Source organism: Nelumbo nucifera, chromosome 1, assembly GCF_055504915.1.
Source record: "Nelumbo nucifera cultivar China Antique chromosome 1, China Antique-T2T, whole genome shotgun sequence".
NCBI classification, from domain to species: domain Eukaryota; kingdom Viridiplantae; phylum Streptophyta; class Magnoliopsida; order Proteales; family Nelumbonaceae; genus Nelumbo; species Nelumbo nucifera.
In genome coordinates, this window is record NC_142649.1 from 27,675,504 (window position 1) to 27,819,682 (window position 144,179).

General features: G+C 38.7%; 3 protein-coding genes and 1 pseudogene across 6 annotated transcripts; all 4 read right to left on the bottom strand.

The window, feature by feature from the left end:
• Positions 1–5,353: 5,353 nt before the first annotated feature.
• On the bottom strand, positions 5,354–118,122 carry LOC104609663 (threonine--tRNA ligase, mitochondrial 1-like). Of its 3 annotated transcripts, none has more exons than XM_088896259.1 (22): positions 117,806–118,122; positions 117,518–117,577; positions 87,278–87,389; positions 85,393–85,518; positions 83,973–84,032; positions 49,369–49,458; positions 46,587–46,661; positions 46,320–46,448; positions 46,139–46,228; positions 45,763–45,851; positions 45,570–45,666; positions 45,372–45,458; positions 44,774–44,858; positions 36,459–36,553; positions 36,267–36,299; positions 36,069–36,155; positions 31,551–31,643; positions 26,116–26,208; positions 25,481–25,702; positions 14,593–14,664; positions 6,324–6,395; positions 5,354–5,727 (listed from the first exon to the last, which is right to left on the bottom strand). In XM_088896259.1, the coding sequence occupies exons 1-22, from the start codon at positions 117,934–117,936 to the stop codon at positions 5,632–5,634; spliced, it is 2,094 nt and encodes a 697-aa protein (XP_088752385.1). In that variant the 5' UTR covers positions 117,937–118,122; the 3' UTR covers positions 5,354–5,631. The 3 variants fall into 3 exon arrangements, with proteins under 3 accessions (XP_088752385.1, XP_088752386.1, XP_010274327.1); XM_088896260.1 differs by having other exon boundaries at positions 117,518–117,569; positions 117,806–118,121; XM_010276025.3 differs by lacking the exons at positions 117,518–117,577; positions 117,806–118,122 and adding an exon at positions 88,121–88,541.
• Positions 118,123–131,493: 13,371 nt separating this feature from the next.
• Positions 131,494–135,952, bottom strand: LOC104609664 (uncharacterized). The gene is made up of 2 exons (XM_010276028.3): positions 135,738–135,952; positions 131,494–131,861 (listed from the first exon to the last, which is right to left on the bottom strand). Exons 1-2 carry the CDS (start codon positions 135,785–135,787, stop codon positions 131,627–131,629), a joined length of 285 nt encoding a protein of 94 aa, XP_010274330.1. The 5' UTR covers positions 135,788–135,952; the 3' UTR covers positions 131,494–131,626.
• Positions 135,953–136,097: 145 nt separating this feature from the next.
• On the bottom strand, positions 136,098–137,078 carry LOC104609665 (agamous-like MADS-box protein AGL62 pseudogene; annotated as a pseudogene). Its single transcript, XR_016081144.1, has one exon. The product of XR_016081144.1 is annotated as an agamous-like MADS-box protein AGL62 pseudogene (transcript).
• A 3,308-nt stretch (positions 137,079–140,386) lies between these two features.
• LOC104609706 (uncharacterized) lies at positions 140,387–140,920 on the bottom strand. Its single transcript, XM_010276076.2, has one exon. The coding sequence runs from the start codon at positions 140,918–140,920 to the stop codon at positions 140,387–140,389; it is 534 nt and encodes a 177-aa protein (XP_010274378.2).
• Positions 140,921–144,179: the final 3,259 nt, after the last annotated feature.

A 144,179-nucleotide genomic window follows, 5' to 3' on the forward strand; every position in this document is an offset into this window, starting at 1 on the left:
TCAGGCCAACACTACTACAGCCACAAGCAAAAAAGTTAATTTTGATTTGTGAGCTCTAATCATACATCCCATCCCGTTCACTGCCTGATGGATCATAAATTTAGTACAATTTTTTCTGCTGCATAAATTCAGAAAAAAGGTTGGTTTGTATGAAAAATTATTATGGATTAATCGTACAGCTGCAACTTGGTTAGGTTGGGTCAAATTTGAGATCAATTCAAGCTCAATCAGAGGGTAAAACTGTAAAAGGGTAAGAATACCTCAACAACAATGCATCCATAATCCAATCCAAGTAAGTTGACTTGGGTTTGCTCCAAACATGGTTCAAAGTATTGATGCAAAAAAGGTTCTGTATTACTCAACCATAGGATGTCAATCCTACAGACCACCAGTCTAATGAATTGTTCCCAAACCCTCATCCAGGGATTAGGTTTGGCAGTTAATTATGCTTTTTCCCTGACCAATCATTTAACTGCAGATAAATAGATACTTGCCTTATCTGCAAGATGAATATATTCCCTTTTCCCATCCTTTGGTTTGCTTTATGTATATAATGTAGTCCTCACCATTCATCAATGATCAGAAACTGATCTTCAGTAGCTTTGTATTGTATAATAAATTATGAAAGGGAAGAATAAAATGAAAAACTGAAAGAAATTTGCCATAGGCATTCCTTATGGGTTTTTTGGATATCATGGGTGCTTTTACTTTGTGTTCTTTTAGTGGTTATTTGCATGACCTTTTTACTTAGCATCTTCCTAGAGGTAAAGTATTTTAAATCCCACCTTTTAGGTTTTTTGCCTTTGAAGTTTGAATATTACTAAAATCAACAGTAGCCACCCCTCTACTGAGAGTATAAATAAAGAAAAAACTTAAAAAGGCTTAGTTTGGAAAGAGTACAAATGCAAATATTTACAGTGCAAATACATACAAAATAATACAAAATATGAGGTTTTGCTTTCTACATATTTGCATTTGTACTCCTTCCAAACTGAGCCAAAAGGAAATATAACAAAGATAAACAAAACAAATCTAAGACTAAGATGAACGCCACCAATCTATATTCATTACCCAAACCCTCATTTCTCTTTCTTCCTGGATAAGCGAAAGATCAATTGTGAATATCATTTAGATAATTGTGAATGAATACCAAGATCTATGAATTTGCTTGTATTAAATCTAAGTCCCACATAGTGGCTTAGGGATGGAATTTTTTTTTTGATCGATAACAAAAATTTTATTAATGATATCTTTGGGATGGCAATTTTCCCCATCCATGTTGGGTACTTGACTGTTGACTCCCCCGATCAGATAGGGTCAGGGATGGGGAATGAAATCTCCATCCCGCCCCGACTCTGATTATATATATTATTTATTATATATATATATCAAATATGTTTAAAATATTGTTTATATATAAAAAAATCTTTTATTTTAAGTAAATTTATTTTTTAAAAATTATGTTAATTAAAAAATTTTGAAGATTTGGGTCCCTGCAGGAAACCCGCCTCCATTGGAGATCGGAGATAGAAAACAATTTTTATCTCCGACAGAGATCAGGGTCAGGAACGGGGATTTATCTCTAAATTGGGGTCGCCTGCCCAGTTGCAATTCCTACTTTGACTTCTACGAACTGCATCTCGTTTAGTGGGGCAAATAAGGAAAAAACAAAGGATATCTCGTTTAATGAGTCCAAAAAAAAAAAAAGAATCTCGTTTAATGGGAAAACGAGTTTGGTATATTATTCAGCTGGCTCCCTAGATAAGAGTGATTTTTGCAGGTTTCTCTTGTATGATACCTGTTGATTGCATATCAACTTTTATGTATCATGCCTACCCGGGTATCATAGTGGGAAACCAGAGTCCAATACAAAATTATAGATGGATTCACAGGTCTGTCCTTGTCAGTATCAACACCCCAAATTAGGTTGCAATTGAAAGCTTTCTAAATCTTAAAAGTGAGTTCACCAAACAACCCCATTAACAAACCCACGGGCCAAAACCCATGTCATTGTGCCCGTTTGGGAGGGCTTAAGTGCAGAGATTTGTTGCCCAATGGGTGGAACCCACACAACCTTATAATCTATTCTAAGTGAAAAATCGGAGAGCCAAATCGGCTGTGGATCAGTCAGTAGTAGGGCTTTCCACTTCAGCTTCTTTGAGTGGCTTATCCCCAACTCCTTGTCAATATTCTGACATTTATGCAATTGAACCAAAACAGCTTATTCAACGCAGCTGAACCAGCTTAACTGAAACAAAGCTTATCTTCAGCTCAGCCCTCCTAAATGGTCCCCCTATATTTATAACCAAGGTTTAAAGTATCGGAAACGTTATGCGTATCGGAAGGGTAAATTTAAGAGACATATCGGGATACACCTTGGATATGCATGGATATGGACGAAAAATTAAGATATGCATGAAAACACATGGAAATGCTATAAATACTCTAATAAATCATAAATAAACATCAATATAACTAAATATAAGACTTAATTGAGCTATTTATACATAAAAATAACGTGTTTTAATGGGTTTTTTTTTATAAAAAACATATTATAATCAACAAACGAGAACAAAAACATACTATTTAATAAAATACTTAATTCAATTCCAATCTTCCAAGTTCCAACTTCAAATTTTAAATCTATTATAATTTACAAATTAAACATTTGAATCCCATTATATGTTTAGAAGTTAAAATTTACATGAAGTCATGAATCACATAAAAGTTCAATTACTATATAAATTATCCATTTTAAGTGTTAATGTGTTAGTAAATTAATTTCCAATTGTTATTATGAAAATTCTTATTTTTTTAGATATTTTTCAATTATTATCTAATACAAATATCCAATTAAAATAATAATAACTGTTTTCATATTTTTGAGGCGACAATTATATTCACATTCAATTTATAGATTATCATGTGAAATATATCAATGACTTTTTATTTTGTATTTTTTAAATATTACTAAAAAATCTTTTCAATTGTTTTAAACATTTTTCCAAGTGTTATCTAATCCATTTAAGCAATTAACAATCATTTAATCAAATAGTAATGTAAAATTTGTAATTATTGAATCAAATATTTTTCTGTATTTTTTAAATAACTATTTATTTTTACTCAAATAATTATTTTGCATGTTTTATTCTAAAAATTAAACAAATATTTTTTTGAATGGCTTCATTGACATTTATTTTTATTCTAAATTTAATAATTATTTTGCATGTTTTATTCTAAAAACTAAATAATTATTTATTTTTATTAAAATAATTATTTTTCATGTTTTATTCTAAAAATAAAATTAAATAAAAAAAAGTAAATATGTAACAGAAAATTTGAATGAATTTATGGACATAAATAGATGAAATACTTATTTTGCATATTTCATTCTAAAAACTAAATAATTATTTATTTTTATTGAAATAATTATTTTGCAAGTTTTATTCTAAAAATTAAATTAAAATTTAACAAGTAAATATGTAACAGAAAAATTGAATGGGTTTATGAACATAATAGATCATCCATATATTTATTGTAAATATTTATTATTAGAATTTTATCATAGCAAAAAGTTAGAGAAATAAATAAATATTTATAATCTAAAAATAAAAATAAAAAACAAATTAAAATTTTCATATGATATTTCAATATATTGATACCATTCTTAGCTCTACAACATACTCAACCTATAGGGTTAGATCACAAAAAACTGAAGAAATGATCTATATATTATATATTATTCTTAAAATTAAAAAATAAAAAATCAATTATTTAGAAGAAATTTAAATTGATCTATGGACATGATAAATCATCCATAGATCTACAACATAATCAATATTTAGAGGTAGATCACAAAAAAATCCCCTAAAGTTTTCATTTCTTTCAGATTTTTAATATTCTAGAAAATTTTCAAATATTCACAAAGATCTACATATAGGAGCAAAATAAATGGGATTTTTTGCACAAGAATAACATATCAACACACACAGATGTTTCTAAGCATCAAAACTAAAAAAACACAAAAACATCAGCTGAGATTGTAAAAAAATTGAAAAAAGATACATATTTTCGCTCATTTTTTAACAATTTTGAAAAACTTGTTCGATCTTGGAAATTTGTGGATGTTTTGGCGTGTTTTGGCTAGATTTCAATCTCCAAGAATGGTATGACGGTTTCTAGAGGGTTTAGGGAAGAAAGAGGGCTTCTAAAATGGATTTAGAAGCCTTCTTTCGAATGATTTTTTTTTTTGATTTTCCGCAACAATAAAATCGCACTGTATCGGCCAATACGCTACCATATCGGTTGCGTATCGGCCGATACAGCACCAAAATAGGCCGATACTCACCGAAACATTACCGATATGATTCCGGAATGGCAAAAAGGAACGATACTAAAGATTTGGTACCGTTCCCCATGTCAGAACTTCAAAGATACGATACGTAACGAAATTTTGAACCTTGTTTATAACATCTCAAAGTCGTGACTTGTGAGTGTGCTCCTTGACTTCTACTGCTATATTATCTTTATTTAAGTATTTCAATTTTCATCACATTTTTACGCTCCAAAGGCCCAATTTATGCCAAAGTAGCCTCTAGTAGGGCTGTTCACGAGTTAGATTGGGTCGGTTTACTGTTGTTTTTCCAATCGACCCGACCTGGTTGGGTTGCTTGAAAATGAAACTGAAACCGACCCTGTGTTAGGCAAAACCAACTTGGTTAGTTTGAGTTGGTTTGGGTCGGTTTGAGTGCTTGAGTCGAGGGGCTAAGGGAGTAAGGGCAGATCAAGTTAGAAGTTACCAAGAAAAGAGAAAGTCAAATTGTATTAGAAAAAGAAGACTGAAATTTGGAATTTTTAAGAAGGCTTCTAATCTAAGTAAAAAAGACACCTAATTGTAATTATCTATTTGGTATAAAGGACCTTAGCGGATAGAACCCTTTCTTTAAACCTTCCTAAAAAATGCAAGAAGCTATTAATGGCATTCACTGTCTTACAATGCTTGCCATTAATGACATTCTTAAAGAGAAGACTAAAAAGTAGAAACTAAGTTAGGTACTAACTACTAAGTACTAACTAGGAACTAAATCAGTTCGGGTCGGTTCGGTTTCGATTTTCATGTGTGAAAACCAAAACTGAACTGACCTATCAGTTTATGCTTTTTAGTAACCCAAAACCAACCGTCGCTAAAGAAAACCTGACCGACTCGGGTTGAGTCAGACCGGGTTGGTCGGTTTGGGTCTTCTTATGAACAGCCCTAGCCTCTGGAACCAAGTTCAACAATCCATGGATATGAGTGATTTTACTCTACTGAAAATATAATCAGGAAACACTAACAGCAGCACTGAGCAAGGAATAAAAGAATGAAAGACTAGCAGAATTTTTAATTTTCTAAATTAAAACTCGAGCAAATTACAGAGCTAAACCTGCTCCTGTGGTTAAACAATGTAATGTGTAGTGAGATTGTAGGAAGAATGCAAATAAACAAAAAATAGAAATAAGATGTTATACAAAAGAGAGCGATTCAAAAGACGTAGAATGATGGAATATTGAACATGAAATGAGTTCCTTTCCAATTTACAGGGTATCTGAGTACAGTGCCCATTCCTTTCTTCCTGAGACCCATGTGCAAGTCTAATGGAAAGCTGCAACTTCTTCCTTGAAGTGTGTTAATAATTCCTCAATACTTTTCACTGAATGGTCTGACTTGTCTCTAACCCGCACACTCACCTACACAACAGAAAATTTGTTAAGCAGAAACCTGAAATTATCTTATCACTTCAAAAGTGGATTTGACTGATTGCAAATCTAGAAATTCTAGGTCTTTTATTCTGTCAAATTCATTGCCCAGGCACCTAATAGAGAAGGTACTACTACCCTGCCACCTAGTCATGTGCATAGGTGCCTTGACAACAAAGGTGCATAGTATATATCATCAGATTGAGCTTCTTTAAAGTCCTAAGAGATCTACAAAGTTTCGAACTGAACAAGGTGTATTTGCCTTTACTGTGGAAGACATCAGCCCAATTATCAAAAATGGAACGTATATCAAGAATGAGTTCTGAAAGGAGAAAATAAGGGAAAGAAACTAGGAGTCAAAGAACAAAAAAAATGGGGGGGGGGGTGAGTTGGGGAAGAGATCCTTCCTAGTCTGACAGTATAGTATACCACAGGACCCAAGCAGACTAAAAGAAATTTTGTTGATGCATAAGCTATCATGATTTGAATAAACCAAAAAAATAGAAAATGGATAGCCAAGTATACATAAGCTATCATGATTTGAATAAATCAACATGATTAAAGGCTATAAAGAATATGAAGGAAACCTGTCCGGTGTTTGCTTCCTCCTCACCAACTACCAATATATAGTTGTATTGTGCCAACTGTGCTTCTCGTACCTACAGAGAGCCAAGTACACTTCAATGAGTTGCAGCACCAGTAGAAAGATGAAAGCCATCTTGAACCAATTACAGAATAATGCCAAACAGAATGGTGGTGATTCAGGCACATCCTTGCTATAAAAAGATACTACAAATCACAAAAGAAGTATATTGAGTTTCTGAACGCAGAATGCATTACAGAAAGTTCATTAGTAGGTCATGAATTCATGATCCTCCAAAAGTGAAACACTTAGCAAGTAATGAGGCCTGGCCTTTGCATTTGACCAAACGAATTATTACAAACAGGCATTCCTTGTCTTGCAAAAGAGTACTTTTTATATGATTTTCAAAAATTAAGTATATTTTAAATATTAGCCTAGTTTATCAAACAGAGGGTGTGTCCAAATGACCACCACCCTAAAGCCAAACTGTATAAAAATTTATCAAATTCCTATAAATCTTGACAAATATATGCCCAATAAGAAAAGCAGTTATCAGTGGTTACGACATCTATGGGTGCTGTCTTGACTCTTGAACCACACATGATGTGGTTGACATCTATCATGACAAGCTTTAAGAATGAAGTCAGAAATAAACTTATTCAAAAGACCCTAAGAGTAGCCCCAATATGTGGCAAAATGATGGAAGTGATCTGTTACAAGTTGAAGAGTCTAGTAGAACTAAGAGCATACCAAAACAGACATGGGTTGAAGTAGTGAAATGAGCATTTATCTAAAAAAAAAGCAGGGAGAAATGATTTATGGGTCCACAAATTAACGATGGATATGACACTGAACAGATTGAAACGAAGGAACAGGTTTCATGTAGCCAACCCCATATGGTTGCACCAAGACTTAGTTGAGTTGAGTATTCTGACAAGCCTGATATATAGAATTTTATGCTTTCAGCCCATTATATATCACCCTTTTAATGCACATGAAAAAAAATTTTGATCATATACCAGACATTATAGATTTATTGTCAACATATTCTTAAGCACAAAGGCAAGAGAGAAGCCAATCTTCAGGCCTCGAATAGGTCGCATGATCTCAGACTCAATGAAAGTGGCCTTTCCAGTAGGACCTGAAGTAAGCAGCAACCACTTCTAAAAGATAGGTCCTGAAAGCATTCTCAATCCTTGCAGATGAGGAACACTGCTCTGTTAGAAAAAAGGTTTCTATCCAGATGGAGGGCGAGAGAGGATTCAGAGTAGTAGGAAGATGGAGGTCTGAGGTGTCAATCGAAGCCAAGACATTCAAGTTCGAAGAGGAAAGGACCAAAGGCAAGGATGCACTGAAAATCAGAGAGAATAACAGGGTGACAATGTTGATATCAAAGGAGGCCATAACATGGATGAAAGGCTTCATAGATGGGGCTATCAACTCTGGTAAGGTGAATGGCTGGAAAAACTCCATGTCAGTTCCAGGCAAGAGATATGTAACAGAATTGAAAAGAAACAAGAAGGGGTGGTTCATCACTGTGGTGGAGTTTTTTGGAACAAATGGAAAACAAGTGCTCTGTGTGCCAGAAGGGAGATTGTAGAAAGTGTGGATGGCTTTTGTGAAGGTGCTGCAGTCTTACCTTGTAGCTTCGGAAGATAAGGGAGTGGATGGAGGGAAGGTAACTGGCCAAAAGTTCGAAGACCATGGTCAAAAAACTCAGGAGGCAGCATCGATTGGTACCTCTGGGAGTGTAGAAGTTGTTGGACAGTTTTGTATGCCCTTAGCTTCAATCAGAATGATGTACCTTATGAGTTTATTGTAAATGAACAAAAGTGCATATTTGATTCATGTTCCCTTGGTATGTTTCTGTGTAATACCCTTAAACTGGATACTTAATGAGACTCGTGTTAGTTTAGAATGTTCATAGCCAGTGGGTCGGTTTGGGGAGACCTATCCTGACAAGGCTGACACTGTGGTGCCTCCAAGTCGGTTGGGGCCTGTCTCAGCTGCCAGGGTGAGACCCTAGGCACATACAGTGTAGGATTAATTGAATCTTTGAACTGGACCAGATTTCCAGTATTGCCCTAGACTTGATTATGATACTACACTAGGTGTCAGATTGGGCTATCTTTGATATACCAATCAGTGAGATCCTTAGCGGGGGTCAAAACCTGGGTATATTGGAACAGTCTGAGAATTCATCTGAGTGGGTGATCATAGTGACAGGATCAGCCCCTTTGTCAGACAAAGGTAATGATCGGGGATGCACTCTCTCTGATGGAAACCAAGACTGCCGGCAGCTGATTTCAATTGTTGAGATTTTGTATATTCGAGCCACCTCGCGAGCCTCACGAGCCGAGCTCTAGTAGGCTCGAGCTCGGCTCGTTTAATAATTGAGCCACTGAATTGGGCTCAAGCTCAAGCTCGAGCTCGAGCTCGGCTGAAACCGAGCCGAGCCGAGCTCGAGCAACTCGTGAAAAGCTTCGCTCGTTGCCACCCCCAGCTGGAGGTGACATGGATGGGTGGAATATTGCAAGCTTATTTCAGGGTGAAGGTTGTAACTGGATTAACTCATCTCCAAGACTCCAAAGTGTGCAAGGTACAACAGAAGGGGCAAATCGAGAGAACCTGAAGTAGAGCAGGAACACACCTTCTAGGGGTGAATCAGGGGTAGAGTGGAAAGATCACCAGGGTGACCAAAGGACAGAGGCACTTTCCCACCAACTCAAGGAGATAGACATTTACCAACCTCTGGAACAGGAGAGGGAGACAAGGAACAATCATTTTCCAACCTTTTCATCAATCCCAGGTAACCAAGTGAATCCGGTTTGTGCTACTAATGTGTTTTCTGTGTCTCTGGTTCCAGATTTCGTCCCAACGCCATGTCTTGTAGCCCATGAATATGCAACCAAGCTAGATGGTGGGTTGTCCGAGGTAGTGGAGAGGGGAATGAAGGACTGTGGGAAGGTGCGGGAGGGGAGATACAAGAACAAAAAAGTGTGGGAAATCATCGAAAGAGTGTTTAATGAAGTTGAAGGAATTCTGACTTGGAGGAGGGATGGGGAGGAAGGAAGAGGGGAGGGGTTAGTGGAGAGGAAGGAAAGGAAGGAGGGTAGAGTGGGAGAGGAATGTGGGGAGAGAACATGGTAGGAGGGAGGTAACAGGAGAGGGTGGATGGATGGAGAGGAGAGAAGAGGGGTGGGACCAGAGGTGAGGAGGGAAGGGCAGGGGGCAGAGATGGAGGGGAAAATGCAGGAAGGATAGGGGTGGAGGATTCGGTGAAAGAGGACTTGATAGTAGAATTTGTGGGGAAGTTGGGATGCAGGTTGGAAGATTTGAATGTGTTGAAAGAAGGTTTACAGAAGAGGAAGGAGATAAAAACAAAGAAGAGGAAATTGGGTGAAGTAGAGAGACTGAAAAGAGATGTAGAAGGGGACAAGAAGTTCGGGGTAACAAAAGATAGAAGAAAAGGGAGAAAGTAGTGGGTAGGTGGAGAGGGAGTTAAGAAAAAAGTGGAAATGAAGATACTTAGTTGGAATGTGAGGGGAATAGGGAGTGCAAGGAAAAGAGCAACAATAAAAGAGGTGATAAGGAGGTATGACCCAGATATTGTTCTGTTACAGGAGTCCAAGAGAATGGAGTTTAATAACAGATGGGCAAGGAGTGTATGGAAAGCCAGGGGGATTAGCTGGGTGGCTGCTCCTTCATGGGGTGCTTCGGGGGAGATTGTAACAATGTGGAATAGGGATGTGGTTGAAGGCCTGGAGGAGTTGATTGGAAAGTATTCGGTTTCCATGAAGTTTAAGTAGCAAGAGGATGGTTATGTATGGGTGCTTACAAATGTATACGAACCAAATGACTATAGAGAGAGAAAGGAGTTGCAGGAGGAATTGGTTGATGTTAAAGGGTTCTGGGATGGGCCATGGTGTGTGGGTGGGGACTTTAATGGGATCAAATACTTAAAGGAAACCAATAAGATTAATCAGAGGGTGACAAAAAGCATGAGGAAGTTCAATAGGTTTGTGGATGCCTTTGAGCTTAAAGAGATTCCTCTAGCCCACAAAACATGGTCAAATCTCCAATCTAGACCCACTTGCTCTAAGTTTGATAGATTCCTGTTCTCTTTGGATTGGGAAGAACAGGGAAGTTTGGCTTCTAGAGCTCTTCCAAGGGTGACCTCAGATCATTGGCCCATAGTGATTTGCAAGGAGGAAAGAAGTGGAGGACCCACCCCCTTTAGATTTGAAAATATGTGGTTACTCCATCCTGGGTTAACCAATAAAGTAAGGGAGTGGTGGTCTGACTGCAACCCAATGGTGGAATTGGGGGGGGGGGGGTGAGATTCCATAAGAAACTACAATTTGTGAAAGCAAAGATCAAGGAGTGGAATCTTTTGGAGTTTGGGAGGTTAGAAGAAAGAAAGAGAACTCTGATGGATTGACTTGAAAGCCTTGACTTTAAAGAAGAAATGGGAGAATTGGGAGAATTTGGAGAGGAAGATAAGGAACTCAGGAGAGGCTTGAGAAGACAGTTAAAGGATTGCTTGCATAAGGAGGAAATAAGCTGAAGGTAAAAATCTCAGTGTAAACGGTTGTAGGAGGGAGTCAGAAACACTAGGTATTTTCACTCTTTGGCAGATGGAAGGAGAAGGAGGAATTTTATCTCCAAATTGGTAGTAGGTGGAGTTGAGTGAACACAACAAGAGAAGATAGCTGGGGCTTGTATGAAGCACTTTAAATCCAAATTAAGAAGGCTGATAAGTAAAAGGGTGTGGGTAGAAGGATTGGATTGGCCAGATGTAGGGGTGGAGAACAGGAGAAGGTTGGAAAGAAGATTTGATTTGGAAGAGATCAAGGAGGCTGTGTTTTATATGGATAGAACGAAAGCTCCAGGGTTGGATGGGTTCACAATGGCTTTTATCAAGACTACTGGGATATTTTGAAAGAAAATCTTTTGTTGGTGTTTGGGGAGTTTTTTAGGAGAGGAATTATCAATCTAGGTGTGAACTCTACATTTATAGCTTTGATTCCAAAAAACAAAGATGCTTCCCACCCGAAGGATTTTAGGTCAAATATCTTGGTAAATAGCCTGTATAAGATCATTGCTAAGGTGTTGTCTTTGAGGCCGAAGGAGGTTTTGCTAGACATCATCTCACAAAATCAAGGAGCTTTTGTGAGTGGAAGAAAAATCACTGATCAAATCTTAATTGCTAATGAGAGTGTGGAGAACTTTAAAAAGGCTAAAAAGAAGGGAGTGGTCTGTAAGTTGGACTTGGAAAAGGCTTATGATTTGGTGGACTAGGAATTTTTGAGGAAAGTTTTGATCAAATTTGGGTTTGGTGCTAGATGGTAAAATTGGATCATGGGTTGTGTCCGGAATTGTCATTATTCAGTGCTAGTGAATGGGACAGTAGTAGAGTTCTTTCCAGCCAGTAGGGGTATAAGACAAGGAGATCCCTCTTTGCTTTCTTGTTCATACTAATTGCGAATGTCCTGGGAAAATTGATTCACAGAGTAGACTCGAGGGGTCTCATTAGAGATTGGAGAGCCGGGAGGGCGGAAACCCCCCTCACTTACAGTTTGCTGATGACACGATTCTGTTCTATGAAGGTGGTTACGTGAGCTCTATTAGGAACTTGAAGTTGGTGATACAACTGTTTGAGCAAATGTCTAACTTGAAGGTGCACTTTGGGAAAAGTTGTGTAGTGCGGGTGAATATGGAGGAGAGAGAGATAAGGGAGAATGCAAAAGTGTTGGGGTGTGAAGTTTCAGGGTGACCACTGAATTACTTAGGGTTACCAGTAGGTGATAATCCTATGAGGAAGAGCATTTGAAACCTGGTGGTGGAAAGGTTTGAAAAATAATTACCTCTCTCTTAGTGGAAGAATTACACTGATTAAGGCCACACTTGCTAATTTATCCATCTATTTCCTGTCTGTGTTCAAAATCCCAGTGAAGGTGTCTAACAAATTGGACAAGTTGATGAGAGATTTCCTGTGAAAGCCGGGAGAGGAGAAGAGGGGTCATAGAGTCAACTGGGAGGTAGTGTCCAGGAGTAAAACTTGTGGTGGTTTAGGGCTTGGGAATATTAGAAGAAGGAATATGGCTCTTCTAGGGAAGTGGTTTTGGAGGTTCCCCTTGGAGAAGGAGAAGCTATGGGCTAGAATAGTGGCAAGTATACATGGACTGGAGCACAATGGTTGGGATGCTGGAATCAAAGCTAGGACCACAAGCTTTTCTCCTTGGAAAGCCATTCACGATCTACTTACGGTATTCTCCCCTAATATCAGGTATGACTGCATTCTGGTAACTCCATAAAATTTTGGGAACAAACTTGGGTGGGGAATGCCCCTCTAAAGGATCAGTTTCCTTCTTTCTATGCTCTATCTGATCTTAAAAATGAGCCAATTTCATCCTTCATCACCCCGTCTTCTTCCAGTTCTGGGCTTGGGTGGAATTTGGGTCTAAGAAGGGCTTTGAAGGATTCAGACTTCAATAATATTTCGAGCCTTCTTGAACTTCTTGATAACATTGTCTTAGACCCCACAAGGGCAAGCTCTAGAATTTGGTCCCCTACCCCCACTGGCTTCTTTTCTTGTGTTTCCTTTTTCAAAGTCTTAAGCCAATCCACCAGTCCTGTAACCCCCCCTTTCCTTGCTGATGAGGTTTGGTGCAGAGCAATCCCTTCTAGGGTTGGTAGTTTTTGTTGAGAAGCCTATCTGGAAGATTCAACACTGGTGATATACTCCAAAAGAAGCGACCCAATACTTGCTTGTCACCCCATTGGTGTGTTCTATGTAAAGCGGATGGGGAGACAAGTTTTCACCTACTAGTGTCTTGCCATTTTGCGAGGTCAATTTGGGAGTAGGCTTTTTCCCTCTTTGTGCGTAGGTGGAACCCTCCATCAGATCTGCAAGGCCTTTTTTCCCCTTCTTTCTTTAGGTGGCGTAGGAAAAGGGGAAGGACTATGTGGAGAGGACTGAGGGCTGCAGTATGTTGGACATTATTGGAAGAAAGAAACTTTAGGATATTTTCAGAAGCTGAGAGAGGGGTGGAAGAACTAAAGGCTATCATTCATATTAGGGCTGTACAGTGGCTGAAATCTTTGGAACTATTCACAGATTACACAGTGGATGACATGTTGAGGAAGTGGGGTGAAATAGCAAAATGCACACAGACCAAGTCAGTAATGAGCGTGTCTTGGACCCCTCCACCTGCTGGATTCATGAAATTAAACTTTGATGGGAATAGTAATGGGAACCCTGGACAATTAGGGATTGGGGGTGTCTTTAGGAATGAGAATGGGGTAATTTTTGCCATGTTCTCAGGCCCAATTGGAGTGGGTGACTCCCTTAGAGCTGAGATCTTTGCAGTTATGGAAGGAGTCCAGAAAGCTAAGGAGATGAACATCAGAAAACTCCTAATTGAAGGGGATTCAGAGGTGGTGATAGGGTGGCTGAATGCAAACAGCAATGGTTTATGGAAGTACAGTAATCAGAGGAGAAAATTTAAGTGGCTGGTGCGGGAGATGGAAGTTAAAATGTGCTGGGTTAAAAGATCAGCCAATTCTCTAGCTGATGGTTCATCTAAACAAGGGGCATAAAGGGATTAAATGTTTTGGGCTAAGTTGTAACTTTATTGTCTCTTCCTATTCTTATGTTTTTCTTGAGGACCTTTGTTGTACTTGGAAGATAAGTGTGTTTGTCTTCCTTATGTAACTTTTTTGGTGAATTAATGAAACTGTTATTGATAAAAAAAAAAACATATTCTTAAGCACATAATTCCTCACCAAAATGACCAAAAGAGCAAATCAGAAGATTAATTCATCATCATCATCATCCAAGCCTTATCCCAACTATATAGGTCGGTTACATGAATGCTGTTTCACCAGTAAGTTATTGGCGCTTAGATCATTTCTTACTACTTCTACCATTGTCCTTTTTTGGTTTACCCCTTGCCCCTCTAGCCTCTTCGACTTGTAACAAATCACTTCTTATAGGTGTTGTTGATGGTTTTCCATGTACATGACCAATCATCTTAATCTATTTTCATTTTATCACCTATTAGAGCTACTCCTAAGTTCCTATGAATGCCTTCATTTTTTATCATATCCTTTCTAATTTTTCCATTCATCCAACCCAGCATACACATTTCTGCCTTGCTCTTTTCTGGACATGTTATTTCTTGACTGCCCAACAGTCTGCTCTATGCAACATAGCTGTCCTTAGAACCGTTTTATAGAATCAGCAATAAGAAGATAATGAGAAAACTTACCTTTTTCTGGATCTTTCTATCTGTTGTATCAACATCAACATAATAACCAGCCTGATGAATTTGATCCCGCACCTATAAAGACAAAGCAGAAAATAAAATAATGGAAATACTATCAAACAAATATTAACAATTTACAAGATAATGGAAATACCATCAACAAATATCTGTACACAGACAGAAAGCAACACTAGCACCTAAGTCTGCTTTTTATCATAAAATTCTAATTCAATTTCTGAAAGGCACCTCCAGGTTTATCCATTTGCATAACTAACTCTTAATATTGATCAAAATTAACTCTTAAACATAACAATGATTTCTAAGAAAGAAAGCGGGTGATAAAAGGGAGGACAAATGGCCCCTTTTGGCATCAATTCCGGAAAATTGTTGTACTCAGAATTTTCCAAAAAAATAATAATAATTCTGGATTTCCAGATTCTGAGAAAGAATGTGGGTGTTTGGCCACAACACTTCTTTTTTTTTTTTTGATAATTGAAAAAACAAAGAAGTGTTGTGGCCCAACGTTTCTTCCTTTTTCTTTAATATTGAAAAAAAATAATCTATTTTTTCTGCAACTCAACTGAGGAACCAAACCAGTCTGACCCACCATCTCTTTCCAACCGCAAAATAAAGACCATAACATTTAAATTGTTTAACCATAGGCAGAAAAATTCATCCAGAAAATAAAGAAAACAGAGCATTTGAATCATTTCACCATAGCATTAGGAAATATTCATCCACACGCACAAAAGAAAAAAGAAACAGTTGAGAAGGAAAGGAGGAAAAAATCAAAGAAAGAACCATTTTGTCTCTAGTTGCACTGTTGAGAGCAGAGGAGCCATCGGGGGTAGATTGAACAAATGAGAGACAAAAATTGATGGGGCCTAGTTTTTTGGACAGAAATTACCTTTGTTGCCCCTGCTTTCATGTGTATGCTGGGTACCATAGCATTAGGAAATATTCATCCACACACAAAAGAAAAAAAAAAGTTGAGAATGAAAGGAGGAAAAAATCAAAGAAAGAACCATTTTGTCTCTAGCTGCACTGTTGAGAGCAGAGGAGCCATTGGGGGTAGAGATTGAACAAATGAGAGACAAAAATTGATGGGGCCTAGGTTTCTTGGACAGAAATTACCTTCGTTGCCCCTGCTTTTATGTGTATGTTGGGCACATGTGTTCACAACTTAAAAAGGGATGTAGCGAGAATTGAAGGATGGCAAGAATCCATCCTTCCAGAAATGAAAAAAATTGTTTTTGAGAAACGCACACCAGGCCCGATTTTCCTTTCTAGAATTGAATACAAATTTGAGAATTGATGCTACCAAACATCATTCTCATCCAGAGGATTGCAAGAATCAGAAGAATCAATCCTCTAGATTGATACCAAACAGGGCCATAGTAGAGAAAGATATCTATTTTTGGATTCTTTGGTAGCAATGAGATGTAAGCAGGTCTGTAAAAGATATTAGAAGATGGCTAACTCTAAACAATCAAATGTAATCATGGTATGAGAAGAGAGGAATCAGGCACAGGGGGATTGGAAGGAGCTCTCAAGAATTAAGGTTCTGGTGTGCTTGATGCCAGATCATATTGCTATGTTGCTGGACCAGGTGAAATTTTACTTTTTTTTTCCTTCCATTCCTCTTCTTTTAAGTTTTATATGTCCTCTTTCTTGTCTTTTACCAATCAAAATAAGATAGACGTCATTTAATAATGCCATAATGGCTTAAGTGGTTGAACTGAACGACTTATTATTGTCTTTAAATGGATAAAATAATTAAATAGTATAACATGGGGCTTCATATATTCTTGAGGAACTTCTATGTAGCATTTCCTTTTTTATATCCTAGCTTATTGAATGCCATTTTGTATAAAACGTCACTTGGCAACAAAGGCAACATTTTAGGCCCCTTTTTGTAGGTATATAATGTTAGAATTCAAAAAATATGAATTATTTTAATAATATGTACTTTTCCATAGACATGTCTGTAATTCCATATTTTCTCTTGCCGGTCAAACTCTTAGACACAGCAGATTTCAACTCCTGTACTCATATCCATGTATCATTGGCTAAAAGACAAAGCAATAAGTCATTCAGTTCAATGGATGCTAGAACTCCTGCTTTAATATGTGCAGTATGTGGTAACTCCGCATTTGGTCCACTGACTACTAACAGTTCAATGTATATGCTAAAACCATAGATGATTCAAAAAACAGCTCATGCCTCATGCATACCTCATATAAAAAAGGCAGAAAGAAAGAAAAGGAAAGGGATTGCTAGAGGCATACACCTCATACAAGATACTCCTTTCAGTTAGTGTAATGTATCTTCATTCTTCTTAATACAAAATATAATAAAAAAAGAAACAAAAAAAAGATGAAATCCTTCTTCCTCTTCTTCCTCCTCATCCCCCTCCCCTCGAGAAAACTAAACTGAAAAATTTGATTAACTGAACCGATTGGTTTGGTATTCTTGAAAAACTGAAGGACTCGTTTTTGATTAACTTAAGCAAATCGGTATATATATATATATATATATAACATATCATATATTATCTATTATATATAAATATATTATGTATTTATACATTTATTTATAATATTATATATATATACATAAACCAAAGAACCAAAACTGGTTGATTCAGTTCGATTTCAGTTGGGGGATTAAAAAACCAGTAGTATCAGTTCGGTTTCAAAAAATACCCCACAATTCAGTTAACCAAACCGTGAACATCCCTAAAGTAAGCTTACCCTTCTTATGCTTGAGAAGCTAACACCTCTTACATTCTGCAATACGCCTCACACCTCTAGGTAGTGAAACGCCTCACACCTCTATGTTGCCTTGCAACAAAAATTAATAGTTCTGCTCCTAACTGATTTGCAAACTGCATCCCTTGTAAGGCAGCTAATAGTTCTTCCCTAGTGGAGTCCCCAAAGTAAAAAGAGTACGACCTCTCCCTGTTCATTTCTCAAGGCACCTCCCAATACAGAGAGACACGGGTTGCCTTGACTGCTCCCATCAAAATTCAGTTTCAAAGACCCTCCACGAGGGGGCACCCAGCTTACCAATACCCTATTCTTTAAAAATGAACTTCTAGCTACAGCTGGCCAATTCCTCCAAATATCATTAAAAGAGAAATTGTGAAATAAGTTTCTAGAAGTAGAGATGGAAGAGGCCTAGGGATATGAAATGTAGGATAAGAAATACAGCATTATTGGGGAAATGGTTATGGAGGTGACTGTTGGTGAAGGGATGGGTTATCCATCATATGGATGGCGAACCTTCTAGGAATCGTATTCCCAATTTAGAAAATTACATTTTCAAGGTTTGTTCTTATAACCAAACCAGACAAAATCTGAAACCAAGATTATGGAGAAATATACCTGATACGGAATCCATGCAAAAATGCTCCTCCCAATGCAGGTGTTCACGCCCAAATACCAAATCCTCCCTCCACTGAAGATGACACAACTTAGGATGAGGCAAGATCAGTAGGTAGTTCTTCACCAAGAACTTTTGATTCTTCAACAAGAATCGAATGGGGTAGAGAGCACAACCTCAAAATTGTTTCTTCTAGCAAGAAAAAATATCAAGATCAAATCTTGATCAGTTCAAAGAAATGGAGATCGAACAAGGTAGGGCAGCAAGAGCAGGGAGAAAAAACTGAAGGTGGAAATAGTTAAATTGTGTTCTCTTCTATATGTATTTTTAGATCCGCCCTACTCTTTATATATAGCCTTAAAGAGATAATCTCCTAATTTGATTAGGAGCTTCCCGATCCAAATCTTTATTTGGATCTGAACTCTAAGCGATAAGGATAATCCCTTATCTTATCTGCAAATCAAGATCAGCTACTCCTAATCAAATTAGAAGTTTCCTGATCCAAATCTCTATTTGGATCTGGACTCTTAAGTGGATAAGAGTTATCCTCTTATCCTTATCTGCCGATCCATACCCAGATTCACCCCTATTTAATTAATCCAATTAACCCACTTCAAAATGGGCTTTAGGCCCATTTGAAATTTCTTCTCAAATTTGATACATAAAGACAATTTTATAAGGTTACAACTCCTCTAAAAAGTAAATCTCCATCACTCAGTCTTCTGCTTGTCTTGAACCCCTGCAATGTATTACATGCATGAGTAGAAGCCCCGGAGTCAATACACCAGGAAGCAGAAATGACCAACATATTGGTCTCTATGACAAAGGATTCGAAATTACCTTGTTTCTTGGTCTCCAGGTACTGAAGACAATTCCTCTTCCAGTGGCTGGTCTGCTTGTAGAAGTGACAGGCATCTGATACCTTGTCCTTCTGCTTTTTAGGCTTGCTAGTTTTATTCTGAGGTTTCTTCTTTGCCTTCCTCTTCTTCTTGCCCGATTTGCAACCTTCAACAAGCATGGCCATGGGCTCATCCTTCTTTATCAGTTCTTCGGCCCTCTGCAACATATTGCTGAGTTCCTGAAGGCTAACATTTAGCTTGTTCATATTATAATTCATGATGAACTGATTGAAGGAAGGAAGCAAAGAGTTCAGGATGGCATCAACTTTGGTGACATGATCTAGCCCAAATCCAAGAGCCTCCGAGGAAACCTTTGCACGCCTCCGTTACCTTTTGGGAGGCCTACGCCCCATAGAAACTGTCTACCTGAGATTGTCCCTTGGCTCGTAGGTCCTGACAAAAGGTTAGAATTCTAGCTCTTCCAGAGTGGTATCTCACTGATGGCTCGGGCCCCCCCATCATCTTAAGACAATGGTCATGAACTAGTTGGTTCTTGGATATTTGAGTGGTCATAAACTGCTTTAAGACCTTTTGACGAGTGGAACGATTTTGCTCTTCGTACATGGTCCTTAGACTATCCAAAATATCCTTGAAGACTTCAATCTAATCGAACTGTCTTTGTTTCTGATTGTCTAAGGAGGCTATGATGTAGCACCGGGCAAGAGAGTTTTTCTCCTCCCATTCTTGATATTCCCTCCTGTGGGCCTTAGAGGCCCTATCACTCGGACGATCCAGAGAAGGGTTCTTAGCAAATTTGTCCAATTTCTCGGACGTCAGAACCAGCATAAGGTTACAAAACCAATCAACGTACTTTCGGCCCTTAAGCTTATTATCGTCCACCAATTTGACAAATTGTTCGTTTACCATTTTTGGTAAAAGTTAAAACAAATATTATTCCACAACTTGATTTGATTCATGTTATCTACATAGAAATGGTTTTTAATCTATGTTCCATTTCCATTTATTCATCTCTAAGATTTCCCTCCTATCTCAGTGGCGGACACTGAAAAATGTCTCTGGATATGTGGGAAACCACATACACTGCATGGAACCAATTGTTTCAGTTGCATAACCCCACCACCTTCTGTGAAGAATCATATCCACTCATCTTATGAGTTTTCCCTTTGACCTCTATCAGATAAGGTTCATTGCCATTTTAGGTTAAACATTTTTGTTCAATAAGTGCTTACCCATCATATTCGTGAACTCTAAGGTGTCGTGAGAGAGTCTTCCATTTTAGGATAGGCCCCTCCCACATCGGTCTATGACGCACCTATCATCTTATGAAACAATCCAACAACAAATGGATAGCCCAATTTTATGGTGCATCTCCTCATTACTAAAGGACCCATCTTCATGCTAATGATGGAAGGCCTTTAGAGACTTCATCATATGAATCTCCCTATCACATGCACTTATATTTTACTGGAGGGAACGAAATATTACGCCCTAGTTCTGATTTAGGTCAAACCAAAGTGACTCACACTGACTTTCTCAGAGTCGGATTTAAATGGGCCCTAAACGGCTAGGGTTCCACACGGTTACTCTTAGGGAGGAAGTTGATGTGGGGCCCATCATACAGGGAGATCATCCAATGATCTTATGGACACCATGGCAATGATGTGCATTCAGCCATGGTGTACAAAAGAGCCACTATCGAATTAACATGGGCCAAGTGCTTATGGCCCATGTACGCAGCACATCACACATCCATACATCTCATGTAGGAAATAAATTGATCCAATCAATCTAAGCATCTATAAAACCCTAAATTAATTAGGTTAAATCAATATCAGCCCAACAAAGCCCATAACATCATCAAATAACATTATCTAGGTATATGGGCCGAATAGCAAAGAGCAGTTTGGCCCATATGGCTGAATCAGAGCTGATGCAGTTTTAACATATTAAAACTGGATTTTATAGAGGTGGGCCGAATTAAAACGTGAAGTGGGCCATCAACCCTCTGGCCAAAATTGAATTTGGGTCAAAAAAACCAACCCCATCGAACCAAGAATTCGGTCCAACCAGTTTGGACCAAATCTGGTACAAATTGACCCAAGTTTTGGTGTCCAGTTCAAGATTTTATTCAAGAATAATGATCTGAAAAATAAATTAAGTCCAGATAATCAAAATTATCAAGAAAATGAAATAAGAGGGCTGCACTATGATAATCTTGGACATCCTACAAACCTGCAAAGAAAAATTAATCGCAGATTGCAGAATCGAAATCTGCAAAATCCCAGATCACATAACTTCTTTCTGCGAAATCTTCTCCTCTGTCACGCACTCCAGCAATCCCCAAATGAAAATAAAATAGAAAAAACTAATTTTTCTATTATTACATCACATTAAATTCCTATACAATTTGTCTAAAAAAAATTATTTACAGACCAAATCAAATAGAAAAGAAATAGCAAGGTGCGCAAATCTTGGCACTAGAAAGATTCGATCTCCATCACACGTGCAGCCCAAGAATTCAAGAAACATTCACAGAACAATTCCATAAATATAACAGAATAATAAAGATTTATTTTTCAGATCATTCGCCCATAAACTGGGAACCAATTTCCAGAAAAAAACGCTAATTGCACAAATCGGGTAAAACGCCTTCTACCCTTTTGCGCAGATCCAGATCTGATCTAATTCGGTTCAAGACTTGAACTTGGCTCTGATACCACTAAAGGGATGGGATATCCATCATATGGATGGCTGAACCCTACAAGAAGGTTGGGCGAAATTTCAAAAATTTCTTCACTCCCATCCGAGAATCGTATTCCCAATTTAGAAAACTGCATTTTCAAGGTTCATTCTTGTAACCAAACCAGACCAAATCTGAAACCAAGATTAGGGAGAAGTATACTTGATACAGAATCCATGCAAAAATGCTCCTCCCAACGTAGGTGTTCATGCCCAAAGAGTGTACCAAATCCTCCCTCTACTGAAAATGGCACAACTTAGGATGTGGTAGGATCAATAGGTAATTTCTTCACCAAGAACCTCTGATTCTTCAGCAAGAATCAAATGGGATAGTGAGCACAGCCTAAAAATTGTTTCTTCTAGCAAGAAACAATATCAAGATCAAATCTTGATCAGTTCCAAGAAATAGAGATCGAACAGGGTAGGGCGGCAAGAGCAGGGAGAAAAACCTGAAGGTGAAAAAAGTAAAATTGTGTTCTCTTCTGTATGTATTTTCAAATCCGTCATTCTCTTTATATATAGCCTTAAAGAGATAATCTCCTAATCTGATTAGGAGTTTCTTGATCCAAATCTTTATTTGGATTTGAACTCTTTAAGTGATAAGGATAATCCCTTATCTTATCTGCAGATCAAGATCAACTACTCTTAATCAAATTAGAAGTTTCCTTATCCAAATCTCTATTTGGATTTGGACCCTTAAGTGGATAAGCGTTATCCTCTTATCCTTATCTGCTGATCTATACCCAGATTCGCCCCTATTTAATTAATCCAATTAACCCAGTTCGAAATGGGCTTTAGGCCCATTAAGCTTTCAGTCTCACTTCCTTTTAATGCTGGCTAACTTGGCTCTCTTTGTATAGCGTGGGACCCTATCATTGATCTACACATCAGCCAGATGGGTTCAGCCCAGCCTTAGTTACAAGGCCTGGCCGAATTCATTGTAAGACACAGTGAACCCCTGAGTCCATCACCATGGGCTCTTAAATGGGCCCAACATTTACACTAAATGGTCATTGGGTCCAACCATCTTATGAAGACCCAATGACTGTGGGCAGATGCAAGATTAGCCCATTAGGTATAACTCTCAATGGTCTTACACTTAGCCTCTCAGCCCTTAATGATCAAACACTGCCCGACAAGAGATGACCTCTCCATCAGCTGCATGGTACAGTGCTGCATTCTCTACTCACATGGATCCCGGGAATTAAAACCTTTTGCAAACATTTTGAAACCATAGTATATATATATATACATATATGTATATCTCTATATAAATATATTTTGTAAAATAAAATTTCAAACACATTTGAAATCCATTGCAAACAGTTTAGGTTTCCATCAGAGAGAGTGCATTCCCCCATCCTGTCACTATGACCACCCACTCAGATGAATTCTCAGACTATCCCAACATACCTAGGTTTTGACCCCTGCTAAGGATCTCACTGATTGGCACATCAAAGACAGTCTAATCTGACACCTAGTGCAGTACCATAATCGAGTCTAGGGGTCAAGTGTAACATTCCAATTTTGCCTATCTGTCTCCAAGGTGCAGGGCAACGTTGGAATTTGGTTTGGTTCAAGGTTTCAAGAAAACTCACACTGCATGTACCTCAGGTCTCACCCTGGCAGCTGAGACAAGCCACCCCAACCAACTTGGCAGTACATCAATGCCAGCCTTAGCAAGATAAATCTCCCTAGATCTATCCAACAGTTGTGTAGATTCTAAACTAACACGAGTCTTATATGTGTCTAGTTTAAGGGTATTACATAGAAACACACCCCAATAACATGAATCAAATATGTACTTTATTCATTTACAATAAATGTCATAATGTACATCATGCTGATTTGAGCTAAGGGCATACACTGTCTAATAGTTGGAACAGGATAGACTATGACACAAAGTGATTGGCAGCATACATGGATTGGTAGACAATGGTTGGGATGCAGGAGTTGATCCTAGGGCTTCTTGATGTTTTCCCGGTAAAGCTATTCATGGTATTTTGCCTTCCATCCTTCCTTGCATTAAACTTGTGCAAGAAACAGAGTGTTGTTCTGGGGAGATGTTTGGGTTGGAGAGAGTCCCCTTAGGGATAGGTTCCCTACTATTTATTCACTGTCAAAAAGTAAAAGAAAAGTGATCTCTTTGGTTTTTATTGATAATTCTTGGGACTTGGGATTAAGGAGAGGTTTAAGGGAGACAGAAAAGGCAATGGTGGACGAACTAGTTTTCCTTTTAGGGTCAACCTTTCTAGATCAATCTTGTGAGGATAGTAGAATTTGGAAACCTTTCATGTCTGGTGTTTTCACTTGTTCCTCTTTCTTTAATGTCCTCATTCAATCAAATAACCTTGCAAGAAACTTTCCATCAAAGGAGGTATGGTGTAGCCCTATTCCCCAAAAAATTTGGGATTTTTGTTGGGAGGTGGTTCATCAAAAAATCAATACTATGGATGTGTTGCAAAGAAAAGGCCAAATTTCTGCCTTTCACCCAATGTTTGTAGCCTCTGCTTGGGTTCTGGTGAGACGATCGCATGCGTATTAATATCTTGTCCTTTTGTGCACTTTATTTGGTCCTGGCTCTCTTCTCTCTTTGTTTGCAGGTGGAGACCTCCCCGGATGTGATAGCCTTTTTGACCCAAGCTTTTTTTTCATGCAACCAAAGAGGCGTGGTAGAGTTATGTGGAGAGACACAAGAGTAGCTATACTCTGGTTAGTCTTGGAAGAAAGAAATAATGGGATCTTCAAAGGAGTGGAGAAATCCAAGGAGGCAACTATATAAAGAACAATCATTATGACTATCCATCGGTTGAAAACTCTAGATTTGTTTAATGATTTCTGAGCTGAGGACATATTTAGGAATTGGGGAGTGGTGGCAGCTACAACATCTATAATACCTATTGTGCAGGAAAGTGGTCCCCTCCAACACAACAAAGAATAAAGTTGAACTTTGATGGGAGCTCTAGAGGTGACCCAAGGCCTTCAGGTATAGGGGGAATATTCAGAGATGGAGATGGGAGAATTATTGCTATGTTTTCTAGGCCAATAGAGGGGAGACTCATTGCGAGTAGAAGTGATGGCTCTGCTTCAAGGTGTAAAATATGACATGCAATTGGGATTACACCAAGTAGAGATAGAAGGAGATTCAAAATTGTTAATGGACTGGTTGCAATCAGGCAAGTTGGGAGCATGAATGTATCAACAGCCCATACAGGAAATTCTCAATATAACAAAGGAGCTTGATGCAGGCTTCAAGTGGAAAAGAAGATCAGCTAATGGTCTGGCAGTTCTGTAATTCAATTACTTGGGCTCAACTCCTATCTTAGGGGTTGACAATTGTATCTTAATTTTACGGTAATGAAGCTACCGTTTCCAAAAAAACTGTGAAATAACTCCAGTATCTTTAACCAATGTATTACCCTACACAGCACACATTCCATTAGTTCTTGACTACTCTCCTTTTCACTAAAGATCTAGCATTCCTTTCTTCCTAGATTGTCCAAATCAAAGCTGCCCTGGCACATCTCCACATAACCCATCCTCTTTTGTTAGGCCAAGAGAAGAAAGAAGGGTTAAAGAGTATGCTTACTTCCGCTAGCGTATTCCACCTGCACCCAAACAACGAGAAAAGCCAAACTCGTAACTCTAAGGTAAAGGAGCAGGAGATTAGCAAGTGGTAGCAATCCTCACTGACCAAGGTGCACAAGAAGATCAGAGATGCAACAGAAGACAAGGATACTCATTTCTCGATTACCAGATAGTTGAAATTTCATAAGAGAAGTATAAAAACAATAAGTAGTTATACATACATAGTGGATTATCGCCATTCTAGATAATAAAAGTTATTTTGGTAGAGATAAATATGATTTAGGTCACAAAATACAAGAAAACATGCAACCAACTTATACCTGTAATGCATATGGTTGAGATTTCTCTGACACAGGGCAAACTACTGCTTGGCGTGGACTAAGCCAAAAAGGCCATTTTCCTTTATAGTGCTCCAAAAGTATTGCAAACATACGCTCAACAGACCCAAGAATGGCCCTGTGTATCATAACAGGTCTCTCCCTCTTAGCCTCATCCTCTGCTGAATAAGACAAGTTGAAACGTGAAGGGAGCTGAAAGTCCAGCTGCAAACAACATCAATTTGTTCAATTAAGTACCCAACTTATAACTTAAGGTGCCATTTAATACTGGATGAAGTTGCTGAATTGAATGACTTATTAATCAGTCTTTTAGTGAATAAATTAGTTAAGCAATAAATTATTCAAGGGTGTTGAAAGTCCAGCTGCAAACAACATGAATTTGTTCAATTAAGTACCCAACTTATAACTTAGAGTGCCATTTAATACTGGATGAAGTTGCTGAATTGAATGACTTATTAATCAGTCTTTTAGTGAATAAATTAGTTAAGTAATAAATTTATTCAAGGGTAATAGTAATCGACCCAACTTAAGCTTCAGTTCAGCCACTTCAGTTGTTATCAAATGGTCCTTAGTAAAAGAACGGTAAAAACGAATTTCAGTGTGCCATTCAAACTGACTTGTAGCGTTGCGCACTGGAATTTCCTCTTTAAGGCATCAAAAACACTAATATCGATCTTCGGTCCATAAAATGCACCATCTCCTTCATTTATCTGTAAAAAATAACATACCTAAATAGCTAAACAAGAGGTCCATAATAAAAGAGGGAAGCAAAAAGAATCAACAAAAACAAGCAAATTCTACAGAAAAAAAACAATGTGATAAATCAGGAATACCCCTTACTAGTATTAATAAATTATTCCTCACTAACAACTAGGCACCAATTTATACATATCTTAATCACAGATACATGAAACCTAAATGGAACTTGGATTCTATGTATGAAAACCAATTCGAAGATGATATCATTTGGCTATTAAAGCGAAATTTCTTAGGATAATGTTGAAATAATTGATTTTATTTTGTTAGGGTCTGTTTGGGTGACTAAAGCTTTTTTATTTTAATCTGTTATTGTAACTTTACTTAGTAGGGGCACAAGGGTCATTTCCCTTATTTTTTTCGCCCTATATATTATAATGAAGCTGGCGCCACTAGCACTGTTCCATTGCCTCTAATCCTTCTCCTTTCTTCCTTCTCTTCTCTTCTCTTCTCTTCTCTTCTCTTCTCTTCTCTTCTCTTCTCTCCTCTTCTACTGTAATCTTCAATCGGATTTACTGTCAATATGGTACCAGAGCGTGGCCATTGAATCTGGGCGATCAAGTGTCTTCTCCAAGCTGCTGAATCTGGGCGGAACAGAGGAATAAATCTGTGCTGATCGAATCAGATCTGCAACTGGTACCGCCCTTTTTTTCTGTTTTTCTTTCTTCCCTTGGTCATGTACCAAGAGGAAAACAAATGGATCTGAACCACTGAATGTCAGCAAACCCTTGTGAGGTTTTTTACCTTTGTTTGTTTTGGATCGTGTGATCATGTACCTGTGAAAGGTGGCTGTAGGTCACGTATGACCTGTTTTCTCTACTTGTTGGCTTGATGTCTTGTGTGTAAGGATCTCCCCTTGTGATTAATGCTTGTAGACCTTCTGGAAAACTAGTAGGCTGGGACTGTTATTCCGTACAGGTCTGAAAACCAGATCTGTCATATTTTTTTTTGGAAATTGGTGCTGGTCTTGTGCACAGATTAAGTCCAAAAACTGGTGTGTGGACTGATCACTTGTTGTGTGTGGAGTCTTTTGTTCTGAGATTCTGCTACTTCAAGGATTTCTGGAAGTCAAAATGGAGTGAGTGGGGAAATGGATATGAATTTCCCCATGGCTGTTATTCCCTTTGATGGTCTGAATTACCTTGAATGGTCTAAGGGAATAAAACTCTACATCACTGCTAGGGGAAAGTGAAGGATCCGAAGAGCGGAAGTTATGAATATGATAGATGGGACCAAGAAAATAGTATGGTGATGTCATGGCTCTTGGTTTCCATGCTGCCACAAGTTAGAAAAACTTTTATGTGGGCTGAAACTGCTTGTGAAATATGGGAACAAGCAAAGTCCACCTATTCAGAGCAGAGACACTATGCCAAGATATACCAACTGCAAGCTGAATCGTCCACTTGCAAGCAGGGGGAAAGGAGTCTCTCGATGTACTATTCAGATCTGACATCGATATGGAAAGAACTTTATCACTATCAGAATGTTAAGTGGAAGTGTGATGAAGATGCAAAGACATACAAATCACTTGTATCTCAACAACGGGTATTTGCCTTCCTCTTGGGGCTGCATCCTTCATATGAGTCCATCAGGGTGCAGATCTTGGAAAGTAAAGACTTGCCATCAGTTCAGAAGGTTTATGCCTTGGTTCAGTCAGAAAAGAGTAGAAGAAATGTGATGAATTGTACAAAGGGGGAGCCAGTTACCCTAGTTGTCCGGGGAAGTTCAGATACTAATGTCGGAGGTGGTTTTAAGAAGGGTGACTCTCAGAAGAAAACAGATGATAAGAGTAAGCTTTGGTGCACTCACTGCCAGAAGACAAGACACACCAGAGATACATGTTGGGATCTCCATGGAAAACCTAAATGGGCACAGGATTTGGGTAAGAAGTCAACAACTGATCAGGGCAAGAAACCAAGCCGACAGAATTAGAAAAAGTATAACTCAGCTAATATGGCATCTCAAGAGATTGGTCCCATGGTAACTCAAGAAAGGCATCCTAGTTCTGACCCTAATGAAAAGATCAACTCCTTACATGACCATTTGGAGTTATATGGTAGGACTCCTCACTAGATGGATTCTGGTCCTAGTCCTTCTACCTCTTTTGCGTCTACATCAGGTAACACTGCCACTGCCTTCCATGTGTCATCTCATACCTCTTATTCCCCTTAGGTAATTGACCCTTGAGCCTCAAACCACATGACCGATACGTCAAATTTATTTCAAGCATACAATCTTCTCTCTGTGAGAGATAAGGTGAGACTAGCTAATGGTTCTTTCTCCACCATAGCCGGCCAAGGAACCATATCTCTCCCACTCGGCCTTACCCTTTCTAATGTACTACATGTTCCTAAATTACCTATAAATTTGCTTTCCATTAGTAGTATTACTCACTCCTTGAACTGTTTAGTTACTTTTTATCCGTCTTCATGTGTGTTTCAAGATCTGGCCTCGGGGGAGACGATTGGTAGAGGAAGCGTGGTGGATGGTCTCTACGTGTTGGAGAATAAAGCTAGTCTTGTGGCTACAGAGTCCTTGAGTTCGTCCAGTGAGAGTCAAGCCTATTTATGGCACAGTCGTCTTGGTCATCTTTCTTTTGAGTCGTTAAAAGTTATGTTTCCAAAGTTGTTCGAGTCTTTGTCAGTGAGTCAGTTGCAGTGCCAGACATGTCAACTGAGTAAACATTGTAGAAGCTCTTTTCCTTTGAGAAATAAAAGATCTGAATTTCTGTTTCATATTGTTTATTCTAATGTTTGGGGCCCTGTTACTCTACTTACTGAGGTTGGATATAAGTACTTCATTACCTTGATTGATGATTACTCTAGATACGCCTGGGTTTACCCTATACGATCTAGAGATAAAGTGCCTAAAATTGTGAAAGTCTTTCAACGCATGATGTTCACTCAGTTCCAAACTGAAATCCATATTTTCTAGTCAAACAATGCAAAGGAATACTTACATAGTGATCTCACGGAATTCTTTGCTTCGTGTGGATCACTTCAATGAAGCTCTTGTGCTAGGACACCCCAACAAAACAGTGTTGCTGACAGAAAAAACCGTCTTCTTAAAGTGGCTCGTGGCTTGTTAATCCATATGAATGTATCGAAACGCTTTTGGATGGATATTGTTCTGTGTGCTACGTACATCATCAATCGTATGCCATCTCAGTTACTAGAGTATAAGGCCACACATCAACTTTTGTTTCCTACAGCTCCGTTGTTCCCCATTCCAATGTGTGTTTTGGGTGTCGTTGCTTTGTTCATAACTTGTCACCTACTCGGGGTAAACTTGATCCTCATGCTATTCCTTGTGTCTTCCTTGGTTACCCTCTATCTCAAAAGGGGTATCGTTGCTATGATCCCACCTCTCGTAAGTACTATGTCTCAATCGACGTGTCCTTTGAGAATCAATCTTTCTTCTCGGTTTCTCCTCAGGGGGAGAGTAGGGTTGAGGAGAAACAGGCTCAAACGCAACTACCTCCTCTACCTGACCCTCCTTCATTTCGTGTATTTCTTCGCTGCCACAAAAGCCAGCAGAGTTCAAGAGCTGTGGAACCTGACACTATGCAACCAACATCATCGACTTCACCGGAGGTTGATCCTTCCCATCAGCCAAGTACACTTGCTCCTCTTAATGTTGATTCCCCTGTCATTAATGATCTTGATGTTCCTATTGCTAAGAGAAAGGGTGTTGGATCTTGTACCACTAGTCATCCTATCTCTCACTTTGTGTCCTATGATCATATTTCATCTTCATATCGAGCATTTCTCTCCTTTGTTGACAGTATCCCCGTTCCTAAGAATGTGGCAGAAGCTTTATCCAAACCTAAATGGACAGATGCAATGAAGGAAGAGATTGATGCATTACACAAAAATGGCACTTGGGAGTTGGTGGATCTTCCTAAAGGAAAGGAACCAGTAGGGTGCAAGTGGGTGTTCACAGTGAAACACAAGGCCGATAGAACTGTTGAAAGGTACAAGGCCAGATTGGTGGCAAAAGGTTTTACACAAGTATATGGAGTGGACTATGTAGAGACTTTTGCCCCAATAGCCAAGATGAACTCTATCAGAATTCTCCTTTCACTGGCAGCAAATCTTGACTAGGAACTTCACCAATTGGACATCAAAAATGCTTTCTTGAACGGTGACTTAGAAGAGGAAGTGTACATGACCCAACCTCCAGGTTTTTGTGCCAAAGGCAGTGAACAAAAAGTGTGCAAGTTAAAAAAAATCTTTATATGGACAAAAACAATCTCCTCGGGCCTGGTTTAGTATGTTCCACTTAGTAGTTCAACAGATGGGGTTCAAACATTGCTAGTCCTCCATGTTAGGACAAAACACATTGAAGTGGACTAGCATTTTATAGAGAGAAACTTGTAAATGGAAAAGTGTGCACCAAAGGTCTTCATCATGTGCGACATAATGATTTGTGTGACAAGTTGGGCATGATTGACATCTATGCTCCAACTTGAGGGGGAGTATTGAAATATTTGATTTTATTTTGTTAGGTTCTGTTTGGCTGATTAAAACTTTTTAATTTTTATCTGTTATTGTAACTTTACTTAGTAGGGGCACAAGGGTCATTTCTCTTCTTATTTTTTTCACCCTATATATTATAGCGAAGCTGGCGCCACCAGCACTGTTCCATTGCCACTAATCCTTCTTTCTTCCTTCTTCTCTTCACTTCTCTTCTCTCCTCTTCTGCTGTAATCTTCAAATCTTCAATCGGATTTACTGTCAAGAGATAAATTTGGAAATAAATTGTAAGTTTGCAATACCATCATGGATTCTTGGACTGAAAATATAATAATTATAAATTGCTACAAATTTATAGTTTTTCATACATGGTTTTTTTAATAACTAGATCTATAAGAACTCATAAGTAATAAAAATGAGAGAAAATACAGATATAAAAAAGAAGAATAATCACAAAAAGGCCATAAGCTAACCTGCCCTAGCTGCAATTTTAGAAACATCTCAATACCTATCAGATATGATCAAAACCATCCTTCCCAGAACACTAGTGAAACACACACAAAAAAAAGCAAGGTATGGTACAAGTATCTATGAGGTAGACTTGAAACTGAACCTAATTTCCCAGTTGTTCATTCAGTAGGAAAAAAAATAGGAACACTGATAAACAACAGCAGAAGCTAAAAAGGAAAAAAAAAAAAACATCTAGGAGGTTAGAAATCAAATTATCATATTACCATAACTTTTCAAATAGCCAATATTTTTATTTAATTCAAACAAAGAAACCAATTTTGATGGGTTGAGGAGAACAAGTGAAACATTACCTGCCATGGCTTACCAAACTCATTCAATGCTTCAGTAAGAGCAGCCTCAGCTTTTTCCCATGTTTCTATTTCTCCTAGGTACTTCTCTGGCCTCTACATTATAAAACAATTAAAATACAGATTATAAAATGTTGAACCTGAAGCACCTACTTACAAATATATATTGGGAAGATGAAACACAAACAAGCATTTAATAGTAAATGTTCACATCTTACAATACATGTTTGTATATCTTTTCTAGGATCTAAATAAATGTACATGCATCATTCAAAACACTCAGTGACAATATCAGTTATTCCAAATTTCAAACTATCAGACATTATAGGTTGAAATATTGTAATATTGTAGCCATTGTATATATCCTAGATATTGGAAATATTCATTATTTATTCTTCGATAGCCAACCCTTTATAGTTAGGACCAAGGCTTTCTTGAGTTGAATTTTCAGTGCATGTATTAATAATTGTAAACTTACAAAAACCACATACAAAAATAGATTCCAATGAGTGTGGGTTCATCTACCTGAACATTTGGTAAGCCAAGCAATGATCAAATATGAAAGGCTTCATGGAGTAACCTAGCTTACCAAATTGGCCACCCACAACATGGTGGCACACCCTGTCAGCAAAAGCCTCAAGGACAGACAATGAGGGGATACCAATTCTTCACTAGCATCAATGACAGTACAGTCATCCTGGATACGAAGTAATGGGATAGAAGGTAATTGATCATTAAAATTTTGTCTAGGCAATGCAGTCCACCCAAGAGGGTTAGGATCATCCAGTTAGGTAATTGGTCTCTATCACTATAAATTGCAAATTTTGATGTCCTAAATATTTTGAGATTAGCAAAAGAACAAAGAAAGAGTATGTGGTCCTTGACACAATGTAACACATGCTTCACAGTGAGCCAACAAATAACTGAGCAGTTAGCTTAGAAGAAACTAGTTACATATTTTTAACTTTTAGGGAGTTTGAAGATAATTACATTGTTAGCCTTGAAGTTAATGCTACTTTTGTAGCTCTTGTTCCCAAGAAGGCTGTCACTAAGCATCCTAAGGACTTCAGACCAATTAGCTTGGTAACTAGTGTTTACAAAATTTTGGCGAAGGTCTTATCCTTGAGGACCAAAGTGGTACTCCCCTCCCTAACTAGTCAAGCTCAAGGTGCTTTTGTACAAGGCAAACAAGTAGTAGATAAGATTTTGATAGCTAACAAATGTGTGGAGGAGATGAAGAGATCAGGTAAAAAAAGGCGTTGTCTACAAATTGGATCTTGAAAAAGCCTATGATTTGGTGGACTGGAGTTTCCTCTTAGAGGTGCTAAGTGTGGGTTTGGGGAAAGATGGTGCAAGTGGATTAAGGGTTGTCTCACTTCTTGCCATTATTCTATCCTTGTCAATGGAGTAATTAAGGACTTCTTCCCAACATGTAGGGGCCTAAGACAAGGTGATCCACTCTCCCCCTTTCTATTCACTCTTGATGCTGATGTGTTAAGTATAGTGATTTAAAAGGTGTGCCTCACAGGCAAGGCACATTTTAGGGTAGGCGCCTCACCCAGGTCCTAGGGCATCCCATTCAAAAGGCATACGCCTAGTGCGCCTTGCCCCTTAGCCCAGGCGTGTGCCTTTTGAAAATTTAATGTCTTTTTCCTTTCTTTTTTTTTAGTCTAGCGGCTCCAGAGTTTCAAGAACCTCCTTTTTGGTAATGTTGTCCATTCATTCATCCTAATAAAATATCTTCTTAAAAGCAATTAAAACTATAAAATCATTATTTTTTGTGTGAAAACTAAGAATTTAAGACCCTAACATGGAATTGTTTGGGCTTGCCTCGAGGGGCGTGGCACAAAGGCAGCTCGTAGAATTAGGAATATAATATGTCACATTAGCTACTTGAAGTATTGTAATTGAGAAAAAAAGAGATTGTGGGTTTTATATGCCTGGAAATTTTTATATGTTTGATTTCATTTTTAAATTCTCATTTGAATATGCTTTACATATTATGTTTATGTATTTTAATTTTAGATAATAGGTTTTGTAAAACTTAATTTTATATTTTTATTAATATTATGTTTTATAATTTTTTTTGGATTTTTTTTTTATTTTTTTAGCTTTTTTTTTTAATTGTGCGCCTTGCCTCAAAAAGGCATGTGCCTTGCCTTGTGCCTCAAGTGAAAAATGGCCCTTGCGCCTTTCGTTTTTAAAACATTGGTTAAGTAGATTGATTTCAAAAGCAGATAGGGAGGAGTTAGTGAGTGGATGGAGAATAGGAAGAAATAGTGTGCCAGTGAGTCACTTTCAGTTTGTAGATGATACTATAATTTTTTGTGAAGGGAGAGATTTGAGGAAGGTTGGGAACCTTAAGAACTTAATTAATTTTATTTGAAAAGGCCTCGAATTTGAAAATCAACTTTAAAAATAGTTGTGTGGTTGGAGTCAATATGGAGAGCCGCTTTTGAATCCATGTTGTGGAAAAGTTTGGAAAGAAGTTGGCAAGCTGGAAAAAGAATTATATCTCTGTGGGGGGTAGAGTGACTTTGATCAAATCCACACTTGCTAATTTGTCGGTTTACTTTTTGTCTGTCTTTAAGATTCTTACTAGGGAAGCTAAGAGGATAGAGAAGATGATGAGGGACTTCTTGTGGGAGCCGGGGCAAGAGAAGAAAGATCATTTGATTAGGTGGGAGATAGTTAGTCGAAGTAAGGAGGAAGGAGGATTAGGATTAGGGAATATTGCTCTTAAGAATGTAGCTCTTCTAGGTAAGTGGTTGTGGATATGGCCTTTAGAGAGGGAGAGGCTATGGCATGCAATGGTGGCAAGTATCCATGGCTGTTCTGGAAATGGTTGGGATGCAGGGGTATCCAGACAGGCAACTCTTGCAACACCTTGGAAGGCAATTCTTGGCATCCTCCCAAAGTTCCTCTGCTTTGTAAGGTATGATGCTTGTTCTGGGACTCGTGCTCTTTTCTGGGAAAACACTTGGGTGGGAAATTTGCCCCTTAAGGATCTGTTCCCTTCTCTCTTCTCTATTTCCTTTTATAAAAAAGAACCTGTGTCTTCCTTTATTTTGTCCTCATATACCCCTTTGTCAACAAATTGGGGCCTTGGCTTCCGTAGAGGGTTGAGGAATGAGAATCCTTATCAGCTTCTGAGCTCTTATCGTCACTTGATTCTGTTTGCTTGGACCCACTCAATTCTGATAGAAGGATTTGGACTTTGACTCCGAAAGGCTCGTTTACTTGTGCATATTTCTTTAAATCCCTTTGCTCCAATTCCTCTCCTTGGGCTTTCCCAGCTAAAGAAGTTTGGTCTAGGCCTATTCCCCCAAAAAATAATTGTTTTTGTTGAGAAGTTTACTATGGTAAAATCAATATGATGAATAACCTGCAGAAGAAAAAACCTTTCTTGTGTTTATCCCCTAACTGGTGTATTTTGTGCAAAGCGCAAAATGAGGACTGTTACCACTTATTGATTTCTTGTCCTTTTGCTACAACCATTTGGAATTGGGTATTTGATTTGTTTGAGTGCAAGTGGAACTTGCCAACTGAGGTAAATTTGCTGTTTTTCCCATCTACATTTGTGTGGACCACAAGAAGAGGGAGAATTATGTTGAAGTGTATAAGAGTAGCTCTCCTTTGGACTATTTGGGAAAAGAGAAATTCCAGAATTTTTCAGGAGAAGAAAGAAGCATTCTTGAGGTCAAAGAGTGTATTTTTACAAGAACTATTTTATGGCTGAAATCCTTAAAGCTCTTTGAAGATTATTCCTTTGAGAATTTAATGAGAAATTGGTCTGCAGTTGCCCTCACTTGCTCTAGGAAGCCTAGAGTTCAGGTAACTTGGACTCCTCCGATGGAGGGTTTTGTTAAGCTGAACTTTGACGAAAGTAGTCAGGGTAATCTACGACCGTCTAGGATTGGTAGTGTACTAAGAGATGAGAACAGCAACATCATTGCCTTTTTTTCGGGGCCAGTGAGAATAGGAGACTCTATGAGGGCTGAACTCCTAGCTGTGGCACAGTAGGTACAGATTGCTTATCAACTTGGAGTGCAGAACTTAATAATTGAAGGAGATTCCAAGGTGGTAGTAAGATGGTTGGCAGACCCAGGTACTGTCACTTGGGAACTTTAAGGATATTTTAAAAAAGGTCAAATGGCTATTGAGGGACATGCCAGTTAGATTTCAGTGGTTGGGTAGACCGGTTAATGCCTTGGCTGATTATCTTGCTAAACAAGGAGCTACTCAGGTTTCCTTGTATTGGGCTTCTCTGTAATTTTCTTTATCCTTTGTTTTGTTCTTTAACTAAAGGGTTGATGGTTTCCTCCATCTCCCCTCCTTAGAGGGGAGGTAGCATCTCGTGCCTCTCCCTAAATTGTATTATCTTTGGCTATGATTTAATAAATCTTACAATTCATTGATCACAAAATAAAAAATAAAAACTAGTTGCATATCATATTTCTGCAATTGAACACAAATTAATACAACATAAACAAAAATAGAACAAGGACCGAAATCTTATACCGTTGACAACTCCAGCTCAAATGTGAACCCAAATATACCATATGCGTAACTTATAAATTCCAAGACACTTCTAACTTCATCTTTTATCTGAAAATGTTAAGCACAAGTAATTATAGAGTAGATAAAAATAGTCACACTTAGAGTGAAAGTAAAATGTGTTAAGAAGTATTCACTTCATATCAATGAATAAGAACTTACCTGTGATTCCGTACAGAAGATATGTGCATCATCCTGCAAATGAGATAGATCATCTTATGTATGGAATCAACTTAAAATTTTCCTTTCTTGTCATTAACCAAAGAGATGTATAAGGTATAATAAAAGGCTATAAAAGGAAATCCAGTTCCATTGATTATGTTTTAATCAAAATGCAAATGGATGAAAAGGTACCTGTTGAAATCTCCTGACACGTGTTAAACCAGTAAGTGCACCACTAGCCTCATTGCGATGCAAAACTCCAAAATCAGCCAACCGAAGTGGTAATTCTACAATATTATCCCCAAACAGTCAAGATGTATGTTGTTGAAGAAACACAAGAACTGAAAAAAGAAAGTTTGGAACCAAAAAAAACAACTTGAAATATGGCATCAACAAATTCCCAGAGCTAATATACAAACAGAAATTGCGAATTGTCATATAAGGACGACTTACCCCATATCTTGCCTATAATCACTAGATAAACATGCCACAGCTTCATACTTGTGATGCATTCAGTATTCAGAATGAATAGCATAATTAAGTATCATATTAAAAGTAAACTATTTGCATAGTTAAAAAAGCAGCACACTTCCTACTATTCCCACAAAATATTTTCTTTTTCATGGATATCAACATGAAATGTTACAATGATATATCTAAACATATTTCCCCAATGCTTTAATACCTTTTATATTGTTTTCAAGAAGTTTTTGTGCTAGTTACATCAATACAAGTTTCTCAATTTACATATAATATTCATATAATGCTCAAGGTGAGGTTCAATCCCAGGTTTTGGGTTACATCAATACAAGATTCCCAGAATCGAAGAACTAGTTAGCTTGCACCTTCATCAAGGGATTAACCTAATTTCCTCAAATGGTATCAATAAAAAAAGAAAAATCTATACTACCTATAAAAGATTGAATGCCCTTTTTTTTCTGGAATTTTCATTGGACTTTTTTTACCCTTTTGTCTAAGCATATAACGGGTATAAAGAGGGCATATATGTCCTTTACTCTCACTTCAGAAACTACCCACCTATAACTGTTCAAAAACTGCCAGGGTGTTGGAACCATGAATTATAACTGTTCAGAAGCTGCCCACTTAATACCTTAATTAATTTTTGGATAAATGAATTATAAAAAGCAACCATAAATTATAAATAGTTTTGTCTTAGAGATACTGCCACGTGCAAATGCACGTACACATGTACTGGTATGTTAAAAAAGAATAAGAAGGAAGAAGATAATATTGCTCATAGTGTTTCAGCAGAGATATACTATTTAGTATAACTATGGAGAAAACCAAGAATTATACATTCAAAATAGGCTTATTGTATGCCTCCTCCTTTCTTCACTTCTCTTTTCTGGAAATGTTACCTAATCAGAAAACAAAACAGTGAAGAGGTGTATTCTCACTTCTGCAAAATTCATAACTCTAGTTGGTGCTACCCATTGTATAAATTATTGGAAATGCAAAGAATATTGAAAATGCAATTTTAAGAGATGTATCTGGATACACTTTGGATACTAACGGTCATGGATATGGTGGGAAAATTAAGATACACATGGATACACTAGGGAAACATGTATTTAAATAGTCTATGACTTTATGCGAAGTGTAAACTACTGAGATAACCGTAGAAAATGTTGAAAAAAGGTAGAATAATTAAAATATGCATGCATAACTTCATAAATCTCATTAAAGCTTTGAAAATAACCAAGTTTAATAATCATGTATCCCAAAAGATACACTATTTAAAATGAATTAAATTTAACAAATACTGGTGAAATGTCATAGTAGTAAAATTATAATCTCTTAAATGGATAACCAAGATTCAAAACTTGGTAACTGCAAATGAATTTTCTGTGCTTTAATAGGACTAAACTGAAACACATGGATATAATAAGGAAGCTCATCTAGACTAGTTTAGCAAGATGTTTTGAAGTGATCTGGTGGTAAGGATACTTACATTTCAAACAAGTGACCTGGTTAAAACCTTCCGATAGCATACAATTGTTATGTACGAGTGCTTTTAAATAGACCTAAATGGAATTTATTTTGAGTTAATTATGCGATGGAATTAGTTAATGTGATAGTAGTCTTAAATAGAGTTAGTTATGAAGTTACCTATGCTAAATAGAGTGCTAAATATCATTATGGCCACTTTAATGGACATTAATAATTAATTAAGGTAATTGAATTTGAACTACAATTTAAAAAATGATACCATCACACCTATATTTTTTTATCAGCAATACAAAATGATTTATTATTATTAAAGGGAGTACAACAAGGAGTTGTGGGTAAGGAGTAAGACCAAAATCACTTCCAATTTTTACAAAACATGGATTGTCTCGGAATTCCTTGTTTAGCTAACTCATCCGCTATGCTATTTGCAGATGTCCTAACCCACTTTATTTGGATTATCATGTCTTTAGAAACCGGCTTGAAGTGCCTGAATTCATTCTTCAACTGCCAAACTACTCCTTCCCCCTTTTTCATCCAGCCCACAACAATTTTGGAATTACCTTCAACAACCAATCTGTCAATCCCCAATTCTATAGCATTCTCCACTCCATACACAGCTGCCATTAGTTCTGATCTCACCACACCTCCATTCTGAATAGGACCTGAAAACATGGGCAGAATATTTCCATTTCCTCCCTGATTACCCCACCAATTCCTGAAGGTCCAGAATATGCCACCAATATGTTGCCATATCAGCCAAAACACCACTGGAACCATGGGTGTATTGGATAATACACCTATATGCCACCAATATGTTGCTCAAGGCACAAGGCATGCACTTTTTGAAGCAAGGCACAAATATTTTTTTAATTTTTCAAAAGAATGTATAAGAATGCACAACAAATTTAAAAAAAATGAAAAAATATTAGAAATAATATTAATTAAAAAATATTTACTTAATTTTAAACTAGATGTTTTAAAAATCCTAATAGCTCAAGGGTTGAGAAGGGCTATTAGGGATACAGAGTTAAATAGTATTATTGTCACTTCTGGGTATTCTTGATGGGGTTTACTTAGATCCTACAAAACCTAATAGTAGGGTTTGGACTCTCTCAGCCTCTGGGTTGTTCATTTCTGCCTCGTTTTTCAAGGAAGATTGGTGTAATCCTATTCCACTTGGGGGTTTTTATTGAGAAGCACTCCTGCAAAGAATTAACACTTGTCCCTTGCTCTAGAAAAAATGTCCTAGCGACGTTTATCCCCTCATTGGTGTGCCCTGTGCAAAGTTGATGGTAAGAATGGTTATCACTTACTGAGTTCTTGCCATTTTTCTAAATGTATTTGCGAATGATTCTTTTCTTTGTTTATCTGCAGATGGACTCCCCTGCCAGATGTGCAAATTTTGCTTGCCTCTACTTTTTTAGATGACTAATGAAAACAGAGACAATCGTGTGGAGAAGTGTAAGGGCTGGCTATTGGACTATATGGGAAGAAAGGAATTTAAGGATCTGTCTTGGAGGTGATTCACATTAGAGTGGTGCACTGGCTCAAGTCTTTGGAGTTGTTTATTGACTTGTCATCTGATGATTTGCTAAGAAATTGTAAGGAGGTTGCATTGTCAGCTCCAATTGTGGTGCCTTCATTACATGTTTGGGCCCTTCCCAGTGGCTTTATTAAATTGAATTTTGATGTGAGTAGTACTGGGAACCCAGGGCCTTCTGGCATTGGGGGAGTTTTAAGGAATAAGGAAAGATAATCGCTCTTTATTCTGGTCAAATAGGAGAGGGTGGTTCTCTTTGCACTGAGATTATGACAGCTTTGCAAGGTGTACAAAGAGCCAAGGATTTGAACATTACTAAATTGGTTATTGAAGGAACTCCAAGTTGGTGGTGGACTGGCTGAAGGATGAGTTAACTGGTTTTTGCAACCATAGTAATGAAAAGAGGAAATTTAAGTGGTTGACAAAAGATATGGAGTTAATCTGAATTGGGTCAAAAGAACTGCTAACTCCTTTGCTGATGGGTTAGCTAAGCAAGGGGTGAATAGGGATGTATTGTTTTGGGCTTTTGTGTAATTGTGCTTCATGTTTCTCAGTGGGAGAGTTAAGCAAGGGGTGAATAGGGATGTGTTGTTTTGGGCTTTTGTATAATTGTGCTTCATGTTTCTCTCAGTGGAGGGTTAAGAGAGCTTAAAATTCCTTTGTACTTAGTTCCCTTTGTTTTTAATAAAGTTATCTGTTATTGAAAAAAAAAATTAAAATGCATAAAGCATATGCAAAGTGAAACTGTAAAAATAAAATGACATATGACATATAAAACATATTCAAGCACTCAACAATTTAAGCATGTGAAACTTTCAAGCACTTTATTTCTTACCAATTTCATTACTAAATCTATGAGACATTTTTACCTAGCTACTTGAGGCAAGCCCAAATAAGTCCTATGCTAGGGTCTTAAATTCTTAAACCCTACTTAAAAAGTTGGTTTTATAATTTAGTTTTAGTTCCTTATCTTAAAAAAAAATGTCTTGCATTGGGAAGAATGAAATGAACAATATGAGAAAATAGATGGAGCCCCCATCCCAACCCCATGCTTGAAAAAGTACAAAACGTGCCAGATTTAAAGTGGTTGTACCTGGGCCTAGGCAAGGCACAAGTTGAAATGTGCCTCGCCTGTGTGCCTAGGCATGCCTTTTCAATCACTAGGTCAAACAGCACCAAAAAAGGTGCAATTCCACCCATGCCACATGCCAACAACTCCTAAATCTGACACATTTTTGCTGATACAATTCAAAATGTATCGATACTTCAATCTTGGTGCTGCCCAAAGATCTTTAAGACAACATTTGATGGCTTGGAGAGTAGGGGGTCTCAATAGAAGGAGAAGAAAACTGTGGAGCACCATTCATGCAGCAGTCTCATGGTACAATTGGCAGGAAAGAAACCAGAAGATGCTTGAGGAAAGAGCTTCTCCACTGAAGAAGTTACTAGAAGGATGGTTGGGTCTGTTGACTCCTGGCTGGCTGCATTAGAATTGTTTAAGAACACCCCTCATCAATCTTTTCTTGAGACTGATACTTGGCTTTTGTGAAGCTCAACTTTCATTTCAGGCCAGGTGCTTTAGCCTATCAGCATTTTCTGTATAGTGACTCATTCTACATTCTATACTTTTACATGTTCACAGCATATAAATGAATACAATACATTACCTTTCTCTCAAAAAACATAATAGTAAATTAAACATGTCCTTACATTTCCCAAATAGATAGAAATTCAACAAAAGAATATAGAGTCTGGCCAACCCATAGTCTATAAATAAAATATCTCATTGTGATGACTTACCGCTCACCTGAGAGATTCACTTTGAGGGAAACCCTTCCTCCTTAGAGAGAGAGAGAGAGAGATTGTTCAAAACACTTCGAACCACACGCCTTTTAATTTTTTTAGTTTTTTTTTAATTTCAGTTTTAAGACTTTTATATATTATTTAATAAAGTTCCCAAAAACACCTGTAAACAGGTGTATCGGGCACCTAAAGATATGATACGACATGCCCGATACAGAGTGTATCGTATCAATTCTTTGATACGATACGCCCGATACACAATCCAGAAAAGGAAAGTCTGGGTGCAGCCGCCCAGAAAAGATGTATAGATCTCTCTCAAATCTTCTCAGATCTCAATGATATTTTCAGAATATGATGAGAGGGCCTAGGTGACACTTCCTTTCAAATCTCACTGCAAACTGAAGTCGTATGAGAGAGATCTAATAAAATCTCTCCTAGGATGCGCAAAACAGAGAAAACTGATCTCTGGATAGATCAAAACAATCTACATTCAATCGGCAGTAATAACAGATGTCACACTAATCAAAGAGAGGAGAAAAGGATCAGAGAGTAGCCTGCTCTGATACCATGTCATCTCGAGAAATAGAGAGAGAGCAGAGAGAAAGACAAAAGTCCAGATCTGTTAGGGTTGATCAATCTGATCGAACCAACCCAGAAAAGATGTATTTATATTAAACTTATGTGAATAGACAAGACCGTCCTTACAAAGAGAATAAAAAGATATGTACACTAAAGTACACGCCTATTATAGTACAAGAAAGAAAAAATAAAGTACAGAACAGTAGAATTACAAAACTACCCTTCAGTAGTTCTTCTACAACACATGTGTTTTAAAACATTGGTTAGAACCAGAATCCAGTCTCAAAGGAAACTTTACTGGTCCAGTTTGACAAGAGATTCTTGGTTACATCTCTCCTCCCAGCTAGACTTGGCACAGCCAAGACAGCCACCAGATGTTAGGCCTTAACCTCAATGTGAATGTCCTCCCTTAATCCTCCAATGAAACAACCTACTAAAGCCTTCTTTGTCCAACTGAAAACCCAAGATTTTAACCGTTTAAACTCCTTTTGATAGTCCCTCACAGATCCAGTCTATCTAAGCTTTCTAAGCTTGGACAAGGATTCCTCCAGGAAGGAAAAGCTCAATGTAATTTGAACCCCACCACCTGACGATTGGGTTAAATTGAATTTTGATGGAAACAGTCAAGGAAACCCCGGCCCTTCAGGCATAGGAGTCTTGGGAGATAAGGACAGCAACATCTTAGCCTTATATTCTGGTCCAATGGGAGTAGGAGACTCGGGGCTGAACTATTGGTGGCTCTCTACAGGGTATTCTGATTGCAAATCAATTAGAAGTTGAGCATCTTCTAATCGAAGGAAACTCTATGATTGTTGTGGGCTGGTTAACAGATCCAGAACTATTGGTGGCTCTCTACGGGGTATTCTGATTGCAAATCAATTAGAAGTTGAGCATCTTCTAATTGAAGGAGACTCTAAGATTGTTGTGGACTGGTTAACAGACCCAGGCTCAGTCATGTGGTGCTACATGGATATCCTAAAGAAGGCAAGCTGGTTAACAAATAACATGTCTGTAAGCTCACATTGGGTGAGCAGGTCAGCAAATGCTTTGGCTGATTATCTTGCTAAACAAGGGGTATTGAGGGAACATCTGTACTGGGCAATGTTGTAATGTCTTGTTTCTACTGCATTGTTGGCCTTTAACACTTTACTCTCAAGGGAGGTTGCACCTTGTGTCTCTCCTTGGGGTGCTTGTAACTTTTATTATATATCATTAATAAATTATTTCTCAATTATCAAAAAAATAAAAGTTTGGACAAGGATTCACCAGAGTCTTAAGCTGAATGGTCCAAGCCATGTGCACAAGGCCTCAATAAAGCATGGCCGCAATAACTGAGGATGAGAATGCCAATACCATTGGAACCATAGTACACCTTCTCCCTCTAGGTAAATCGAGGCAACTGAAATTCGTTGTTGGCTTCGAATCTCGCTAAACTCAAAAAAATGTTTTTGCTGTAAAGATCCAAGAGATTGGATCATAACCTCAAATATTGGAAAAACCAAGTTGGCCAATCTACTGAAAGAAGGATTGGCACACTGTTTCTACCTTGACTGGAGCCTTCATCCTTGTTGTCCTGATTGCCTGAACTCTGAAAAAGTGATCCACTCACACCAAGTCATCACCATAGATATCTCCTTTAGCTCCTACAGATCTCCAATCATATGCTCTTCCACTGCTAAGGATTTGGTGATGATAATTTCTTCTTGAGTGGTTGCACCAATCAACTGATCAAGTCTAATACCAAATGATGAATTACTGCTCACCTCAGGGATTCACTTTGAGGGAACCCCTTCCTTCTAAGAGGGATGGAGAGAGAGAAATTTGAGAAAACAAATTTTTTGATGCCCATTGATTGTCATTTCTTGATTTTACATAGGGTCACGAAATACATATTGGAATTCTCAACTAATTCTAGTGACATGTTCTTTTGTAAGTGACCTGGATTGGTGGCCTAAGTATCGAGAGAAGTTCACTATATCAAGGCCTGGAGGCTACAGCTGCTGCTGGGATAGGGGTTGGAGTCCTCAAGTGACTATGGGATTGGGCCTTATCACATTGCAATTATTGAAATAGACTTGAAGATGGAATAAAAGTTTTAAATTGTGTTTTTTTGTCTTAGTTGCAACTATGAATGATGTTCCTTTCTTCTCTCTCTGAACTTAAACACTGCCATCATAATTTCCTGAAAGTAGTATACTAAATCTGAAAGTTATCTCTTATCATCCCATGACCTTAGTTTTCCAATAAGAAATATTCTTGCTTGAGATATCACCCTTATTAGATCTGAGCCCTGAAGATTCACATTGCCCTTGAATCTAGGTGATCTAGCCCACCATTCCTTAAACCATATAGGTCTCCCAACCCTATCCTACATCAATTCAGTTCAAATGTTTGACATCAAACTATGTCATTCTGCTTGTTTACACAGATTAATTTCAGTGTTCAAATGAACAGCATTTATTGAATTCTTACTAATAAGGTCAGACAGAATCAAACTAAAAATAGGATTCAGCATAAATTAGTTTACAAACTACAGAAGCAATGAACAACTAAGAAATGAACTGACAGAATAAAATAAAATAAGTCATTGAATGAATTAAACAGAGAACCTCACCTCTATATGAACGAACTCTATGTTCAAACATTAAGCAGTGTCCAGGACAATTCATTGGCTTAAGTCCAAATTCTTGTTTTTCAATCTGCATAAGTTGTAAGACTGAATATTAAATTGTCTTTGTATTTTCTTGGTGGTAGCCAAGGCTGCCTTTGTCTTGTTCACTTCTCTTTTTCTAAGTAATAAAATTTGAGTTGTTGCTGATAAAAAAAAAAAAAACATATAATGGAAACATGTAGATGAAAAAAGAGGAAGCACAAGTCATCTCACTGACAAAAACAAGAAAAAGTAAGTAACAAATGATACAAGAAAAGTTAATAGTGATTTTCAAGTTTCAATCATTAAGTTGCCAATGCTTGATACATAGGACTATTTTTTTAATGGCTATCTGCAAGCATGTGCTTTCTGTGGCCATTAAGTGTCAACAAGATCCATGTCGTAAAACTCTATCAGTGTGTCTTTCATTTTCACTCTGCTCATTTTTTCCTCCACAATTAGATTTCTCCTTTCATCTGAATGTGTTATGAATATTGATAAATCATGACAAGTTCACAAACTCTTAGACTTGGCATCAAAAGGAACTGGCATAAAATCTAACCTCAAAAACAAACATGTTCTCTTTATAGTTTGCAGCATGGCCAGACGTCTCCCAGAGTTGCATATTGTATATATTTGGAGTCAAAACCTGCCAAAGAGAATTAACATGACAGGTCCAATTCCTCAACATTGGAATATATATATATATATATATATATATATATATGAGTGTGTGTGTGTGTAGACAAAGAAAGCTAACCTCTTGATAACCTCTCTCCCTATATTGAGTTCGAATGAACTCCATTAATTTGTTGTAAACTCGGGTGCCATATGGCAGGAAGAACCAACTTCCTGGACTGAAATATGACAAGAAATGCAGTCAATGGATGTTGTGAGCAATCTTAAGTCCTTGAAAGTAATAAAAACTAATGTTGGAGCTTGGCTCATATTACCTAAGAGGGTGACAAAAGAAGAGCTCTTGTTTTGCCCCCAATAACCTGTGGTCATATTTCTTTGCTTCTTCCAGCTGAGTGAGATATTCCTGCAGAAGGATACAGACATAGGATCAAGGTCTAAAATAATAGGAACAGCAGCAGGGCTCGTGTTGGTTGATGTTAACTTTATCTCTTTTCTTTTTCAACTGGTAATTATAAATTTAATGGTCAAAGCTTATCAATAGTTTACCAGCATGTAGTCCACCATACATATATAAATATAAATATGGAAGGGACCATCTTCACATTCAAAGAAAATATCCATAGTCTATACAATAAAAGTTAAAAGAATTAATTACACTTGCTAAGGAAAACTGGATGTTTAAATACATACCTTCAGACGTTTGGAATCTGGATAAGATATCCCATAAACTCTTTGTAGACTCTCTCGTTCCTTCTTCCCCCTCCAATAGGCTGATGAAGCCTAGAGATTTCAACTTACAATTAACATTAACAACATCTGTTCATACAAATAGTTCAAATATCCAGATATATTATGTCAGGTCATTCATCACCTTTAAACAAGCAAATGCTTTTACAAAAGATGTGTTTGGGATATGAGGTCCACGGCACAAATCAACCAAAGGTCCGCATCTATAAACAGTGATCGTCTTGTCTTCTGGCAATTCATTAATGATTTCAATCTGCATAAAAAGGTTAGACTCTAAATATGGAACATTTATAAAATAGGGCATCCAAGTAGGAAGCAAAGGGAGGAAACAAGATATAAAAGGTATTCAACAATACAGATGAAGGAAATCTAAATATGAAGCATTACTCACCTTAAAATTATTTTCAGAAAACATTTCTAAAGCTTGTTTCCTTGATACTTCAATACGCTCAAAAGGCTGTTTTTCCTGCAGTATAGAGCACAATAGCAAAACATCAAGAATCCTACAGCAGGTCAGGGCTTAGAATGAGAAAGGGCTGATACAAACAAAATCCTCAATATTACAAAATTGGCAGTTTGATTGTTGGGCTACTCAGTGAGTTAATTCATGGATCAGCTGAACTAAGTCATTTTTAGTTCAAGAATTTGCAGATCAGGTGAGAAATACCTAAATATATAACAAATTTGCTAAAATATTTCAAGAATTTGCATATTTTTCAACCCCAGAAATAACCTTGTAACTATAGATGATAATCATCATTTAACCTAAATGGCATGAGACAGGAGGCACACAATTCTATTTTGCTTAAGCATAAGCATCAAAAAGCTACATTATCAACTTGAACCACATATGCAAAAACTTACAAACAAAATTTGATATTTTGAAATCTATTTACATTGAGTTGTAGTACTTGGATGGGTCACAAATGACAGTCCAGGAGCATGACAATATAGACACATATTAAGGGAAGTAAGAAGTCTAGCTAAGTATTGAGAAGGCAGTTTTTTTGCCTTTTAAGTTAATTAAGTATATTGTAATTTAATCTTGTTAGTTTAAATACTAACGAGAAATCTACACCCTTAACTTCTTGCCTCTTGCAATTCTCTCTTAATCTTCTCATTCTTCAATCCCTTCTTAAATTTTCTCTACAATCATCTCCTAACATCACAAGCAAACACAAATTGGTAACAGAGCTCAGTTGGGATCTCTGATCATTGAGACAACAGCGGGCCACTGGCATCATCACTACCAACATCTGACTTCAGCAAGCAAGACAGTTGCTCACGTCAAGCAACGAAAAAAACCCTAGAATCTGGTCAGGGTTGGTTTTATATGTATTCTGGTGTGTTTCTTATAGAGGTTTGATGCTATTATATTATTTTTTCTGGATTTACTTCTATGAAAATCTAGGAAATCGCAATAAGTACAGTTCCATTGCTTTCTGTTGGTGTGTTTAGTAAACCTACAGTCTGTAAATAGAACCATTTTAGGGTGGAACCAATGATTATTTGCAAACTAGAAAAGGTTATTTTGCTTCAATTGGTGGACTATTCAAGGTGCTGACTATTTTCTCCAAGCCATATTTTCTGTCAGTCTATGTTTGACCTTATTTACTTATTCTAGGGTGTGTGAGAATACAGATCTGGTGTTCCTGCAGCCTGGAATTATATCTGACTAGATCTGGAGTGGTGTAATGGTGTAAAAGATTATGGAGAAGCTGACAGTTACCTTAAAAGCATGCACCTCCCTTGAGAATCATGCACTTGCATCCTTGGGATCTCCTCAAGGATGCTACTTGCCAGACCTTGGTCCCCAAAAAACCAGAAGTTTGTCATCCCAATGATTTTAAATATACAAGTCTGGTCACTAGCCTGTACAAGATCATTGCTAAGATCATATCCCTAATGATAAATAAAGAATTTTCTATCAACACTCTCAAGGGGCATTCACTCAGGGTAGGCAGATAACAGATCAGATTCTCAAACAATGTGTGGAGTTTGTGAGAAGGCCCAAAGGAAAGGGTCTGATGTGCAAATTAGATCTAGAGAAAGCCTAAGATCTAGTAGATTGGTTGTTTTTTTTACTAGAGGTGGTAAGGAAATGTGGCTTTAGGGAGAGGTGGTGTAGATGGATTTGGGGCTGTTGCAGACCCACCATTACTCTGTTCTCGTTAATGGGACTGCTAAGGATTTCTTCCCAGCCTTGAGGGGACGGAGACAAGGTGACCTTTTGTCTCCCTTTCTCTTTACCCTTATTGTGGATGTTTTTAATAGGCTAATAATGAGGGTTGATAAGATAATATTGGTCAAAGGATAGAAGAATAGGTAGGGAGTATGTGGTCAAATAGCCATGAACATGCACCAAATTTCCTCTAAAATCAAGACTCCATATAAGATCTTACCAACCATACAACCTGCTGACATCAGTGGTCAATGATGATGATGTCAGCAGCTGACTAGAGTAGCAATAACCAGAACCCAATATTGATGATGCACTGATACCAATAAACAAACTTTATGTTTTTTAAAGGATTGTGGCATGGAGAATGGATAAAAGAAGAGGAGGAGAAAGAAAGTGGAAGAATGTTTGGGATCCCAAAGGATCACAAAAAGATCTTAGGTGTACCCCTTCATCATCATTTATAATAAAGCACATAAATTACACTTAAAACCCCTAACTAGTATAACAATTAAGCTACCCTTGCAATTATAAGTGTGCTCTCATAACGACTAAACTACCGTCTCATGAAATATACAAGGTTCAAAATATCGCAATATATAGTGTGTATCGTATGATACATATCAATTTTCAGGGTCACCGATACACTTCTTGCTCAGACTATTTCAGTGGTTTTAAACAATAAAAGAGGTTGTATCATAACCTCTGACGAATTATCAAATCAAAAAAAAAAAAATCATTTGATTGAGACACATAAGACAACTTTTTCATATCAAGTACCGATACTTTCAACTTTGTTAGTATAGACAGACACACAGATGTACATGCACCCCAGCCTACAAATTTCCAGGCCTGGGCAGAGTTTGGACACAAAACCTAGGCCCAGGCCCAGGAATTTGAAAGCAAGACCAGGCCAGGCTGGGAAGAGCACCCCAAGATAAAACCTAGTTTTCTTTTCTTTTCTTTTCTTTTAAAGGAGAAGGTTGAGTAATACCGCAACTGCTTTCATTGCCCCTGATTCAATTTGTTTGAAATAGTCCTCATTCAAGCCTAGGTCACCATAAAATGCATCATAATAAAAACCCTGCAAAAAGCATTAAACCCTCTTATAAGACAATTCACAAAGGGCACAGAGATCAGTATCAGATTGATAATTTTTATCAAAAAAATCCAACTACAAATGAAGAGTAGAGTTTCAAGATTCCACTTTTAACAATTTGTAATTGAAAAATTAATTTGCACTTCAAAAAACATTGTGATAACAAATAGGAAAGCAAAAGCAATAGCAAACTAATGCATGATTAGGAGCTCCTAGAAACTGTACCATGTGAAAGAGGTGGAACAAAAAAAAACCTAGTGGATAAATCATTGCAGCCCAATTAAACTCTATGATTTTACTTTTGAGACAGACCATAAGACTTTGAGAAAGAGTTACGACATGAAATAACGGAAAACCAGTTTGGTTTTTTACCTGGGAGATCAACCATGAAAGTTGTCATTTTACTAAGGTAATTGATAGAAAAGTTTCAAGAGGAGAGAGATCTTCATATAGTATTTATTGATCTGGAAAAAGCACATGATAGAGTACCTCGAAAGATAATATGGTGGGCTTTACTACAAATCTTAGCTACTTGCTTAGGTTGATTCCCAGGGTTAAACTTGAATGGATGTACATCAGAGTTCTAAGGAGAGTTGTAAAAAGGTGATGCGGTTTGGTTGAATTACCCAGTGTTTTAAAAGCACAAGGTGTAAAAAAGCCACAGAGGGATTTTTGCACTCAAGGCACAAGGCGAGGCATGCATCTTTTCGAAGCAAGGTACAAAATTTTTAAAATTTTCAAAAATGCAAAAAAAAAGCACAAAAATATTAAAAGCAGTATTAATTAAATTGCATGCTTCACTTTTAAATTAAATGTTAAAAAACCTATTGGCTCAGATTAAAATGCATAAACATTAATACAAAACACATTCAAAGTGAAGATGCAAAAAGAAAAAATCAAACAAAACATATAAAACATATTCAAGCACTCAACAATTTAAGCATGTGAAACTTCAAATCTCTATTTCCTTCCCAATGACATTACTTTAAATGGCTAATGTAATGTTAAACACCTCGCACTCCTAAGTCCTAATTCTATGGGCGGCCTTTGTACCAAGCCCACTATGGTCTTACATTTTTAATCCATACATAAAAAAATGATTTTATAATTCTAATTATAGTTCATTATCTTTTAAAAAAATGCCTCATATTAAGAAGGATGAAGAAACAATATTAGAAAAAAGTGTGTGCTCCATATCGTACACGATAGAGTACCTCGAAAGATAATATGGTGGGCTTTACTACAAATCTTAGCTACTTGCTTAGGTTGATTCCAAGGGTTAAACTTGAATGGATGTACATCAGAGTTCAAAGGAGAGTTGTAAAAAGGTGATGGGTTTGGTTGAATTACCCAGTGTTTTAAAAGCACAAGGTGTAAAAAAGCCACAGAGGGATTTTTTGCACTCAAGGCACAAGACGAGGCATGCATCTTTTCGAAGCAAGGTACAAAATTTTTAAAATTTTCAAAAATTCAAAAAAAAACACAAAATTATAAAAAACAATATTAATTAAATTGCATGCTTCACTTCTAAATTAAATGTTAAAAAACCTACTGGCTCAGATTAAAATGCATAAACATTAATATAAAACACATTCTAAGTAAAGATGCAAAAAGAAAAAATCAAACATAACATATAAAACATATTCAAGCACTCAACAATTTAAGCATGTGAAACTTCAAATCTCTATTTCCTTCCCAATGGCATTACTTTAAATGGCTAATGTAATGTTAAGCACCTCGCATTCCTAAGTCCTAATTCTATGGGCGGCCTTTGTACCAAGCCCACTACGGTCTTACATTCTTAATCCATACATAAAAAATGATTTTATAATTCTAATTATAGTTCATTATCTTTTAAAAAAAATGCCTCATAAAAGGATGAAGAAACAACATTGGAAAAAAAGTGTGTGCTCCAAAAAGCAAAAAAAGAAAGTGCAAAATTTAGGCACACGCCTAGGCACACTAGGTGCCCACCTTTTCAAACAAGCTATACCTGGGCCTAGGTATGGTACAGGTGTTAAAATGCACCTTGTCTGCACACCTACTCATGCCTTTTAAATCACTGGACTTGCCTTTGTTGGGGGAAAGTATACTGGTCCAACAATCAGACGAAGCCTATTTTGAGGCAGTTGGACAGATTAGGTGCCTCCTAAGTGGGAGGACAGGTTTCCAAATGTGGCTCAAGAAGCTTTACCCATGTTTAAAATGTCCATAAATTTCCTAATATTTCCATGACATGTTTCCATTTCCATGGGTATCAACACAAAATATTACTAGAATCAACATATTCCCTGGTAAAAACTGTCGACACAATGTGAAATACAAGAGATGGTATTATAACATAAGTTGGTGATAATATTATGCATGTATAGAGGTATTATTGATGTCTAATGGGCATGAGTACCACTTTGAGCCAAGCTTGAAATCCTTTTCAATTAAAAGTCCTAGAATTTGTTTATGTAAATGATTATTAGGTTAATCTATTAGAATCATTTGTATTTTCTATGAGTCTAAGTTTTGCTTTAAAATCACAATTATGTACTGTACAAGGGAACTTCGCAATATATTATTTTGTCTACTAACTGTAGCTTTGTTTGATAGTTGGGAACAAAACAATAATTTAAAAGGGTGTACCTATGCTTCGTTTATCATTCCATAAAATATTATTTTAGATTCACATATTTCGCAAAGCTTCCACCATGTCTATGAATTTTACATTATTTCCATACGACATTTCCAACATGTTTACTATATTTCAATGACTAATATTTCCACCAACACCGACACCTGTGTTGTTGGACCATGGAGGCATAGTTGTAAAATGTCCTTTTCAGTTTGAACATTGTTGATTGGAAGATGGTTTTATGGACCTCTTACAGTAGTGGTGGTTGAGGTGTCAAGTGGAGGGTTCAGCTAGCTATGTATTTGGGAAGAGACTGGCAAGACTAGAAGAGAACTTAAAGACTTAGGTGGAGGAACAAGGTCCATCTTAGCTGTAGATAGGCATAGAAGGGCAATAGACAATAAGGATTTTGACATGATGATTTAGCAGGAAGAAATCAAATGGAGCCAAAGATTAAGGTGTCTATGACTCAAACAATAGGGTGACACCAATACATCTTTTTCCACAAGATGGCTAATGGGAGGAGGGAGAAACATATCAAGAGTCTAGTGGTGGACGGGGAGGAAATCTAGGAGGAAGGGAGGATCAAAGAGCCTATAACAAGCAATTATGCAGATTTGTACACAGAAAGGTGAGAGCACAAACTAAATTGGATAGGTTGGCCATTGATGGTTGTCTTCCATGTAAGCCAGGAAATTCAAGGAGGTATTTTCCAAGGAAGAAGTCCTGAATGCAATTGGGGAACCAAAGGGGGACAAAGCACCTTTGGTCAAATGGCTTCACTACGACTCTTTATAAAAAGTGTTGGCACTTCTTGAAAGACGATTCAATGAAGGTATTAAGGGAATTCCATCCAATGTTTTGAAAATCATAATTGTATGATTGTATTGAAAAATAGTAGAGAAAATTGAATCGTGAATCGTATCATAAATTGTAAGATTATTTCTATTTCTTACAAACTTGCCAAAAAATTAAATATAGTAATGCTAAAAGGCTAAATATATGTACAAAAGAGATTCTACTGAATTTTCGATCCATATCTACCATATAGTGACTAAAACAATATAATTTGCCACTTTTGCAATAGAAGTCTAAGAGGATATTATTAAGTTTGACTTAAAAGTCAAACAATCCACATATAATGGTGATATATGATCCTAAATAACATAAACAAATCAATTTCTACTAAGGCCTTTAAAACAAGGCCCTTGACAAAACTAAATATAAACAAAACAAAATGACAAAGTAGAGAACTAATTCTTAATAGAATTGATTTGAACCACAATGAACTGCAAGAATTGTATAAATCATAATACTTATGAATCAAACCATAGGAACAAATTTTTGTAGAAAATTATTCAAAGATAAGATTTCAATTGTAACACTTGGGATTCATGATTTAAATTGTGAGTCATATCGTAAATCAAAAGATTTTGACAATACTAATTCCATCATAATGAGTCTCTACAATACAATAATTTACCTTCTGTTGGAAAGTAGAAGTTTGACTCTCTGATTGATTCTCCATAATTTTAGGTCCATCAGTTTAGGAAACTTAATTTCCTAGAATCATGGGATATCCTAGAATCATGGGATATTAATTGGAGAATCCCACTGATATAGAAATTAGTTTTTTAGGAAAAGTTAGTTTCCTATTTTATCACCCTGTAAATTAGTTTTGTAATTCTATATAAAGTTGTGTATATGCTCCTTCCAAGACAATACAATCAATTCATTTTTCTCTCAAATTTTCACATGGTATTAGAGCCAGGTTACGACCTAATCCACACATAGTATCTCTTTGGTCATCTCTGCTACTGGTTCAAGAACTCTCAAACAGTATTTGGGAGGTTCTTGAGTGTCCTTGATTCTTCTTCGAGATCGGCTACAGATCTGAACTCTACATTTTTGCTTCTTCTGGACTGTTGCGCCATCGGATTCATCCTTTTTTCTTGGATCTCTTTGTAGAGACATCAGATCAGTCTGAAATCTTAGATCTGGTGTTGCCCAGAGCAGATTTACTGAATCCCTTTGGTTTCGTTTGGATCAGTTTTGATTTTGAGTGGTTTCGATCCACTCTTCAGTTTGGTGGAGCATTATAGTTACCTTTTTCTTTACATTGGCTGAAAGATTCTTTAGGCCTTCATCACCAACCCTTACTAAGTTTTTCAGACCTTCATTGTCTGTTTTTCTCTCTTTCTTGAAGCCCACCCAATATGTCAGAAGCCACCGTATCAAATACCACTGCACAATCGGAAGAAGTTTCCTCACATCAAGCATCTGGCGACCTGCAAAACATTCAGGCAGCATATAGGTTGAACGGGAAAAATTATTTGAAGTGGCCTCAGTTTGTTCGAACATATTTAAGGGAAAAGGAAAGCTTAGCCATCTCTTAGGGACGGGACCGAAGGAAGGAGATCCAAGATTTGATGCATGGGACGAAGCTGACTCCATAATCATGTCATGGTTATGGAATTCAATGAACCCTGAAATCAGCGACACGTGTATGTTTTTATCCACGGCTAAAGAGATCTGGGATGTCGTCCGACAAACATATTCAAAAGCACGTGATGCAGCACAAGTGTACGAAATCAAAGTCAAGACTGGAGCAACTAAACAAGACAGCAAGACAGTTACCGAGTATGCAAATTTACTGCAGAACCTGTGGCAAGAACTTGATCATTATCGGTGCATTGAGACTAAATGTGCAGCGGATGCAGCAATCCTAAAGAGTTTTATCGAAAAAGATCACATTTATGATTTTCTTGCAGGACTCAACGCAGAATTTGATCAAGTTAGGGTCCAGATTCTCGGCAAAGACGAGGTACCATCTCTAAATGAGACTATTTCTCTGATTCGTGCTGAAGAAAGCCGTAGAGGGGTTATGCTTGAACCTCAAGTACTAAAAGGTTCAGCCATGACTACAAGGATGGAACAACCGAAAATACTGGAAGGAATAAAGACAGATTTGTCCTCTGCACGGGACAACAAGGAGTCTCTTTGGTGTACCTATTGCAAGAAACCAAGGCACACCAAAGAGAAGTGTTGGAAGCTGAATGGTAAACCACCGAATAGGGAATGGGGCTACCGAGGAGGACAACAGAAGAGTCGAAGTCAAGCTAACTTCACCACAAATCAGCCGAGCCAAGAAAAGCCTCCAGACAAGACCGAGTTCAATAAGGAGGAGATCGAAAAGATAAGGGGGCTTCTGGGATCGTTGGAGAAACCTAGTGGTACAGGCTCTCTTGCAATCTCAGGTAAGTTTTCTATTCCTCACGGACTAAATGTCTCAGATGAACCTATTAGGGATTTATGGGTTATTGACTCAGGAGCCACAGATCACATGACTCACTCCTCACTACATTTTAGCACTTACACCCCCTGCCCAAGCAATTGAAAAATAGCCATTGCAGACGGTTCCCTTACTACCGTAGCTGGCCTTGGGGATATCCATATTAATCCATCACTTACACTAAAAAGTGTCCTTCATGTTCCAAAATTGTCCACTAACCTGATATCCATCCAAAAACTCACCCATGACATGAACTGTAATGTGCTTTTCTATCCTTCTTACTGTATATTTCAGGACCAGGATTCGAGGAAGAGGATTGGACTTGCTAAGGAGAAGAATGGACTCTACTATCTTGAAGAATCATGCAAATCAAATATTGTCCAGGATAAGTTATCTCTGTCATTCCTTTCATCATCCAACAAAGACGCCATTTGGCTTCATCACTTTAGACTAGGACATCCATCTTTTGGAATTTTGAAAACTATGTTTCCCTCCTTGTTTAAAGGATTGAAAGTTGAATATTTTCATTGTGATGTGTGTGAATTTGCAAAACACAAGCGTGTGCCCTTTCCAATCAGTAACAAGAGAAGTTCAGTCCCATTCTTTTTTATCCATAGTGATATATGGGGACCCTCCACAATTCCAAATGTGTCTGGCTCACGATGGTTCGTCTCTTTTATTGATGATTGCACTAGGGTCTCTTGGATCTTTCTTCTTAAATCTAAATCAGATGTAAGTAGTGTACTCCCAAATTTCCATAACATGATCCAAAATCAGTTTGGGGTCAGAATCAAAAGATTTAGATCGGATAATGCATGGGATTATTTCAACCAAACTTTATCCCCATATTTTCGAAAAGAAGGGATTATCCATGAATCCTCCTGCATTAATACTCCACAACAAAACGGAGTAGCAAAAAGGAAGAATGGTCATCTACTAGCTGCAACCCGAGCCTTACTTTTCCACCAGCATATTCCAAAAACCTATTGGGGGGAAGCTGTGCTTACAGCCGCATACATTATAAATCGATTACCTTCGAGGGTGTTGGGATTTAAAACACCAATGGAAACACTTTCTCAATTTTATCCCGATCTACATACAACAAATAATCTCACCCCAAGAATCTTTGGATGCACTGCTTTTGTCCATGTTCATACCCATAATAGAGAGAAGTTAGATCCAAGAGCCATCAAGTGTATTTTTGTGGGTTATTCGTCCACCCAAAAGGGTTATAAGTGTTACCACCCACCTACTAAAATATTCTTTGTCTCTATTGATGTCACTTTTGAAGAAAAGTCACCATATTTCACTCAACCTTATCTTCAGGGAGAGTCTTTGTCATTCATTGAAGATAAGGACAGAGAATTGTTCCCGCTTGGTCTACCTACAGTTTCTCAACATCCAAACTCAGCATCTATACCAGTTCAATCCGTATCTGCACCTATCAAACCACCTCAAACCAAACCAACTTCTTCACCCATTCATACTAGACCCATGACAGAGAATGAACTTTGTGACTCTATGAGATTGCAGGTATATTCAAGAAGAAACCAGGATCCTAATCTTGTGCAGGTTCAAGATTCAACTCCTAATCCTGAGAATGAGGTAAATACAGTTCCAGAAATTTCTTCTGAATTAGCATCTGACCAAGATCTTCCTATTGCTCTTAGGAAAGGCACAAGAGAATGCACTAAACATCCCTTATATCCCTTAGCAAATTTTGTGTCCTTTAAAAAATTCTCACCATCACATAGGAGTTTCCTAGTTAGTCTAAACACCATTCATATTCCTAATACTTTATCTAAGGCATTATCTGATGAGAAATGGAAAGATGCTATGAGAGAAGAGATGCAAGCTCTAGATAAGAATCAAACATGGGAAATTGTTGACCTACCAACAAGAAAGAAACCCGTGGGCTGCAAGTGGGTTTTCACAGTAAAGTACAAGTCAGATGGCTCTCTAGAAAGATACAAAGCAAGACTCGTGGCAAAAGGATATACACAAACCTATGGTGTTGACTATCAGGAGACATTCGCTCCAGTGGCTAAGATGAATACGGTAAGAATTTTGTTGTCACTAGCAGCTAACTTCGACTGGTACTTGGAGCAATTTGATCTAAAGAATGCTTTTCTTCACGGTAATTTAGAGGAGGAGATATACATGGATATTCCTCCGGGCTTCAAAGGAAATCTAAAAGGAAATAAAGTTTGCAGGTTGAAGAAGGCACTATATGGTCTCAAGCAATCACCTAGGGCGTGGTTTGGAAGATTTACTAAAGTTATGCTTGCCATCGGATACAAACAAAGTCAGGGAGATCATACACTCTTTATAAAGCATTCGGATGCAGGGGGAGTCACGGCTCTTCTAGTATATGTCGATGACATAATTGTGACAGGAAATGATGAAAAGGAGAAGGAAGCCTTGAGAAGATGCCTAGTCAAAGAATTCGAAATAAAAGAACTTGGGAGATTGAAGTATTTTCTAGGGATTGAAGTAGCTCATTCCAGAGAAGGCATCTTTATCTCACAACAGAAATATGTAACAGATCTTTTAAGAGAGACAGGAAAGTTAGCATGCAAACCATCATCCACACCGATTGAGCCAAATCATAAATTGGGAGAAGCAAATGAAGATCCAGCCGTGAATAGGGAAATGTACCAAAGATTAGTAGGAAAACTTATATATCTTGCCCACACAAGGCCAGACATGGCATATGCCGTGAGCGTGGCTAGCCAGTTTATGCACAACCCGAAAGAGGTTCACCTACAAGCGGTCTATAGGATACTACATTACCTAAAGGCTAATCCTGGCAAAGGAATCTTGTTTAAAAGAAATACTGGATTAACCCTAGAGGCATACACCGATGCAGATTATGCAGGCTCTCCCATGGATAGGCGGTCCACTACAGGTTACTGTACGTTCCTTGGAGGAAATCTTGTGACATGGAGGAGTAAGAAGCAGAATGTGGTAGCTAGATCAAGTGCGGAGGCAGAATTCAGGGCAATGGCTCAGGGAGTATGTGAATTACTATGGCTCAAGATAATTTTGGTAGACCTAAAGATCAGATGGGAAGGTCCAATGAGATTATTCTGTGACAACAAGTCAGCTATTAACATTGCTCACAATCCCGTCCAACATGACAGGACAAAGCACATTGAGATAGATAGGCATTTCATAAAGGAAAAGCTGGATAGCGGATTAATTTGCACTCCATACGTCTCAACGAATGGTCAACTGGTAGATGTGCTGACAAAAGGGCTTTGCAGTGTGGCATTCCAAGGACTTATCTCCAAGTTGGGAATGAAAGATGCATATTCACCAGCTTGAGGGGGAGTGTTGGAAAGTAGAAGATTGACTCTCTGATTGATTCTCCATAATTTTAGGTCCATCAGTTTAGGAAACTTAATTTCCTAGAATCATGGGATATCCTAGAATCATGGGATATTAATTGGAGAATCCCACTGATATAGAAATTAGTTTTTTAGGAAAAGTTAGTTTCCTATTTTAACACCCTGTAAATTAGCTTTGTAATTCTATATAAAGTTGTGTATGTGCTCCTTCCAAGACAATACAATCAATTCATTTTTCTCTCAAATTTTCACACCTTCTTCAAAATCTGCTTCTTGATCCATCTACCTTTGGGCAGCCAACAAAGAGAGGGAAACTAATGTAGAAGTGTATCGAAGCAGCTATTTCGTGGACCATTTGGGAGGAGAAGAATGCCAAAATATTCCAAGAAAAGTAAAGAACCTTGCTGAAGTAAAAGAGTGCATATGGACAAGGACAATTTTTTGGTTGAAAGTTCCAACCTTTTTGTGAATTATTCTTTTGATAATCTTTAGAGAAGTTGGGCAGAAGTGGCATCTACAGCCTTCAAAAAGAATAGATTACAAGTAGAATGGAGACCCCCTCCAGAGAGAGTGGTAAAGCTGAACTTAGACGAGAGCAGTCAAGGTAATCCAAGGCCCTCAGGTATAGGAAGGATTTTGAGAGATAAGGATAGCAACATCCTATCCTTATTTTTGGGTCTAGTGGGAGTTGGTGACTCTACAAGGGCTGAGATACTGGCAACGGTACAAGGAATACAGGTTCCTAACCAACTTGGAGTGATGAACTTAATAGTTGAGGGGGAGTCTAAGGTGGTGATGGGTTGGTTCAGATCCAGAAACAGTCTTTTGGGGCTACAAGGATCTTCTCAAGAAAGTTAATTGGCTTACAAGTAACATGACAGTCAGATTTCAGTGAATTAGCAGATCAGCAAATGCTATGGCTGATTCTTTGACCAAACAAGAGGCAAGAGGTGAATTGTTTTGGGCTACCTTATAATTGTAATTCTGTTTAGAGTGTGATTATATTCTCAATTCTCATTTCTAAGGGGAGGTAACATCTTGTGCCTCCTCTTAGGGTGACTGTACACTTTTTCTCTTCTTAATAAAACTGTCATTCATTTATCAAAAAAAAAAAAATGATGATAATGTTGGTCTCTCTACAAAGAAGCCTCAAGTTTGAATAACCCAAGGGGTGTTAAGAAATATCTATGGGCCCAATGGATATAGAGAGAGGAATGAGAAGTGGGAAGTGTTGGGAGATATTAGGGGACTTGCAGGGTGTTAAGTCCTCAAGTTTGATGGAATGGGAGCAGATTATTAAGATACTCCCAGTCACAGCTTAAAAAATAATAACTAAGAAGAAAAGAGGGCTTTCTTATAAGCCCAATCAGTCCTATGGGTGGGCTGAAACATTTTAATTAAAAAAGGGGGCCTGCAGTCTAACAGGCCCCAAGTTATTTGGGCTTATTTGTAATGCAATAAACATTTAATGGGCCTGCAATAGAGCCCATTTAATGGAACAGCAGGCCCTAAAAGAATAAATCCATTTTGATTAATTAATTGTGAGGTGTCCCACTTATTTATGAGGGGATGCCACTTGTCCTATTCTAACAAGAGGACTATTTTCCCTCCTTTAACCACTTAAAGTGGGGGGACACATGTCACCCTAGGGGAGAGAAAGTTATTTTCCCTCCTCTAACAACTTGAACTGGGGGGACACATGTCACCCTAGGGAGAAGGATTTATTTTCCCTCCTTAACCACTTGAAGTGGGGGGACACATGTCACCCCAAGGGAGAGAGAGTTATTTTCCCTCCTGTTGGGGGGACACTTGTCACCTTAGGAAGGAAGAGTTTTCTTTTCCCTCCTTAACCCATTTTAAGTGGGGTGACACTTGACACTCTAAGAAAAGAGGAGTGGGGAGTTACTTAACCACCTCCCTCCTCTTTATAAACCCCTCTCCTACAAGGAGAAGGGGCTAATGCCTTTTTGTTGGCTATTACTAATTGATTTCCAAGATTTCTAGCATTTAGAAACAAGTGAGAAGAGAAAAGAGAAGAAGATTGGTGTGGAGAGCATAAAAGAAAAAGGAAGAAGAAGGTAGGGAATATGGTTTTCTTCCTACACCTCTTCAATATGATACTCCTTGTGCTTCCCACATGAGATGGAAAACCATATTCTATCTATTCCTCTTACTCCTATCTTTCTTCCTTTTCAATTTCTTTTCTCCCTTGTTTCATATTGAAATACATGTAAGGAGACAACCATCTACAGCTTTGTTCATGAGACTTGGCTGATTATGGTTCCTCACAGCATGATAATGCACACCACAATTTAAAGGCCATTTGAAGCCTTATTGATGAAACATGCTTCTTTATGATACCTATTTACTTGTTATGCATACAATGTTCATTTCTTTATATGCTGGTTTTCTCTCAAACAAAGAGGGAGTATATACCAGAATTTTCAAAGGAAAATTCTGTAGAAAATTCATACTTAGTTTAGTCTTTATTCATTGGTACTTCTGAATCAGAATCAAAAAGGTTTTCTCTGCCCCTAGCAGAGATGTAATTAAGGGAATATCTACATGATTTCCCGAATGGGGTTTACCCAAATAACAAAAAAAACCCAATTATTAGTTTAATTGGGTGAATTATGTTATGTGAGAAATTATACTAAAAAAAAAATTTCCACTAACACAGAGGACCATGATGCATAGGTGGGTGATTCAATGTAATCAAATTACTGAGGAGACAAACAAATCGAGGCAAAGAATCACTAAGTACGAGGAAATTCAATGAATTTATCAATAACTTTGAGCATAAGGAATTTTCTTTATTGCATAACAATTACACTTGGTCTAACCTCCAGGCAATACCTATTTGTTCAAAACATAACAGATTCTTATTCATTGCAAAGTAGGAGGAACATTGAGGAGATCTAGTTTCTAGGGCTCTGCCTAGGGTGACCTCAAATCATTGGCCAATATCCACTGCTCAGGAAGAATTAGGTAGCAAAGGTCCAACACCATTTAGATTTGAGAACATGTGGTTGTGTTACCATGGTTGTGGAAAAGATAAAGTAGTGGTGGAGTGAAAGCAACCCAAGGGAAAAATGAGAGGAAATGAAGTTCCAATGGAAATTAAAGGAAATAAAAACCAAAATTAAAGAGAGGAGCATTCAATAGTTTGGGAGGATTGAGGAAAGGAAACAAGAAGTGATTAGTTAAAGTGAGGAACTAGATACAAAAGAAGGTGAGGGGACCTTTGAGGAAAGGTACAAGGGGTAAAGCACTAAGGAAGCAATTGGAGGATATTCTGTTTAAAGAAGAAATTAGTTGGGAGACAAAAGTCCAGATACAAAAGGGTGAAGGAAAGGAACAAAGTTACAAAGTTTTTTTCATGCTCTAGCAAATGGAAGGAAAAGAAAAAAAAAATATCACTAAGCTTGTGATTGAGGAAGTAATACTTAAATGACAGAATGAGATAGCGGGTGCATTTGTGGATCATTTTAAATCCATCTCTAGAAGACCCCCTAAATGAAAATTTTGGTTGGAAGGGTTGGTCTAAGGATTAGAAAAATTGGTTAGAGTGGAGCTTTGATTTGGAAGAAATAAAGGAAGCAATTTTCTCAATGGATAGATCAGAGGCACCAAATTCAATATTGGTTCACAATAGCTTTTTATCAAGATTGTGGGGACACACTAAAAATGATACACAAAGGATATTTAATGGATTTTTTGGGAAAGGGGTAATAAATCCAAGATTAAAGTTTATCTTCATTATAGTATTCCCAAAAAAGAGTGGTACAAGCCATACAAGAGAATTCAAACCAATTAGCCCGATTAACAGCTTGTATAAAATAATTCCAAAGGTGCTTTGTCAAAGTATCAAATTAGCACCTCCGTCCATAATATCACAAAATCAATGTGCATTTGTGAAGAATAAGCAAATCACTGATTAGATTCTAATTGCTAATAGAAGTGTTGAGGATTTAAGAAGAAATAAACGAAAGGGTTTAGTTGGCAAGCCTGATTTGGAGAAGGCTTATGATTTAGTTGATTGGTCTTTTTTATGAAGGTGATGGAAATTTTTGGGTTTGTAAAATGGATATACGGATGCATAATGACTTGCAAACTACTTTAACTGGGTAAATGGAACTGTGGTGGATCATTTTCTTGCCCTTAGGGGAATTAGACAAGGGGACCCTCTCCCTCCTTTCCTCTTTACCTTAATTGGCGATGTCCTAGTAGGATAATAAATAGGGCAGCCTCTAGGAATTTGGTGAGGGGTGGGTAGTTGGTAAGGATAGGGTGCCAATAACTAATTTAGAGTTTGCGGATGGAGGAAGAATCACTCTAATTAGGTCTACTTTAGCTAACCTACATGTTTATTATTTGTCGGTTTTAAGATCCCTACAAGGGTGACTAGAAAGCTGGAAAAATTAATGAAAGACTTCCTTTGGGAGCTAGGGGAGGAGAAAAAGGACCATAGGGTTGGGTGGGAGGTGGTGTGTAGGAGTAAGAAGGATGGAGGTCTTGGCATTCGGAATTGAAGAAAGAGAAACTTGGCTTTGTTAGGGAAATGGCTGTGGAGATTTTCACTAGAAAAAGAAAATTTGTGTGCTAAGATAGTGGGTAGTATTTATAGGCTTGTAGAGAATGGATGGGACTCTGGGATTCTGGCTAGGACTACAAGGGCATCGCCTTGTAAAGCAATCCAAGCTATTCTGCCTCTATTTTCTCCCTAGATCAGGTACGACTTGCACTCAAGCAATCTCATTAAGTTTTGGGAACATGTTTCAGTTGGGGATTCTTCTTTAAAAACATAATTTCCTGCCCTCTTTGCTATCTCTACCTTCAAGAATGAACCAATATCCACTTTCCTTGTACCCTCTAACTCAACCTCTGGAATTGGTTGGAACTTTTAAGGTTGAGAAGAGATATCAGGGACACAGAATTGAATAGTACTTTAACTATGGTATCCATCCTTGATGGGGTTTTCTTGGAACCAACAAAGAAAGAAACTAGAATTTGGACCCTCTCTCCTTCAGGTTCCTTTACTTGTGTTTCTTTCCTTAAAGCCCTAACACAACTTGTTGTTCCTCTTGGTTTGCCATTCCCTATCCAAGAAGTGTGGTGTCAACCTATTTGTTCAAAAGTAGGGAGTTTTTGTTGGGAAGCCTTCATTTTTTTTATCAATAACAACAGATATCATTAAATAATAATAAGGTTACAAAAAAAGAGGAGCTAAAGTATCTTAACTCCCCAGGGAAAGGATAACTCCCAAGCTAAAAAAGAACAAAACAATTACAACTGAGCCCAAAACCCAAGAATCCTATTAACTCCTTGCCTAGCCAGACCATCAGCAAACGAGTTTGCACTTCTCTTAACCCAATTACACTGAACTTCCATATTCTTGGACAGCCATTTGAATTTTCTCCTCATTACTGTAACTCCAGAGCTTAGAATTGTCTTTTTTCAACCAGTTCAATACTACCACAGAATCTCCCTCTACAATCAACTTCTTGACCTTTAGGTCTTTAGCCCTTTGTACCCCATCCAAGGCTGCTAACACCTCAGCCCTCAACGAATCCCCCACTCCAACTGAGATAGAGAACATAGCTGTTATATTACCATTCTCATCTCATAAAACCCCCCCAATACCCGAGGTCTCTGGATCCCCCATGCTACTACCATCAAAATTGAATTTGATAAATCCAGGAGGTGGAGGATTCCATGTAGTATTCAGGGTCTTCTTAGCCGAGACTGAACTTGCAATTTCTTTCTATTTTCTTAACATATCATCTGTTTAAAAATTTGTGAACTAATCCATTGTCTTCAACCAGTGTATTACCCTTATATGGATCACTTCTAACATATTTTCCAACCCTCTCTCCTTTTTCGAGAAAATCCTTGAATTCCTTTCTTCCCATATTGTCCAGCAAATAGCAGCTCTCACACACCTCCACATGATCCTTGATCTTTTTGTTGGGCAGTTAATATAGAGGAAGAGGTAAACAAGCTTTGCACATTCGTTGGGGGAGTCCACCTGCACCCAAACAAAGAAGCAAACCATTCCCAAATATTGTTTACCAATACACAAGATATTAGTAAGTGGTAACCGGACTCACCAGTAGCTCTACAGAGAATAAACCAGTGTGGAGATAAACAACTATTGGGTCTTTTTCTTTGAAGTAAGTCACCTATGTTAATTCTTTCCAGAAAAGCTTCCCAACAAAAACTCCCAACCCTCGGAGGTATAGGTCGACACCACACATCCTTGACAGGGAATGACAAGCCAATAGGACTTTCCAGATGCAATAGGGCTTTAAAAAAGGAGGCACAAGCAAAGGATCCAGAAGGAGACAAGGTCAAGATCCTACTATTTGTTTTTGTCGGCTCCAAGAAAACCCCATCAAGAATGGACAGGAGATTAGAGGTACAATCCAATTCTGTGTCCCTGAGAGCTCTTCTCAATCAAAAGTTCCACCCAAGCCCAGAATTTGAATTTGAGGGAACAAGGAAAGTGGCAATTGGTTCATTTTTAAAGGTGGAGTTTGCAAAAAGGGCCGAAAATTGGTCTTTCAACGGATGATCCCCAATCCACACATGTTCCCAAAACATAATTGAGTTGTCCGAGTGCAAATTATACCTGATCCAAGGAGAGAATAGAGGTAGAATAGCATGGATTGATTTCCAAAGTGATGCTCATATTGCCATAGCCATAATCCCAGAGTCCCATCCATTCTCTGCAAGCCCGTGAATACTGCCAATTATCTTAGCCCACAACTTTTCCTTTTCCAATGAGAATCTCCACAGCCATTTCCGTAGTAAAGCCAAGTTCCACTTCCTAATATTCCCAATCCCTAGACCTCCCTCTAGGAAAGAGTAAACACAAGGGGTTTGCTTCAAAGGAAAAGGCCCAATATATGTTTGTCTCCTCATTGGTTTTCTTTGTAATGTTGATGGTGAGTCTGGTTATCACTGACTAATTTCTTGTCAATTTGCAAAACCTATTTGGGAGAATGGTTTACTTCTTTGTATGGGTGAAGGTGGACTTCCACAACGAATGTGAAAAGCTTGTTTACTTCCCCTCCCTCCAACTAGTCGGCAAAAAGGGCAAGAATCATGTGGCGATGTGCTAGGGCTGTTATTTGTTGGACCATTTGGGAAGAAAGAAATTCAAGGATTTTCTCAAAAAAGGAGAGGAGTTTGGAAGCTATGCTAGAAGTGACTCATATAAGGGCAATACATTGGCTGAAAACTCTTGACATGTTTATAGAATTCTCAGTGGATGATTTGCTAAGAAAATGGAAAGATATTGCACCTTCAGCCTCAGTTAAAAAGGCATCAAGTTCTTACTAGAACCCTCCACCTCTCGGCTTTATCAAACTGAATTTTGATGGCAGTAGTATGGGAAATCCAAGGCCCTCGGGTATTGGGGGAGTTCTGAGGAATGAAAAAGGCAATGTGATAGCCATGTTATTTGGTCCAATTGAAGTGGAAGATTCTTTGAGGGCTGAGGTATTAGCACCTCTAGAAGGGGTACAAAAGGGATAAAGGGGTACAAAGGTATTAGCCATGTTATTTGGTCCAAATTCATTTGCAGTTGGATTAGCTAGGCAAGGGGTGAATAGGATGTAGTTGTTCAAGACTGCTATTAGTCTTGATCACTCAGGAACTTCAGGTTCGAAGAGAAGAGAAAGTGAAGAAGGAGGAGAAAGAGTGGTGAGAGAGCAGTAGAACATAGTTTTGAGGAGAAGAACAGAATCTCAATATTCTGCCGCCGCCACTTGAATTTAATATTTATATGTTATGCTAGTTACATGAAAGAACACATCTGCCCTTGGTGTTTACATCATAACACATAACAATATAAAACTGAAAAGTAAATAACAACTAGAATAACAGAATCATAAATCGACCACAGCTGTGACTAGATACATTCTACCCTGCGGGCAAAGTGGGACCACAGCTGTGGGGCCCACATCAATGTTCTCTACACTCCCCCTCAAGTTGGGAGTAGATGTTTATCATTCCCAACTTGGATAGATCTGCTTCTAGCTTCTTTCTTGATACGGCTTTAGTAAGGATGTCCGCTAGTTGCATACTGGATGTGATGTAAGGGAGACATACTTCTTGAGATGAGACCCTCTCTCGTACAAAATGCCGATCAACTTCAATGTGTGGTTCTGTCATGCTGCATTGGATTATGTGCTATATTAATGGCTACTTGATTATCACAATACAGCATCAAGGGCTTCTCATACTCAATGCCCAACTCCTCAAGTAGGGATCTTAGCCATAGGATTTCAGCCACTCTATTGGCCATGGACCTGTATTCTGCTTCAACACTTGACCGGGAGACAACACTTTGTTTCTTACTTCTCCAGGAAACAAGGTTTCCTCCCACAAGGGCACAATATCCTGAGGTAGACCTTCTGTCATCAACACTCCCAACCCAATCAGCATCTATATAGACCTCCACCTTCATGTGGTTGTTGTTCTTGAACAGTATACCCCTACCCGGGCATCTCTTCAAGTAGGCTAAGATTCTTTCTGCTGCAAGAAGATGTGTGGTTCTAGGAGAATGCATGTACTGGCTAACAACACTAACAGCATAAGTAATATCTGACCGAGTGAGACAGAGATATAGGAGCTTTCCTACCAACTGCTGGAACATAACTTTGTCTTCAAGAAGCTCCCCACTCTCGGCTCTAATCCTGTGGTTCTATTCAATTGGTGTATCTATAGGCTTGACACCTAACTTTCCAGTTTCTGCCAACAAGTCTAGGACATATTTCTTCTGAGAGATGAAGATCCCCTGTTTGGATCTAGTAACCTCAATACCCAAAAAATACGGGAGTACACCAATGTCTTTCACCTCAAATTCTTGATGAAAGAGCTATTTAAGGGACTCAATCTCATGGCTATCATTTCCTGTGACCACAATATCATCAACATATACTGCCAGTAGTGTCAAGGAGGACTCCACCCTCTTGATGAATAGGGTATGATCTAACTGGGCCTGTACATAACCAAACTTCACAAGGGCTAGTCTGAATCTATCGAACCAAGCCCTAGGTGACTGTTTCAAACCATACAAAGCCTTGTTGAGCCGGCAAACCTTCTTACCTATCTCTGCATCATAGAATCCAGGAGGCAAATGCATGTAAACTTCTTCCTGCAGATCTCCATTCAGAAAGGCATTTTTCACGTCCATTTGGTATAAAGACCAAGTGTGACTTGCTGCAAGGGATAATAGGACTCGAATAGTGGTCATCTTGGCTACTGGTGCAAAGGTCTCCAAGTAATCTATACCATAAGTCTATGTAAACCCTCTTGCAACTAACCGAGCTTTATACCTCTCAATAGGTCCATCTACATTATGCTTCACCGTAAATACCCATCTGCATCCAACTGGTTTCTTTCCTTTGGGCAGATCAACTACCTCCCAGGTGTTGTTTTTCAATAGGGCATCCATCTCAGCTTGCATTGCATCTTTCAATTCCGGGACGGATAAGGCTTCTTGCACTATTCTTGGAATAGGGACATTAGAAATAGAGCTAAGGTAGGACCTGTAAGTAGGAGATAGGCGATCATAGGATAAAAAATGGGAAATACAGTGGGCTGTAGATGTGGTACAATGTCGTTTCCCTTTACGGACTGCAATTGGAAGGTCAAGATCATCTGTAGGAGGTGAAATGGCTGGGACTGTAGTATCTGGACCTGGAGCTGGAAGTGAGATTGGAGCTGGACTGGACTGCTAATGATCAGAATCAACCTGCCTGCACCGCCTGTGATAGACCCTCAACTCCTAATCCCTCTGACCACCCTCACCATTGCAGCTCTCCCTCAACTCTTGATCCCTCTGACTACCCTCACCATTGCAGCTCTCATCACCCAATGGAATAGGTAAAAGAACTGCCCCACTCTCACTGCTCTCCCCCTGAAGACAATGACTCAAACCCCCACTCCCACTGCTCTCCCCCTGAGGGGAAACCCGAAGATAATAGGGTGTCCCCTCAAAGAAAGTGACATCCATGGAGACAAACTTCCTCCCCGAGACAGGATCATAGCAGCAATAACCCTTTTGAGTTTGTGCATAACCAAGGAAGATGCATTTGGAGGCTTTGGGTTCAAACTTGGAGTGATGGGGTCCGAGAAGCTGAACAAAGCATGTACAACCGAATGTCTTAAGGGGAATAGAAAACAAGTCCTCACGTGGGTGTAGAAGGGAAAAAGGAGATCTCATATCAAGGACCCTGGAAGGAATCCGATTAATAAGGTATACCGCCGTGAGGATAGCATCACCCCAGAAGCAAATAGGAACATTGGAAGTAAACATGAGACTTCTAGCCACTTCCAAAATGTGCCTATTCTTCCTTTCGGCAACTCTGTTCTGCTGAGGTGTATGAGGGCAAGAGCTCTGGTGGATAACCCCATGATGAAGAAGATAAGATGTCAATGATTTAGCAAAGTATTCCTTTGCATTATCAGATCTGAGAACTTTGATATTGGCATCAAACTGGGTTAGAATCATCTAGTGAAAATTTTGGGTCAGGGAAGGTACCTCATCTCGTGAACGCATGAGATAAACCCAAGAAAAACGGGTATGATCATCAACAAATAACAAGAAATATCTGTACCCACCCATGGAAGGGATATGATAAGGCCCCCAAACGTCAGTATGCACAATATCAAAAGAATTATCACTCCTTTTATTACTCAATAAATAAGGCTTTCTACAATGCTTAGCAAACTCACAACTTTCACACTGTAACTGAGACAACTCAATAGACTCAAATAAAGCAGGAAACAGACTCTGTAAAGACCGAAAAGACAAATGACCTAATCAGTTAAGCCACAGCATAACCGGACTCACACTCTGAGAAACAAAAGACATCTTCTCAACCGACTCTCCCTAATGGAACCTCTCCCCGAGCAGATAAATCCCATTCGTCTCACGGCCAGTCCCAATCACCTTCTTCGTCTCCAAGTCCTAAAAAACACATCGGTCAGGAAAGAAAGTTACTGAACAGTTCATATGCTTGGTAATATTACTGACTGAAAGAATGTTAGTATCAAGTTTAGGAACATGCAAGACAGATGATAGGGAGATAGTATCTGATAACTTGATGTCACCCTTTCCAGAAATAGGAACCAGGGAGCCATCAGCAATAGATACTTTATCCCTACCAGAAGACAAATGGTAAGTAGTAAACAGTAAAGGCAAGCTAGTCATGTGATCAGATGCACCTGAGTCTATTACCCAACAAGGTTCAATAGTACTTGGAGCTGAGGCATGATAGGCTGAAGCTCGAGTACCTAAATGTGCAAAGGCAGATGTGGCAGGTGCTGATGAAGACTGCGGTGGCTGAGCTGAATTTCCAACTTCTTTTTCTAACTGTATTAGGGCTGCCCGAACTGCTGCTAAGGTCTCTAATGATGTTCCTTTTGTGCCAGATGAGGATGCTGAATCAGTGTTCATGGCTACATGAGCAATGCCCTTCTTGCTTCTCAACTTCGCAGGAACCAAGTGAGGGTGCAGTTTCCAGCATGTCTCTTTTGTATTTTTGGGCTTCTTACAATGTTCACATACCACATCCTTCTTGTCTTCCTTCCTCCTGTCCTTCTCTGAATCACCCCTTGATTTGGGTGTGACCGGTACAAAGGCTGGTGTGGGGGGCTGAGGTTGCATCATAACCTTCATTCTGGTCTCTTCACTGTGTACAAATGAGTATGCCTGAGAGAGAGTCACACTGTCCCTAGTCAAAATTTGTTGTCGTACAATATCATACTCTGAATTTAGGCCCGCCAGAAACTCAAATACTCAGTTTGTCTAAACCTGCTTTCTATATATCTATGCATCTTTGGGACTCTCCCATTCAAGAGTCTCTAAGTGATCAATCTCACGCCATAGGAACTGCAATGTAGAGAAATATACTGAAACCGGTCTCTCTCCTTGTTTAAGATTCTTCACTTCACATTTCAATTCATATGCTCTGGCAACATTAAGGGGTTGGGAATAAGTTTCTTTCATAACATCCCATATCTCCTTAGTTGTCTTTGCCCACAAATAGACCTGTTCATGGGCTAGGTAGCCCGACGGCCCGGCCCGGCCCGGCCCGCACCCCGGCCGGGCTTGGTCATATAATTAGGCCCGCGGGCCTAACCTCGGGCTTAACACAGTAAGGCCAACTGTGTTTCGGGCCGGGCTCGGGATTTGTCAAAAAAGCTCGGCCCGAGCCCGACCCAGCCCGACTCAGTATTATATATTTTATAAAATATATAATATGTATTTTATATATTACATAAAATATATAATTAATATAATATTTATTAAAATATATATTTATAATTTAATATATATATATATATATATTTTATTCTTTTCTTTATAATTTCAATCTCTCTCTCTCTCTATTCAGCTACTTCAACATTAATAATAATAATAGTATAGGCTAAATTTCGGGCCCGGGCCCGGGCCCAGGCTCGGACTTTGGGCTTTTTATGAGGGCCGGGCTCGGGCCCAAGTTGTAGGCCCGATGGTCGGGCCGGGCTCGGGCTCGGGCCTTAAAAAAATTTGTTAATACACAGTAAAAGCCCGGCCCGGCCCGGCCCATGAACAGGTCTACCCACAAATAATTCTGGCTAATATGAGGCTACATAGAATTACACAGCCATGTCATAACCAAGTAGTTTTCTTGAATCCACTTGGTATATGTCGGGTCTCCCTTGGGAGGTTCCTTCATATCTCCCAAGAGGTACCCTAATTTACCTCGTCCACCAATAGCCATCATGGCTGATTGGGCCCATTCCAAATAGTTTGATCCATCAAACTTTACAGTTGTAATCTGACCACCCATCTCAGAAACATTACCATAACTGATGTTCCCAAGGCTGCCTTCTGCCTGATTTTTTAACTCCATTTCTATCAAGTCTCAAAACAGCACTTGGACTACCAATCACAATCAAAAACAGTATGGGCCTGATCTGTCTTCACAGTATATGTGCACAAAACTGGGATAATTCTGATCTGAAACCAACTAGCCAACACAACAGTAGTTGTCCGTAGAGCTCTAACCCCTTAGGACTCTGAAAAACAGCTTAGAAGAGGTCTGATATGCTTGGGAGAGTTAGGGTTTTAATCAGTCCTTAAAGTGAACAATTCAGTTGCACAATCCACTCAGTACTGTGTATATAGACTTGCAGTAGGGTTAATAAGAAACCCTAGAGTCTGTGTATATAAATCTCAAGGTTCAATCAAACACTAGGGCTTGCCGCAAGGTTACTTTCAAACCCTAGAGTAGAGAGAAACACAGTTGAGACAGCTCGGCCCAGGGTTTGCTGTAAAACCCTAGTGAATCGCAGAGAGGAAACCCTAGGATGGTTCGGCCTTCCCCTCCAGATAGGTCCAACCTATCTTCTCTGATCTAACTTCTCTTAGAAAGTAAATAACTTACAAGGAAAAATTGTTCGCTGCCTTCTAGGGTTACCCGAACCCTAGTCTTCTCTAATCCTTCCTGACCACCAACACTCTGCAACCCTAACAAGTTTCCAACAGCTACTAGCACTTCTGGCGATCTCCAAGAATCAGTCTGCGAACTCCTCCTTTTCAGCTTAGTCCTAGGAGATTCTCATGTGGTCGACTGGTATTAGACTCACATGAGAAACCCTAACTTGGCTCTGATACCATGTAGTTGTTCAAGACTGCTATCAGTCTTGATCACTCAGGAACTTCAGGTTCGAAGAGAAGAGAAAGTGAAGAACAAGGAGGAGAAAGAGTGGTGAGAGAGCAGTAGAACACAGTTTTGAGGAGAAGAAAACTGTGGGGCCCTTGGTGTTTACATCATAACACATAACAATATAAAACTGAAAAGTAAATAACAACTAGAATAACAGAATCATAAATCGACCACAGCTGTGACTAGATACATTCTACCCTAAGGACAGAGTGGGACCACAACTGTGGGGCCCACATCAATGTTCTCTACATAGGAATTCTGTATTTTGGAGTCAGGTGTAATTGTTCCTTTTCATTGTGGGCGTATGTCAGCATATTTGGGGAGTTAAGATATTTTAGCTCCCTTCTATGAGTTTATTCTCATTCAATGAAATTTTCTGTTATTGATAAAAAAAAAAAAAAAAAATCTTTGAGCAAATGTCAAATCTGAAAGTTAGTTTTGATAAGAGTTGTATGGTGGGGTTGATATGGATGAGAGGGAGGTGTCAATAAGTGCAGAAAATTTGGGATGTGTGGTATTTCAATGGCAAATGAATTATTTGGTGCTACCTTTAGATTTGGGATGTGTGGTAGATGGATTCACCAAGAGATTAATCTATAAATAAAACATTTTACATTTCCCAAATAGATCCACAATATATGACTGAGATGCATCCACGACTCAATGTTTCCTTTGCCAAATAGGCAATGAGCCATTCCTCCACCTCTTCATACATTCAACTTTTCTGTGCATAAAATTCCAGCAATTTATCATCATTTATCTAGCTTGGTCAGCAACAGAGATCTGTAGAAGGGGGCACTATGTTATGGAATATTGTGCCTTCTTCAATTTGCTACTTGCTAGAGCATTTGGAAGGAGTGGAATGGACGAAGATTCAACAGTTTGTCCAATCCAAACAAAATTGACAAAGGAGTGGAATGGCCTTCTGGGTTTTATATCTTAGCCTAACTTATATTTTATTTTTATCTTTCCTTTCAATGGTTTAATTTGAATCCACGTGCACCTAACCTAACTGTATGGATCACCTATGTCCCTGTGCTTTCCTTCAAACAAGAGTAGAGGCAGGCTGCACAGTTGACTTTTTTGAGCAAAAGGTAAAGTATAATTGAATTAATGAAAAGGTCCTTTGTAGTTAAGTAACATGGTGTGATTTTCTTAAAGAGGTGTCATGATTTGGAGAAGGCGAAGACTGGAATGCTCGGATCTGCTGAGAAGATGGGAGGCTTCGTGGAGAAAGTGGAAGGAGGCTTCGTGGAGAAGGTAAAATGGAGGTCAGCTCTGAGGATAGAGGCCAAAGATTTCCTCTTCGAAGAGATACGGATCAAAGGAAGACTAGGTTTGAAAGTAAGAGAACAGAAGAGAGCCACGACCCTTGTGGAAGGCTCAGAAATGATTGAGTGGGTGAAAGAGTTTGTCTCTGATGCAGCTGCTAAAGGGAAGCAGAAATGTCAGAAAGAAAATTTCTCAGGATCGGGTAGGAGGTATGTACTGGAGAATGAGAGGAATGCAAAAGGTGCATTTATTTCTTTTACTGAATATTTCTCTAAAGGAAGGAAACAAATGATTTGTCTTCCACAAGGGAAGAATGACCAAGGGGGGAGAAGGATTTCTGGGATACTAACAAATTTCCTAAATGAAGGAAAATGGAGAATAAAGAGAATTTGAAAGTTGATGAAAGGGGACAACGACCAGAAACCAGAAGCCAGTTTCTGTGTAAAAAAAAGGAAACAAACAAAAAGCTTGTGGCCATGGCAAATAGGAGGGACCCTTCATTGGTAGCAGATGGGACAAAAGGAAAATGGGATAGAATGCTAGTGGTTGAAGCTGAAGGGGTGGTGACAGACTGGTGGAAAGTTGCAGAAATGTTGAAGAGCAAGATGGAGCTAAGAAGCACCTTTATTGTGACCCCGTTCAATCCTGCTAAGGCAGTGTTGGACCCTCTTGAAAATCAGGTAAATGTTAGAGCACCAAGTATCTAAGATGATCTGGGAACCTCCTCGGTTTTTAAATGGTCGTTTTCATCAAATTCAAAAGTGTTCACAGTGGAAGATAATGTAACTGTTTGAGTAATTGGGTTGCCATTCCATCTCTGGAATCAAGGAACAGCAAACTCAATTGCTTTTTTGTGTGGAGCTCGCCTTGATGGTGTTTTCTGGGGAGACCTGCGAAGTGCAGCCATTCTACTAGGTGGTGTAAAACCAGAAGATATATCGAGGAAGGTGAATGTAGCTGGGGAGGGTTTGTTCTTTCCAGTGTGGTTACTGTCCTCCATTAAAGCTACCCTGTAGAGAGAAGCAAGACAGGAGGAAGACGAAGAGGTGGAGGAGTTGCAGCTACGTGGCAGTTTGAAATTGGCTGGAAAAAAGAAACAAGGAGTTTTCACAAGAATGGAAGCACAGCCTTTAGGCAGCCCAAAAGACTCAGATCAGGAAACTATTAGAAGTGTTAGACGTGTTGCACAAGGCAACGGTGGGAAAACCAACGCTTCTTTTGCTCAGGCAGTTGCTTGTGGCGCTAAGCAATTTATTTCAGAGGAGAGGAATGGTCTGAGTGCAATCTTTTGTGAAGGGAATGAGTTGAGCAAGGTGGAGAACATTAAGATTTTAATAATAACTTTTGAGAGTGTCTCCAACTTGAGGGTAAATTTTGATAAAAGTTGTGTGGCTGGAGTAAACATGGAGAATAGGGAGATTGAATCCATTGCAGAATGCTTAGGTTGCAATATTTCTTCTTGGCCTTTGACATACTTAGGGCTACCTTAGAAGCCAACCCTAAAGAAAGTAGTTTCTAGGCCCCTATTGTGGAGAAATTTGACAAGTGCTTGGCGGCTTGGAAAAAGAATTACATCTCAATAGGGGGTAGGTTGACTTTAATTAAGGCTACACTTGCCAACCTTCCAACTGCTAAGGGCCCGTGAATAGGATCTCGTCACGGGTTGGTCCATGGGGAAAACCTCCTGTTTTCCCTTGTTCTTCCCTTTTCTTGAGGAACCTATCTTGGCGCCTTAATGGTGATTTGTTCAAGAGATCACCAACTCTCCTCTGCTCTTTCTTGACTGAAAATTTCAATGCCTTTATTGAATATCATCAGTTCCTTAAATAGGAGATTACGAGAAGATAAGAGTCCTACTTTTAGGAAGACTCCTTACTAATTAGGAAGGCTCCCTACTAATCTATACTACTGAACAGATAAGATAAGAACACTAAACAAATAAGACTCCCTACTAATCCATACTACTGAAAACAGATAAGATAAGAACACTGAACAGATACGATAGAACTATATCTAGCTAGAATTAGATAAGATGAGAATCAGCAAATCTTGCACCCTTTACTGCTGCTGTCGGCGGCGATATTTCTTCCCAATAAAAGCGTCCAAAACATTACTCCCCACCTGGACTAAGAGCTTGTCCTCAAGCTCGAAACCAGGATATGTGTCTTGAAACTCAATCAAAGGGATCCAGGTAGCTTCGGCTGATGGCAAGCTGGCCCATTCCACCAGGACTTCAAGAACACCCCGATTGATTCTGGAGCGAACAAGAGCCCGAGGTTGGAGAATGAATTTGCCCTCTTTCAAGGGTGGTAAGGGGGGAACTCTGTCAGGAGGAATACCCTTAAACAGCTTGAGCAAGGAAATGTGGAAAACATCATGGATCCTACTGTGCTCTGGCAGTTCTAGTTGGTATGCAACCGTACCAATCCGCCGCAAAACCTTGAAGGGTCCATAAAATTTAGGAGCTAATTTAGGAGCAGCCCTATGACCCAAGGAGCGCTGTCGATAGGGCTGAAGCTTGAATCAAACAAACTGTCTCGGTTCAAATGACAATTCCCGATGATGCTGGTCATAGGCATGCTTCATGCGTAGCTGTGCCTATTGTAAGCGAAGAGAAACTTCAACTAGAAGGGCATCGCGCTCTTGTAAGGAACGATCAATCTCCTCCAAACGAGTAGAACCGGGTTAATAGGATAACAAACGAGGAGGGTCACGGCCATAGACGACCCGGAAAGGTGTCATTCCTAGGGAAGAATGATAGGTAGTGTTATAACAATACTCGGCCCAAGGAAGCCAATCAACCCACCGTCGCGGTTGATCTCCAACAAAACAACGGAGATACATTTCGATCGTTCAGTTCACCACCTCCGTTTGACCGTCCGACTGAGGATGATACGCTGAAGAGAAAGCTAAGGTGGTACCATGTAACCAAAACAATTCCTTCCAGAAAGTACTAGTAAAAACCAAGTCCCTGTCGCTGACAATAGATTCCGGTAACCCATGTAAACGGAAAACATGAGTAAAAAAAGGTGGGCGACGGAAGTAGCACTGTACGGATATGACAGAGGGATGAAATGGGCATACTTAGAGAAGCGATCCACCACCACGTAAAGAACTGATTTTCCTCCAACCTTGGGTAGCCCCTCTATGAAATCCATAGAGATATCAGCCCATATTTGTGCTGGAATCGAAAGGGGCTGAAGAATGCCATCCGGGTGCAGGTTTTCCCATTTGTGTTGTTGACAAGTGGAGCAGTTTTGGATAAAGTCCCTAAAAGAGGCCTTCATACCTTGCCAATGGAAATCAGCTTGGACGCGATGTAGTGTCTTCTGAATGCCTTCATGGGTGGAGTCATGAATACTAGAGATGATGGAGGGAAATAAAGATGAATCTGCTGGAAGATGTACCCAACCTTTATACATCACAAGCCTGTCATGAAGGGACCAATTGGAGTCGGCGGCTCCAGACTGAATTTTCTGAACAAGGGTTGTCCACTCTGGTGAGTGTGGCATCGCCTTCTTGATGTCGTCTAACAAGGTGACTCGGGGATGGGAGATCCCACGAAGAAGCATAGTGTCCTCGTCACGCCTAGACAATGCATCCGCGACACGATTTAAGGATCTTGCCTTGTCCACCCGGAAATCAAAACCAAGCAGCTTGCTAACCCAATGTTGTTGAGGAGAAGTGGTAAGTCGCTGCTCCAACAAGTACTTGAGGCTATAGTGATCAGTTTTGACGACGAATGACCTTCCCCACAAGTACAGTCTCCAGTGTTGGACTGCTCTAGCTAACCCAATCAATTCGCATTCATAGACGGGTAATTTTAAATGATGGTCAGCAAGTTTATGGCTGAAGAAGGCAATCGGGTGCCCTTGTTGCTGTAATACGGCTCCAATCCCTATTCCGGATGCATCGCACTCAACTGTAAACTCGAGATCAAAGTTCGGTAATTGCAGAACTGGAGTGGAGGAGAGGGCATTCCTTAAACTTGCAAAAGCCGCATCAGTTGCGTCATCCCAATGAAAGGCATTCTTCTTTAGCAGCTTGGTTAATGGGGCAGCCAATAGGCCATAGTTTTGTACAAACTTGCGGTAATATCCTGTCAAACTGAGGAACCCGCGGAGAGCCTTGGCGGATTGGGGCTTGGGCCATTCCTTGATTGCTTGAATTTTGGAACTGTCCACCGTTACACCTTGCCCGTTGATGACATGACCCAAGTAAAGAGCCTGGCGCTCCCCAAAAGAGCACTTGGACCGTTTAAGGAAGAGCTTGTGTTGGCGCAAGAGCTCAAAAACAGTCCTCAGATGATGCACATGTTCTATCCATGATTTACTGTAAACTAAAATGTCGTCAAAGAACACTAAAACAAATTTGCGAAGGTGGGACTGAAATACCTCATTCATTAAGGACTGGAATGTGGATGGGGTGTTTGTGAGGCCGAACGGCATAACTAAAAACTCAAAGTGGCCATGATGAGTTCTGAAGGTAGTTTTCTCAACGTCTCTGGAAGCCATTCAGACCTGAAAGTATCCCGACCTAAGGTCTAATTTGGAGAAGTATTGGGCACCATGAAGTTCATCCAACAACTCGTCCACAATGGGAATAGGGAATTTATCCTTGACAGTCCGGTTATTGAGCTCTCTGTAGTCAACACAAAATCTCCAAGTACCATCCCGCTTTGCCACCAACAGGACTAGCGAGGAGAAAGGAGAACGGCTAAGGCGGATGATCCCCTGCTTCATCATTTCAGCACATTGCTTCTCTATCTCGTCTTTCTGCAGATGTGGGTAGCGATAGGGTCGGACGACGACTGGTTCTGAACCCGTCACCAGAGGGATCCGGTGATCGCAAGCTCGTTAAGGAGGAAGTCCCTTGGGTTCTTGGAACACATCTGAAAAATTGGCGAGGAGACTTTCCATAGACGTTGCATGTGTCGTTTCGCCTTGGAGCGCATGAACCTATGGTTTTTTTGCCTTTACCCTGTCGTTTCCATAGACTTTCCATAGACTTGCTTCCCATTCAAGCGGAATGTCATCGTTAGGGCGCTGAAATCCCATAAGATTGGGTCTAGGGTGATTAACCATTTTACCCCAAGAACTATATCAAATCCATCCAAGGATAGCACAAACAAATCAGCAAAGAAGGATTCAAATTCAACCTGTATTTGGATGTCCTTACAGATTCCCGGACTGTGAACTCTTTCACCGTTTGCTACGGCTACCTGCAGTCTTGGTCTGATTTCCATAGGCAGTTCCAACTGAAGGGCAGCTTGCTCACTTACAAAATTGTGTGTGCTTCTTGAATCAACGAGGATCCGTACTCGTCTTCCCGCTACCCGTGTCTGCAACTGCATAGTCTGAGAGGTTTTTATTCCTGTGATTGCGTGGAGAGAAATCTCGGGTTCGAACGATGAGGGTTCATCCTCGTCTTCCTCTTGTTCATCCACCAAGAGGCAGAAAAGTCTCTTGCACCTGTGTCCCGCCGAATAAAGATCGTCGCAGTTGAAACATTGTCCCCTCGCCCGTCGTTCTGCCATCTCGGCCCTAGACAAGCGCTTAATGGGGGGTGCCACCACGCTGCTTCCCACACTGGATGTCGTCCTGAGAACGTTGCTCGTATGAGGCTTCTGTTCTCGGCTGGCTGCAGAAGATGGGGCCATTCCGGGTGTTTTCGGGGGTGCCCATGTTGTCCCCAGCCGCCCTATACTAAAAGTTTCACGGCTGAGTTGCAGCTTGCGTTCAAAAGCGCAAGCTAGATTCATGGCCGTAACCAGGTTGGGGGGATTTTGCATCTCCACATCCACCCTCAAAGGTTCTTCTAACCCTGCGGTGAACATGTCTACCTGCTGGTCTGGTCGTACCGATGCTGCTCAGGCAAGGAGGGTCTGGAACTGGTGCTGATATTCAGTCATCGTTCCTGTCTGTTTGAGGTTGATCAATTCGCCTAATGGATTGCTTGTTAATGGGGGCCCAAACCTAAGAAGGCAGTAGGATTTGAATTGGGTCCAGTTGAGCCCGGGTTCCTCCTATTCTAATCGATAGAACCATAGCTGCGCCTCCCCCGTCAAGTGGAATGCGGCTAGGCTTACCTTGTCTCTGTCCTCTGTTCGTTGATTGCGGAAGAACTGCTCACATCAGTACAGCCACCCCAAAGGATCTCCAGCCCTGTTGTAAGAGGGGAACTCCAACCTGCTGTATTTGGGAACGATCGCGGCTCCCTGGGCAATGACCTGCTGCTCGCCAGACGATTCCACCATGTCTGGTCGGCGGCCGTTTGTGGTTGCAGCCCCTTTTGGATTCCTTTCCTTGTTAGAGAAATATAACTCCATCAAGCGTCGTAAATCTCGGACGTCGTTCTTGATCTCACACACCTCCGTGTTGTTCTCCACGAGCTTGTGCTCTAGTTCATGCACCCTGGACGTCAACTGCTCCAGATCACCCATGACGCCTTGCTCTGATACCAGATTGCTAAGGGCCCGCAAATAGGATCTCGTCACAGGTCGGTCCACGGGGAAAACCTCCTGTTTTCCCTTGTTCCTCCCTCCCTTTTATGGAGGAACCTATCTTGGCGCCTTAATGGTGATTTGTTCAAGAGATCACCAACTCTCCTCTGCTCTTTCTTGATTGAAAATTTCGATGCCTTTATTGAATATCATCAGTTCCTTAAATAGGAGATTACAAGAAGATAAGAGTAGTACTTTTAGGAAGACTCCTTACTAATTAGGAAGACTCCCTACTAATCTATACTACTGAACAGACAAGACTCCCTACTAATCCATACTACTGAAAACAGATAAGATAAGAATACTGAACAGATAAGATAGAACTGTATCTAGCTAGAATTAGATAAGATGAGAATCAGCAAATCTTGCACCCTTTACTATTGCTGCCAGCGGCGATATTTCTTCCCAATAAAAGCGTTCACATCACCAACCTACTTCCTTTCAATGTTCAGGATTCCTCCAAGGAAGGCTAAGAAACTGGAGAAGAGAATGAGGAACTTTCTATGGGAACCAAGAGAGGTGAAAAATGATCACTTGATCAGATGGGAGATAGTTAACAAACCAAAGGAAGAAGGGGGTTTAGGGATAGGGAACGTAGTGCTGAAGAATGTAGCCCTTTTAGGGAAGTGGTTATGGAGATGGCCCCAAGAGAGAGAGAGAGAGAGAGAGAGAGAGAGAGAGAGATTATGGCATGAGGTAGTGGCAAGCATTCATGGTTGCTCAGGAAATGGTTGGGATTCCGGGATATCTCGTCGAGCTACCCTTACTACACCTTGGAAGGCTATACATGGTATTCTCCCTCGCTTCCTCATATTCATCAGGTATGATGCTTGTTCTGGTAATGCTATTATGTTCTGGGAGGATATTTGGGTGGGTACTCAACCCCTCAAAGATCGTTTCCCCTTGCTCTATTCCCTTTCCCTTCACAAACATGAGCCAATTGCAACTTTCCTCCCCAACCCGTTAAACCCCTTATCTTTAAACTGGGACTTTGGTTTTCGTAGAGGGTTAAGGGATGGTGAGTCGAGTAGTGTTATTGAGCTAATTCATTTACTAGAATATGTTTGTTTGGACCCCACTTCTTCTAATCAAAGGGTTTGGACTCCTCATCTAAAAGGTACATTTACTTGCTCTTCTTTTCTAAAATCCCTCAGTTCTAACCCCATTTCCCAAGGATTCCCTGTCAAAGAAGTCTGGGCGCGACCTATTCCCCCAAAAATTGTTGTATTCTGCTGGGAAGTCTTCTATGGGAAAATCAATACTTTGGAAAACTTACAAAAAAAGATACCCTATCTTTGTCTTTCCCCAAATTGGTGTTCCTTGTGTAAGGCTGAGAATGAGGACTGTTTCCATTTGTTGATCTCTTGTTCCTTCGCTACAGCTATATGGAGTTGGAGCCTTTGTTTATTTGGAGGTAGGTGGTCTGTGCCTTCTAATTTAAACTCATTATTCAACCCATCTGTTTTTTTTTTGCACACTAGAAGAGGTAAGGTCATGTGGAAATGTATCAAGGCAGCCACTTTGTGGACTCTTTGGGAGGAAAGGAATGCAAGAATTTTCTTAGAGAAGCAAAGAGGATTAGATGATGTGAAGGACTATATCCTAACAAGAGCAATCCATTGGCTGAAAACCGTGGATATTTTTTATGACTTCTCCTTTGATGACTTGTGGAGGAATTGGCTAGTAATAGCTAACACTTCAACAAAGAAGAATTCTGTCAGAATGGGTTCCGCCTTTGGAAGGTATCATCAAGCTGAACTTTGATGGAAGCAGCCAAGGCAACCTCGGGCCTTCAGGTATAGAGGGTATCCTGAGAAATAAGGACAGCAACATAATTTCCTTATTCTCAGGACCGGTGGGAGTGGGGGATTCCACGAGGGCAGAAATCCTTGCTGCAGTACAAGGAATTCAGACCGCTAACCAGCTTGGGGTGGAGCATCTCCTAGTTGAAAGGGACTCTCAAGTGGTAACAAGGTAGCTTCTAAACCCGGATGCCACCATTTGGGGCTACAAAGATCTCATCAAAAAAGTAAAGTGGTTAACCAGCAATATGAGAGTTGAGGTAAAATGGGTTAGTAGGTTTGCTAATTCTATGGCCGATGCTTTAGCCAAACAGGGGGTTTATAGGGAAGATCTTTTTTGTGCTTCTTTGTAAGTTGTTATTAATCTGGAAATCTGTACTTAACTAGCCCGGAGAGATTGCAGCTCATGCCTTTCCTTGGGGACTTTGTACCATTGTCTATTGCTGATTAACAAAATTATTTCAATTATCAAAAAAAAAAAAAAAGAAAAGGTCCTTTTTAGTTTGTACAATGTGAAGCTGTACAAAAAGCCAGAAGGACCTCAAAAAAAGGTCGTCCTCAAAAAATTACAGTCAGAAGTAACCTCTTAAAGTCAGGAAGAATAGACAACCAATTCTAACAAAGCCTAAAGCCAAATTGATGATTTCTTCTTCCAAAGAGGATTTGAGCTCAAAACCCCTGCTGCCATTCCTTTCTATCCATACCACCCACAAAATTGCTAGGGGAATAACAGACCAGCACCTCTTTCCCTTTTTTTGTCATCCCTTGGATCTGCCACCCCTCCAGGCATGCTTTTACTGAGGCCAGCATACACCAACTTAACCTTAAACTTCTTAAGAAGTGGTTCCAGATTTTTCTAACAAACTTGCAGTGTAAAAACATACAGTTTATTGATTCTGTAAACACACCGCAGAGACTACACCTCAGATCATTACAATTAAAACCTTTCTTCACCAACATCTCTTTAGAGAGACACTTCTCTAATCTTGCCAACCAAACAAAGAACTTGATTTTGGAGGGTGCCACAGCCCCCCAAATAGCCCTGCTAGGAAAGAGAGCTTCAGACCCTCCCACTATCGGGTTGTAGAAGGATTTAACTGAAAACTCTCCGCTTCTGTTCCATCTCCATATTAAGGAATCCTCTGATTGCAGATCCAACACCTAAGACTGAAGCAAATCTAGGAGATTGCCAGCCTGCTCAATCTCCCAGTCATTGAAATCCCTTCTAAGGCTGGAACCCAGAACATAGCATTGTCCCTCAACACAAAGGTATCAGCTACCATTGCCTCTTTATCTACAGCCAGACTGAACAGGGTGGGAAACAGTTCTTTAAGAGTTCTCTCCCCAGTCCAGGGATCCAACCAGAACCTGATCCTTCTCCCATCCCCAACTTTGAAGCCGATTCCCCTTCTGAACAGGCTTGAAGCTTTGCTACCTTACATCTGAAAATCTGCGGAGCTGAAGTTCTAAGTGTTTTCCTCCCTATAACAGCAAACATATCCAAGGGGCTCAAACCAATACTGTTTGGTTTTCAATCAGTAACCAATAACTTTTGTTAGATGATAAATGAATTAATTACAAAGCATGCCATGCAACAAGAAAAACCATGATCAAATAAAAGAAAATCAATTATTATAAGAAAAAACTTGACCACAACTTAACCAAAGCAATACAACAGTCCAGAGGAACAGCCCAAAATCTAAAAACAAATAAAATTATTATGAGCAGAAGAACATGCTGCAATAGATTCATTATATGAAATATTAATCATTAAGAATACAAATAACTTGTTACAATTAAATATTGAGAGCAAAAGAAAATGAATGCCTTAAACAGAAAAAAAAAAGAGCTCAGTTCCAAAAGGGAAAAACACCCACCCCTACCCCTAAAAAAAGTTTTCATCCCAATTTCAACCACAATTATGTTATTACCTCCCCTCTAGTGGTACAGGGTCCAATACACAGCTTGCAACCATATTCCATCTCAAGGGACTGTCATGAAAAGAACAAGAATCCACTTAAGCCAGGAAATCTTGAAGTTAAAAAAGCGTAAGTAATAGAAGGAAATAAAAGAATTTATTCAAGTTGTCAAATAGCAAAAGGAGAAAACTCAAAGCCATAATATGGTGCAGTATCCACAAAAAAAATCCCTATCCAACTACCATAACATCTATAAATCTCAGAAAAGGAGATACCATACTTATGGAATGCTTAACAAATTAGAGATTCAACCTCTGATTTGAAAACCTTGTAATCTAATGAGTAATAACCCATGGTGTGAGGAAGATGGAAAATAAGCTTTGCTAAAGGAAATGACAGGCTTGAATATTAGATGTTGTCTTTTAGAGAAGAAGGGGAATATAAAATTAATAATTCTTTTCTTTTCTAAAAGATAAAGTTTAATTGTACTAATCCAGATGTAAAAGCAACATATATAAGTATCCCATGCACAGTAAGAAGCTATTTTATTGGAAGGGAAGGAACTCCTAAAAAATTCAGTAGGACAGCAGTTAAAATAGGTGCAAATAAAAAACAAAACAAAAAGGAGAAGGGCTACTTCCCTGAGTCCTTTCTTATAGCTGTCCAAGAGTGCATGGTAGTTGGTACTAATGTTTCATATTTCTGTTGTATTTCAAAAAGTTTGGACAAGTCACAAGAAAAATGTCCTACCATTTATCTGCACAAGAACTATGGTGGTTCCTACTCATCTTGATAAATGATTAGATCATCAGATATTTACATGCATAGATACCTTGACTCAACTTGCACAATTTCTAATGAACTTAAATGTATGCAATCACCAACATTAATACAACTATATGCTCCAACATTCACCTACCATTTGTAGTAAATTAATATATTTGATAATATTATTTAAGTGGCAAGTTCATTATAGCATACTGTGGTTGTTGGTTTTCCATCAAATGGATATTTTTTATCAGCTTTCCACCTATTAGATATTAATAACAAAATGAATCTAGACTATTGAATATATCTTGTTTCCTTGCTTGACTACTTCTTGCTCAGAAATTAAATGTTAAGGCAACTTCTATGATGCCAGAGTATGATATCAGAAGAACTTTAACCAATCAGAAACCCCCCAAATGAATTTTGATGAAAACCAGTTCATTGGTTACCACTTCTATGATACTGGTTGACTGGTTATCAGCTTTTCAGATAACAACTTTTTCAGTATCATCGTCAAACTTGTATCTTTAGGGTTCAACATACAACGTGGACCTGATCATAGCCAAGTCAGTATTTCCCAAGACTTTGTGGTCATATGAATTGGTCTAATAGATGTACCCATACCCAAGCAAATGTACAAAAAGCAATTTCTAAGCAAGCTCACCTGTCCAAGGATGTGAGCACTAGAATGCCAAAAAGTGTCACGTCCTTCATCTGCCTCAAATGTAAACAACTTCAGTTCACAGTCTCCCTCTAGAGGCCTAAACATGTCCCAAAGAACTCCATTCACCTGTACCACACGAAAATCAAAATGGATACCAGCAGGAATAGCACTACTCTATATTTAACAAATTAATAAAATCCTTTAGATTGCATAAGCTAGAAATAGAAATACAATATAAGCATAGGTCACTGGTCACATCAATACACTGGTGATTTCTGTACTGACTCAACAGATAATTTATTATTGGTGGCTCAATTATTGAACAAAATATTGGTGTTATCAATGTGGTGAGGCAACAATGACTAGTTGTTTTGGCCTCTCTAGTCGATGCAATGACCAGTTGGTGCCTAGGCGCTGACTAGTAAATGAAAAAAGATGTTCTAAATTTAAGATACTGAAAAAATCCCATAAATAAGTTAATATAGACTACAATTATGCAAGAAAATAATGACATTGAACATTTAGTTTACAGTCATTGTTTTGCAAACAAAGAAAAAGATAAGCAGGATAGAGTAGGACAGAGAATCACAGATCTTGTTCTCCAAAAATAGAGTGCAACCTTGACAATTCGATATGACCTTTGTTTGTGACAACTCATACCAACATACCAATGATTCGAAAATGAGAACTTAAAAGAAATCCTCTACTGCCTTCTTTTATTTTATGTGTTTTTACTATTTTATAGACCATCTTACAATCATTTTTTTCGAGAAGAGGTAAAGTATGAATTTCATTAAAAGCCCTGTACAACTAGAGGCTGTAACAGGGAAAGCCATACAAAAACAAAGCCACTATCCCATCAGCATTTACAAAATCAAAAAAGGATCTAAACTTTGAACTGTATAAGGTTGGCTCATGTCCCATTACAAATATTTAAAGCGACAGAATAAATAATATTCTATATTATTTCAAATAATTAGAGATACAACAACCAAAAAAAATTTAAATGACTTTGTGATTGACTAGGTTGGCTCATTAATTAACAGGTCAGCCTAATTAGTACTCAATCCTCTTAGGTGACTGCATCACGAGTATTGACCAACTAGTTAGTGATACAATTGGTTTGGCTCATAACATGTTTTTTGGTCAGTAGCTGGCTCATATAACATTGCAAAAAAGTTTATAATAAAGTAACCAACCACACTTGAACTTTACATATCAAGTTAGCATAGTTATCAAGGCGTTGCCTAGGCGACTAGGCACCCTTAGCTGGGAGCCCTGCCCAAATGCCTTGACATTTAGCAACTAGGTGCTCGCCTGGGTGACAAAAATGGCAAGTTGGGTGCCTTTTATGATATCATTTATATTGCTGTATCTTTTTTTTATCAGAAAAATGAGAATTTTATTCAATTAAGAGCAATGTTTTAAAACGTGGAGGCGTGACGCAAGGCGTTCCACTACCTAGAGGCGCGAGGCATAGTTCAGAACGCAAGAAGCGTAAGCCTCCCAAACACAAGGAGGCGTAAGCCTCCTTAAGAGGAGGGGGGTTAGGAGGAGGATGAAGAGGAAAAATTCTGGTATCCATACTAGAAGGTTTGTATAAAAAGAAGACATATCTCAAGAAACAGATTGCAACAAGTAAGAGAGAGAAAAAAAATTCTGGTAACCACAAGAATCACATAATAAAGCCGAAACTTCCTTGCAAGAGCCAGGTACACATGTAAGAAAAGAGGGAAACGGTAGAATTTTGTACTTGATTGAACTACAGCATAAAAAGGACGACCTGCCATAACCAAAAGCCAGATGCATCTTGACTTGGATCCTATCAACAAAGGAAATCTTCAAAAGGGAAACTTTCCAATTTAAAAGAAAATGTAATACGCACCTGGGATATTAAAGCGTTTGCAGCCAAACTTTTTGAGATGCCCTTTGCGATATCCATAGGTGAGGATATCCACTTCTTGCCTTCCTTGACAGTGCCATCTGGCAATGTTATCCTGAATATCCCAGAAAAAAGAAAAAGAACAAGAAAAATGGTAAGTAGAATAACAGAATTGACAAAGCTACATATGACTGCAACAAGGAGGATATGGAGGATGGAAAGTTCGATTATATAAATAAAAAGAATAAAATTAATGTTGCCACTAGATAACAATACAAGGATTGTCACTATAACGTTCTCCAAATTTATATAAAAAATAATGTAAAACAAACCCATATTTTCTAAACAAAGTGATCTATCAACTTAATGCCAAAACCACGTAATTGTGCATAGACGTAACAGCTAAAAAAATTGATCTTTCAAATAAGCAACATTTTCTTTTTTGGGTCCCTTTGCACTGCTTTCAATCTTCATAGATACAGAGAAATGAGAAACCTCTATTTGAATCAGGTAAAACGGCTGAATTCAAAACAGTGACTCGCATGAAACATCCTAAATAAGTAATAATGCTTGATTTTCTGTGATAACTATTAAATATTACAAGAAAATAAATCAAACAGAGCGAGGAATTTGAGTGAGTAGCTCAGAAACTTTAACGGGAAAAATAGACGAATATTGGGTTCACGAGAATGGACAGCTAAAGTCTGTAACCACGTTCTTAATTCATTTCTAAAGTTGAAGAATAAAAATAGTGTTTAAATGCTACCCAGAAGATTAAATTAAGGCATAGTTAGTCGATGACTAAAAACTAATCAGAAAGCTAGCGTTTTTTTTATCTTTTCCTACTTTATGGGTTCTCCGCCGATGCGCTGCCGCTCTTCGATTTGCTGTGCTTTGATGGCTTCGAAGAGGCGAATGCGCTTCTGAATGACAGAATGAAGATAAGCTTCATCTTTTGGATGACTTGGCTTGGACTCGGGCTTCGGTGTCTCTCCCATTGCTAGTGTGGCGCTAGAAGAGATTAGACGGACGAGGAGGGCTTGGGTCAGCAGAGAAGAAGCAGAACACGAAGAAAAAGCTGTAGCAGCTCGCCCACAAGATGACAAGAGAGGCCGAACCTGGGAAAAGAACATGAAACGGAGTTTCCCTGATTTTAAGTTCAGTTCTAAATGAAGACTTATATGGGGACTGTGCAGGGTCCGAGTCCTCGAACAGCAAGCGTGGTTGTCGAGCGATCAGAACTAGGGCTGCGAAGAGATCGGATCGAATTCTGAAAAGACCATATCCGATTCCGACTATAAGAATCCGCGAGATGGACCTAAAGGTGATAATTTACAACCCGGGCCGGATATTCCGGGTTCGGGGCAGGGATTATATTCCCATCCCCGACCCCGATTTCCTAAACATCCCCCATCTCCGTCCCTGATTTCCCATCCCCGTTCCTATACTATCTAGTAGGTTTCTGCACTAAACTTGGTTCCTCTATTTATGTGATCCATTGCTTCATCATTTCCCAAGTCTGTTTTGATTCATTTGTGACCTCAATCAACTCAACCAACAATTTCCCTTTCTTGAATGATCACGAACAATTTGTATGTCCGCAAATCAATCCTAATGAAATGTAATTTCTAGTTGTTGATACTTTCTTTTTGCTCAATCATTAGGTTTGCATGAACCCGTGGGTTCATGGAATGTGTGAACCCGTCAATGAGAGATGATCACGTCGTTTGGGCAAAAATGGGTCAACGTTAATGAGCCTTAGGCCGTTAATTGGAGTGTGTGGTTAAACCGGGCAAAAAACAACAAAAAGTAAATTGAAACCCCTCTCAATTCGAACCCTCCCTCCCATTTTCTCTTTTCTCCTCCACCAAACCCTCCTACCCCCCCCCCCCCCCCCCCCCCCCCCCCGTCCCCCCCACACAGCGAATACACCACACTGGCCATCATCCGTTAGTAGTGAGAGCTCCGGCGGTACATTCTCCGGCATCCTTCTCCTCCTCCTTTTCTTCTTCTACCATGCTTCTCATTCCATTCTTAATGGATATCTTTGTGTTTATCTGAATAAAGATTTAAAATAGAATATTTATCGTATAACCAAATGTCACAGAGGTCCAAAACATCACACATGTGGCCAATGACAGATCTAGACAATAGTCCTATGTCATTTAAACCTTTTGAACTTCTTATAACGATGCATTCACATGCATAAAGGTGGTTGTTTACATTCCAGCAAATTGGTCAATCTATCTGTGAAAAGTGAAAACTGAAATTTTAGGTATTATATAGATAGATAGATATATAGGTATTACTCTTAAGCTAGACACTTATGAGACTCGTGTTAGTTTATAATGTTCTCAGCCGTTGGATAGACTTTGTGAAGTTTATCTTACCAAGGCTGACACTAATGTTCTGCCAAGTTGGTTGGGGTGGCTTGTCTCAACTGCTAGGGTTAGACCTGAAGCACATGTAGTGTGGGTTTGTTTGAAACTCCGAACCGGACCATTTTCCAGTTATGCCCTGGACCTTGGAGACAAATGGGCAAAGCATAGAATCAGCCCCTTTGCCTAATGGGTCAAAACCTAGGTATGTTGAGTCAGTCTGAGAATTCATCTGAGTGGGTGATCTTAGTGACAGAATCAGCCCCTTTGCTGAACAAATTGAATGATTGGAGATAGCACTCTCTCTGATGAAAACCTAAACTGTCGTCAGTTGATTTCAAACTTATTTTGCAAAATATATATATATTATGTTTTATGAAAATGTTTGCAAAGGTTTTAATTCCCGGAATCTATCCGAGTAGAGAGTGCAACACTGTACCTTGCAGCTAAGGGAGAGATCATCTCTTGTCGGGTAGTGTTTGATCATTATGGGCTAAGAAGTTAAGTGTAAAACTATTTAGGGCTTATATACATGATGGCTAATCTCACTTAAGACCATAGTCATTGGGCCTTCATAAGGTGGCTGAACCCAAGGACCATTTAGTGTAAATGTTGGGCCTGCTAAGAGCCCATACTAATGGGCTCAGGGGTTCACTGTGCTCAGCAGTGAATTCGGCTACACCTTGTAACAGAGGCTAGGCTGAACCCATATGGCTTTTGTGAAGATCAATGTTAGAGTCCCACGCCATACAAAGAGAGTCAAGTCAGCCAATATGATTAATTAATATGGGCAAATCTGGGTTTAGATTTGGATTTGGATCAGCAAGAAGATAAGATAAGTCTTATCCACTTAAGAGTTTATATCCAAATAAAAATTTGGATCAAAGAACTCTTTCCTAATAGGATTAGGAAAGCTGATCTTAAAAGGCTATAAATAGAGAGGACGAACTGCATTATTGAACACCTTTTCTGCAATCAATTCTCTCTCTCTCTTCTTGCCGCCCTACTCTGTTCAATCTCCAGTTCTTTGACTGATCAAGATTAGATCTTGATTCTGATTTTTGCTAGAAAAATCAGATCTTAATCATGCTCACACTCTCTTATATGATCCTTGCTGAAGATTTGTAGTTCTTGTTGAAGGACTCCATTGCTTATTCTGCTTCATCTCAAGCTGCGCCATCTTCAATGGAAGTGGGTTTTGGTGCACTCTTTGGGCGTGAATACCTACTTTGGGAGCTACACATGTGGATTCCGAATCAGGTATTGCTCTCTCTTTTTTTTGTTTCAAATCTGGTCCGATTTGTTTCAAGAACAATCCCAAAAAAATGCAGTTTTTCTAAAACTGGGAATACGATTCTCGGAAGGGATAAAGAAAATTTTTGAAATTTCACCCAGCCACCCTGCATGGTTCGACCATCCATATGATGGATCTCCCTTCCCTTTAGACCTATTGTTTTATCCATGGTTTCAAGTCATAATGACATTGACTATCTATGCCCATAGAAAATAAGAGTTCAACCTATCTCTAAAAGAATGCAGAGCAGTATAATCAATTCTACTTAGCAGTGTAACTCTTAACTTTTCTTCATACTAGTAGAATGGCTTGTACGATGCATGGGGAAAACCAATGAATGATTAACCATAACCAAGTATAGAACTTACCAACGTGTTACCCTGAATTTGAGTATTTTTAATGCATTAAAGGTCCATGGTGAATAGTGAATCTGTTTATTTTTGCTCTCAAATCAGTAAGAACATATGGAGTAGATTCATGCAAATATGTCAAAAATATTAAGCATACATTCCCATATATCAAGGGTCTTGGTTGGGAAAAGAACAAGTTCAGCCCTTTCTTCCCTTTCCTACACTGACGGGATACCAAAGTTGGTTATAGAGTTGAGAGGCAATAGTAGTCTCTTGAGGCCTGCAGTTAATGCAAAGACTTGAGTTCAATACAAATGTCCAAGCATAAAAAATTGTAAAGAAAATAACCTAAAATCAAGAAACATTCACAAAAACAGTTCTTTTAGTTTAGAAACCTCAAATTATCTCAGAATACCAAATGAAAAGTAAATTGCACATAAAGAATGGAAAAATACAGAATTAATTCAAATGCCAACAAATCCATATTATCCAAGTATCAACCAGAATCTTTTAAACTCAAATCAACCCATCCAATATCAAACAGATGTGAAAACCAATCGGCATAGAAAACTTATCTTTTGATAGATTGCAGAGTTAACTACACTCCAAATCAAAGCATTCATATCTATATCACCTACTGAATTTTTTACCTAAGCAATAGGCCTCCAAAATGCCCAGGCAAGGCATTAACTACACTAATTTGATTGAACCCAGATAGGGTTATATCCAAATCTGAATTCAATTCATGTATGTCCATATACCCATTTTATTTCAAAGCTCAATATATCTATATAGAACCAACATAAACCTACAAAATTAAACACAAAATAAGGTTTTTCATTTGCAACCCTAAGGCCAAGATAAACAAAAGCTAAGACAAGGTTTTTCATTTAGTAAAACTGTCAGGAACAAAAAAACTTCAAAAAATTTTGGCAATGCGTAAAATAATGGTTGATTTTTGATTGGTTGCGCTAGCACCTATTTGTTTGATTATTGAAGCTTTGACCCAAAATGAAACTAAACTTCAAGATGGAATTTCCTTCTCTAGTTGGGCCTAAAAACTGGATATACCAGTAATATTTCCCCTTTAAGATTCCAAATTGCTCATTCTATACTCTCTATGACTGGGTTTCCTAGGCAACACTAATCAAACTCAAAGTTTGATAGAACCTGGCGAGGGTTCCAAGTCCTAATGCATTAAATAATGGCCCAATGGTCCCAAGTCCTAATCCTGTGATTATGCCACAACATAGATGGAATAAGTAGTGAGTGCTACTATCTTGATCCTAGAAAACATCTTTTACATATTTCCTTGTCTATTAAGAAGGAATATATTCTATATGAATTCTTTGCCTTTTTTTTTCCAAAATTTCCACAACTCTCTCTTAGACAAAACAAAGAAAAATATGCTTTTCATAAAATCGTTATACAAACCTTAAAACACTTGTTTGAAAATACAGCAAATATAGCATTACACTTTGATAGTAAAAATGGTGTTGCATTTTGTATTCTTCTTGGATCTCTTACATTCAGTCATCAGAAAAGGGCTGAATGACAAAGGGTATTAGTGGTACTTGCCCAAGTTATAGCCTTATTTGCTATTGGTAACTATCAGGAATGCCAATGAAAATCATGAGTTGGCCCATTGATATGCCAAATGGAGAGACTTTTACACATGAGAAATAAAAGAAACTACATGCAGGTTAAGAAAATGTACATTAAAAATGAAATTAAGAAAATTGAGGCCCTAATCAATGCTCTTTGTGTTAGACATGTATAAAGATGTTCCAAGAAGTTTGTGAAGCTAAATGGGAATTAAATTTTAGGGCTGCCTCAACCCCTTACTGATGGTTTTTTGCGATTCCAAATTATTTCCATAGTCAATGAATGTATACAATTGCACTATCAAGCATGAGTAACAAAACTAGCATCAAATCAACATTAAGCAGGAGCTAGCCTAATGCTACCCAAAAACAGCTATTGAAAATATTGAATTAGGAATAAACAAGTTCCATATTGCAAAACATCAACATAGAATCAAAAGATGAAAGTTGCAGAAGAAACAAATCAAAAAGCAACTTTAAGCAACGGCACTTCAAGTGTTGATACGGTTGCAGCCAGGGGAAGAGCCAAGTATAAAGGTGGGGGGTCCAAACCATTATACTTCATATGGTGGGTAGTGGGTGGAGGAAGTGGCAAACATGTAATAAAGTGGGTTCTTCAGTAACTTTACAAAAAATCCACTGTTGGGAAACCTAATACAAAGATAGCTCCCTCAATAACTTCTTTCTCATAAAGACAATTATCTTTGTATGCTAACATTGGTCAAATGTGAGTAATATGAAAAAAAAAAAACTCATTTCTTAACTTCTTCATGTTAAGATTTCTTTATAGTTTTTCTAGTTTCCTCAAGAAACTCATCCATATCAAATAGGAACATTGTTTGTTGATCACTCCCACATTGTTCCATCTCATCATGTTATCTTCGGGTCCTAATCAAGTGTGGAACACCCAATAATGCTTTGCAATGTGGAGTGTGGAAATAATCCAGAGAAATAAATAGGAATTTTGAACCATCCAAGTTGAACATCTTACATGCTAGTTGTGACAAAAAACCATGCGTAAGTTGATTGATACATTCTTGTTACCTTCTATATATCACAGTGAAATATTGATTCAGCCACCTGCCTACATATTAACAATTTATTGTGGTCTAAACACTTCCAAGACATATTTGATAAAATTGATCCCATCAGAATTGAGTTGAGGATCCAAATTCTAACATCACAACTGGTTTTTTAGTGCATTTGCAATGTATGGTATATATATCCAAAAAAACTTATCTTTTATAGATTGCAGAGTTGGGCAAGGCCACTCTCTCTCTCTCTTTTTTTATGAATGAATGGCATTTTATTAAATAGAGATATAAATAGTACAAGCATAAAGCACCCTAAGAGGAGGCACGAGGTGTTACCTCCCCTTAAAGGTGGTTCCAAACCCAATTCTTTTCAGATTGCAGTTACAAATTAGCCATAAATAGAGAATCCCTTGAAGCCCCTTGTTTAGCTAAAGAAACTGCCAAAGCATTTGCCGATTTACTATCCCATTGAAAGCTAACTAGCATGGTTCTCATAAGCCATTTGACTTTTTTGATGATGTCCCTATATCCCCAAATAACAGTTTATGGGTCTGACATCCATCCCACTATCACCTTAGAGTCTCCTTCAACTATCAAATTAGTCACTCCAAGTTGGTTGGAAATTTGTAGTCCTTGTACCACAGCTAATATCTCAGCCCTTGTAGAGTCTCCATAACCCACTGGACTTGAGAATAAGGACAGAATGTTGCCATCCTTATTCCTCAAGATCCCTCCTATACACGAAGGTCCTGGATTGCCTTGACTACCATCAAAGTTCAACTTTACAACTCCTTCCAGAGGGGGTAACCAACTTGCTTGTGTCTATTTTTCTTGGATGATGTGGAGACCACTGCTGCCCAACTCCTTCGAAGGTCATCACTAGAGTAATCCACAAAGAGATCAATAGTTTTTAGTCAAAGGAGTGCCCTTGTCAGTATACAATCATTTATTTCAGCAATGCTTCTCTCCTTCCCCTAAAAAATTCTGGCATTTCTTTCCTCCCAAATGGTCCATAAGAGGGTTGCCCTAATACATTTTCACATTACTTTCCCTCTCTTTGTTGGCCAACCAAAAAAAGACGAATCAAAAAGCAAATTTATTTCAAGAGGCAGGTTCCACCTGTACCCAAGCAACATAAAAACCCAATTCCAAATATTTACTATAAAAGAGCAAGAAATCAGTAGGTGATAACAGTCCTCATTATGCACTTTACATAAAATGCACCAATTAGGGGACAAGCATGAATAAGGTCTCTTTTTTGTACATTGTCCACAGTATTAATTTTATCATAATACACTTCTCAACAAAAACCAGCAATTTTTGGTGGAATTGTCCTTGACCCGACTTCTTTGACTAGGAACAACAAAGAGGAAGGAGTAGAGCAAAGGGACTTAAAGAAGGAAGAACAAGAGAAGGAACCACTCGAGGTCAAAGACCAAATTCTTCTATCTAGTTTAGGAGGGTCCAAACAAATAGAATCAAGTAAAAGTAAGAGCTTAGAGGCAGAAACTGATTCCTCATCCCTCAACCCTCTACGAAAACCAAAATCCCAATTAAGAGACAATGGGAGAATGGGGGGGTGAGAAAGAAACCTCGAAACAGGCTCCTTTTTATAGAGGGAAATAGAAAAAAAGGGAGGGATAGAGGTATTTTAATGGTTGGTTGCCCACCCAAACATCTTCCCAAACAAGCACAGAATTACCATTGCAGACATCATACCTTACGAACTTGAGAAATTTTGGGAAGATGCTAAAAATCACCTTCCAAGTTGTAGTGAGTGTGGGTTGTTGAGATACCCCGGCATCCCAACCAAATTCAGAACAACCATGGATGCTAGCCACCACCTCATGCCACAATCTCTCTCTTTCCAGAGACCACCTCCATAACCACTTGCCCAAAAGAGCTTCATTCTTATTTACTAGGTTTTCTAACCCTAAGCCCCCTTGTTCTTTGCTTCGACTCACAACCTCCCATCTGATCAAATGATCATTTTTCTCTGCACCTGGTTCCCACAAAAAATCCCTCATCAACTTTTCTATCTTCTTGGCTTCCCTCACAGATATCCAAAAAATAGACAAAAAGTAGATGGGTAAGTTTGCAAGTGTGGCCCTAATCAAAGCTATTTTACCCCCCATAGAGATATAGTTCTTTTTTCCAGGTTACTAGCCTTTTTTTCCAACTTCTTTACCACCGGGATCCAAAACCTACTTTCCTTTGGATTTGCATCTAGGGGAAGTCCTAGATAGGTCAAGGGCCAAGTAGAAATAAGGCATTCTAAGCAGGCAACAATAGACTCCAACTCCCTTCCCTCCACATTTAGCCTCACCACACAGCTCTTCTCAAGATTTATTTTCAGGTTTGAGACATTCTCAAAGAGGGTTATTAGATTTCTCAAATTCCTTGCCCTCAACAAATCATATCTCTCACAAAAGATTATGATATCATCTGCAAACTGAAGGTGGGTAACTGAAACTTGATTTCTTCCTAATCTCCATCCTCTTATCAATCCAACCCTTGTCTGCTTTTGACAAAAGTCTACTAAAAACATCACCAACCAATATGAAAAGGAAAGGGGACAATGGATCACCTTGTCGTAAGCCCCTACATGTAGGGAAAAAATCTTTTACTACTCCATTTACTAAAATTGCGTAATGGAAAGACGTCAGAGAACCACCTATCCACTAAATCATATGCCTTTTCAAGATCCAATTTGCAAACAAACCTTGCCTACCCAATCTTCTCATCTCTTCCACACTTTCATTTGCTTTTAAAATTTGGTCAACTATTTGTCTGCCATGAACAAAAGCATCTTGGGCTTGACTTATGATGAGGGGAATAACCTTTTTGATCCTCAAAGATAAGACATTTGCTAGTATCTTATAGATGCTTGTTACCAAGCTGATTGGCCTAAAGTCTTTGGGATGTTTGGCCTCTTTCTTCTTAGGGATCAAGGCTAGGAAAGTGGAATTTACTCCACGGATAATGACAGATTGTTCCTCAAATTCTTTGAAAACTTCTAACAAGTCTCCTTTAATTATGTTCCAACAGTCTTGAAAGAAAGCCATAGTAAAGCCATCTGGCCCTAGTGCCTTAGATCTATCCATTGAAAAAACTGCTTGTCGGATTTCCGCCTCCTCAAAGCTCCTTTCCAACCACAATTTCATCTCTTCAGACAGTGTAGGTCAATCCAACCCATCCAACTCCACTCGACTAGCTAGAGGTTTCCTTAATATAGATTTGAAATGTGTTACAAAATAATTGGCTATTTCCTCTTGAGAGTTCAACTCCACACCATCCACTTCAAGTTTAGTCACCAAGTTTTTCCTTCTTTTTCCATTGGCCATCTCATGAAAAAATTTGGTATTCTTGTCACATTCATTTATCCATTTATGCATAGATTTCTGCCTCCAAAATATCTCTTCTCACAAAAGAACCTCCTTTAATTCCTTTTTCAACCTCCACCTTAATTCTCTTTCCTCAGTATTCAGGGTTCGTTGAGATTCCTTCTCATCCAGGTTCTCTATTTGGGTCATTAGATTGGATTTTTGTTATTCTATTCTCCCAAAAAGGTCTCTATTCCATTCTCTTTAGTTCCCCTTCAGGCTTTTCAACTTCTTATGAAACCTTACCCCTTTCCACTTCACCCCCCTCATATATTGATTCCACCATTCCTCAATTTTTTTTACAAAATCTGGGTGTGAGCCACATATTTTCAAATCTAAAGGGTTTGGGTCCACTCCTAAAAGGTTCTTGTCTTAGCTCAATGGGACAATGGTAAGAGGTAACTCTAGGTAGAGCTTTGGATAGGAAGTCTCTCCAATGATTTTCTTAACTTTTGTTAAAAATGAACCTATCAAGCTTTGAGCAAGTTGGGCTTTCTTGGAAGTTGGACCAAGTAAAAAGGCCTTGCACAAGAGGAAGCTCCTTAAGCTTACTATAATTAATAAAATCATTAAATTTTCTTATACTAGTTGTAATGAGCCGTTGGGGGTTATTTGTCTCATTAACATAGCGTAATACATTAAAATCGCCACCCAAACACCAAGGACCCTCCCATAGTCCTTGGATTCCATATAACTCTTCCCAAAATTCATTCATCTCTTTATAAATATTAGGGCCATACACATTGGTCAACACCCAAATGAAACCATCGTTCACCGACTTGAACTTTACAGACACAGAAAAGTTTCTTATTAACTGATCCTCTGCCTCTACAACATCCTTTCTCCACAATTTGACAATACCCCCGGAAGCCCTCCAAGAGGGTGCAAAGGCCCAACTTATTCCTCTTGACTTCCATACACTTTTGACCCATCTTTTGTCAAATTCGACTAATTTGGTGTCCTATAGCATCACTATATTAGGCCTGTTCCTTCTGAATAGGCCTTTAATTAACCTCCTTTTCCTTACACTCTCTAAGCCCCTCACATTCCAACTGATGATTTTCATAGGAAACAAAAATTTAGAGCCCAACTAAGGCTAAAGGTTCCTACATGGGAGTCTTTCTTCTTCCCTTTTTGCCACTAAACTCAATGTCCCCTTCTATATTTGAAATCAGCCTCTCTACCTTAGTTATTTTCTTTTTCTTTCTATTATTTCCCACTCTCCGGGTGCTTGGACAGTTTTTTGGGTTCCCATTCTCACATTTGTTTTCCTCCAAATAATCCTTTGTGACCTTATACTCCTCCAATAGTTCACAGGTTTGCCCCCATATCCTCTCTGATTCTTCCTCCTGTAATTTTTTCAAGAGTAGCTCTCCCCCCTTCTTTTCACAGTTTTTGTCAACATTCTCAGAAACAACACCCATCCCCTCCCTTTATGCATACTCCTCAAGAAGAGCACAAATTAGATTTCAGATTCTCTCTAACTCCTCTTGATTTTTTCTCAACTTAAGCTCTATCTCCTTTTCAACACAACCATTAGCTATGCCCACACCTTCCCCTCTAAAAGTTGTTCTTTCCGGATGAGAAGCTGAGATACCTGTTTCAAGCACAGAACCCACATCAATACCAAAAACCAAATGAACAGACATATCTATACCAATATGGGGTGGGGACGAAGGTTCTGAAGTCCCAGAAAGGTAATCAAGGGTTGCCGCCAAACCTTGTGTCTGAGGAGAAAGTGGAAGTGTATTTGGTTCTATTAAAGTTGTGTTAACTGTGACATCCAAATCCACCTTAGCATTTTGTCCCCCAACCGCAGAATCTATGTTCTGTGAATAGAAAGATTCATGTTCCTCTGATTTGAGGAAGTGAGTGTGTTGCTCTGTTGAAAAAGGAATAGGCTCTGGGTTGAAAAGGGCATAGGTCTTGTTAGACAGTGTATACCCTTAGCTCCAATCAGAATGATGTACATTGTGACATTTAATGCAAATGAATAAAGTACATATATGATTTATGTTATAATGATGAGTTTCTGTATAATACCCTCAAACTAGACACATATGAGATTCGTGTTAGTTTAGAATCTTCACAGCCATTGGATAGATTTGGGGAGATTTATCCTGCCAAGGCTGACACTGATGTGCCGCCAAGTTGGTTGGGGTGGCATGTCTCAGCTGCCAGGGTGAGACCTGAGGTACATGCAATGTGGGTTTTCTTGAAACCCTGAACCGGACCAGAATTCCAGTATTGCCCTAGACATTGGAGATAGATGAGAAAAACTGGAATGTTACACTTGACCCCTAGACTCGATTATGATATTGCACTAGGTGTTAGATTGGGCTATCTTTGATATGCTAATCAGTGAGATCCTTAGAAGAGGTCAAAACCTGGGTATGATGGGACAGTCTGAGAATTCATCTGAGTGGGTGATCATAGTGACAGGATCAGCCCCTTTGTCGAAAAAAGTGAATGATCGGGGATGCACTCTCTCTGATGGAAACCAAAACTGCCGATAGTTGATTTCAACTGTTGAAATTTGTTTTGCAAAATATATTTATATAGAGATATACATAAATTTGTTTTGCAAAATATTTTAATTCCCGGGATCCATGTGAGTAGAGAGTGCAACACTGTACCTTGCAACCGAGGGAGAGGTCATATCTTGTCGGGCAGTGTTCGATCATTATGGGCTGAGAGGTTAAGTGTAAAACCATTGAGGGCAATACCTGATGGGCTAATCTTGCATCTGCCCACAGGGGTTTTATAAGGTGGCTTCACTCAGGGACCATTTAGTGTAAATGTTGAGCCCATTAAGATCCCATGGTGATGGACTCAGGGGTTCACTGTCTCTAACAGTGAATTTGGCCAAGCCTTGTAACAGAGGCTATGCTGAACCCATGTGCCCTATGTGTAGATCAATGTTTGGGTCCTACGCCATACAAGGATATCCAATTGGGCAGCAGATAGAAGGGTAAGTGAGCAAATTGACTTAATGGGCCTAAAGCCCAAATTGAACTAGCTTAATGTGATTAATTAAAAGATGACGATTTTGGGATTCAGACCAGCAGATAGGATAGGGATTATCTCTATCCACTCAGGGAGTCCAGATCCAAATAAAGATTTGGATCAGGAAACTTCTAATTAGATTAGGAGGGTTGATCTTTATCTGCAGATAAGATAAACGGTTATCCTTATCTCTTAAAGAGAGTACAGATCCAAATACAAGGTTTGGATTAGGAAACTCCTAATGGGTAGGAAAACCTCTTTTTAAAGGCTTTAAATAGAGCAGCAAGGGGCGAGCCAAAAACACATAGAAAAGAAGAGAGATCTTCTGGTTCACAGATCACAAGAAAGAAATCTTGCAGTTCGAGTACTTCAGATTTCTACCCTTTCCGGCTCTTGCCACCTCTGCTAGTTCGATCTCCACCTGTAGGAGCAATCAAGAAGAGTTCTTGATATTATCTTTTGGGAGAAAAGATAATCAGAAGTCGTACTCACCTGCCCTCCATCGAGTTTTTGCTGAAGAACCATCATGCTGATTCTGCTCCACCCTACGCTGTGTCATCTTTAGTGGGAGCAGTCTTTGGTATTCTCATTGGGCGTGAACACCTTCGTTGGGGGTTACTTCTACTCCGTATCAGGTATATCCCTTTCCTACCTTTTGGTTTCAGATCTGGTCTGGTTTAGGTTCAAGATTGATCATTGAAAAGGCAGTTTTCTAACATAGGGAATGTGATTCCCACATGGGAGAGAGAGGAATTTTTGAAATTTCCTCCAACCTACCTGCAGGGTTCAGCCATCCATCAGAGCCGGGTTCAAATCTTGAACTGAAATTGGCCAGATTTGAAATTGTGCAAATGGGCAGAAGGCGTTCTACCCAATTTGCGCAGATTGTTGATTAACTAGGAAATCGGTTCCCTGATTAAGGGTGATTGATCTGAAATTAAATCTTTTTAAGTCTGATTTATATTAAGAATTGTTCTTTGTATTTATCTTGATTTTTGGGTTGTTCGTACGGTGGAGATCGAAGTCTTGATTGGCGCAAGAAAATTGCGCACCTACTGTTCTATTCATTCTTGTCTGTAATTATTTTTTTTTTAATTTTTAGACAGAATGTATAGGAATTCTTTTTGATGTAATATTAATAGAAAATTAGGGTTTTTTATTTTATTTCATTCAAATTCGAAGCAGGTCGCGCAGAAGGAAGGAGTTTCACAGATTAGGGTCCGACTATTTGCAATTTGCAGTTTGAGAAACTGCAAACTACGAACTAACCTCTATTTTGCAGGGTAGAAGATCTACGAACAGCCCTTCTACTAATTCTTGAATGTCTTTTATCAGTAATTTAATTTCAGATCATAATCTTGAATTAAAGATCAAACCCTAGACCCATTCGAACCAGATTGGACCAAACTGGTTGGACCGAATCTGTGGTTCGATGGGGGCTATTCTCAGCCCTAATTTTTCACTCTTGGGTCTAGGAGTTGATGATTAATTGAAAGATGCAATTCAGCCCACACCTGTAAAACCTAGTTTTAATGTGTTAAAACTGCTTTAGCCCATTAACTGCATAAAAGCTATATGGGCCGAACTACTCTTTGCAATTCAACCCATATACCTAGATAATATTAATCAGTAATATTATGGATAATCATGGGCTTTAATTATGGGTTTTACAGATATTAATTGATTGGATCAATTCTGTTTTTCATGCATGTGATGTGCAACGTTCATGGGCCATAAGTACTTGGCCCATGCTGATACGATAATGGCTCTTACGCACACCATGACTGAATGCACATCATTGCCATGGTGTCCCTAAAGATCATTGGATGATCACCCTTCGTGGTGGGCCCCACACCTCCCCGAGAGGAACTGTGTGGATCCCTAGCCAATTAGGGCCCACCTAAATCTGGCTTTATGAAAGTTAGTGGGAGCCACTTTGGTTTGACCTAAATTAAACTAGGGCGTAATATTTCATTCCCTCCGCTGAAATATGAGTGCATGTGATAAGGAGATTCATATGATGAACTCTCTGAAGGCCTTCCATCATTACCATGAAGATGAGTCCTTTAGTAATGAGGAAACGCACCATAAAATTGGGTTATCCATTTGCTACTAGATTCGTTGGAATGTTTCATAAGATGATAGGGGCGTCATAGACCGATGTGGGAGGGGCCTATCCTAAAATGGAAGACTCTCTCGTGGTACCTTGGCGTTCACGAATATGATGGGTGAGCACTCACTGGACAGAAAGGTTTAACCTAAAATGGCAATGAACCTTGTCTGAAAGAGGCCAAAGGGAAAGTTCATAAGATGAGTGGATATGATCCTTCACAGAAAGGTGGTGGGGTTATGCAGCTGAAACAGTTGGCTCCATTCACCCTATGTGATTTCTCACATTTCCAGAGACATAATTCGCAATCTCCGTCATTGAGATGGGAGGGAAATCTCTGAGATGAACAAATGGGAATGAAATATAGATTAAAAGCCATATCTATGTAGATAACATGAATCAAATAAGGTTGTGGACTAATATTTGCTTTTATCAAAAATGACAAACGAACAATTCTCTAAATTGTTGGATGACAACAAACTTAAAGGCCCAAACTACGCTGACTGGTATCGTAACCTTATGCTGGTCCTGACATCTAAAAAGTTTGACAAAGTAGCTAAAAACCCTATTCCGGAACGTTCGGGTGATAGGGCTTATGAGGCCCGTAGGAGGGAGTACCAAGAATGAGAAGAGAAACATTCCCTTGCCCGTTGCTACATCATTGCATCATTGGACAATTTGATACAGTGGCAGTTCAATCAAATTGAGCTGGCCAAGGACATATTGGATAGTCTAAAGACAATGTATGAAGAGCAAAACCGTTCTACTCGCCAAAAGGTCTTGAAGCAGTTCATGACCGCACAGATGTCCAAGAACCAGTAGGTTCATGACCATTGTCTTCGGATGATGGGCTATATCAATGAACTTGAGGCTCTTGAATCCGGGCTTGACCATGTCACAAAGGTAGACGCCATCCTGAATTCTCTACCTCCTTCCTTCAATCCGTTCATCATGAACTATAACATGAACAAGCTGAATGTCAGCATTCAGGAACTTAGCAATATGTTGTAGTGGGCCAAGGAACTGATTAAGAAGGATGAGCCCATCGCCATGCTTGTTGAAGCTGGCAAATTGGGCAAGAAGAAGAGGAAGGCAAAGAAAATGCCTCAGAAGAAAGCCACTAAGTCCAAAAGGCAGAGGAAGGACAAAGCATTAGATGGTTATCACTTCTACAAGTAGGCCGGCAACAGGAAGAGGAACTGTCCTCAGTATTTGGAGTCCAAGAAATAAGGTAATTTTGAATCCTTTGTCATAGAAACCAATTTGTTGGTAACTTCTGCTTCCTGGTGTATTGACTCCAGGGCTTCGACTCATGTGTGTAACTCACTACAGGGGTTCAGGACAAGTAGAAGACTGAGTGACAAAGAGGTGACTCTTTACTTGGGGACTTCTGCAAGTGTTGCAGCTAGAACTATTGAAACTGTAGAGTTAATTTTCAGAGAATGAATTATTGTATTGAAAGATTGTCTTTATGTACAGAATTTGAGAAGAAATCTGATTTCTGTTTCAAAACTGTGTGCGGATGGATATTCTGTTCTCTTTAGTAATACCATTACTATTAAAAGAAATAACAAATTCCTCGCATACGGAGAACTTGAGAATGGTCTCTATGTTCTCCATCCTTCTCTGAAAACTAACATAATCGAAACTACGTCGGATGATATCCCCAAGAAAAGAACCCGTGATACAGTTAATCCCATGTGTCTGTGGCGTTACCGACTTAGCCATATTAACATAGATCGTATCATAAGGTTGGTAAATGATGGTCCTTTAGATTTTGTAACTGTAGAAGATCTTCCAACTTGTGAACCTTGGCTTCAAGGTAAGATGACGAAACAACCATTTAACGGTAAGCCTGAAAGATGTATAGGCACGCTTGACCTTATACATACTGATGTATGTGGTCCCATGAGTGTTGGACACGTAACCAACACGTTTATTTTATAACATTTATCAATGATTACTCATAGTATGGTTACGTGTACCTAATGAGACACAAGTCTGAATCCTTTGAAAAGTTCAGAGAGTTCAGACAAGAGGTCGAGAAGCAGTTAAGGAGAGAAATTAAGACCCTTCGATCGGATCGAGGTGGCGAGTATCTCTCTGACAAATTCAGGGACTACTTAAAGGACAATGGGATAGTATCACAACTAGCTCCTCCTGCTACACCACAGCTAAATGGTGTGTCAGAGAGGAGGAACCAGACTTTATTGGATATGGTCTGATCACTTTTTGTACACTCAGAGTTACCCATATCCTTTTGGGGTTACACATTAGAGACTGCGATATATGTGCTGAACCGGGTTCCAACCAAATTAGTTCCAAAGACTCCATATGAGCTTTGGACCGGTAAGAAACCAAGTGTGAGACACTTGAAGATTTGGGGTTGTCCGACACATGTTAAAAGAACGAGTGTGGACAAATTGGAATCCAAGACCAGCCGTTGCCTATTCATAGGCTACCCCAAAGGCTCTGTTGATTACCTATTCTATGACCCAGGAGAACAAAAGGTGTTCTGTAGCCGAAATGCCCATTTCTTGGAAGATGATTACATCCTGAACAATCATCGTCAAGAAGTTGATTTTGATGAGGAGAGCTTAGGGGTAGTGGGAGATGTCCCATAAGCTCTAGGTAATGACCAACCCAGAAGATCTACCTGGGTTTCCAGGCCTCCAGTTCGTTTTGACTATGACCAATAGTTACTTGGTGGAAACCACGACAAGTGAGGAGGATCCCGTGACTTATACGGAAGCTATGTTGGACATAGATTCCTTAAAATAGGTAGATGCCATGAGAGTTGAGATGGACTCAATGGAGACCAATGAAGTCTGGACTCTGGTAGATCCGCCCCGGGGTAAAAGCAATTGGTTGCAAATGGTTCTATAAGAGAAAGAAGGGCCCCGATGGTAAGGTTGAGACCTACAAGGCTCGTCTTGTGGCGAAAGGGTACACTCAGAAAGAAGGAATCGATTATGAGGAAACCTTTTTCGCTGGTGGCAATGCTTAAATCCATTTAGATCCTGCTAGCTGTAGCAGCGTACCATGATTACGAGATTTGGCAAATGGATGTCAAAACTACGTTCTTGAATGGAGATCTTAGTGAATATATCTATATGCAACAACCGCAAGGTTTTATAGCTGCAGGTCAGGGACACATGGTATGTAAATTTAATCGATCCATATATGGACTTAAGCAAGTTTGTAGGAGTTGGAACATCCGGTTTGACTCTACCGTCAAAAGGTTTGACTTTGAGCAAAATCCGAATGAGCCCTATGTTTACAGGAAATCTAGTGGGGATAAGGTTACATTCCTGGTTCTATATGTAGATGACATTGTACTCATTGGGAATGATGTAGGAATGTTGACTACGGTGAAAGTATGACTTTCACAGCAATTCTCCATGAAAGATCTTGGAGAAGCCTCCTACATACTAGGTCTTTGGCTCTATAGAGATAGATCGAAGAGGATAATAGGATTATCCCAATCTGCTTACATTGACAAGATAGTCAATAGATACAACATGGAGAACTCCAAGAAAGGAAATGTTCCTTTCAGGCATGGAGTCACTCTCTCCAAAGGTATGTCTCCCAAGACTCCCGAGGAGATTGAGGGCATGAAGGATGTTCCCCATGCTTCAGCCATTAGGGAGCATCATGTATGCCATGTTGTGCATTCGTCCTAACGTCGCTCAGGCAGTGAGTGTGGTAAGAAGATTCCATTCAAACGCATTGGACTGCTGTGAAAAACATACTAAACTACCTTCGAAGGACAAAAGAGTTTTGTCTGGTATTTGATGGTAGTTCACTTCCAGTCAGATCCAGATGATAGAAAGTCTAGATTTGGTTATATCTACATGATAGGATCGTGTGTTGTTAGCTGGAAGAGCATCAAACAAGGGTCCTAAGTAGTAAGAATAATAGTCCACAACCTAAGCTGAACACATTGCCATAAGTGAGGCTGCCTAATGAATGAAGGTGTTCATTCTGGAATTTGGAATTCAACACATCACCCATTCCACTATTGTGTGACCACACTGGATCTACGGGAGATTGATGTTAAAAGGTAGCATCAACGGAGAATGTGGCAGACCCATTGGCTAAGCCACTGACATAGAAAGTGTTTGAGAAACACGTGGAAAGTCAGGGACTCTGGCTTGTACCCGATTAGACCTAAGTGCAAATGGGAGCTATTAGATAGTGTATGCCCTTAGCTCCAACCAGAATGATGTACATTATGACATTTAATGTAAATGAATACAATACATATTTGATTCATGTTATTATGGTGAGTTTCTGTGTAATACCCTTAAACTGGACACATATGAGACCCGTGTTAGTTTAGAATCTTCATAGCCGTTGGATAGATCTAGGGAGATTTATCCTGCCAAGGCTGACACTGATGTGCCGCCAAGTTGGTTGGGGTGGCTTGTCTCAGTTGCCAGTGTCAGACCTGAGGTACATGCAGTGTGGATTTTCTTGAAACCCTGAACCGGACTAGAATTCCAGTATTTCCCTAGACCCTTGGAGATAGATGGGCAAAACTAGAATGTTACACATGACCCCTAGACTCGATTATGATACTGCACTAGGTGTCGGATTGGGCTGTCTTTGATAAGCCAATCAGTAAAATCCTTAGAGGGGTCCAAACCTGGGTATGCTGGGACAGTCCGAGAATTCATCTAAGTGGGTGATCATAGTGACATGATCAGCCCCTTTGTCGGACAAAGTGAATGATCGGGGATGCACTCTCTCTGACAGAAACCGAAACTACCGGCAATTGATTTCAACTATTGAAATTTGTTTTGCAATATATATATTATGGTGTCAAAATGTTTGCAAAAGGTTTTAATTCTCGGGATCCATGTGAGTAGAGAGTGTAGCACTGTACCTTGTAGCCGAGGGAGAGGTCCTCTCTTGTCGGGCAGTGTTTGATCATTATGGGCTGAGAGGTTAAGTGTAAAACCATTGAGGGTAATACCTGATGGGCTAATTACACATCTACCCACAGTCCTTTTAATGTAACGGTTTCTGGTCACGTATCATTTTTTTTTGCTAAGTACCTCATCAGCTCGTCTGCTCCCAAGTGGCCGATGACTCAGAGGTTGAAGTAGAGCTCCCTAGTGTAGCGCAACCCGGTTGCTCCCTACAGGAGATGACCTGCTCATCTTTGTAGACGACGGGAACTGAGGAACCCATCCTCCTTCCAGGAGATGATATGCTCATCTTTGTGGACGGTGGGAACTGAGGAGCCCATCCTCCCTACAGGAGGTGATATGCTCATCTTTATAGACGACAGGAACTGAGGAACCTGCAAGAATTGAATCAGAGATCCCGGGGTGGCTTACCTGGCGGGGTCACTCCGATGGCTAAGTTAGCACTTAGTAGTAGAGAGCTTGAAGATGATATCTAAGAGTTAGAGAGCTAGAGAGCAAGGGTTACCATCTCATCTCATCCTCTTCTTTGCCTCTGGGGGGGGGGGGGGGGGGTGAGGCCTTTATATACTGGAGTCCTCGTGGGTTTGGTGGAGCAGTTCCTGGATTCCTACTGTGATGGAACTTGCTTTCGTGTTAGGTGGGGATAAAGCCACCAACCGGTAAGGTTGCTCATCTCCGCCTGAATCGGGGAGTGGTTGAGCTAATATAGCCGTTACAAGTCACAATCCCGTAAAATGCGGGGTATGGTGATGAGCTCCTCGGGGTTGTCATACGGTGGTTGGTCTAACTAGGAGGCGAGCTGCCCGTAAGATGCTAGGTTGCATGGTGGCGAGCTACCTGTGCAGTGCCAAGTTGTCTAAGTTGCCAGGCTACATGATGGCGAGCTGCCTATGAAGTGTCGAGCTGTCTGTAAGGTGCCAAGCTGCATGATAGCGTGCTGCCTAGTGGCGACTGCCTGTGAAGTGCCAGGCTACTTGGTGGCGAGCTGCATGTGAAGTGGCGAACTGCCTGTGGCGAGCTGCCTATAAGTGTCAGGGTGCTTGGTGGTGAGCTACCTATGGCGAGCTACCGGTGAAGTGGCAAACTGCCTGTGGCGAGCTGCCTATAAGTGCCAGCCTGCTTGGTGGCGAGCTGCTTGTGGCGAGTTGCCCGTGAAGTGGCGAATTGCCTGTGGCGAGCTGCCTGTAAGTGCCAGGCTGTTTGTAAGTGCCAGGCTGTTTGTAAGTGCCAGGTGTCATAATGTCATTGGAGGGCCAAATCCGCCCTCATCATTTGCCCCCCACTCCCGAGCTGAAAGTAACTCAGTGAAGGGAGTAGATTTCTCCTTTTGGCCCGGCCTTTGATGAGCTCATAAGCGCTGATTCAGTTCCTTAGGCTCTGGGAGCTGCTTGGAAGCGAGCTGCCCGCAAGGTGCCGAGGTCTCTGCCAGTTCGGTACTTTTAGCCCTTAGGCTATGGGAGCGACTTATAGTCCACTTTTGTTGATTTTGTCCATGCCGAAGAGACGAGTGTGTCTTGTGCCCTTGCCAAGGAGGCGACTGGGACTAGCTCGCCCATGCCGAAGGGGCGACTGGGTCTTAAGTGTCCATGCCAAGGAGGCGATTGGAATTTGCTCGCCCATGCCGAAGAGGTGACTGGGTCTAAAGTGTCCATGCCAAGGAGGCGACTAGGACTTGCTCGCCCATGCCGAAGAGGCAACAGGGTCTTAAATGCACATGCCAAGGAGGCGACTGGGACTAGCTCACCCATGCTGAAGAGGCGACTCGGTCTTAAGTGCCCATGCTGAGTTGGTGACTGGGACTAGCTCACCCATGCCGAAGAGGCGACTGGATCTTAAGTGCCCATGTCGAGGAGGCGACTGGAACTAGCTCACCCATGCTGAAGAGGCGACTGGATCTTAAGTGCCCATGCCGAGGAGGCGACTGAGACTTAGCTTGCCCATGCCGAAGAGGCGACTAGGACTTAGGTGCCCATGCCGAAGAGGCGATTGGGACTTGTGTGATGCCGGGGTCTTTTATCAATTCGTCAAGTTCGCGCCTGAGCCAAGCTGCTAGGTCGACGGCCGTGCTAGGCTGCTAGGCCGCCAGGCCGCGTCAAGCCATGCCAGGTCGCGCCAGGCCGCCGGGTGGGCGCCTTAGAGCTATGATTGCACTACATCAGCCTCGTAATGTTGGTCACCCACTCCTACAAGAAACTACTAGGAGTTCGGCCTTTGGGGGTAGCACTACTAACTTTAGGTCGCCAACTCACACAGGAGCCTTGGAAGGCTCGACCAGCAAGGGCGCCCATGTAGTCTGTTGGCCGCCAACTCCTGTGGAAGCCACAAAGAGCTCATCTTTGTATAGGGGACCTCTTGAAGTGGACTGGTGATGTTTTATTTGAATTGAAAGTAAAGTTGGTAGAGCTGCTTAGTCTGTTAGCTCCCTACATAGTCTTTGAGTTCATAAAAAATGGGAACTATAAAGCGAGAGCTTCAGTTTCTAAAAAGTGAGGACTTAGCTTTCTAGGAGAAGAGGACTTAGCTTTTTGTAGGATGAGAACTTAGCTTTTTGTAGTGTTTCCCACAGACGGCGCCAAATGATGTAACGATTTCTGGTCACGTATCATTTTTTTGGCTAAGTACCTCGTCAGCTCGTCTTCTCCCATGTGGCCGATGACTCAGAGGTTGAAGTAGAGCTCCCTAGTGTAGCGCAACCCGGCTGCTCCCTGCAGGAGATGACCTGCTCATCTTTGTAGACGGCGGGGACTAAGGAACCCATCCTCCCTGCAGAAGATGATCTGCTCATCTTTGTTGATGACGGGAACTGGGGAACCCATCCTCCCTGCAGGAGGTGATATGCTCATCTTTGTAGACGGCGGGAACTGAGGAACCTGCAAGAATTGAATCAGAGATCCCGTGGTGGCTTACCCGGCGGGGTCACTCTGATGGCTAAGTTAGCACTTAGTAGTAGAGAGCATGAAGATGATATCAGAGAGTTAGAGAGCTAGAGAGCAGGGGTTACCATCTCATCTCATCCTCTTCTTTGCCCCTTGGGGGGGGGGGGGGGGTGAGGCCTTTATATACTAGAGTCCTCGTGGGTTTGGTGAGCAGTTCCTGGATTCCTACTGTGATGGGACCTGCTTTTGTGTTATGTGGTGATAAAGCCACCAACTAGTAAGGTTGCCCATCTCCGCCTGAATCAGGGAGTGGGTGAGGTAATATAGCCGTTACAAGTCACAATCCTGTAAAATGCGGGGTACGGTGGTGAGCTCCTCGGGGTTGTCATACGGTGGTCGGTCTGACTAGGAGGCGAGCTGCCCATAAGATGCCAGGCTGCACGGTGGCGAGCTGCCTGTGCAGTGCCGAGTTGTCTAAGTTTCCAGGCTACATGATGGCGAGCTGCCTAGTGGCGAGCTGCCTGTGAAGTGCCGAGTTGTCTGTAAGGTGCCAGGCTGCATGATGGCGAGCTGCCTAGTGGTGAACTGCTTGTGAAGTGTCGGGCTACTTGGTGGTGAGCTACCTGTGAAGTGCCAAGTTGTCTGTAAGGTGCCAGGCTGCATGATGGCGAGCTGCCTAGTGGCGAATTGCCTGTGAAGTGCTGGGCTGCTTGGTGGTGAGCTGCATGTGAAGTGGCGAATTGCCTGTGGCGAGCTGCCTATAAGTGCCAGGCTGGTTGGTGGGAGCTGCCCGTGAAGTGGCGAACTGCCTGTGGCGAGCTGCTCGTGAAGTGGCGAACTGCCTGTGGCGAGCTGCCCGTGAAGTGGCGAACTTCCTGTGGCAAGCTGCCTCTGACGAGCTACCTATAAGTGGCGAGCTGCCTGTAAGTGTCAGGCTGTCTGTAAGTTTCAGGTGTCATAATGTCATTGTAGGGCGAAATCCGCCCTCATCACCTTGGGTTTTATAAGGTGGTTTGACCCAGCGACCATTTAGTGTAAATGTTGGGCCCATTAAGAGCCCATGGTGATGGACTCAGGGGTTCTCCGTCTCCTACAGTGAATTCGGCCAGACCTTGTAACAGAGGCTGGGTTGAACCCATGTGGCTGATGTGTAGATCAATGTTTGGGTCCCACGCCATACAATGATATCCAACTAGGCAACAAATGGGAGGGTAAGTGAGCAAATGGACTTAATGGGCCTAAAGCTCAAATCGAACTAGCTTAATGTGATTAATTAAAAGACGGTGATTTTGGGATTCAAATCAGCAGATAGGATAAGGGATTATCCCTATCCACTCAGAGAGTCCAGATCCAAATAAAGATTTGGATCAGGAAACTCCTAATTAGATTAGGAGGGCTGATCTTTATTTGTAGATAAAATAAGGATTATCCTTATCTCTTAAAGAGAGTATAGATTCAAATACAAGATTTGGATTAGGAAACTCCAAATTGATTAGGAGAACCTCTCTTTAAAGGCTTTAAATAGAGCAGCAAGGGGCGTGCCAAAAACACACAGAAAAGAAGAGAGATCTTTTGGTTCGCAGATCACAAGAAAGAAATCTTGCAGTTCGACTACTTCAAATTTCTACCCTTTCTTGCTCTTGCCGTCTCTGCTAGTTCGATCTCCACCTGTAGGAGCGATCAAGAAGAGTTCTTGATATTATCTTTTGAGAGAAAAGATAATCAAAAGTCGTGCTCACCTGCCCTCCATCGAGTTCTTGCTGAAGAATTCGGTTCTTGCTGAAGAACCATCATGCTGATTCTGCTCCACCCTACGCTGTGTCATCTTCAATGGGAGTAGTCTTTGGTATTCTCCTTGGGCGTGAACACCTTCGTTGGGGGTTACTACTACTCCGTATCAGGTATATCCCTCTCCTACCTTTTGGTTTCAGATATGGTTTAGTTTAGGTTCAAGATTGATCATTGAAAAGGCAGTTTTCTAAAATAGGGAATGTGATTCCCACATGGGAGAGAGAGAAATTTTTGAAATTTCGCCCAACCTACTTGCAGGGTTCGGCCATCCATATGATGGATCTCTCATCCCTTCAGGTCTTTAGACAATCCAGCCCATTATCTTGGTCTTCATGTTTTTGACTTTCCAATCTACCCACTTCTTTTGGAGGAGCAAAAGCCTGATTATCGATTTTTGTGAAAATTCTATCAAACCTATGATCTTCCCATCCTATCCTTCTGTCATACCTCTGAACTTCCAATCCCAACCTTCCATGTAGCACCTGTGCCTCTACTTGTTCATCTTCTACCTTCCGACCTTCCCTTCATTGTGCAACTTCAATGGAGGAAGCCAACCACACTGGGATGAATAGTCTATGCACATAGAAAATTATTTTCCTAGGGATTTCCTCTGATTTGACTCCACTCAAGAGGAGGGCTGCTAAACAAAGATCTCCTCAAAATTCACCATCGAGATGTGCACCACAAAGAACAACAATGAGAGAGGCTACTTCATGTTTCCACAGATGAAAAGGCAGCCCTAATACTCGAATCACCACTCCATCCATAATCGAAATTGTCTGTGTTAGATGAGGGAGTCCAATGAAACACATCAAAAGACCCCTAGACTTGTTGGAAGCTCTTAGTAGAAACTTCCATCAAATTATCAAGGGGATTGAGTACTGCTTTAAAACTGTTAACAAGAGTTAATATGAAAGTACTTCTTAACCTCAACTTATCTTGCATAAGATCAGCAACTTTCTTCCAATCGGAGATTGGACTTTTACCTTCAACTACTAGCATCATTTCCCACACTTATCACCTGAAATTAATGTTCACAGGGGTGGCTGTACTTTGAGCCAAAGCTATAGGGTCATACTTAGAGCCCGAAGGTTCAAAGGGAGATTGCAGTACATACACTTGAGAGATCTCCTGTTTTTCTTTCTTCCAGTTAGTTAGAAGAGAGCCTTAAGACTTTCAGCAACCCCCTACTAACCTTGGCTATCTTTCCTTCTGGGAAGCATACCAATTGTTTCTTACCCTTGGCAAAGAACTCTGTAAGGGTAATGTAAAATCCTCTATAGTTCCTTCTGCATTCCAAAATGTACCTTCTTCTTGTTGCCATAACTCTTTCTTTCCAACTTGGGTTCTTCCCTTTGTTTGCAGCCTCAACCAGAAAATGTTTGAGCCATTCCATTGTCTCTTTTCCTTCTACCAATACAGTTGCATTCTGCTTCTACCTTATCTTCAAGCTAAGTTGTCCCTTGATTTTTAACTCCTCAAACAGAAAATTCTTAGCCTCCACTTATAGATTGATTAAATACCTAGACATAAGGTCAGCCAAATCCAAGCATTCGTATCTATATCACCTACCAAATTTTTTACCTAAGCAATAGGCCTCCAAAAAGCCTAGGCAAGGCATTAACTACACTAAAAAAATTTTGGCCAAGTAATTGGATTAAACCCAGATAGGGTCATATCCAAATCTGAATTCAATTCATTATATCTAGATACCCATTTTATTTCAAAGCTTATATATCTGTATAGAACCAACACAATCCAACAAAATTAAATACAAAATAAGGTTTTTCATTTGCAGCCCTATGGCCAAGATAAACAAAAGCTAAGACAAGGTTTTTCATTCAGTAAAACTGTCAGGAACAAAAAAAACTTTGAAAAATTTTGGCAATGCCTAAGATAATGAATGAGCTGAAGTAAGCCATATCTAAACTTCAAGTTGCTCTAGTTATTTGCTCTAAGCAGAATCCATAATTATTAAGTTAAAAGATGAATGCTGATAAATTACCCTAGGAGACCAAGCAAATGTTTGAAAGCTCTTGTTTCCTTGTAATTTGGGCAACTCTTCAGTAAAGAAATTATAAACTTACTTCATTTTAATAAATAAAGTTTAATTGCTGATCAAAATTTCTCACTATACATGATGTTTAATCGTACATGCTGATTTATAGAATCATTAATACGATTTTTTACCTACCTTTCAACATTGGCTAGTTGTGAATTCAATTTGTTGATTAGTAATGGTCAAAGTTCAAAATATGAACACACATGATACCAAAAAATTGTGTATCATGCAAGGATTAAAGTATCGGTATCGGGTATCATATCGGACCACTCGAATACGGATACGAATACGAATACACTTTGGAAATGCATGGATATGCCAAAAAATGCATATAAATTCAATAAACATATTAATAACATTATTTTTAAGATCAAAATAGTGATAATTAATGTATAGATACATAGAAAATGTATATTCTAAAGGTATATGTGAAGAAATATACTACAATTAATATAGTGAGATGCATAGAAATCATAAAATTTTATTGATATTGTATCAATCAAGAATCCGGGAACATATATATATATATATATTAAAAATTAATACATGCACAAAACTATTATTATGTTATTTTCTATTGAATTTCAAGGCACAAAACATATGCAACTATTATATGTGAATTATTATGTCGATTATTTTGTATTTTACTATTTTTAATTTTTAATATTAACTAAAAATCAACTAAAATTTAATTCTCAAATGTTTAGTTAACAATATTTTTATCTTTGTAAACAATAAAAACGTTATTATAAAATGTAACTAAAATATAAAATAAAAATTTATAATAATATATAATATTAACTTAAAATATATCAAATATATTAAATTTTCTAATATACACATCATATGCAAATTCATAATTTTTAACTATTAAAATAATTATTCCATTATTAATATTTTTGTTTCCATAAATTTTGAGATAAAAAAATCATTTTTTGATATAAATGTAGATTAATGGATTTGACAAATTCAATTTATATTATATTCTCGAGGTTTTTGTAAATAACATTTTTATTTTTATAAATAATATATATATATATATATATACTTTTATTTAGTTCACATTAAAATATTAATTAATAATTTATAAAATTTTAAGATACATGTCATGTTAAAATTTATAAATATTAAGTACCAAAATAATTTTTCTATTATTAATATCTTTTTTTTTGTATAAATTTCTTGAGATTAAACAAATTTTTTTATATAAATATGGATTTAAGAAATTATTTATTCTATTAGTTTATAAAATATTAGTTTTGAATATTATTTTTTTTATTTTTCTGGAATTGTTAAACATAAATGTAATTTTTTTTGTATTACATTTGGACACTAGAATATAAAGAAGTTATTTTATTTTATTAGATTGCACAAGATTAAAAGTGGCTTAATGGTTTATGTGCGCGTTTAAGGTTTAAATCCTTGGTATCATGCATATTAATTGGTTGATGCACTTTTTTTTTTTTTTAATTTTTCAGTCTCATAATTGAGAGAGAGGCTGATGAGGATTCCTTCTATCATCCAAAACATTCAAAATCCCTAAACCTTCTTGTATTTCATATCTTGCTCTTGAGTCATTCTTGCAAGTTTTGGTTGGCATTTATGTGTTGGATCCTAAGTGGGCCCATTTAACATCATAGATCAATTATAGTTTAAGCTATAGTTGTATGGGAAAACAATGCTCCAGATGTTTAACATCCTTACCTATTTTTCGTGGATGTACCTTTTGTAGTAATTTTGTGTTTCTTTACATTGAGTTAGTTTTAGTTGGATCAGGCATGCATTATTAGAGTTACTTTAAGAGTTAAGAATCCTTATTTGAGTGTCCCTATGGGTTGGGTCACCCATAGGTTTGTTTTGTTTTAAGTTGTCTTGGGTCAATTTTTCTTCTCTATCAACTATTTATTCTCTAGGTGGTTTGTCTCTATGTTGTTTGTCATTACAGCAAGAGCTCTTATCTTTATTTCTAATTTCTGGTTCATTCCTTTGTGGATAGCAAACTGTCCACACTCTACATGCTTCTCCATCCCTATTCTACATCCTGGATCACCCAAAGCCCCTCCTTCCTTCACCCCACAAAGCCCACCACTAAAATTTTGAACTTTCTACTTTTAATGCTGAAATTATCTAATTTTCTTGATGGTATTGATTCCTTCAAGAAGCTCTTGGTGTTGATTCCATATAGTTCCTATAGCTATTAGTTGCTGGTAGACCTGTTCATGGGCTAGATAGCCCAACGAGCTGGCCCGACCCGACCTGTTATTTAGTTGGGCTTGGTCATAATTTTAGGCCCACGGGCTCAGGCTCAGGTCTAAAGCACTGGACCAAACTTTTTTTCGAACCGGGCTCGGGCTTTCTCAAAAAATCCCAGTCCGAGTCGAGTCCAACTTGATACTATATATTAAATAAAAATATATTTTATTTTATAAAAAATATATATACAATATTTTTTCTTTGTTCATTTTTTCTTTTTTTCCATGTAATAGTGAGATGCTTATTATTTTTTGAGTTTTGAAGGTTTTTAATATAAATAAAACACTTTTTTATTATTTCTGGCTGGGCTTGGGCTCGGGCCTAGGCTTTGGGCTTTATATGAGGGCCGGGATTGGGCTCAAGACTTAGGCTCGATGGTCAGGCCAGGCTCGGGCTCGGGCCTGAGTGTATTTTGTTGATACATATACAAAGCCCGGTCTGGCCCAGCCTATGAATAGGCCTAGTTGGTGGATAAGTTCAGGTGCTAATTCCTAAGTTATTTTTATCTTTTTTCTCTTTTTTATTTTAGCAGGTCCATCCCACATCAACTATGATGAATAGAAGAGTAATATAACTTGGTTAATTTAAGTGTAGCTAAAAGAACTTCTTTTCCGATAGTTCTTATAGCTATTAGCTGTTGGATAAGTTCAGGTACTAATTCCTAAGTTATTTTTATCTTCTTTCTCCTTTTTTTTTTTCAGGTCCAGACCACATCAACTATGATGAATAGAAAAGTAGTATAACTTGCTTAATTTTAAGTGTAGCTGAAAGAACTTCTTTTCCTATTTTATTTTACTTTCTGCAAATTTAATCAACTAAAAAGTACAACACAATAAACAAAATATAAGAAAATAATAAATGAATAAAGAAGAGTGTAAGCTTATATATTTTAGTATTTAATCATCCAAATACTTCTAAACCAAACAATTAATATGAAGATCAAGGGACTGACCAACATTTTGCATGACTTGTAGCTTTAGTTATTATTTCACTCAAAGTTCTATAAAGTATCTTGATGTTCTAGGAAAGAGTCTGAAATCTCAAAAATTTCAGATTTTCACAAGAGAAAAAGAAAAAGAAACATAAGAAATCTAAGTTATAATGGAGAAAAACCAAAACAAAAAGTAAGAATTTTTGAAAATTCTCACTTGTTGCTAAAAATCCTTACCTATCATTATGTTGCACCAAACTACATTGTTGGGATGCTTGAGCTAAAAAACCTGAAATACTGAAAAACTACCATAAGTTGAACCACCGAAACTGATATTGATTTTAACCCTTTTTGAATATGCTTCGGTGTTGATGAACCAAAAAACCTATATCTGATCAATAAAAATCTATTGTTAAACCAAAACAGTAATCACAAAAAATTGGAACAAAAAACACAAAACAGGAAATCTATTTATAAAACCTAAATCTAAAAAATATATGAGAAAAAACAAAGGTTAGAAATTACCACTGATATGAGGAAAATCCTGACACTGCTGAGAAGTATTCCGGCATGCATTCCGATTCAGTCTTCTTCCCATTAACGCAATAACTCCGATTATCTTTGAAATCAAAGAAACTAAACACTTGGAGTTCCATACGTGACAAGTGTCAATGCCGAAACACCCTCTGCTACTTTTCTCTTATTCGCCTTTTAGCACCAAAACATTCATCAAATGGAGAAGACTGTTTTCCAACGCCAATAACAAGATGCTTGCCTAATAAGACAATCGTCATTTGCAGTATTGCAGAGGGATGAGAAACTATTCGTCAAATGGAAAAGAGACTTTCTGCTTTCCAACGCCAAGAATAAGGTGTTCACCCAAACATTTGTAGCCTAGGGGTAATAGGGGTAATATTGAGATATCGATTACTCTACTTGTCCCACTCCCAACATTTGTAGCATAGGGGTAATATATCAACTACTCTACTTGTCCCATTCTCTTTAGGGTAGGATTGCAAATATGAAATCAGGATATTGGATGATTTATAGCCTAGGGGTAATATATCACCTACTCTACTTGTTCCATTCTCTTTAGGCATTTTAAAAGGGTAGGATTAGAAATATGAAATCAGAGTAATGAACGATTCATCCATTTTCTTCTTTTTTATAAATGGGTAAGAAATATCAAACTTGAAAAGAGCTTTTGTAATTCAATTTTGACTTTTCAAACCAAATGCTAATATATTGACTTCATTTAAAAGATAAGGATGCATTTTTATATGTCAATAAAAGCAAGCCCCAAAAGAATAAGACTTAAAGCAGTCATTTAGCTACAAGAGCATCATCTCTTTGGCTATATTTAAATCAAGGCACTAGATTTGAATCCTACTCTATTGAAAACAAAATAAAACCCTTTAAATAGCAAAGACTCAACAATACATCGGCTGCCAAAATCATCCTGACGAAAAGAGAAAAAGATTGCATTAGCAATAAAAAGAAATGGCTCCTATCTCTCCCTCTTTATATCTTTATTGTGCAAATCATAATACAAAACAATAAAAAGCATTTATATTAGCCAAAATCTGTGAAAACAATGAGATATAAAGAGGGAGAGAGGAGCCATTTCTTTTATTGCCTATGTTGGTTGGTATCCCTAATCCAAATTTGTGCTGAAACACCAATTTGGTGCATCTATAAATATTTCCTACAACAAATAAGAAAATGTTAAAGACTTAAAAAAATACTCATTTTATTTTCACAACATTTTATGTTTAACTCTATAAATACCTTGCTTGTTTATTTTTCAAATGTGCTTTAAGCTATTGAAGCCTGTAGCAAGTCTGTCATGGTGATGGGGTTTTGAGTTGCAAATTGATTAAGAACTAGGGTATTTGCCAATTCAAGGGTGTCGATATTCATTGCATATGGTTGACATGTGGTATCTAGCTGATTAAGATCAAGAATATTTGTCATGCTTAGACCAACACCATATGATTCCTACCAAATGAGAAATGACAGACACAAATAAATAAATCTAGAACTAAAAAATATATTAGTAAAAGTAATTAAATAATGCATATGCGAGTTGAGATAATACCAAAGCAAGAAGAGCTAAAGGTTGAGTTTCAATTGTCAAAGTATCTGGGGTTTTTGGTTGGAGTCGGTAATTTTTTTCTTTTATTTTTTTTTCTTTTCTCAAATGGTTGCTTTATTTTGCTACCACCACTACTAATCTTGCCACTCTTGGGCTTTGCAAATCCTGCCACCTTGTGTGTGAGATCATTATGGACTTTGTCTGTGTTTCCTTCATTTTCTAAATTATCAGCATCACCTAATTGACAAGATCCTAATTGACTGCCATGTTGTAGATATACATCCAAATCATCTTTGATATTAAGAAAATGAGCAGTCTGTGCATCATCTGAAACTTTTGCTTTTATTATTTTCTCAACTCTAATATGGATCATTTAGAACCCATTCAATTCATACCGATAAGCCTTTTCATTTTCTACAATCCGATTAGATATGTCATGTGAAACTCTCACCAATTCAGTTGACCTCATAGTATATCCACGATTAGAATCAAGATTAATTGCACAACCATGGTAGTCTATTGTAGTCCCATCTTTTGCATTTCTTGTTCATCGTTTTAAAATGTACTAGGATAGAAGATGCATTACCTTATTTTCATAAAGCACCTTCAATGCATGACCACAAAAGCAGCCCCACAAACTCAAAATTTCTACAACTACATGAAATTGATAGATCCAATGGTGAAAATAATACATCATGCACATTTTTTTTGCCATACATGCTTATAGTGGTCTTAATCCCTTCATCAACCTAAAATCGATTGCCTACGAAGCAAACCATAGAGTTGTGGAACTCCTCGAATTCACTAAAAACTATGGGAGTATAAATTGTTGTAGCTTGTTCAAGAATCGACAATTAGATGCTCAAGTGGGGTTTGCTATGAATCATCATGAAATCCATTTCTAATTCTTTTTGCCATCTATCTCTCACAACTCTTTCAAAATGGTCAAAAAATCAAGATATATTCAACGATGATTCCAAATAACCCCTTAACAAGCTATTCATGCTTTCACTCCTTTGAGTGCTTTTCATGTTATCAGAAAAATGGTTTCTCCATAAACCAATGCCCACTTATCTTTTATTTCAAACCAGTGTTTTCAACCCGTTGTTGACTCGACCGGTCGAACCATTCAAACCGTCACTCGGACAAGATTCCGGGCCTGGTTCAGTCAAGATCCGTTAGATGGTCAAAAACCGTTAACTTGGTCAAGAACTTTTTGACCCGCCCGGTTCGACCGTTGACCTATTCAACCCGGTCACCGTGTTGCGGGTTGCACACTCAATGTATGCAAATTTCCAGAGGCCATAACTTTGCACTCCGATGTCTGATTGAGGTGATTTTTTTTTTTGTATAACTTTTCGAGATCTATGTGTCTCAAGGTGGTAATGATGCCTTGCCCCACTATTTTCGTAAAAAGCCCCTTTTGGCCTTAAATTGCAATTTTTAATACTTTTATAAATAAAAAATAAAAACTAAGTTAAAAAATATAAATTAAACATAAAAATACATATAACATATCTAAAACATATTTGTACATTATTTATTTATAAAATATATATTTATACACATATATACATATGTATATATATACTTAATACATATATATGATGGTGCGGTATGGTCTAAACCGTTCGACCTGGCTGGTCGAACCGGTGATCCGCGACCCGGAGGCAAAAATAGTTCGACTTCTGGGTCGGTTTTTAAAACATTGCTTTAAACAACCCTTTCGACCATGTATTTTCTTTCAAACCATACTGACAAAGCATTTCTTCCCACACCTTGAGAAATTCATCATCTTCTTCGTAATCATATATCAATTTGTTGAAATCTTTCTCAAAAGTCTTGGAAACACAAAAACAGATGGGACAAATGTTTAACGACATTCTAATAAATGTGCCAAATAGAAAGGCGATGATTAACCCCTGGAAAGACATACTGATGGCCTTTGCCATTGCTTCTGTTAAGATCATTATTGGTTTTTTCCCACCCATTGCATTCAATAATTTTTTAAAAACCCACTTAAATGATTTAGTAGTCTCATCATACACTAATGTAGCCCCAAATATTATTATTTGCCTATGGTGATTAACACCAATGATCCCGATTGGTTCTGAAGGTGGTATCAAAGTAGTTACAACACCCTTCGACCGGAAGGAGTCTTCGTCACTGTTGCTTCATCCATTAGAGGCAAAACCTATTTGAGCATATCTTCAATTTTTGCCATTTGAGCTAAGATCCATTCATGGTTCTTCTCCATACGGTTGAGACAGAAGAACTTGGAGACTTTCTCTTCTTGAGTCCCGGGGATCAATCGGCTTTGATACCAAATGTTATGTGCCTTTCTCTAAGAACAGAGAAAAGACACAACCCACTGAACTATAGTGCTGGAGCACTGTTCGCTCAAAGAGGGCAACTCAAGGAGAGATCGAGATGATGGAAAATAACAAATTAATTACTCAATGATGTGATTGGCCGTCATCAGAGAAGCCCCATTAAATAGCTAATCAAGTTGCAGATGTCTGATCTCTAACCATTGCTCTTGGATCAATCTAACAAGAGCCACATGATCACTTCTTCTGTCTCTTTTCAAAAACCTTTGATGGTATTGAGAAATACCAAAAACGCATTCCTATTCTTGTGTTGTCATCGCCACTGTATCATCCGATGCATGGTTCTTCAAGTCGGAGAAATACCAAAAACACAAAAAGACTTCTCTTCATCTTGTCGCCAAATTTCACTTCTTTGAATAAAATTAATGACAAGAACCATGATATGAATGATGAGATTTGGATGCTTAGTTACCTTATAGGTTAATTATAACTTCTCTTTTGAAGAAGCTTCCTTGGATTTCCAACTTTTTGTTTTCTGTGTAAATGTTGTTGTTTCTCAGTTTAATGGTGGAGCCAGTACCATGGCACTTCCTATGAGTCATGGGATCAACTGAGCTGTAATTTGGTATTTTTATATACTAGTAATGAACTACAAATTTATGTGGGAGATCAACGATTCAAGCACCAAATTTTTCTAGTAAATTGAGCCCTTACAATGATTGATTTTCGTCTTAATAGTTGAAGAACAACCTCCCAAATTTGCATTTTCTACATTTCTCTATATTTTTGCATTTTTTTTTGTAAAATTTTACATTTTGCATTTTCTATAATTTCTACAATGTTCTATTAATTTTTATTATTTTCGGTAGTTTTTGGAATTAGCTGAAATATAAATGTCTTTAATTTTTTATAATTTTACGTGTTTTTCTGAAAATTTTATCATTTAATATATTTTCTACAATTTGTATATTTTTTTCTTGATTTTATGCAATTTATAATTTTTATTATTTCTTTTGTATTTTTGCAAACTTTTTGCATTTTTTTCTGAAATTTATGAATCTTCTTGCAATTTTCTATGTTTGTTTACAATTTCTCTTTATACTTTTATTTAAAAATTTTCATTATTCCCTAAGTTTTTTTTCAGCAATTTTTGATGTTTTACACAAAATGTATATTTTTTTACCATTTTTTGTGTTTTAATGTTTTTGTTTTTTATTTTTATTTGATTTTTTTATGTTTTTAGTTGAAATATATAATTTTTTGTTTTTTTACAATTAGGATAGAAAAAATAAAAGAAAAGTTCTAATTTGTACTAGCTGGTCAAACGGGTGGGTCAGGGTAAACCCACTCTGACCCGCTAACATGAGTGACAAATGGGGTTGTGGGTCAGTATGGGTGGGTTGGTACTCAACCCACACCCACCCATTTGCCACTCACTATTGATTGACCAACCCAAACCCGATCTCGACCAGTCTTAACCTGAATGGAGTGAATGCTTCAAATTTTAGTGCGAGTTGGGCTTAAATTGGATTATTTGGCCTTTTAACTCATATTTGGGTTGGGCTCAATTTTATAGGATTGGGTCTTGCACCCCTGCCGACAATGCAATAAGATAACTTTAGGTGAGGAAGAACGTGAGGCTGAAATAAGCACCTCTCACTGTTTCTTTTCTCACCAAAAACCCTTTGTTTATTGTCTTTCACAGTTTCACGGTGTTCTACTAGCTTTTCGAGAAAGTGATAAGGTTGCATCTAGTCTTCCATCAACAACAAGACTCCCTTGCATTTCATCTTTCTGGCTTCTTTGTTCAGTTTTCTCACCGGTGGATGGTCGGAGAGGGACGTTCACAAAGCTAATCACAATATAAACTTCCCCAAGTAAGATTTTTCTCTGTTGCTTCAGTTTGAAATAATTTATCAGAATAAAAAAATTTCCATTTTTCAGATTCTTTGGATTTTTCTTTTGTCCTTTGGACTGGTTTTATTGTTCTGACTTTGGCGTTGGCCATCTTGGCAATCTTGGGGAAAGCCTTTATTGAAATCGGGAAGTGTGTTCTGTTGCCTGTTTTAACACAGATCGGGTATTTTCTTTGCTACAGATCAATGATATATGTGAAGGGATGAGAGATCCATCCCATGGACACCCAAAGATTGCGGATTAAAGGGCGAATTTCAAAAATTTTTCTCTCCCTTCAACTGGGAATCACATTCCCTATTTAGAAAATCATATTTTCAAGGATCATTCTTGAACCTTAAATTGAATCAGATCTGAACCAAAAGGAGCAGGAGAGAATTATACCTGATACGGAGAAGTAGTATCTCCCAACGAAGGTGTTCACGCCCAAGGAAGGAACCAAAGACTGCTCCCATTGAAGATGGCGCAGTGCAGGTGGAGCAGAATCAGCAGTGTTCTTCTCCAAGAACTCTGTCATTCGCAAGGATCAGCAAGATGGTACGTGAGCACAGCTTCCTTTCAATTCTTTCTCAAAGAACCGATGTTAAGATCCAATCTTGACTTCTCCCACAACTGGAGATCGAACTGGCAAATAGGGCAGCAAGAACAGGGAGGCGGCAAGAGAGTATTCGCAGGGAGCAGAATTCTCTCTTCTTGATTTTTTGCACTAGAGGAAATCTGTTGTCTATGTATATCTAAAAGCTGCCGCCCCCTTCTTCTTTTGCAATCTTAAAGGGATCAGCTCCTAATCAGATTAGGAGTTGCTAATCCAAATCATATTTGGGTTAGAAGTCCCTTTAAGTGATAAGGGATAATCCTTATCTTATCTGCAGATCAGATCAGCCATCTCCTAATCTAATTAGGAGGTTTCCAGATCTAAATCTCATTTAGATCTTGGACTCTCTAAGTGGATAGGGTCTAAGCCCAATCCTATTAGCTGATCCACTTCAGAATTTGCCCCTTTATTAACTAAATAAACAGCCCAGTTCGAAATGGGCTTTAGGCCCATTAAGCTTATGTACTCACTTAACCTTCCAAACTGCTGCCCAGTTGGGCTTCCTTGTATGGCGTGGGACCCAAGCATTGATTTACACATCAGCCACATGGGTTCGGCCCAGCCTTTGTTACAAGGCCTGGCCGAATACACTGTTAAAGACAGTGCACCCCCTGAAACCCATCGAATGGGCTCTATGGGCCCAACACTTACCCTAAATGGTCCCTGGGCCAAGCCACTTTGTAACACCCAGGGACTGGGCAGATACAAGATTAACCCATCAGGTATTATCCTCAATGGTCTTACACTTAACCTCTCAGCCCATAATGATCATACACTGCCCGACAAGAGAGGACCTCTCCCTCGGCTACAAGGAACAGTGTTGCACTCTCCACTTATATGGATCCCGGGAATTAAAACCTTTTGCAAACATTTTGGAAACCATAATATATATATATATATATATATATATATATATATATATATATATATATATATATATACACTTTTATATCTCATATAAAATATACTTTGCAAAACAAATCTCAACGGTTGAAATCAGCTGCCGACAGTCTTGGTTTCCATTAGTGAGAGTGCATCCCCGATCATTACCTTTGTCCGACAAAGGGGCTGATCCTGTCACTATGATCACCCACTCAGATGAATTCTCGGACTGTCCCAACACCCAGGTTTTGACCCCCGCTAAGGATCTCACTGATTGGTACATCAAAGACAGCCCGATCCGACACCTAGTGCAGTATCATAATCGAGTCTAGGGGTCGGGTGTAACTTTCCAGTTTTGCCCATCAATCTCCAAGGTCCAGGGCAATACTGGAAAACTGGTCCAGTTCAAAGATTCAAGTAATCCTACACTGTATGTGCCTAGGGTCTCACCCTGGCAGCTGAGACAGGCCACCCCAACCGACTTGGTGGCACCACAGTGTCAGCCTTGTCAGGGTAGGTCTCCCCAGACCGACCCACTGGCTGTGAACATTCTAAACTAACACGAGTCTCATTAAGTGTCCAGTTTAAGGGTATTTCACAGAAACATACCAAGGGAATATGAATCAAATATGTATTTTTATTCATTTACAATAAACTCATAAAGTACATCATTCTGATTGAAGCTGAGGGCATACAAAACTGTCTAATAATATGACCTTGAAGGGCAGCTAAAAGCATTGAAAGCAAGGAGAAGGGACTTACAGAGGTTTGTGGGTGCAGATCCGAGATATAGTGGAGAGGCGGATGACGGGTTGATGTCATCGTAGAAGTGCGGAAGGGGTTTTCTGATGATGGGTTTGTGCAGAATAGCTAAAAATGTTTAATTGGGTGCTGTGTTACTCTGTTATACTTTGGCTAAATTATCCGGGTTTCGTTATCTGGAAATGGGTTTAGTTACTCTGAATTTAGAAACAATTCTGATCAGGGGTTTCATAGCTTTTGAATCAATAAAATTAGCTATGAAAGAGATTGAGATAGTAAGGTTTGCAACGATAAACATCATCATACTTTATGGAATGAGCGGGGTTGGAAAAATAGTGTTATTTAAGAATTCAACAAGCAAGCTAAACAAGCTTCTTATTTTTTAAGAAGTGATGTTTGGTTTTTATTTAGATGGAGTGCAGGTTTTGTCGTTGATTCCCCAAGGTGATTAGTTCAAGGTATTTGATTTGAAAGTATGGAAAATTGCTGCATGTCTAAAGTTAATTAATATTAATTTGGACATCTTTATATGTTGTCTATTTCCAGAAGATTATGACAGCAGTTTGGGGGACAATGGTGGAATATGGGATAGGAGAAGAGTTGTTTTAAAGGAGTAGAGCCTGCATTATTATCAATAACTTATAATGTTAAAAGATTGTTGCTTGTTGTTAGAGGAAAATGAAAGATTTGTTGTCATAAGATGAGAAATCAATGATATAAGTTGCTTGACAATGCATTGTGTTGTTCGTGATGGGCATTTTAATAGCATCATCAAGCAGACGTGGTGTCACTAAGGTTATCTTTCAACCCTTGACACACCAAGCAAATAGTGATTGTAGGATTTTTGTTTGAAGGAATGAAAGCACTTAAGGTGTTTAGTCTTAAGTTTCATCTCCATCATTGTGATATTTAAAGAACTTTTGAATTGTCTAAGATCATAGTATTGTTAAAGAAATGGGACAATTGACCAATTTAAGGAAATTGCATTGATTACCATTTCTTTAAAGCTTTTAGACAATTTGGAATTGGGATTTGAATCAAGAAAATTAGTAATGGAAGAGATCATGGACGAATTGGATATTTAGAAAAATGGAGTCTTTTGAATGGGCGGGGTTGGAAATACAATCTTGGTTATAGAAGTTGTCATGCAAGCTTAAAAAGATGAGCTTTTTGATCAGGTTCGGGTGGCAGTTGTTTCTCAAGATTTTAAAAAGATTCAAAGGCCATGCTAGATATCTTGAATTATCTAAGGATGATCACTTGCAAGAGTAGTTAGGCTATGCCAATGGTTGAAGCAAGAGAGGAGGATCCTTGCAATCTTGGATGATCTTCGCTTGAGGTTATAAACATCTATGCAGGAATTTGTGATGGAAGGGGCCATGAGAGTTGTATTTACTCACCACAAGATGCTGTATTGTATGTGATGATATGCATACCAAGGGGAATCAATCAACAAAGGTCAACCTTAATGTTTTATCAAAATGTTATGCTTTGCAATTGAAGACCCTTGAAGACACAAGTTCATATTAGTTATCAAGAGAGATTAGGGCTTTGGCTTCTCTTAATGGACAACTTGTTCACTTGTTCTAAGACCTGCCAACCGTTTTGCTGATGTTCTTGCAAGGGAAGGGATTGATGGATAAATTCTTGTTTAGGGGGCACCCTGCTCGAGGCAGAACTACAATTTTAGCTCGTCATAGTATTTATTTTTCATATTTGGTCAAATTTTGCTTTTTTGTACTTACTGTTTTACTTCCTTGATAGTTGGTTTTCCTGTTAGTAAAGGGTTTGTATTTACATCATTTGTAAAGCACCCAGTTATTTATTTTGTTTATAATAGTATGGGTTCAGTTGTTGATTTCATAATGCTTTCAATTGTGACAAATGAGGTTGTTGCAGAATGTGGGAAACTACCCATGGCCACCTAGCACTTGAGAAACTACCCACTAGTTTAGAAATCACAAAATTCCTCATAAGCAGCCTTTACACAACTCAACTCAAAACAAAAACCATGTATACTCTTAATCTAGTGTTAGCACAAAGCAATATTGAATCCTGCCAATTACTCTAAGCCACCATTACAAATTAGAATCACTCTTCTTACCCTCCTGACCAAACCCTAAAGTCCTCTAGTCTCATTCCAACATCCTTTCATCCTAAACCACCTTTCGTTCTCTTTCTACATACTCCCCCTTCCAAATCTACACCACCCACCCAATCCAAGCTCATAAGTCTATTTTGTTCTTCTCTTTCTCCTCCTGGCTGCCTCTATTCCCCCTGTATAAAATACGAATGCCTTATGGTCATCAGGAAAAAATAAAAAAACAGAAAAAAGAAAAAGAACCCAATGCCTCTTCAATTACCACGTCTCTATAAATCAGCTTACTCAACTTCATCTTTATACACACCTTTCCTTAGATTTATTTTCTGTTACCTTCAATTCCTCCTCAGTTAGCTCTTTCTCCCCTTTTGGTTTGATATCCAACACTGATTTCTATTTCTATTTCCTTGATATCCAGGCCGAGCTTTTCATGAGCTGAGCTTGAATATTTCATGAGAAGCTCGTCTCATGGCCACCCCTAGCTCAACCCCAACCCACCTTGACCCAACCCAACCCATTAATCTTTTAATTCATCAAAACAAACGTAAATTGCAGAAAAAAACATAGAAAATGCAAAATATAATAAAAAACATGGAAGATGAAAATAAAAAAAAATTACAAAAAAAGACAAGAAATTACAAAAAGCAACATAAATTGCAGAATAATAACATATATTACAAAAAGTTACAACATAAATTGCACAATAATAACAAAAAACACAGAAAATGGAAAAATATAGAAATAATAATTGAGATCACAGAAAATAATAGAAATTACAAAAAATATAAGGTTATAGATAATCATTAGAAATTATAAAAAAAATCACAAAGAAGCAGAAAAGAAAATAGATATTACAATAAAATATAAAAAGATGAGAATCGATTGTTATCTCTATTTAAATATAGAATAATATAAGATAATGGGGTTTATCTCGACTCTGCATGATATATTAATATTTCAAACACATTTTGGTGAGGCCCTACGATAGTTTGTTTCCCTCTATATAAAAAAATGGCTTTTGCTGAACCAATGAACTTCAGGAACTTGGCCAAATAACGAGATAGCATTTAACTTGCCCGTGTTCTTGGAGAGCGATGGTGACAAAAAGTGCAGACTGAGAAAATAGAATTGAAGGAGTATGGATTCGAGAAGATGAGAAATTAACTGTTTACATTACAAAATATGGCCACCGGAACTAACGTGATCTTTAAAGGTGTAAATTGGGCCAGCAGGCATGGCATGGCCCATGGGTGAGCCACAGTTTTGGCAGGCAGTGCTATATCGTGCACAGGCCAAGCCTTGGACCAGGTTGGGTTGTGGGTAGACCTGTTCATGGGCCGGGTAGTCCGATGGCCCGGCCTGGCCTGGCCCGCACTCCGGTCGGGCTTGGTCATGTAATTAGGCCTGCGGGCCTGACCTTGGGCCCAACACAGTAAGTCCGATTGTGTTTCGGGCCGGGCTCGGGATTTGTCAAAAAAGCTCGGCCCGACTCAGTATTATATATTTTATGTATTTTATATATTATATAAAATATATAAATAATATAATATTTATTAAAATACATATTTAAAATTTAATATATACATTTTTTATTCTTTTCTTTATAACCTCTCTCTCTCTATTCAGCCGCTAATAGTATGGGCTAAATTTTAGGCTCGGGCCCAGGCCCGGGCTTTTTATGAGGGTTGGGCTCAGCCTCGGGCCTTAGAAAATTCTGTTAATACAGAGTGAAAGTCCGGCCCGAGCCTGACCCGGCCCGGCCCATGAACAGGACTAGTGGGTCAGGCTAGGCCATGATAGTCATATTTCTTTAAAAAATTTGAAAAAAAATAATGAAAGTTTGAAAATAAATTAACAAAATAGACAAAAGATTGAAAAATCTTCAAATTTTATTTTATATGAATTTTAATGTATATAATTATTTATATATGAAATAAAAAATTTACAGAATAAAACAGTATAATAAAATTGAAAATATGTATACATATGAGTCGTGTCAGGCTGTGCCAGATAGCCCACATTATTGTATCGTACCATGTCAGTCCATTGGGTCGACAACCCAAGCCCGACAGTCCATTCCTCCATACCGTGTCTGACACAACCCACATGCTATAGCAACAGGCCCAGGCTGGCCCGGCCCATGTCACGCTGGGCCATGCGTGACACGGCCCGATTGAAGAGGGGCGGGTGACGGGGTGAGTGAGATACAATGGATGACGTCATATTTGATTATGGAGTGGACAAAATCGTTAAACCATTTGGATCGCTGCTGATGAGTCCGATTAGGATTCAAATCACAATTTCCAATGAGATAGAGAGAGGGGTCTAAAAAGCTCCAATAGCTACCATCTTTAACCTCCGATTAGGGTTAGATCTTGGGGAGGAGTGAGGGAGAGATAGAGAGAGGAGGGAAGCGGGTGAACAATAAAATACTGAAATGGGAAGGGAAGAGTAAGAAAATCCCAATTTGTTAATGGTTACCCGCTGGATAACAATAAACCAACCCACTCGAACCATTAAACGGGTACAGCCCAACCCGTAAATTAATGGTTGGGTTGGGCGGGTTAGCGGGTTGGGTTAAAAAGTTGCCACCCCCAATTGCAGGTGTTATCCAGCAAAGGCTGTCTATTAATTGATCAATTCCATCAAGCTCTTAATCGTGGCAATCTTTATCATGGTGTGGATTGAGATCCCCGATCTGTTCTTACTGCTTTTTTATTTGTTGTTTGTGGTCACAGAACGTAGAATAGGCCTCTCCAATAGAATTGAAGAAATAGAACACTGATCTATTTGTAGCATCCACAGCCTAATTGAAAATGCAACTAAAGCCAGAAGGTTCTGGTCAATGCTACGCTGCAATGAATGAACACATGGAACTAGGCAACCAAATTATCAGGGTCCTCCCAAATTTGTCATTGTTTATAACAACAGGTAAGGGAATCTGACACAATACAAGAGGTAGCTAGGTGTTACAGTCTATCAATCGATTAATCTGCTCGTACATTGTCATTCCTTAAAGCTTATATCGCAAATGGACCACAAGGGTGAAAAAGATAACACCGCCATGAAGAGCATAGATTAGAAGTTACAACAGAAACACAACTTGAATCCTTGATTTTGTTAACAATTTGAAAATCTCGAGTTTTTGGTCTTCTGATAGGAAAATTTTTGAAATCACGATGGTGTGGCGTAGGAAAATAAATAGCTGTTATGGATGGAGCCCTTGGTACTTATCATCCTTGTGAAGTTCATACTTCATTAATCATCCAGTTTGAATTACAAGGACAAATTGGATCGTCACCCCAAGCAGAATTGCAGGGTGAAGCATCCGCATCTTTCAGGTCATAAAGCTTGTAAGTTGAGCTTGCTCAATCTGAATGGGGTAGCCAAAAAGCATGTGATGTGGACCCAAAGTCAATGAAAAGGAAAGTAGCTGATCACCAATGATATCAAAAACACCTAATTTTGCCAATAATTTCATCTCTTTCAGCAGTAAGGCCATGTTTAATTGTAGTAATATCAGAAATCAAAGGAAAAAAAAACAAAGAAACAAATTATCCATTTCATTGGTATAAGAACTCATGGAATGCTTATTCTTTGCTTTACATAGCAAATAGAAGTTGGAAGACTAGTTCTTAAAATCATTTAAGTGCAAAAGGTTGATAAATCAAGACTCACTTCCAGTCTCCACCAAAGATGCATCAGTTGCAAGATTTTGTGCTTCCAAAAGCTTCATTTGGCGTTCTGCATGTTCTCTTTCACAAGCACTAATTCCCATGATAATGTCAAGCATGGTACCAGTTGTCCCAAAGAATACCAAGGGTGCTAAAGACTTCCGACGTATCCCCACAGGGATTGCAAGCAAAGCCCCTGCTACCGAGAAAACCCATGTGCCCAGTGCACTGCAGACATCCCACAAGTCAGTGTTGGATAACCACTATATTGGAATAAATGAAATCAAATGTGGATGGCTGCACCTACAAAAGATCATTTCTAGAAACACCAAGAGATGGTGATAAAAATCGTCTCTAGATGGAAGTTGTGTTGCTAGTCAAGTTTCTTCAGAACATGTACCACACCAACTAAGAAACAAACTCAATCTTTTCACCTTAATTAGTAATTTTATCATTAAGAAACATTGGGAAATGACCTAAAGCACCATTCTGGGATGGGGAACTTGGATAAGGAACTGCAATATCCTTTATATGGAAATTTTTAGTGAACTCTTCAGGTCGACCAGTTGAGCCTCAAGACAAATATGTTTCTATGTGGACACTAAAGCATCATAATGGTGGTGAAATTGGACCAGTATTTAATAAAATAGCTGGAAAGGTTCAGGATCAAGAGATTTCCAAGTAATTAGTTAATTGCTAAGAATTGCAGGTAAAAATAGAGTTTTCACTTTTGCTATTGCCACTGATGTAGGACCAGCAATTCCAGTCCTGAGAGTGTTGAATGATCTTCCTTGATCAGAAATTTATGACTCTTGATGGTTGTAGTGGTTTGTTGAATGAATTAAAAAGAAAATAGAGAGAGAAAGAAGGGAGAGAATACCCAGAATCACCCACGAGGTGCCTAGAATCACTCTAGGGTATGGAAATCACTCACCATAATTAGCATAAGCTCAAAAAATAAAACTCAATAAATTTCATGATTTTTGTGTAGAACATCCATGCATATTTATAGACTCTAGACTAATAATAATCCTTGGACAACAAACTGTCAGACTCATGAGAATCTTAGGGGTCAAACTGTTAGACTCATAAGAATCCTAGGACTCAAACTGAACTGCCACATCCTATTTCAATTCAAAGAACACTCAATAACTCTAATCCTACTTATTCAATGACTCTAAAACCTTAAACATATACAAACTATCAATAGAAAAATCAGACTATATAATTGGACCCCATAGAAAAATTGAAAAATGACAAAAAATATATCTGGTGTTCAATTCAGTCCAAAACCCAAGAACCATAATTATGCAATGTCAGGACCTGTTGTAAGATCATCTTCTTTCTAGAATAAGTCTTTAAGGGTGCTGATTCATTCCTATCAGTTATCCACTACACAAGCAGAACCACCATAAAACCAAAAAGACGTATTGATCAAAAAAAAAAAAAGAGGGAGAAGGATGGTTAATCCCATTTGTCCTTAATCCTTACATAACCTAAATATACAACACAGAGCAACAACCATATTGATCTCAGCATACTTCATAATGGATATCCACTGGCATCAGCATTGGCACATGAACATTAAAGAATTGGAGATTTCAGCAGTACTGAACTACAGATAAACCTTAGCAACAAATCATTTTTTGCCTTTGTCTTTCTTGGAAAGTCAATGGATATTATTTTACGTGATTGATTTCGGCATATCCCAGACACCCCCTAATTTTTTTATGCTTTAAAAGACCAAAATATCCCTGTCTTTTGGTTCCTATAATTACCAGCAGTGGTTTTAAGGTGTTTTAACTAGGGATGTGCCCAATTTGTTAAAAAAGGGGTGTGCCAAAATTTTTCCCCTTATATTAAAGAATAAGTGTATGCAACAGTGGATATAAATATATAGAATATATACAGTGACTTGAGAAAAAATTCAGCCTAAGACCATGCCCTAGACTTTGTTTGGATATCATGTTGCTATACAAAGAAATCCCTTCCAATATCTGATTTATAGAAGCTATTCATCTTAACTCTCTTGGAATCCATTTTAAGGATGACTTGGTTCTCAAGAGCTTCAGAATCTCATTGGAGATGTCACAATTGATCTCCACAGGCCTTTGGCAGCCCCTTTGCCCCACTTAATAGGATTTGCAAGATCTCTTTTAATGCCTCTATATGAACTAAAGTAAAATCACATATTAATATAAGAAGTTACTTGGAAGCTATAAATGCCCGTCCCCCCAAAAAAATGAAGGGCTTCATTCAGTGTTATAAAAAGGTGTGCCTCAAGTGCACTTACACTCACAGACAAAGCTAATTTTCTTGTCTCTCACCTGGACCAATAAAGCTAATACATTTTCTTGTATATGAAAATTTTCTTTGATTTTTGTTTCAAAAGTGGCATTTCACTTCATTCAGACAAACACCTTGTGCCTCAGGTTTTAGCCAATAGGAACCTCTTGCACTTCAGTTGCAGTATAGAAAAATACAAAAGCACCAATGAAAACAAGATAAACCTTGATGCCAATGGTTCCTCTTCAGATAATCTCTAGCTTGATTACCTGCAGAATGAGCTATCTTCTTCAATTTTCACTATTAAAAAATGTAGGCAGTAGGAAATCTGTAAGCCGATTAAGAGAGTCCTTATCCCTTGCTGCTTGCATGTGATTCATGTGATTCACACAAAATCTTCAAAACTTCCACCATCCATACACAACCAAACATAAGTTAAAGGAGAAATGCCATATATGGCTGGCTGCATGAAGAAACAAATGATTGATGAATTCTCCATTTATTTTTCTTCATGATTGGTTTTGATTGATTTCTGCTTTCCTTGTGCTCATCACAAAGGTGTGAAGAAAGAGTTACTTATAGGCTTATAGCTTACCATCCTTCTATAAGACATTCTGTGCTTCACTTTACCACACATTGCCTCTTAGACAAAGATGTGAACCTTAGGTAGACTTCTATGAAACAGATGCATTTATTATAGTTGGAGAAATTGAGTAAAAGGGCCCAGTTGCATTAGGAAACTACAGTACTACACTACAATCTTGTTCTAGTGAAGAAATGAAGACAGCTTTAAGGGCCATATAAAGAGATATCTCCCCAAGCTCTATATCTGTCAGTGATCTAATGGAGTTTAGTTTCCACGACAAAAAAAGCTATTACTCATAAAAGGAATATCAAATATCACCACCTCTTTGGAACAGAGGTTAGAAAATTCAGGGAAATTGGAACTAAATGGCCTATCCCCCACAATTAGGGTTGTAGGATGGATAGAAGGTAAGGAGAATGGCTTTTCAATTTACACTATCAATCTGTATGCATGAAATGATGCTTCTGTCTGTCGAATAGTAAAAAATGGGAAAATTAGGCTTCAAGGAAGCATTAATCCCTATACCATATATTTTTGAACCAGAAGAGACAGGGAAACTTGGGTGGACAGACCTCTATGTTTAGCATAATACTTGAATAAGCAAAGTCGAGTATTCCTTTCTAAAGCTTTTTCTTCATTGTAACTTTCTTGACAATCAAAGATTCAAGTAGCATAATAAAAAATACTAATGAAAATCTGAAGGTGAGAAACAAGGGAAATTTAGTCGTACACAATTATTGATGGAATTGATTTGCAACAGAAGTAGTTATCTGGTTTTGTTATTTTATTTTCGTTTTAATAATTGATAAATGGACGCAATAAAAGTTAATAATTGTTTGGATGCCGCAAACCTTCTCATGGAAGAGTGGATTGTTCAGTACATATACATGTAGGTTAAATTTGTATAAAATGTTCCACCAATCTCTAGTTCAAACAAGTAGTGAGGCTCTATTGTGTTCAAAAGTGGTTCTTTCAAAATCCCCCTGCTTATCCAAATTTCTGGTTATTTTCTTCCTCATAGTTTTTTTTTTCGTTGATAAAAAAAGGGTTTGGCTGCTCCATTTTCATTACTAAAAGCAGACGGGTCTCTCATTCTACATCAGATCGTCTAACTCGGAATGCCCAAAATCAACAATTTCTAGGATGATACTATCCACCAGGTCAAAAGGATTTCCAATGTAGGGTTAAATATTTGCACAGAGAGAGAGAGAGAGAGAGAGAGAGAGACTCACTTGGAAACAGAACACTCTTCGAGCTGCTTCACATTCTCTTGGCCACCCATCTCAGTTTTTTCTAGTCCTCTGTTTTCTTTTCTATTCCACGAGAGCAGTTCGCTGTCCTGCTGCCGGAGAGAGGATTAACTCCGCAGTCTGCACTCAGGAGTCAGGAGTTCTAACTTCTGATGACCCCACACACAGCGAGTCTCGAGCAGGTCGGTTCTGAAGTTTGATGCACGACGCTGTGCGTGCGGGCCGCGGGTTCAATCAGTGAGGGCCGAGGGGTGTTCAGTAAAATTACGGATTTACCCAATCACAAACAAGAAAGAAAAAAGGCAAAGAAAATTGGGTTCATTAAAAATTTAAAATATAATGTGCTTGTTCAAGATTGATCCATTGATGAAGAAAATTCAAAAACTAATTCGAACCATGAGATGGGTTGTTTCGATCACAACGATCATTAGAAAGTAGTGATCAACAGACAACCATCCTTCTTACCAAAAAAAAACAGACAACAATCCTAATAAACCTAGCTAGATGAAAAATGAACAAAAAACCTTCATTTACAGAAATCTAGGACACGGTAGAACGGCTAAGCTAGTAGACTTTGTTGCATGAACGGAAAGGGTTCTACCAACCCAACTGAATTCCCAGCTAGAGAAAAGCCTCCATCAGTAGTTCATCAACTCGTTTGTTGATCTTTTCCTTCAGTCCTTCCAGGGACGACTTCAACTGTTCTAACTCGTACAACCCAAAATCATCAATGGCTATAGAATTCCACCAACACTGGCCATGGACGAAATCTTGATCTCCCGTATTCCTCGACTGTGCTAGCTTTTCTTCTCGCCTCTTCTCGGCTTCCAGTTGATTGAGGATCTCTATGTATTTTTTCTGTTGCATGTTGACATGTGGGAATCCATTACCGTCGACGTTGTGGAGAGGAGGATCGAAGTTCTGGCTGGCGAGGAAGCGGTCCACAATAGAGTTCACAGATGAATGGCCGAAGGAGAACAACTTGCCGGCCGGCGAGAAGACAATTACAGCGATCTCAACACCACATAAGATGCAAAGCTCACTCGCTTTCTTGAATAGTCCTCCTCGTCGCTTGGAGAAGGTGACTTGCAGGTGTTTTTTCAGTTTTATCTTTGAAATCTCAATCTTCTTTCTGCCCATGCTGGTCTTCTTCATCTCAATATCCTTCATTGCTACCAAAAGGTGCAGGAACGAGAAGCAGAACTCGAGAAGCAAAATGGGTTTTCTATAGAGAAGAAGAAAGCTTCACTGGTTTTCTAGCCCTTTAAATCTTTATATGATGAAGGGAAATCTCTGTTATTAGATCTCTAGCACTCTAATATATTAATATTTTAGTTTCTATATATTAAACGCTAAAGCTGTGGTAACGGAGGAAGCTTGATTTTGATTTTGGTAAGTTAAAATCTTCTGACAAGCAAATCTAACTAACTGGAATGTGGGAAGCCGTTGATCAACAGGGTTGGGTTGATCAATTAATTCAACCCGGCTTGAAAGTATCCACCCAACCTCGCATCACAGCTGTCAATAGGTCGGAGCTACCCGAGATAGAACCAAACTGAGTAACTGACTGTTGGTCGGATCCACCCGATTATGAAAATTAACAATTAGTTTGCTTTTAGACCTCGTCTATTTTACAAAACCAATTAAAGGGACTGATCAAGATCAACCCTATCGTAAACCAGCCCGACCCATTGACAGCTCTAAGACTCGCATCCTAACAACAAGGAGGGGCCGTTTGGTTCAGCTGAAAAAGCTGAACTGAATGATTTATTAATTTTTAGTGAATAAGTCATTCAGGATTTTGCAAGTCCCTGAAATTGAAATTGGTAGGGCTGTCAATGGGTCGGTTCTGCTCAATTGCCCAAACTGAACCGAACTAATCTGTTCTGGTTTCATGAGATTTTTGTCCCAATTGATAATTAGGTTAACTCTGATTGTTGCCTATTCGGAATTGATTGAGCAGAATCGATTATTTTATTATATATATATATATATATATTTTAATTTTCTTATAATTTGTATCATATTTTATGTTTTAAATCATCAAATGATAAATTTAATAAATAATATTAATAAAAATATGGAAAAATTTCTGATTAGTATCATGTACGTTGGGCTTAGTGTCACTTTGGTCCTTAACTTTAAAATGCGACAATTTAGTATCTGAAATCATTGCCTTTTCTATTCAAAAAATTGGGGTCACGTCTCATTGGGCATTTTGGTGATCCCAACTTTCTTAGATAGAAGAGGTAATGCTTTGGGACTGTTCATTTTTTATCAACATCTATATGATTAATAAATAGAATTAGATGACACTTGAAGCGCATTTATATATTTTCAAATGCCACTTAACCATTGGTTAATGGCAGGTACTAGATTGACACGTTTTGAAAGTTTAGGTACAGGATTGTTGTGTTTTAAATAAGTTCAGAGAGCAAAGTGACACTAGGCCCAAAGTATAGGGTACTAATTGAGAATTTTCCCTAAAAATATTTAATTTTTAATATATCAATAATTTAATATTTTATTATCATTTTTATTAAGATTATATTATCAAAATTTAAATTTTATGTTATTATTTAAATAAATAATAAAATTCCAGTATAATTGGGTTTATTGGATCTAAATTTATGATATAATCCTTGGTTCGGGACTAGGGCCACCCATCCTGACCCAGACCCGACCTGTTGCCAACCTCAGGAATTGGATTGATTATTATGCCTTTGATTTTGAGCCTCGTCTTTGGTGGACTCAAGACAATAGATGGGTTAGGGTATGGGTTTTGAGTTCGGATCTGCTGACCATGACACATTATTAGTCATGCACATCCTGCCGCACATCAAGAACATTGAATGTACTTTAAAACACCAATATTCCTGATGTATAATTGGATGCACATGGCGGGCAATGTGTCTTGGTCAACAGATCTGGACTTATGAGTTTTATCCTAATACAGTGATATGGAGTTCAAATCTACTGATTACAATACATTGCTGGGGACATTCACACAGCTGCATATCGGAAACACGTCTTGTGAGTTCAGATCAGCCCCTATAAGACTGCCCCCCACAACGTTCCACAGCACATCCCTGTTGTGTATTGGAAGCATCTCCCAATGATAATATCAGGAATATGATGTCATCATTAGGAGATGTTCTCAATGCACGGCGGGGATGTTCTGTTGGACGTTGTGGGGGGCTAATTCGGTCAGGTCTCACGTCTTGTACTCTATATCACGGACCCCATGTGCCGTTGTGTGATCGTGACCAGCATTGTTTTGTGGTCACTAGTCAATGGACCGAGCTGATTTAGGGCCCGAATTATCTTAGCCACAGGCCAAACCCCTAGTTAATCAGCTCCAAGCCCAATTTGAGCTAAACCCAGCACAAGCTAGGTTGGGCTTGGGTAAGCCTAGGTGGGTTGGTCAAGTTTTAAAGCTTTCTTGTTCATGTATGTGATCTATTTGTGTCTTTTGTCCATAAGCATGGATCCAATTGACTACATACCACATATGACTCACTTTGTGGACATTTCGTTATTATAATATAGTTTATTTATATTTCAAAAAAAAAGATGACTACATAAACATTATAATGCAACTCAAAGTGTAGATTAATAGAAGGCCAGCCCAATGCATGTGGATCCCACTAATGCAAGACCTAGGGAGGAACAGATATATACAAACATTTCGATCCATTCCATAAGATGAAAGTAGCACTTGGTTACAAGTGGCATGAACTAATCCACAATGTATGTGTTTGGTTCCGTTTATGTTTATTGAATAAACATTTATACTTTATTTGTTAGTAAAACTGAGAAATACAATAACTGCAACCGTTTATGACAAATAGGCACCACATCAGCGTAACAGTGAATAAATGCCTAGCCGTTTGTGAAAAAATAACTTTTACAAACAGCTGGCATGCACATAAACCAAAGTTTCGATGTATGCAGAAGAGCAAGAGAGGGAAAATGTTGAGATGGCGCCTATGTGGCACCATCAATAAATGTTTACTGAATAAACGTGAACGAAACCAAACACCCTCAATATATTGTAGACCAGTTCCATCCAAACTTCAAAATCTCGACCATGGTCTATCTCGTGGAGGAGACCCAACCGCACCATATTTGTCCCCAAATAATGATATGATGCATTTTCTCATTTTTATATATTTCAACAACTTTAATTATTTTTATTAACTTTATATTAAACTATCATAATTTTATTATTCTATTATTTGATATATTTTGTCCTCCAATATTTGTCATATATGACTTTTATATTTTTATATTTATTAATCAATACATAGTGATATTTTATTTTAACCATGGTCATTTTGTATTATTTTTATTTATCCTATTTATAAAATTTTAATAATTTTTATATTTGATTGATTATGTAAATCGTCTCAGAAGAGGGATAGTTTTGGCTTTTCTCCTTTCTTTCTCTCTCTCTCTCTCTCTCTCTCTTTCTCTCTCTCTCTATATATGGTAAAAGCTAGCAAGATGAGTTCATTAATAAGAAAACAGCCACAGTGTACAAAAAGATATAATAGTTAAGGTCTAATTAAGTCTTAGTGTACAAAAGGATATCATAGTTAAGGTCTAATTAAGTCTTGGTTGGCCAGATCTCATATCCACCCAGGTGGATCTTGGACAAACAACCTAGACTCTTCTAGACCTTTCTTCGCTAGCATGTGAGCAACAACATTACAAGTTCTATTTACATGATTAAAAGAAATTGCTAGATCTTCAGTCAGTAACTTAATGTCCAAGCATAGAAAGTTTGCATCCAAGACCAAATCTAAGTTTCCCGTCTTTAGAGCCTGCACCAAAAGTTGATAGTCCGATTCCACTTCTATATCTTCCTCCTCGTACATACTCAAAACCTCCAAACTGTTGAGGATCGCCATTGCTTCAGCTTGAATGGGAGATGAAGCTGTTGGTTTGCCAAAAACTGTAACTATAACTACACCAACATCATTCCTTATAGCTGCACTAAAACCTGAACTGCCAGGATACAAAAAACTCCCATCCACATTCATCTTGATCTTCCCTGCTTCTGGTGCTTTCCAAAAAGAAGATTTCCTTTCACTCAGGTTTGGATGTTGAGGTGAAGAATCTTGCAATCCTACTAGGGAAGTCATCACTCTCTCCCTCCACATCTTATAAGCAATTGCAAGTGTAACTTTGGGAATTGGGTCAGTATTCTCAAATATTTTACTGTTCCTAGCTTTCCAGATATTCCATAATAACAGAAATGAGAAAGCAAGTAATCCATCTTTTCTGTCTCTGTCTGTTAATCATAAATCTACCCAAGTTGAAGACCAACATGTGAAGGATATGCTCGATCCACCTCTTACACCCATAAAACTTAGGTGAGAGCCAAACCAGGTAGCTTTTGCATGTTCACATTCAAAAAGATAGGTCATTATAGTTTCAGTCTATTGATTACATATTAGGCACATGTTGTCATTCGAGAGTTTTCTTTTGTAAAGGTTTTCTTTCACTGCTAGGGCTTTTTGAGAACATTTCCAAATATTTTTTTTTTTTATTTTTGGGTCGAGTTTTGCTTTCTAAATTTAACTCACAACTTTTTCCCCATATTTATTGCATTAAGAGGGGCTGATTTGCTATTTTGTGAAAGTAGGGCATAGTACCCAGTTTTAACTGTGTAAAATCCTTTTGGATTAAAAGTCCATCTCAGCTTATCATCCCAATCTCCCCTAGCTAAATTTATACTCAGAATATTTTTAGCAATTTCCTCCCTGAAAATTTCCTCCACCACTCTTGTATTCCAACTTCTACCCTCCTCCATCATGAGATCCTTTACCCAAGTCAACTCTAGGTTATTCGTTCTGGGCCCTATAATTTTAAATGGCTCGACCTGTTTTAACCAAGGGTCGTCCCATATCCTAACTTTTGTATCAAAATTTATAGCCCAACAGGCCCCTTTCAGAATGACCTCTCTAGCTGCTACCAAGCTTTTCCATCCCCATGAACCTCTAGTAGGAAGAACGTTAGTCAGGAAATTTCTCCCCTTGATGTATTTGGCTTTGATGATCTTAACCCAAAGATTATTTTCTTCATTACATAATCTCCAGGCTTGCTTTGCGAGCAATGACAGGTTAAAACTATAAGGATCTCTAAATCTCAACCCTCCTGCACATTTATTTTTGCTGAGGACCTCCCAATTAACCCATTGTGTATTCCTCTGATCCTTTGTTCCCCCCACCAAAACTTAGTTTGGATTTTCTTCAGTTCATTATATGTTAGTGTACAACTAGTACAAATCTATCATTTATTTCTTTTTGTAAGGACAATATTGTCCATTTATCTTTTAATATAAATATTCTTGTTTTGGGTTGGGTCAACACTGGAGACCAACCAAATAGTCTTGGAGTTTTCAGTGTTTTCTTTCTCGTCTCTCTTTCTAGGTTAGCATGGTATCACAGTAGGTTGTTATTTGGATTTCTCTTAGTGCATCTGGATCTCTTTGTTTTTCTTTGCTTCTTTGATTGGTTTAGAGTTGTTTTGATCAACCCTAGAACCAATCTCCTATGTTCTACACATTTAGCATTAGGTTTCTCTTAAGAGACATCAGCTCGAGGTAAAACTTTAGAGGGAGTGTCACCTAGTCCTATTCATCATATTTTGAGTTTCATCAGTTTTGAACAAGTTTAGAAGGTGTTATGATCATCTCACTTGGGCGGCAATAGGTTTTCTTTTCATCTTTGGACTATTTCTATAGATTTTGACTTGTCCTCGATGGCTAGGACATCCTTTCTTGGCTGTAAGGGGTTCTATATCTTCCCTCTCAACATTTTGGCTTGCTCTTAGCATTTGTTCTATTGGTTTTCACTTGTTTTTTCTATTCTGTACTCACCATGGGGCTTAAAAAGGGTGAGATAATCTCAATAAAATTCAATTGAAGAAACTATACACTTTGGAAGTTTCACTTCCACTATTTTGTTGAAGGGAAAGGTTTGTGGGGCTATATTGATGGTTCTAAAACCATGGCCAATGCTAGTGATGCAAAGGTTTAACTAATGAAAGATAGAAAATGCACAATTTGTGTCTTGGATCTATTACCGTTGACGTTGCTACTCTAATGAGGGGATTCAAGAATGCTCATGATATGCTTGAATACCTAGAGAATGTTTATTTGTATTCAAACATGCTAGGCAATATTAGATTGAATTAGACATATTTTCTTATACTCAAGGGAGAAAAGAATCCAATAGTGTTATGTTGGTTTTGTGAATCTTTGGATTGAATACGAATTGGTTTATCTACAAACTATTATGTAAAAACCATGAAGAAACACTTTGATAAAAGGAAGGTTATGCTTTTCTTGATGCATGTCCAACTTGATTATGAGACAGTATCATCAAACATACTCAGTAGAAAAATTGTACTTCACCTAGATATGATTCTTGGCAAGTTATTAAGAGAGGAAACTCAACTTCTTACTTTGTCCTCTTTTAACAATAAGAAAGAACATGACATTGATGCTGTATTTCTAGCTACTAAACAAAAGGGGGAAAAGGATTTTTCGAAAGCTCAGTGTTTTCAATGCAAAGATTTTGGGCATGTAACATCTGACTGCAAGAAGAACTTTTGTACTTTTTGAAAACAATAGGGACATATCATTGCTGGTTGTCCAATTAGGCTTCTTAAGAAAGGACAGCATAAAGCTTTTCAGGCTTCGGATGAACCTTCTAATGCTTGCTCCTCCACTTCAATCACCAAGATAGATTCTTAGGGTTTATTAATTGAAGATAAAATTCACCAACTCATATCTTTCTCTAATTACTCTTGTTTTTCGCTATTGGCTTGGTTGGTAAGTCCTCTCACTTGTATTATTCTCCATCCCTTATGTGGATAATTGACTCTGGAGCTTTAAATCACATGATTGATGCCTCCTTTGGTCAATCTCCTAAACCCTATACTTTTGATAAACACATTGTTACAACAAATGGTGAATCTATTCCAATATATGGTTGTGATGATTTGTTTTGTCTGTTTCCCAATGTACTTTTTTCCATTTCCCTAAAAGCTTCTTTGTACCCAAGTTAACTACTAATTTAACTTTTGTTAGACAACTTGTCGATGATGGTAATGATGTCTTGTTTTCTCATGATAGTTGTTTTATCCAGGACCAATACACTGGAGAGCTAAAGGGAAAGGGGTGTAGGCTTGGAGGGTTATTTTCTTTGGAATTTTAGGATAAAAGTTCTTCATTAAAATCATGTTTGCTATCTACTACTTCTATTTTTTCTAATATTTCTTGTAGTAATGCATGACACCTATGGCATAGACATTTGAGTTACACTCATGATAAAAACTTGGACTATTTGTTCTCTTCTAGTTATTTGCGTATTACTATTTCTTCATTCAAGAATGTTGACAAATCATGCTTGA

What these genes read in the sequence shown, in the direction of transcription:
- LOC104609663 (XM_010276025.3), bottom strand. Translation starts at nt 88,407, where the DNA reads ATGTTCTTTTCCCAGGTTCGGCCTCTCTTGTCATCTTGTGGGCGAGCT. An exon ending in GGGCAATGAAAGCAGTTGCG is followed by an intron (nt 46,662 to 49,368) that starts GTATTACTCAAC and finishes TCTATACTGCAG; the next exon opens with GAAAAACAGCCTTTTGAGCG. An exon ending in CTCAACCATATGCATTACAG is followed by an intron (nt 14,665 to 25,480) that starts GTATAAGTTGGT and finishes TTGTCTTTATAG; the next exon opens with GTGCGGGATCAAATTCATCA.
- LOC104609664 (XM_010276028.3), bottom strand. Translation starts at nt 135,787, where the DNA reads ATGGGTGGCCAAGAGAATGTGAAGCAGCTCGAAGAGTGTTCTGTTTCC. An exon ending in GAAGAGTGTTCTGTTTCCAA is followed by an intron (nt 131,862 to 135,737) that starts GTGAGTCTCTCT and finishes GGATGTCTGCAG; the next exon opens with TGCACTGGGCACATGGGTTT.
- LOC104609706 (XM_010276076.2), bottom strand. Translation starts at nt 140,920, where the DNA reads ATGTGGAGGGAGAGAGTGATGACTTCCCTAGTAGGATTGCAAGATTCT.